The sequence below is a fragment of the Mus musculus genome, chromosome 8 (assembly GCF_000001635.26).
Source record: "Mus musculus strain C57BL/6J chromosome 8, GRCm38.p6 C57BL/6J".
Lineage (NCBI taxonomy): Eukaryota > Metazoa > Chordata > Mammalia > Rodentia > Muridae > Mus > Mus musculus.
The window spans coordinates 88,635,481-88,779,659 of record NC_000074.6 but is presented as its reverse complement, the minus strand read 5'-3'; the positions used below and the strand labels follow the sequence as shown (position 1 = coordinate 88,779,659).

The following is a 144,179-nucleotide window of genomic DNA, read 5'->3' as shown; positions in this document are numbered from 1 at the left end:
TACATCACCGCATGTCATTTTGAAAACAAATATTAATCAATTTTACCCTCGGAATTGCTACGAAGGAGGCAGTCCCTGCGCCTGTAATCCAGGAGGCTGTGGGAAAGATTTACATATTCATCCTGGCTTAAGGAAGCTCTGATAACAGGTACATCTACAGCCCAGGGACGGGACGAAACGCAGACCCTTATCTGCTGCCAGCTTCTGCATCCGGCCCTGCAGAGGCTGCTGCGCTGATGATGACCTTGAACAGGGACAGTGGGCTCAGGCCCATGGCCAACTCCTTCCTTCCCTGAAAGTCTAGACATTCCCTCCTTAAACCCAAGAGGAACAGCCCTGGCTTTGGGGGCCTGTGAGCAATAGGCTGGCCAAACCACTAACCTGAGTATCCTCTTCCACCAGCCTTAAGAACCTGCAAGTAAGAAAAGTGTAAATACTGGAAAGGGGGTTCCAGGTGCAGAAACTGGAAGTACAGCAGGTGGGTATTTTCTGAGGGAGGCGGGAGGTGGGGTGGGTCGGGGACAGGCAGTGTTTAGGATATAGTACCCAACCATTCCAAACTAATGACCAAGCCCACTTCTCTGCTTTGTTGCCTGAGAAACAGACTTGGATTTTAAAGATAGAAACTCAACTCTGGTCTCCGTCAGGTGGAGAAACCATGAGAAGCCGCCTGGTGTGGGCTTGTCTGCAGAGTAAGCACTGGCATTGTGCTGTGAACAAGTGTTATTATTCCCACTCAATCCTCTCCCCTCCACACCTGTCCGGCCTTCCACTTCTTCCTGTATCAAGCTGGGGAGGCAGGACCCTCCTACCAACTGCCCCATCCAACAGAACTTAGTCCACAATGCACCCCCAGAATAAAATACACATGTTGGAGAAATAGGCCCCTATCCCGTGAGACTGAACTGCCAGGGCTTCTGCCAGGGAAGTGACCATTCCCCAACCCCAACCCCCATCTCCAAGAGAGCAGCCTAAAGGTGCCTCTGGATCACGGCTCTCAGGAAGGCAAGACTGCCTCTCCTTCCTGCTACTGTTGACTGTCCAGCACAAACCAGCAGAGGGTGTATTGCCCTGGGAAGCTGCAGGGGGGGAGGGCTTCTTCCTGCACATAGATGGGGCACAGGCGGAATTATCAGTTACTTTTAACTGAACATCAGTAGCTGTGCTTTTCAGCAGGCACACTCACATCCCCAGGATGGGCTGTGCAGCCGACCTTAACCCCGAAGCAGAGAGCTAGCTCTTCTTCGGTGTACCTCCAAGCTGGCATCAGTTTTTCACTGGTGGACTGCACATGCATGGTTGGAGGGCCCCCAAGGGATTGACCAGTGGGTATTGCCTACCACCTCTTGGTGTGTCAGCCAGCTGTAGAAGCAGCTGTGGATGCCGGGTTTGTGCTTCACTTCTCAACCTGGGCAGATTCTGAGGTATCTGGTGATGCAGCCATGAACCCCACCCCCAACCCCACCCCTACCCCCACCCCGCACCTGACTCTGTTCCTGGAAGTCAGTTACCTGAACAGCAAAGAGCTTTGGGTAGATTTCCCTGTCTGAATCTCAGGATTTCTGTCCTCGTGTGCATGTTGAGCCATGTGCAGCTCGAGCCACGTATAAATGTGGACAATGTAAATTGACCCACAGGTAAGTGTGTGCATAACACAGGAGCCACGAGAAAGCACACGGGAGCCCAAAACAGAAAAGGGACAGTAGTGAGTGACCCCTCTCGGGTCGTTCACACCTGCCCTACTCACCATGGCCCGGACAACCTGCTCCCCAGCATCTCAGCATCCTGAGACTGATGGTGTGTATTGGCCAATCGGGGGCAGGGGACCCAAAAAAGGATTCCATCAATGTGTGTTGGGTCATGGGTAGAGACATGAATAGAGTGACAGAGGTATTAAACTCCATATAAGTGTTGCTTTGTGAGAACATCGGGGCGGGCGGGGGGGGATGGTTTATGTGAGCATGGTGAGGATGGGGATTGTGTGAGCATGTGGGGGGAGGACAGTTTGTGTGAGCATGTTGCTGGTAGGGGGAGGGGGAGGATGACAGCAATAACAGAAACATAGTGAAGGTCAAAGAGAAATAAGCCTTTCTTCAAAACACCCTATGTTGGAATGTTTCATTCACCAAGCATCTATCCCACAGATGTTTATTAAGGAGCTAATTCGCTTTGGATAAACAAGAGGCAATCTAGAGGGCTAAAGGGCTGCGCTGGGGAACAGAAAAGCCAGCTCACTTTCTCCAAGGGCCCTGAAAGCCTACGGCAGACACCAGGCTTCAGGAAAAGCTACTGTGGAAGTGAGGAGAGCCCCCAACTCTCCCCCTGACTTCCTTTCTCGGTCAGCAGCTACCCTCATCATTATCTCCTTTCTTAAGGAAAGCACACAGGTTTGGAACTCAGGACAGATGACAGAGTAGGGAAAGTCCAGAAATCAGGTGTAATTGTCAAGGCTAGTACAAATTTATTTCTAGGCAGAACACTGTCTTCAAGCACAAGTCATGTTTTCCATGAAGGCCAAGTTCTCCTGTCTGAAGATCTCTCGGTTCCTGGAAGTCTATTCCTGAACAGCAGAGAGCTTTGGGTAGGTTTCCCTTTCTACTTCCACCTCCTCACCCACAGAACAGGACATGCCTCCTTGTCCCAAGCCTTGGCCTACCAGTGGGACCCATGTGAAACACCCAAGGACACTGGCTATCTAAGCAGCCATCATCAGAATGACAGAGCCAGCAGACAGTTTATTTTTCCAAAGTGAGATAACCATTATAGAAATGAGAACAATTGATGATAAAAATGTAGAACTCTTCTTTCTCATTTGGCTGTCTACGAGCCGGTGGCTTCCCTACACGGAGCTGTGAGCCCTCCAGCTGGTGGCAATCACTTCCCCACCCTCTCACCCATTTCCATGGCTGCCCCAATGTGAACCAAGATGAGAGTCTTTAGTTCTCACTGGCTCGTCCCATTAAACACATGGGAAACTGAGGTCCAAGGGGGAGAAGCCTATAGAGTGAATGTCTTTCTTATATGGATGCATCACTTGTCAATTAAAAACCCTGTGGTCTATGGCTTGCGCAGGAGATAGAAGGTGGGACATCTGGAGGGCCGAAAGAATTCTGGTCAAGCCCAGGAAAGATGTGAGGAGATGGATAGATGGTACCTGAACACAGGTGACCAGCCACATGGCAGAATGCAGGTTAAAATAAATGGGTTAATGGGAGTTACAATCTAGTTAGAGAAGAGCCTAGCTATATGACCAAGGTATTCATAAATACATTTTGAGTCCAAGTCTTATTTCTGGGAGCATGGGCAGTGAAGAAGAACCTGGACTTAATTTCCACAAAAGCCTGACTTAGCAAGGTTCCAGTACTCATGTGTCCCCTTTCCCTGACAGAGAGTCTTCTCTAAACACAGTGTTTTGGGGGGCTCCTAGGGCTGGAGGAAGGCGAAAGTCTTAGCTGCAATTCTGCAAAGCTCTAAGAGGCCCATTCCTCCGTTGCTCAGTATAAGTGGATTTTAAAATGTGGGTGGGGATGATGGTTTCCAGAGAGGTAGAGATTGTTTGACAGGAACATTCCACGGCTGGTGTTTCACAGTTTGTCTCTTCGGTCGTTTACGGTTAGGGTTTTACCAATATTAAGGCAAAGTAGATTCATTTGACAATCACCAGAGGGAAATCAGCGGCTGCCATAAAGCCAATGAAGTTATGACAGCAGGCCCGGGAGGAGTCACAGCTGAGGAGAACCTGCCAGGCTGCTGACAAACGATGATAAAGTGATCGCTCATTCCAGCACTCAATGGAAATTGACAAGGTGGGCCTCCCCACCTAATGAACAGATCCAGCCCTTGCTGGATCCGATGAAGTGCACAGCAAGGTTAATCTCCACACACATCCAAATGAATCTACTCCCACGCTTATGAGAATACAGCCAGGAGGGCAGGAGCTGTGGCCTCCAAAGAAAGGACCAATGTGCCAAACAGGGATGGCATCAAGGCACTGGGGGGGAGGAGGGCTCCATATGTGGCATGCTGACTGTACCATCTAAAGATACCCCTGCTGCTAACCCATCAGCTCCCCAAACAGAAACTCAGGCTCAAATGGCGCCGACAGTCACACAACCTCTCGGTGAGCAACTGTCTCTATGACTTGTATTAAATGTGCCCAGCTCTGGATTCTTATAAAGTAATGTCAGTTTCAGAACAATACCAGCCTACCAGACGAGACACGTTAGAGGAACAAGGCGGGTGGCATGGGGGTGGGGGGAAGACACCCCCCCCAGCTACCCTCGGAATACAATGCACCAGCTGCACATTAATAAATATGTAATGTTTGATTAGAAATATGTATAGTATTTTTTTTCCTCCCCAAATGCCGGCTGGCCCTCAGGCGGAAGACGGGATCTGGCCCGCACTGTCGGATTTCTTTCGCTTGCTTTGAAAATACAAACTCAAATGTTTTCCCGTCCCAGCTGTTTCCCATTGTTGCTGTTTATCAGCTTGAAGGATGAACAGTGGAATAAAAAAACACGCTCGCATTTCAAATGTGCCAGTCAGTCACAGCATTGTTCAAAGAAGAAAGCTTAATTGTCTGTGCTGGCAAACTTCTTTTTGGTGAATATCCAGGTTTTAAGAACAGCTATTCAGCTGTGCAATTTGTTTAATACATGCAGAGAAAAGCCTATAAAATCACTCAGTTTTCTGGGGGAAAAAATTAAATAAGGGGAAGAGAAGAATTTGGGGGTGGGGTGGGGTGGGGTGGGGGTGAGCCACATACTGAAGATCTCCACCATGTTCCCTCCGGGACCAGAGTCTCCCGAGTCTGTGTTCTGCTTGGGATCCTCTGAAGCATCCCGTCACGGATGGGAAGGGTGCAAACAAACTGCAGACACAGCCCAGGCAGCTGGAAGTGCAGACGGGTCCACTCAAAGCGCTTCCCTCGCTGAACACACCAACTTCTGTTTGAACAGCCCCTGCTTTCTAGGAGCCGAGCAAACTCAGTCAGCAATGCTCAGGGGCCATCGGGAAATGGATTCTGGAATTTGGGGCTGGCGAAGACAAGTTCCTGTGGGGAAGGTTTTAAATGCCAAGGTAGACTTCTCACCTGCTGAGGTGAGTACCTTAGGCCAAGCCTGGACATCCCAACTAGCCCCTCCATCTGTCAGGGATAAGAGGGGGCATGGTTGCCTGGTTCACCCACTGGGCGAAGCTATACATGCCCCCCAGAAAATGCTGGTCATGCAGCCAACAAGAAACATGGTTATGCTTGAATGGACTCAGCTGCTGCAGCAGGGGATCCCGGCTCCAAGAGGTTTCCACTTGGAAGCCGGATGCCCTGGGGACAGGAAGATAGTCTAAAACAGCAGTAGGAAAGCCATCTTGTCCTTTCCAGAAGCAGGCATCTGGGACTCTGATTGAACCCATGTGGATGACTGTCAGACCTCACCTGTGGGAGGAGGGGAGAGAAATGGGGACTAAGGAAATGCAAAGACTCTGGAGGAAGGGCCTCAAAGAGATGGAAGAAAGGTCTTCACTATCTACCCAGAGGCAACATATTCCCCTAAGACAATCGCTCTCTCTGTCTCGATTTTAACGCTATGGTGTTTTCTATAACTAGGAAGGAGTGAAATATCTGGAAGTGCCCAACCAAATACACCATAGTGTACACACACACACACACACACACACACAAACACCTGTTTCCAGCATCCTCCCCTCCATGCCATTCACAGTGGAGTGCTTACAACATCCCACACCCAGGTCAGTGACAGAGAGATCTGGGTCTCAGAAGGCAGGGTCACCTAACATGAACCTACCCAGGTTCATGTCATAATAATAATAATAAGCATAATAATAATAAGCACCCTCTCTCATCCCTCTGTGTGCAATGCTCTATTAGTCATATCTCCAGAGAACCCTGACTAATACAACACAGAGGGAGTGGAGCGCTGGGGGCGTGCTTATTGCCCACAGCCAAACCTGCAAGACCATCCACCTCTGTCACCTGCCTTGACCTCTCCCCTAGTCCATCCCAGAGCAGCGCTAGCTTTTAGCCTTGAGCTTAACCCCTCATGTTCCTTAAGGCCCATAATTTCTCCATTGGTACCTGTTTCCTGCACCTTCCGTTCCTCCCTCCCTTGCTGGCCCCTACATCTCCATAGAAACATGTCTTACACCCTAGAATTAGCAGGAAAATGAATTGGATCAATACTACAACTGAGGTATACCCATCGATCAGCGCTGCTCCGAATTTCTCCAAAGAAAAAGCCATGTTTGAAAAGGAAAAAAATGAATGCATACCTACATTGGTTAACCAAAGACTTGCTTTGTCTACAGTTCCTGGAAGACAGGAAATATGTGAGGTTGGGTTGGCAGAACGGGAGGAGACCATGACCAGAGCTACTGAGAAAGCAGAGATGGCCAAAGCAGCCTTGTGGTCAGAGGGGCAGCGAGCAGAGTAATTAGAAGAGAAATGAAGAGCCTGTGCAGTCAATTGTCACTGGTGCCATGGACGCCACCCCATAGCCAAACTGGCAGGAATAGTCAGGTCAGACCCAAGGACTGCACCCTAGAGCAAGTGAACCCATTTCTGCTGTTGGTCTTACCCACTGGCTCACTGCACAGAAAAGGCAGGAGACTACAACAAGCATGTGCTGGAGACTTTTCTTTTTTTCATCTCAGGCTAAAGAATCACGCCATGATGTCAGTTCAATCCCTGGAACCCTTCAGGCTCATTCCCCGTGAAGACAAAGAGGACAAAAAGATACATAAAATACCTAGGAATAAACCTCCGGAGAAATGCTCAGCATCTACGTGAAGAAAATCATAAAACTTTACTGGGGGACATAAAAGAAGGCCCAAGCAAATGAGAGGTGTGACCACAGGCCGCATGGAAACACTCAATATTGTAAAGATGTCAGATGCCCTTGAATGAAGCCATAAATTCAATGTCACCCCAGTCACTACCCCCTGAAGATGTGTGTGTGTGTGTGTGTGTGTGTGTGTGTGTGTGTGTGTGTGTGTGTGTGTGTGTGCATGGTTATAGAACTGGACAGGCTGATGCCAAAATTCACTTTTAAAAGAAAATGTATGAGAATGGTCACAAAAAAAATGTACAAGACAAACTTATTTGTGAGGATGATATAGCAGATATTAAAACAGATGGTAGGGTGTTTAAAGAAGCATGAAGCTGATCTGCTTAGACTGAAAACCCGAGGAGCAGCTGGAAGGAGCAAACATAACGTGTGGGCCTCAATTCAGACTAAAGAAAATGGCAGATCGCACCCCAGACCGCGAATGCAAACCTGATGGAATTAAGAAGCTGAACCTGAGAGACCAACCTGAAAAGATGAAAGACGCGATGTTTTAAAAATCATGTGAAATAAAATCAAGGGAACAAGCTTATCAGGAACTTTTTAAATTCTAGAGCTGGAGGCGCTGTCTCCATGGTTGAGAGCACTCGCTGCTCTTCCAGAGAACTGTGCGATCAGCTTCAGGTCTCTGACCTGCTTTGTTCCAAGTCACTATGTGACTAAGTTGTTTTTTCCCATTACAATGTGTTTGGTAATACATACATTCAAATTATCTTAAATAGTAACCAATTTTGTGGTTTCAGTTTTTAAATTTTATTTATTTACTTATTTACTTTTGTTTTTCAAGACAGGATTTCTCTGCATAGCCCTGGCTGTCCTAGAATTCATTCTGTAGACCAGGCTGAACTCACAAAGATCCTCTTGCCTCTGCCTCTCAAATATTGGGATTAAAGGCATCTGCCACCCAGTTTCAAATATATATCTTTAAATCTTTTCATAGCAAATCCCTGAGTTCACACTAAAACACATGTGCCCACCTGCCAACACTTCTACATCAGTGGCTCTAGGCCACAGGAGAGAGGAGATACACCTGTCTTAAAGACCAAAGACCATCAGTATGCTGGGACTTCAAGACTGTGCTCTCTCAGCTCCTCCGTCTGGACCTCAGCTAAGTGATTAGGCAGGTGATAGCTCCCTTCTCTAGAGCACTGTAGTGCGCTAACAAGAGACACATAGGCCCAGAAGCTAAACCCTAGAACAGCAAATGCAACCTACAGACAATGGCTGACAGATCAAAGGATCCAAAAGATGCTGGTCCCAAAGCAGTAAAGGATTACAGTGCGATTTATGTTTCAGATGTCTCACCACAACCACAGCCCCTCCCATGGCCACAACGCCTCCCACTTCCCTGGTCCCGCCCATAGCAATACCCCCTCCCTCAGCCACAACCACAGCCACTCCCACAACCACAGCCCCTCCTCAGGTCCCAGTTTTGGCCACAGCGGATCTGTCGTTCCCTTCACCTCCCCTGCTCTATGCTTTCTCTCTTTTCTTAGTCTTCTTACTTTCTTCCCTGACAAGATTTATTTCTCAAAATAACCTCACGGATCAATCACACACTTCCCAAATCCTTGTCTTAGGGTCTACTCCAAGGAACCTGAACAAAAAGAGTCAGTATGGGAGTTTTGCTAACAAAAAGACAAGCAGAATGCGGTTCTGAAGAAGCGGTGCGGCTAGAGTTTAGGATTTATGGTCGCACCATGGGATAGCACTACAGTTGCGGAGAGTCCCACCTGGGCCACCCCTAGGGTGGTGGGAACCCAGGTGAGGGAGGGGCCACTGCCTTTTGCAGGAGTCTTGGTGCTTGAAAGGCAGAGCCAGAAAGGTTTTTATAAACACTGGAATCAAATAACCACCCACAAACATCATCGATGCCCTAAACGAAGGATAATTCCACTCAGAGCAACCAGTCACCATGAGCAATAGGCATGAGCATCCAAGAGCCTGTGGTGGTCAATCTGTCCATTGACTTCATGGGAAGGAGAAGCACACAGGAGCTTAGTAAGGCATCTGCCAAGACGTGTCTATGAGGCTGTTTCCAGAGACAGTTAGATCATTCAGATTCTGACCCAATGAAGCACTCCATCCTTTGGCGGTTTCAAACTCAGCAGGCCATTGAGGAGGTAGCACTGTAGAAGGTGGGAGAAAGTGGTTTGCCGAGAGCATTTGCTTTAGGGATATATATGACTTGACCTCTTCTTATTACGGCTCTACTCTACTTTCTGTCCACTAAGAGATGAACACCTTCCTCCTCCATGCACCCCCATTGTCATGATGCTCTGCCTCACTGGTGGCCCAGAAACATATAGTGAGAATTTTGAGTTCTTTAAAAACCCAGTTATGTTATATGTGCATGTTTTTGTTTTAATCCCAGGTGGGTAATAAGAGACTGCTTCACAGCAGGTGATTGTGATTTGCCTCATGCACTAACAGGAGCGTGATCTTTGGCAGCTGCAGAGAGTTTAATTATGGGGACTCTAAAGAGGGTATAAATGGAAAGGCCCTGAGAGAGGGCCTGTGGAAGTGGCTGTGCCCCTGCTGCCGCCGCCGCCGCCGCCGCCGCCGCCGCCGCCGCCCACGCCCACCCCCACTCCCACTGCTGCTGCTATCAACTCTGCTGCATTTGCTATTGCTGGGTTGCCGGGTTGCCGGGTTGCTGGTTGAAGATAGCCTGATGATGAAGATTGAAGTTGCTCCAAGGAACCTGACGCCCCCTATCAGCAAGAAGTAGTCTAAAGAAGTCTACACCCCTTTTCCCATCTAACCTTCCTTTTTTTTCCCTACCTCGTGTAGAAGGTCTGGAAGAGATTGGGGTGGGGTAAGATTGGAAGGGTGGTAGATAATAGAACCCAATAAAGTAGCCCAAAAAGTACACCAACAGAAACCATGAGCAAAAAGTAACAATTCTCTTTCAGTAGTTCTGTGAGATACTCTTGTCACTGCAATGAGAAAGGCAGCAAAATTTCTCTGCAACTCAAACTCCTGCAGCTGGGAGCAGAAAGAACTGCTCGTCTGAGTTCAGGACCAGATCTCATCACAACACAACCATGTTTGGACTGTGACAGGGATTTTAAGTAAAAGCCTCTCCAGATTCTGGTGATCAGGCATAGTCAAGGTCGTGGGGACTGTGAGCACCTCCTGAGAATGCTGGGTTAAAGGGTCAGAATGGAATGCTGGGCAAGGAGGCACAGTTGGAGAAGGGTACCCTCTCCTTTGACAGAAGACTTAAAATTCCAGGAAGGATTCCAGGAATGGAGTCTAATCACCACCTTGGAGGCTTGGGAAATGTGATGTCTCACTAAAAGAGCAGAGTCACCTGTACTTTCCATATCCACGGAGGAAGAAAGGCTCAGCCAAGCTTCAGACTAACTACCTCTCCCGTGCTAAGTGTGATGTCTTCATTAGTTTTCTGTTGCTGTGATAGAACACTGACCAAAGACAACTTGGGAGGGAACGGATTGTTTTCACTTCTCAGTTCTCAGTCCATTTCGAAGGGAAGTCGGGGCAGGAAGTCAAGGCCGTGACCTATCGGCAGGAACTCAGGGCAGTGACCTAGAGTCAGGAGCTCAGGGCAGGAATCTAGAGGCAGGAACTTAGGGCAGGGACCCAGATCCAGAAGCTCAGAGCAGGGACATTGCTACATCCACTCCAGTAATAACTAGCATGACAATGCCTGGCAAGCCTGGAAGCAGTCCTGAGGCAAAGAGTTTCACAGAAACTTAACCTCCTGGAACCTTGGCATTCCCATAGCTAGAATGCCCCAGATCTGTCCCTGTGATATTGTGGAGGGTCTTGCATGCTTTCTTACAGTATTTTACTTGAACAGAGCTAGAAAAGCTCAGGGCTAGTCTACATAGTGATTACTTAGAGCAATAGCCGAGTCACACCTATACACAGGAATACACAATGGCCTAGGAAATAGGTGGGTTGTAGTATTATTCATGAAAGGGTTAGTAGAACAGAGTTCCCCTGGCGCAGGTTTTTCACTAGGCCCAGAAGAATAGCATAATAAGATATTTACTAAAGAACCCCTGGTGGTGGGTTTAACAATAGACTAGCATTGTATCAGCGCATTCACCTGGCTCCTGTGTTTAGCTGATCTTAATTAAGGGTTGTTCCTATTCTCAGTTGTAAACACAGCCTGGCTCCCACCATCTTTTTATGTATGCATCTTCTTTGTTTTGTGTTAAGAACCAGTGTACCTTGACAGATGTATTTGCCTAGCTTTCTTGTTTTTCTTCTGTATTATAAGACTGCTGCTCGCTTTGAGAAAGTACATTCAGATACCACACTCCCTTGTGTTCATGTCTGTTTGTCACCCTTTTCTCTCCAACTCCTTGCTCACCTGTAACCAGAACCCCCGGTCTGCAGCAGGACATAAAGAGAGGAACTCAGGGCAGGGACCCAGAGGCAGGAACTCAGAGCAGGGACCCAGAGGCAGTAACTGAAGCATAAGTCATGGAATGTCTCTGTACTCACCTGCTTTCTTATTTTATCCAGGACAATCTGCCCAGAGTGGCACCACTGCAGTGACCTAGGTCCTCCCACGTCAATCTTCAATCAAGAAAACATACTACAGGCTTCTCCACAGGCCAATCTGGTAGGAGTATTTTCTCATCTGAGGCTCTCTCTATTTTCAAGTGACTCTAGCCTTTGTCAAGTTGACAGAACATAAATCATAACAGACAGTATATTTACCAGAGCCAACAATCACTGTGTGGCTTAGAGTCTGGTCTGATAAATGAGTCCTTTCCATACCAATTCAGGTTTTTTAACACTACTATAAAAAAATCCCACAAATGTATTGGTTTACTATGACAGAAAATTATCCTTTACAGTTCTGGAAACTGAGAGTCTGACACTGTGGTATTGACAGGCCATGCTCCTTCTAGATACCCTTGCCTCTCTAGCTTCTAATGATAGCCAGAAACCCTTCACTTTTCTTGTGCTGGTAGACATATTTCAGTGTCTACCCTCATTTTCACAAGACCTGCTTCATAGTGGATCTCTACCTCTCTTCTAATGACATAGTTGGGCCCAATGCCGTCCAAGATGGCTTTGATATAATTGTCTTCAGAGGACCTCATTCCAAGTAAGGGCATTGTCTTGGTCAGTGTTCTATCACTGTGAAGAAACATTATGACCATAGCAACTCTTATAAAGGAAAACATTTAATCGGGGCTGGCTTACAGTTCAGAGGTTCAGTCCATTGTCATCACAGTGGGAAGCATGGTGGCACACTTGCTGGAGAAGTAGGTGAGAGTCCTACATTCAGATCCCTGGGCAGTGACACTAAACCTAGCTTGGGCTTTTGAAATCTCAAAGCCCACTCCAGTGACATATTTTCTCCAACAAGGCCACACCTCCTAAACCTTCTCACATAGTGTCACACCTTGATAACTAAGCATTCAAATATATGAGCTTAAGGGGCCCATTAATGTTCAAACAATCACAGTCATATTTGCACATTCAAGTACACATATATTTAGTAGGCAGCACCAGCCAACTACACATCCTAACCATGAATGGAAGGTCAAAAATCTCTGCAGTTATGTGCAGTGAATAATAATAAATCAGTCCCAATCAATATCAACTATCTGGACATTTCTCAAAGTACCTGACATCCATTCATTCACTATGTTAATGGCATTTTGTTAACTGATTCATATAAGCAAGAAAGAGCAAGTCTTCTGGAAGCCTTGGTATGAATGTATGCACCCCTAAAAGAAAATGTTTAAAAATTCAGGGGATATCTATCAGCACAGTGGTCTGGAGCAATGGAAAAGTCTCTACAAAATAAACCACAGCCCCATAAACCATACTGTATAACTCACCCCAGGGAAGGAGCCTGATAGCAGGTGAATCTGCTTGGATTGGAAGATGCAGATGCCCACCCTTGGGAACCTGACTCTGCCCTTTCAGAAGCTATGTGGAGAGATGATGGTCTTGTAAGGTTCAAGGCAAGAGGAGTCTCTGCAGCAGGGCCAGGCTGTTCCCTCCATCAGTTTGTAGTATGGCCCTGTGACTCAACAGGCCTTATGGCATTGGCTTAGAAGAGAAAGGGTTTTAATTATTTAGTTCTGCTTATACCTTGATAAATTAGAAACAAGACAGTAAATAAATAATCAAAGCAGAGGAAGGGAAATAATGAATGGGGCAGAAATCAGTGAAATAATAAAAAGAAGAAACCCAAGGACATGAAGATCTAGTTCTTTTAAAAGATCATCATAACCAATAAACTTTTCTGCTGCCATGATGGCTCAGTAGCCTAAGACCCTCCATAGAAGCACACCCTTGAAAAACTCATGCCAAGGGTTAGCAGGACCAAATAGAATGTATCAGGAAACTGTGGAAAGAAATCTGCACCAAATTCAGGGAGCTGAAAACCTGGCAGGAACCAAAGCCTACAGGGATACTTCCAGTCCCCAAGCAAGACATCAAGACCTAAATCGGCCTTATCAACACCGTGGGGGGGGGTCAGGAGGCCCCACCCTCCCTGAGGGTTTATATGTAAGCAATGACAGTAGGGGTGGGAGAGACATTTACAAGGGGTAGCCACTTGTAGGTATAATGTAATGTAGGTACAATCATGTTGTAAATGACTCTCACATCATTAAGCAATGCACTAATGGTCCTCGCCATTGCCATGAAGCCAGCAAACAAAAAAGAAAACTGAAGAAGAAGAAGAAGAAGAAGAAGAAGAAGAAGAAGAAGAAGAAGAAGAAGAAGAAGAAGAAGAAGAAGAAGAAGAAGAAAGAAGAGGAGTAAGGCCATTGCTTGTTCAACATGATGGCACACTTTTTTGTTAACTCCAACCTAATTTACCAGAAAGCTTCTAGACTAATATGTCACTCTAACATCAAATAGGGATCAAGAATAACATACAAAAAATCATGAATTAAAATAAAATTGAAAATCAAAACTGCATCTGAGCGTGTTAGCAGGAGATCGGAGTTCAAGGTTATCCCCAGTGACACAGTGAGGTCACATCCAGCCTCGACTATAGGAGACACTGTGTCAAAATATTGTCCACACACACACACACACACACACACACACACACACGCGCGCGCAAAATAAATAAAAACTTTACAAAGAGTATTTATAATGGCTTCAAAATGGATCTAATATTTTTTATGAAGAATTTGTGTGCTGAGAGCTATAAAACTCTATAGGAAGAAAAAAAAATCAAGCTCAAATGAATACTGAGAAGCCACGCTCCTCCACTAGGTGACTCAAGAAAACTTTGGGTAAGCACACAGCCCCCCATGTGCTGGTGGGCCTTCTGTGATCAGCAGAGGCTTTAAGAGAACGGCAAGCCAATTGTGATAAAAACTGCATGGTACTGGTATAGAGACAGACAAGTAGACCAATGGAATAGAATTGAAGACCCAGAAATGAACCCACACACCTATGGTCACTTGATCTTCGACAAGGGAGCTAAAACCATCCAGTGGAAGAAAGACAGCATTTTCAACAATTGGTGCTGGCACAACTGGTTGTTATCATGTAGAAGAATGCGAATCGATCCATACTTATCTCCTTGTACTAAGGTCAAATCTAAGTGGATCAAGGAACTTCACATAAAACCAGAGACACTGAAACTTATAGAGGAGAAAGTGGGGAAAAGCCTTGAAGATATGGGCACAGGGGAAAAATTCCTGAACAGAACAGCAATGGCATGTGCTGTAAGATCGAGAATTGACAAATGGGACCTAATGAAACTCCAAAGTTTCTGCAAGGCAAAAGACACCGTCAATAAGACAAAAAGACCACCAACAGATTGGGAAAGGATCTTTACCTATCCTAAATCAGATAGGGGACTAATACCCAATATATATAAAGAACTCAAGAAGGTGGACTTCAGAAAATCAAATAACCCCATTAAAAATTGGGGCTCAGAACTGAACAAAGAATTCTCACCTGAGGAATACCGAATGGCAGAGAAGCACCTGAAAAAATGTTCAACATCCTTAATCATCAGGGAAATGCAAATCAAAACAACCCTGAGATTCCACCTCACACCAGTCAGAATGGCTAAGATCAAAAATTCAGGTGACAGCAGATGCTGGCGTGGATATGGAGAAAGAGGAACACTCCTCCATTGTTGGTAGGATTGCAGGCTTGTACAACCACTCTGGAAATCAGTCTGGCGGTTCCTCAGAAAATTGGACATAGTACTACCGGAGGATCCAGCAATACCTCTCCTGGGCATATATCCAGAAGATGCCCCAACTGGTAAGAAGGACACATGCTCCACTATGTTCATAGCAGCCTTATTTATAATAGCCAGAAGCTGGAAAGAACCCAGATGCCCCTCAACAGAGGAATGGATACAGAAAATGTGGTACATCTACACAATGGAGTACTACTACTCAGCTATTAAAAAGAATGAATTTATGAAATTCCTAGCCAAATGGATGGACCTGGAGGGCATCATCCTGAGTGAGGTAACACATTCACAAAGGAACTCACACAATATGTACTCACTGATAAGTGGATATTAGCCCCAAACCTAGGATTCCCAAGATATAAGATACAATTTGCTAAACACATGAAACTCAAGAAGAATGAAGACTGAAGTGTGGACACTATGCCCCTCCTTAGAATTGGGAACAAAACCCCCATGGAAGGAGTTACAGAGACAAAGTTTGGAGCTGAGATGAAAGGATGGACCATGTAGAGACTGCCATATCCAGGGATCCACCCCATAATCAGCATCCAAACGCTGACACCATTGCATACACTAGCAAGATTTTATCGAAAGGACCCAGATGTACCTGTCTCTTGTGAGACTGTGCCGGGGCCTAGCAAACACAGAAGTGGATGCTCACAGTCAGCTAATGGATGGATCACAGGGCTCCCAATGGAGGAGCTAGAGAAAGAACCCAAGGAGCTAAAGGGATCTGCAACCCTATAGGTGGAACAACAATATGAACTAAGCGGTACCCCGGAGCTCTTGTCTCTAGCTGCATATGTATCAAAAGATGGCCTAGTCGGCCATCACTGGAAAGAGAGGCCCATTGGACTTGCAAACTTTATATGCCCCAGTACAGGGGAACGCCAGGGCCAAAAAGGGGGAGTGGGTGGGTAGGGGTTGGGGGTGGGTGGGTATGGGGGACTTTTGGTATAGCATTGGGAATGTAAATGAGCTAAATACCTAATAAAAAATGGAAAAAAAAAAGAGAGAACGGCAAGCCAACCTCCCCTGGACAAAGGCAGCTCTCTGGAGCATTGGCCTTAGCTTGACCATCAGTGGCTCTCCTGGGCCCTGAGCCTACCACATAGATCACACTGCAAGTGTGGACGTACCAAGCTCTGGGATCACATGAGCACACAGATACCATTCTGTCCTCTTCTCTTCCGGATTAAACACCACTTTTAGTTCTCATGTTGAAATCTATGGTTGGTCCATTTCGACTTGCTTGGGTGTGGTGCAAAGGGCGGGCAGACTTCCCTTTCTCCTGAACTAAACTGCCAATTTTCAATTGTTGACAATAGTGCCATATTCCCACTCTGCTTCGGTGGCACTTGTCAAATGTCAATGGATTATGTAGATATGGTTCTATTTTTAGACCTTTAGTTTTGTCCCATTGATCTATATGACCATCTTTATGTAAGTATCATACATCTTGGCTATGGTATATATTTTATGAGTCTGAAATTAATATTAGCCCTCCAGCTTCCTGTTTTTGTTTATTCTAGATCCTTCATTTTCCGTATCAATTTAGAAACAAATTGGAAATTTCCATACAAATTTGGATGAAATTTTGACTGGTATTACACTGAATCTTACAAACATGGTTGGGGGATGAACTGATCAGGTTTCTCCATAGAAACAGGGTGTGTGTGTGTGTGTGTGTGTGTGTGTGTGTGTGTGTGTGTGTGTGTGTGTGTGTGTGACCATTAGGTAGAAAGACATTAGAAAAAAGTATTTAAGGCCCTTGGTGAAGTAATAATAAACACTATATTGAGGGCTGGCAAGATGACTCAGGGGGAAAGGACACTTGCCACCAAGTTCAATTCCTAGGACCCAATAGTGAAAAGAGGGCATAGGGTTCCAGAAGTTACTCTTTGACTTGTCCTCTGTGTTGAGAGGACATTTATAGAAAAGAGATAAAGAATTATTTTTTTAAGATTTATTTGTTTTATGAATATACACCTTCATTCCAGAAGAGGGCATCAGATCCTGTTACAGGTGATTGTGAGCCACCATGTGGTTGCTGGGGATTGAACTCCAGACTTCTAGAAGAGCAGACAGTGTTCTTAACTGCTGAGCAATCTCTCCAGCCAGCAGAAATATGTTGACTGCAGGAAATACTCCATCTCTTGGCTTGTGGCTGTTATGTGACATAAATATCATCAAAGCTCACTGAGTTGGGGCTTGGGAGTGCCGTTTGGTAGCAGAGAGCCTCTCTAGCCTGTGAGAGGCCATGAGTTCGATCCCTGCAAAAAGGGGAGTTTAATGACCAAGAACTGGGGCCTCACCAGGGCTTCACGTGTGAGAGGTGAGCACACCACCTTCGAACTGCAGCCCCTCATTACGCTTTTGACAGTGCTGTTTACTGCGTATGAACTTTGCCTCTCTGAACTGGGCAAACGTGCAATGTTTGAGAAGCTCTGCCTACAAGCCAGACTCTGAACTGACCCGTTCCCGTGGAGTTGCTAGTGCTCATGTGGAACATGATTTGTTCCATGTGGTCCTAAGACCGGTCCTGAAGTCAGCACATGCTAAAAAAGGAGGGAATGCAGAAGACAGCTCCAGGCGTAGGTCCTCCGTCTTAACCCCTCCCCGTGTCTGTTGGAAAGTAACACAGACTGGTGCATTTAAAAGAAAAGATGTTCATTTGGGCTCGAGGTTCTGGAGGCTAGTAACTCCAAGAGCAAAGAGGCAGCATCTGATGAGGTTACAGGAATGTGTGGGAGGGTCAAAAACCACGCATGCGCATGCAAAAGGAAGGCCTCACTACAGAGCTCACCTCTTGACACAGGTGCTCCTATGCAACTAGCCTACTCCAGTGGGGGCATTAACCCTTCTTAATGACCATCTCCCACCCCCAACCTCACCATGGTACCAATTGATGTGCCTGCTGTGTTAAGCCAAGCCCTCCCTCTCTCCCTCCCTCCTCTCCGTAGAACATGGTCACTGGCTGCCTGCATGGTAGACTTGGTGCACGTTGCTTCTGATACCTCCAAGAACTTTACTCACTTCTTCAAGCCACCTAGTCAGAATATGCCTTCTAGCCAGATCCCACAGAGCCCTGGGATGTATTCCCTTCAGATGTATTCCCAGGTCCCAGATTCATTTCTATAACCCTGATGACTGACAGGCTCTAATCTCCTAACGAGCTCACCTCTGTTCCCAGCCTCATTTGAGTCTGGCTTGTTTTACTTAGCATAAGGATCTCCAATTGCATCCATTTCCTGCAGGTGACAGTTCCTTCTTTACAGCTGAATAAAATCCATGCATTATATAGGCTACATTTTCTTAACCATTTATCTGCTGGCAGACATTTAGCCTGACCCCACGTCCTAGCTGTCGTGAATACACATCTGTTATATTTTAGGCACAGTGTGAGACTAACAATGATCACAGATAAATAGAATGATAATAACAAGTTGACACAGTGAACGTTATCTATAATTTATGAATTGCTCACTCTGGAACTTTCAGACCACAGTTGGCTGAGACCACAGTAAATGAAAAACTAAGACGCACATAGGAAAAGGTGGTTATCCTTTGATTCAAATTTTGTTGTGGAAGTAAGAATAGGGCAATTTCGGGAATTTAGAAGCATGTCAGAAACCTCAGCCTATGCACTCAGATTGCTTCAGGAGCATCTATGCCACTCAGCCTTTTAAAAGGCGAACTTGGTGGCTGGGATGTGCTGGTGAGAGGGTGTGGTCTCTGAGAAGCCAGAACACTGAATTTAGAGCAGTCAGCCCCAAGGAACTCTACAGAACCCCAGTGAGCTCCCACCTCTCCCACCGCCTGGACAGCAGTCTCTTTACCAGAGCCTGCCTTCTGCGCTCCAACCGCCTTCCCACCTCCCTCCCTACGTCCCCGTCCACTCATCCCCAGCCCGGCCATCTGCACTGTCCACACAGCCAACCCTCCCACCAAAGCTGCCTCCCTTTGTGTTCTCTATGAGGACTCTTGGTCTTCAGCCACTGTAGGGGCTGAAACTGACAAAGTCCAGAGCAGGCTCACAGAGGAGGGACACAGGCTTTGTGGGGAGGCTGCAGGGGACCAAGAAGACAGCTTTTTCTTTTGCGAAGCTTTGCTGTGGTTCCTGAGTCCATCCCACTACAGCTGCTCTGCTCTTCGCACGGTCACCAGATCTTTTCTTCTCCATTTTCTTTCTCTTTCTCTTCCTCCCTCCCTCCCTCCCTCCCTGCCTCCCTCCCTCCCTTCCTTCCTTCCTTCCTTCCTTCCTTTCATTTCTGTTGTTGTTGGTTTTTTACAAGATCCCGCTATGTGGCCCCCATTGACTTCAAATGCAGTTCTCCTCTGTCACCCTCTCATGAGCTGGGATTATCGCCACCGTGGTTCCTAGCCCACCGTGGCTTCTTTAACAGCTCACAGTTCAATGGACATTGTAGTCCAAGGGTTCATTTCCTTGTCCACCACATCCCTGCAAACTCAGCAGCATGACTGACATCCCGAGAGCATGGGACTGAAATAAGGAATTCCACTTTCTTCCATCTTTGATTCTCCTTAGCCCTGTGAAGGATTGAATAGTCTAGGCCAACACTGGAGGCTGAGGGTGGGGTTGGGGAGGGGTCCACCCTCCCGAGTTCCTGGTTCAGATGTCATTGTTTCAAACCACTACCATATATACAGTGCCCCCTACCAACCAGTGTTGACTCTGGACAATATTGACCTACTAAGGCTGACGTATGAAATTAACTGTTACCATGGTAATTATTCCCACTGAGCAGCAAACTCGAAGGATGTGTGGAGCATGCAAAGCACACTCTCTGGCCATTTGTCATCTTTCTGGGCAAAGACGGCAGAGGGAGAAGCAGAAGAACTCTGGGGGGAGCCATCACTTTTCTCTCTTCTGTATCAGCTTTCCCACTCACATCTTAGTCTCGGGGAGAGAAGCTCAGAGCAGCCACCAAGAACTCTGTGGAAACCCTGTCTTTCTTAGAGACCCCTATACTGACTCCCCCAGGAATCCCTGCTGACTAGATGAAGGCCATAGAAAGGGTGCTGGATTCTCTCAGACAGAGTTTGGTGCCTGGCTCCATCACAGCTCAGTCAAGACATCCTGGGTGAGTCACTTCCCTTCAAAGATGGCGACACTAAGGTCCACCCCTTGATGCAGCAGGCTAGCTGAATGCATGCAATACACTTGGTCTTTGATAAGTGAGCAGAGGGTGAGAAATAGTGGTCTCCTTCCAGCCAAGGTCTTGGAGGGTCAATCCATAGCCATTCACTTCTTCCTTCTTCTTGAGACTCCTGTCTTGGGGCAGGCTCTGAGACTCATCGCCAAGTGAAATCAGAAGGCACGCTGCAATGGGAGCCGCAAACAGCTGTGGGACCTGGTGACCTAGTGACCTAGTGTCTCCGAGCTATGAAGCTGAGAGCCCTCGTACTGAGAGTCCTTCCTTGGAGATCACTGTGGTGTGGGCTTGGGAAGGTTCCCCTGCTGCCTGGGCGGCATCTGGGCCAACCAAGCCTAGGGAAGATAAATGTGTGCAGTGGCCAGCTTCCTGGCCTGGAGGAAGAGCAGGTGCTGATTCTAAGGGTGGGGGTGGGAAGCAAAGGGGAGGGGCAAGGGGAAGAGTCACCACTGGTGGTCCTGGTAAGCAGTGGGGAGTGGGAAACAGACAGAGGAACCGGAATTTGCTGTGCTGAGGTTGGAGGGACAAGGAAGTCGCCCACAGGTGACAGTCACTTGCCACTGTGCAGGACATGCAATCCCATCCAGCCCAGCTGCCAGAAGGTGTCCCCATGCTCCCTATTCATTACCTGGCATAACTAATTGCCTGGTGACATTTCCCATATTATAGACAAATGTGAGTTATGGGCCCAGCTGCTCCCTCTCTCCCCACCAGGAATCGGTTGATAAATATGTTTATTCGAGGTCAGCCTGGCCTCATCCATTAGAAATATTGTTTTTCTAAACATTACATTGATTTAATTTAACTCTAATCAATTTAAAATGGTTCTGACAATTAACAAAAGCTTCAAATATGACCTTAAAGTAATAGGATTCATTAGCTATGTTTAGGATTAAACTTACCCTAATAGGGCAATTTTTCTTCCAAGAGTATTTGGTAAGCGACTAGTGGTCAGTCAAAATGAAATCAATTATTATAAATTATACAGTTAAAGTTGATTATGTATCCCCTGCTAATTTGTATAAATAAGGGTCTTTGACAATGGGAGTAATTTATTAATAACTATCTCCCCCAGCCCTGATCACACTTCATGTTCCAGCTGCCAGGGCATCTGTAACCCATGAAGTATTATTTTCAGGGCTGCTCTCGATGTATGCTAATTAAACCATAATTAATTGGAGCAGTTATAGTTAAAGACAATGCTAGTGCCCTTTGCTCGGTTATTCATGACAGTTAACTCATTCAAAAGGAAACCTGATCAAAAATGCATATGCTACACTGGCCCCACTCAGCCCACAGAGTGTCGGTGACATGACAGCTGGCAAGCTGGAAGGATGACACACAGACAGAACTCTAACCTGCTTGGGTCTACCCTTCCCACCCTGCCTCCACCAGTCTGGGTCCTGATAGAAGCTGTGGTCTCTCAGAGTGCCAGAGAGGGTGTGGAGATGACAAATCGCTGGTCTGCCAGCTTAAGAGAAAATGGTTGTCATAATTTTATGAATGGGGAACTCTCGCGTCCTCTGGAAAACTGTAGTTGGAAAGGTAGAGCAGAGCGAACCTCCTGCTTGCCGCCTTCAACCGCGCTAACTCTGCTCCTCAACAGCACCATCCTGGCCCTTGTGCGCATGTGCAGCTTAAGAGCCTTGATCTGGGATGCCTCGTTTTGTCTGTTCATTTTGTTTTGCTGTTGTTTGTTTTTCCGCACAGGGTCTCTCTGCATAGCACTGTCTGTGCTGAAACTCTCTCCGTATTCCTGGCTGACCTTGAACTCGGAGAACGACCTGCCTCTGCCTCCTGAGTGCTGAAATCGAAAGCAGGTTCTGCCACCACCCAGCTTAGGATGCCTGGTTTTAAAGCCCAAGGTCAGCACCTGGCCAGCCGATCCCTGTCATTCAGGCAACACTCAGCACGAATTCCAGGAAGAGGTCCACCTCCACTGAGGAACCTTAGAGTCTGAACCTCCTCTGCAACGCTCATCCCAGGGCAAGAAGAGCTCACCGATTGATCCCGATCCAGCCCTGCCTCTAACTCCCTGAGGTCCTGGGTGGGCTTATTCCCAGGTGATGGTGTGTCTGTTTAATAGAGCCCTACCAGCAGGAGAGAGATCGAGCGGTAGAATGTGACAGCCCAGTGACAACTGCAGACTCCACCTCCCTCCATGTGCAAGGCTACAAACTTCCTTAAAATATCAGGAAGTTTGTGGAGGCAGAAGCCATGGATACAGGACTTGTCTCTTGCCTTCAGGAGCAAAGGGACCCAAGGCTCATGTTGAAAGATGTCCCTAGGGAACCATGTGGCCTGATTGCAGGACAGGGTTATGCAGAAGCCCCACATAGGAGACATACTGTGGTCAGTGGCATGACATTGACAGAGAAGAAAGGAAAACACCTTCGAGGTCCTTTTATGAAACTACTGGTGACCCCAGAGCCAGTCAGCACACCTAGGGGCCTCCCTTACCCATGGGCTTTCTACAGGTGGGACCTGACAACACAAGCAAGCACTTTCCTCCAATTTTAGGGTCAAGGCCATGTGCTCTCTCTCTCTCTCTCTCTCTCTCTCTCTCTCTCTCTCTCTCTCTCTCTCTTTCTCTCTCTCTCTCTCACACACACACACACACACACACACACACACACACACACGATCCAGAGGAATGATCCAGAGGAATACTCCAGGGTCTATTTCTCCACAGTATATCAAGGTTCTGCACATCCAAGTTTCTCCAGTTGGCCCCCAGTATAAACAAAGTTGCCAGGATCTTCCAGGTTACCCTTGGGCAGGTGTGCAACCACTAATTCCCTCAACATGGTTCCTACTGGCACATGTGCTAACTACGAAGTTTGCAGAACATGGAGGCTTTTGGGTCGTGTCTCCATTTGTGAGTGGTTATCCAGCATCAGGAGCTAAAGAAGCCAAACAAGAAAAGCCAGCAGCCCAAGAAGAACCAGATCCCCAGCCACCAGAGTAGCACCGGGAGTTCACTGATGGAGACCTCAGATGCCAGAGCTGAGCAGGACAGTGCAGAATGAGGCCCTGTTCCCGTGTGGAGTACGTGCTGGTGCTCAGAGAGAAGCCATGAAGAAGGAGGTGAGATCCCTTATAGTATCTTTGCTGCAAAGCACTGTCGTTTGTTTATGGCGAGCCCTAATCAGGACCTGAAAATGAAGCTACATGCTTCCTTCCTCACCCAGAAGCAGAGCAGGGGTCAGAGAAGGCTGCTGGAAGCTGGGCAGCCTATGGTGGCACTACAAGGGACAGCAGCAGTAGTCACCTGCAGGAACTCCTCTGGCACACCCTGCCTGACCCAGGGGTCCTGTCTCACTCACCTGATGCATGTCTCTAAATGAGCATAGGGAGGCATGGAGCCCCTGCTAGGGCTGCCTGGAAGTTCCCACGGGCACAAAAAGCAGAGTATTAGCATCTTTTCCAGATATAAACTCCAGGTTTCCCAAAAGATAAAAAGTGTTCTCTGACATAGCAGGAATTAGCATACAGCACACCTGTATACAGCATACAGCTAAGAAAAGAGAGATGGTGTGAAACGCCATCCCAGGGCCCTGCTCTGCAAAGCTGGTTCTGTCCGTTCTGCATAGGACCTCCCCACCTGCCTTTCCCCATCACTCGGGGGCAGGTGGTCCAGAGACTCCGATGAAGTGAGCTGCAGGGGACATTTGTGCAACTGGTGACTTTAGGTTTGAGCCTAGACACACACATCAGTGGTTGTGATATCAGAACCTGTTCTTTTCCATCTTTCTTCGCATAAAACAAGATTCATACTCCACCACCAGCCTTACCGTGTCCTCCCAGGAGATGGCACTATCTCGTTCTAAATGTGGCTTTAAGGTGCCTGAAAACTCACGCTGGAGTCAGAACGAGGGCAGAGCCAATCATGAAGGAGGACAGTAGCAGCAGTCATGGCCATCACGCACCATCTGTCTTTAAGTTACACGAGGGACGCTCAAGCCCTCCCGTATGCCATTTGTAATGGGCCACGTATCCCTGAAGGTCAGGTTTGCTTTCAACACCACCTGCTGCCTTCCACACATAAGTCTGACTGGGACTGACTACTTGGGAGCTATCAGATACTGTGTCATAACCTAAAGTGCCCACAAGGTGGCGCTCCTGCACTCAGAAGGAGACGACCTAGGAAATACCAAATCTTACAAAACAGTGAGGACTTGTACGTTCTGACCAAGTGGGGGCAGAAGGGGTGGGCTAATTCGTCTTGCAATCCTATCTCTCAATTTCATGATTACATTGCTTCTGCTGCTGCTGGTGGCTACCATTTAGTAAGGGGTTTCTGAGCACCAGGCAGCGTGATAGGCACTTTACAAGCGTGGCTTCATTCAGAGTTTATTTCTGGAGAAGCTCTGCGATGTCTCCAAGAGCGTGTGTCATGAGGCTGGGACCTCTTGTACTTTCTCAAAAGGACTGACAGCTATCCAGTTCTGGCTGTATCCATAATAGTGAATAAAACAGCTTATCTGCCTAAGAGGCTAACAATTCCTTTCCCCATTCAGCAAATGTTCGAGCACCTACTTTGTGTCAGGCGCCAGTGGAAATGCTGAGAAAATGGGAGTAAAGAATCAGAGACGGCCCTGCTCCTAATTCTGAGAACACAGCAAACCAGATCAGAGGAGTGCAGGGGAGAAGGGGAGCCTAGGGGGCATCGGAGGGGTCTGTGGTAAGCAAGAATAGCAACAGGGCTCCTGAGAAGCAATAAAGATTCAGGAGTGGACAGCAGTGAGCTAGGTCTGGAAGTTAAACTGAAGCGGGAGAGGTGGTTCAAACCTGTAATCCCAGCACTCAGAACACTGAGACAGGAGGACTACAGCAAATTCAAGGTCACCCTGGGCTATAAAACAATACCCTGCCTTTAAAACAACAACAAAAATACAGGGGAGAGGGAGGGAAACCTGGAGGATATGTTTACATTGACAACAAAAACAGCCTCTAGAAACTTGGCCCTTCCTAGTTGCATATCTATTTTATGATATCTATAACAGCAGTGGGCAGACTTTTCCTGAAAGTAGCCAGAGAGTAAATATTTCAGGCTGTGCAAGGCCTTCAGGTTTCTGTCACTGCTCTACAACTCTGCTGTTGCAGGACACGTGGGTATGACTGTGTTCCACTAAAATGTCACTTGGGCAAACAGTATCAAGCTAGACTTGGTCCCCACACAGTGTGCAGAACCCTGGTCTGGATTCTAGCATTCAGTGTGGACATGCTCTGCCCTTTTGGGAAGAATCTTTCTATGTCTCTTTCCAATTCTGGCTGCTGAGCTGGTACTTTGGTAACTTGCAAGCACATGGTGTGGATGTTTATGCTACAAGACAAGCACAGGGGACCAACAGGGTTGTTCCTCATGTCCCTGTACTCTACCCGCTCTATTCCCATCCTCCCAGCTCCCAGCCACTGCCTTGAAGACCTCTCCCAGTGCTTCTCTGAGGAGACTGCCTGCTCGGTAACAGTGCATTTGTCTACAATACAATGTTTCCTATTATAATCTCACTCCATGACAACCCACTGAGCAGGCTTGACCCTCTGGAGCCAGCAGACCCACAGAGCTGAGAGGCAAACTGTGGGTGCAGGGTCAAGGCCTAGCTACATTTATTTCACAGGCTGGTAAGACCAACTAGCCTCCAAGAAGAGCACACCACGGTGGCGTTAAAGTCTTGAAAACTGGTACTGTCAACAGATAAAATCTTTGCAGATTTTTGTTGTGCTTTGTGAGGAAAACCCCTTGCTAAGAGAAATTACTGATTCTATACTATGCAGGCCAGTCTTCACCAGCCTCCTTGCTATCATCAGCCCCCAGAAATAACCCCTTCCATCAACACTGAGCATTGTAAAGCAGCCCCCCACCACCACTGGCAACCCACCTGGACCTGCAGTTCACCAACAGGCAAGAAACTCTCCCAAACTGTCCTCAGGGACACCTTTCCCTAGTCAACCTGGTGGGCTATTCTTTTGCGTGACATTTGGAACATTTGGAGTTCACATACATTTTGAAATGTTTCCTAAATGAAACAAATAGCATCTTCTCGATGCCTATATCTGTACTCTTTAAACACTTTTTAAAAAATTATATGTACAGGTATTTGGCCTGAATGTATGGCTGTGCACTGTATTGTACCAGTGCCTGTGGAGGCCAGAAGAGGGTGCCAGCCACCCCTGGGACTGGAGTTGCAGATGGCTGTGGGCCATCAAGCGGGTGCTGGAGACTGATCTCAGGTCTGGTGGGAAGGCAGCCAGTGCTCATAACCACTGAGCTTTCTTTCCTCCAGCCCCACGTCAGCATTCTCCATTCAAATCTTCTTCCATCCCTGTTTCTGACCTACATCCAACACACATCCACCCTAACTAGGCCCAGGGATCTCTCTTGGAAATCCAGACCAGCAGCTTCTCCATAGACTTGTCTGCTTCCCCTCTGGAGCTGTGTCCACAGTCCTATCTTCCACCGGAGCAGACGGTTCTCGTTAGGGATGCTGTGTGGATTGCTTACCTTGGAAAACTCTGTCCATAGCTGCTTCCTACTTGACTGCGCACTGGACTAGTGAAAAGAGTCCTGACAAATACCTACCTCTGGGCCACCTTCAGATATTTCTGTGGGCCTACATACGGCAAGCATGAGCACCATGAATAAACCCAGTGTAGACCTGGCCTATGGCCAAGATGGAGAACCCTAACTCTGGGCCATGCATCCCATCCTTCAAATTGTGTCAGAAGTCTAGGCAGAGGTCAAGGATGGGACCAGAGTTCCTCTGGCTGGTGAGCTCTCAACCAAGACTGGTTTTCACTGGGCTGTCTAGAGCCACAGATGGGCAATGCGCACACCATCTCTGTCACATCAATATGCCCAAATGCAAGAATGGGATCTGTGAAAATGTATGCCAGCCTTTGAACCCAACAAGCAAAGGCAGAGCTGTGGAACAGCCCACGATGTCATCAGCAGGTCCATCCAGCTGTGGGTTCTCCAAACAGAAACCTTGACACACTAGACTAGCAACCCTCAGATCATTTTAGCTTCCCTTCCAGTATGCAGTAAGTGGCTTGGCCTCTAAGGAAGAAGGACTGATCATGCATTTTGTTACCTAACAGGAGCTTGGAGTCAAATTTCAGTCCCTAAAATGTCATGTGATTGATCATTCCCTGAGCATTACAGAGAAGCATCCTTGGCAGCCTTTAGCCCCAGAGCACAGCCTCTGGAGTGAACAGCTCTGGGTCACATCTATAGATATAAGCACAGGAGGAGCAACCTGTGGTCGGAGGCTTCGAGACTGCTGGCCATGAGCCATCTCCAGCACCAGAGTGGGCAGAGTCTAATGACTAGATCCCGAAACACTCCCTAGACACACCGTGGGCCTGGAAGCTTGAGGAAGACAACTGTAGCTAGCGTTTCTCAGGGGCTTTCTGATTTAAGCACTTGAGAAGTTGTCAAGAACCAGTTCCTGTGTTCCCCTAACTCCAAGACCCTTCCCCTGAAGAAATCAAGGAGAGAGAAGCATAAAAACTGCACTTTAATGATACAGAAAGAGTACATGGTACATCTCTTCTCACAGCCGCGCTCCACTCCTCTCCAAGGTTTACAAAATTAAGGCCAAACTGGAGCATTCTGATAGCAAGGGATTGTTTTACATGATGCTATTCACGTTTTCATAAACAAAAGGATGTTCTTCAGGAAAAAAGAATGTTGAACAAGGTACCAGAAAAGGAACTAGAACACATACTGCACTCCTTTGGGTCAGCTTGATAATAACCACCTCCCTGGAGAGTACCAGGGAGATAATATATATATATATATAAAAGAAATGAATGTTTGGTTCTGGTATGAGGGAGACTTTCCAGAGTTAGCATTCCACAGTACAAAGCTATTTCATAATATGAAACCAAAGGGAGTTGTATCTCCAATATAAATCCCTTTAGAATAACTAATGAAAGTCAACAGTGTTTAAAAGCACAGGGAACTGTGCTGAGGCCCCTGGTGCCTGGGAGGATAATCCCTTCATCAACAGCCCTTTTCCCTAAATGAGAATGAGAACCAAAATATGCTGAAACAAACCCATCAGCACTGCCAGGACGGAGGTAGGGGACCCTGTGGCACTCAAGGACTAGCACTGCTATTTAAGGCCACCAGAAAGGGCTTATCACCCACAATACCACTGTTCACTACTGGCCAATTCTGCTTCTCACCCTCTGGCACTGCATTTGGACTCAAGAGAACCCTTTTTAGCAAGTCTAGAGTTTAGAACAAGACTAAGCTATCTCCCCTAACATCTCCATCCAGGTCCCCCATCCAGTAAGACAACGCACAGATTCTCACACAGGAGCAAGGGAAAGCCCCTCACAGGAAGCCATGCTCTGACACCTTTGACAAGAGGGCCAATGCCCAGAGCCACAGGCTTGCCTTCCCTGAGCCCTGTCCTCTGCCTCCTCCAACCCTCTTTGCTCACTGGCTCCCACTATAACAGCCTCTTCTCCACCCACCCAGGCTGCACTATGGAACTAAAGAATTCCTTCACTGGTGAAGAGCTGGAATCACAAAGACCAAGGAAAGCCACCTTGTTTGTTTGTTTGTTTTATGTTTTTGTTTTTTTAATCGCAGGCCCCATGACCTACCTTCTCTAAGAAGGAAATCCTATTCTGACCTGTGACTGGGGGTAGGGAGTGGGGCGGGAAAATCTTCCCAAGAATTTAAATGTTTGCATTATTAAGTAGTAGAGAGAGATGAGCTCAGGGATTTTTTCCCCTACTTCTCTGGCTCCTGGAACCTGTTTCTATAGAAATAAAGTGAAAAGAAACATCCAAGTGCGCGCCACTGAACATCCCGACACTTCCGTGTATACCTACGATTGCCAATCTCTCCAGCAATACAGGGGGGAGGAACACATACCAGATGCACTCCCATCAGGTCATATGTAAACGCTGATCCACACAGAGTCAGTAGCCACTCCTTCACACCTACACAGAATAACTGCCGTGGATAACAGTAACAGAAGAAGGGGTCTTTGAAGCCTTCCAGCCTTATGGCTCCATACCTGCTGCTGGTCACTGTTTTCTGTGGATGAGCTTCTGAGTTGAAATTTCCTACCTCCAGCAAAAACTCAGATGTATCAGGCATGGCCTGGAACCCTAACAATTTGTACCGCTTATCCAACTACATATCCAACCCTTTCATCAGACAGAACAAGACACTGAAACTCAAGAAATCGAGGTGGTGTTCATTCAGCTACAGAGCAAGTGATGGAGAAAGAACCCAGGATTTTTGTCTCTTAGTCCTTTGCAATAAGGTTACACTAGGTTGTCTCCCAAAGTGGTCCCCAGACATGCCTGTCACCCATGCCTAGGCTAAGAAGCACCAACGGATGCTCTGGTATAGAAACTGAGCAGTAAGCTATATGAGAGCAGGCCCCAGGTCTCATTAGCCCCGTGCCGTATGCTAGCCACCTAGCAAATGACCCATAAATACTTGTTGGCAGTTACTCACCAGGCCAAGTACGGGGTTTTGCACTCCCAACTCAGTGCAGGAAGATGCAAACAGATGCAAGCTTATCTACCTGCTTACTAAATTGCAGTTGGGAGGGCTGCTGCTCCTAGATTTATGAAAATGCCACATTCAGTCAACCAGAGAATGGACACGCTCCAGAAGTCAGAGGTAAGAGGAGCCCGGCCATTTACCTAAGCACTTGGCAAACATAAAATAAAAACCCCAGGCTACTCTGAGGATAAAATGCATAGCAACCACCCACAGCTGCACTACACAGATATCTCGCTCTGTTTCTCAATGCATTTCCCCAACTTAGAAAATACTTTGTGAACTGAGCTGGACTCTCTGTGAAGCTGGCCCTGAGGAGCTCGACACTTTGTAGCTTTTGGATTAAAAATGTGCCTGGGCCCCTTTCCTCTCCCTTGTTCATCCTCCTGACTCTCCATACATATATACAGATTTGCCTCACAGTAGAGAAATAGAATTCTTATATTTCCTATTTGTAGCTATGGCTCCTAAACCATGTTGTGAGTAAAACAATCCTACTACACTACCATCTTGATAAGGAGAAGGACACTCAAAATATTTTAAAAGGCAATGGGAAAACCGTACAGAAAACCTAAGATTACAAAATTAAAGTAATCCACAGGCACGAGGGCTATCTGCACCACACAGTCCAACCCTATTGCCCCAGGGGCAAACCAGGCTCTGCTGGGACAAGGAATGAGGAGGGGCTGTCCAGAGGGACAAGAAGGCATGGGAGAGAGCTCCCGCTGGCCTGTGCTTCTCAGGCCTCCCCAGCCACTGCAAGTGGGTGTTCCGCTGTGTGCCCCTACCCAGCCACTACTGCTAAAGAACACAGTGCAATTTCGAGACGATCTTGCTTAGGGATTGCCTGTGGACATGGTCCTCCTCACTCACAAAGTGCCACCCCAACTTCAGAACCACTGCAAACAAGCTTTGAGTCCTCTGCTCTGAAAGCCAAGTAGCTAGTCTCTTTGCACATGGATTTTGCTTCCATTTCTGAAATTAAAAAAAAAAAAAGCTTTCCCTCAGCCCCCTCCCCTTCACTGTTAAGCCAGGCTTGCCTATAAACAAAGACCTCACCATTCCTTAGTTAAACCTTTCAAAATCACACTACCACACTAACAGACTCATTAAATACATACTTATTACAGGGTGACTGAATTCTGGTCAGTGTGCAAGCTCAGACTCACCTGTGCTCACCGTTCTCACCTGTCCCAGGATGATGAAGACAAGGCTAGCCTATAGCTGGAGGACTTTACTGCTATCTACTCATGGCCTCTCCACCCAGTCTAGGCACTCAGCTATATAAAAGTCTGTGCACAGTATACACACTTTTCCATTGCAAAAGTACAAAGATTACAAGATGGACGAGTTTTGTGTGTTGTGATTTATATAAAGCTAATACACGCCAGCAAAATGGAATAATAAAACCAAGGAGTAAAGTGCCTTTAAAAATAACAGCAATATTTATAGACTCTTTTGACATTAAATCTTTTATAAAGCCATATGTTACACATATAACACCTTCTCTTTCTGTAAGGTTGACATTATTCAGAGAGACAGCCATACCACAAAACAACACTCAGACAACAAGCACTCTACAGCATCCACCACGGTCTATACACACACAAGCAGTCCTAAGATGACATCCATTTTCTCCTTTGAAACCATCACTGACATTGCAGTAACATGCTGACGTGGTTGTCATTGTTTCAAGTGACACCAAACTGACACCAGAGAGTACAAGGGTCTTCAGTCAAACAAAAATATTAGTCTTATTTAAATTAAGAGAAATTCACTTAAACTAAAAATAAAATAATTTATTTACGATGAGATTTTTAAACACCTAACACATTTTTTCAGGGAAATGTTGGTGCTAACTCTGAGCCAGCTTCACTTTCTCTGGACTGTGGGTCTGTATAAGAATATATAATTTGGGGCTAGAGAGATAGCTCAGCAGTTAAGAGCACTGACTGCCCTTCCAAAGGTCCTGAGTTCAATTCCCAGCAACCACATGGTGGCTCACAACCATCTGTAATAAGATCTGATGCCCTCTTCTGGTGTGTCTGAAGACAGCTACAGTGTACTCATATAAATAAAATAAATCTTTTAAAAAAAGAATATATAATTTACTTATCGCTCAGTCATTTCAGAAACCACTGCATGTTGTCTCATACTTAGGAGCCCCTACAGAAGACCTGTTCAGTAACAGTTGTTACTATGACTACGATACTTGTTTTGTACCCTAATTCTTCAAGAACAAATCAAAAATGGACATTTTATGACAGAGTCACTCATTTATCTCAAAACTAGAACAAATAAAAAATAACACCATGAAAGGAATTTCAGCATGTTCTGACCACTGCTGCAGGAACACAGAAACTCAGCAAAGTACAGACATGCAGGAAATCAGCACTATATAGGAAAATTAACAATTAAACTCAGCACACCTTCAACAATTGGAGTAAAGGCAGACTCTTAATAAAATCATATTATGTCTTTCTCAAGGCAATCATTAGCTACAAAAGGAAAATGATTTCATATCCCTGGTCCATAAGAAGAAATATTTATTTACATCCTCAATGGACTAAAAGAGGTTTTAGACGTCACAATTAAAATTGTATGCTTCCAAAAATATCGTATCATCAATGCAGTTAACTTAAAGTGTCAGATATTAATAAATCCATTTAGACTTCTTAAAAAATCAACACAAACATACTTCCTAGAGTGCAAAATGCTTCTTATTAAATACTTCAGGAACACAAAAGCAATTTGTTTGGAAACACAGGAATCCTTTGCTGAAGGGCCATCATCAAAAGAGACACCCATTGCCGGCAATGGGTGCCGGACAGAACCACAAGCTGGAGGAAGACACAGCACTAAGGTTTGTGCTGTCTCTGCCCACTGCGGATAACCTGGTTATTTGTACAGGCTCATGGTTGGACTCTGGTACATGCACATGTATGCATCGCAAAGAAGTCTGCGCGCACAGCCTTGAATCCTTCTGGAATCCAAAGAGTGCAGGTCCTCCAGAGACATCTTCAAGTACTCTCCCACTTCTGGGCAGGGCGTCACTTGTGGAATGTTGAAGCCATTCTGACCACCTAGAGAAAGGGGCAGTGAAATCTATTTAGGGAAGTGAATGTCTAAGTCCTTCTGGCATCCTGTCCTACCTGAACAATTCTACTATCCTAGAATTTAATGAGTACTGACTCTGAGAATTGGAAGAAAACCTTTGTTTGACTTCCAGTTTCTAGAATTATAGTCTCCTTGGCTTCTGAGAGGGTTCCACAGGCAAAGGTGAATAAAACTGGTGAAAGAACACATATTTAAGATAGGCCTGATTTGCAGGCTGCTACCCACTGTGTGCACAGTCTTGATTCCTCATACCTGCAAGTCCCTCCCATACACTAACAGCCTGACATTCTTTTCCACAAAAATTTTGCTCAGTTTTTGAAACACCTAGTAATGCCCATTGCTGTTTTCCTATGTTTTAAGGACATACTTGCACACCTCTACATGCGCTGTTTATGCACTGATCAGCAGAAAGCACACTGATTACTTTGTGTGCTTTGATGACTGGATTACAGAAAGCCTGTTTGGTTTTATTCTCCCAAGTGCTTTCCCAAAAGCCATGCTGCTAATGCTAACTGGGTGAAGCATATGAACAGGAGGGGTGGGCATGCCCCTCAGGCGTTGAACTGCTGGGAAGAGATGGAGAACTGCTGGTCTTGTGTCCCTGGTCAAGGAGGTGCTACTAGGGTTCTCTGGTTATTAGAGACCCACACCAGAAGACCTTAGGGCCTAGAGCTTGGGAGAATACCTGTAGAAATAGGGGTTGGGGGGTTGGGTGTACTGTGACAAGTATTTTACTTCCAAAACTTTTTGAGGTCCTGACACTGAACTGTGTATTAAGAAATGACTAAGCTTCCTAGGAACAGCTCATTAGATAAAGGTTTCTTCATAAAACGGAATGCAGGAGATCAGGAAGAATGAGGTAAATGCAAACCATGCAATCTTCACCACTTTAAACTTTAACTAAGACAACAGAAAAACAGGCATAATTTCTACAACTGCAGTATTCCCACTGAGCTTGGCATACAGGTGCTCAATAAATGGCTACTACAGTGTATACAGAACTGAAAGGAAATAGACGGTAAAATCAGCTCTAAAAGAAGAATCTTAGGATTTTTTTTGAGGTGGGGCAAATGGAAAAAGAGTCTCATTATGTAGCACACACTGGCCTCTAATTCACAATCCTCTACCTCCCAAGTGCTGAGATCTTAGACAGCACTCTTTAACAAATCTGTTTAAGTGCCAAGATGTCACAACATTGTTCCTTAGTCTGGGTAGCTGAATTATTAATACACTTTGAAGATTAAAGTCTATAGCACCATACTATTCCTTAAAGGATTTTCTCACAACACACCCTATTACTTCACACACATGTTCTCACTAGGAAGCACTACACCCCTAAATACAGGATGCTGAGGAAGGTGTTTAATACCATCTCGATCCGCCATGCTGTCAAAGAAAAGCCAGGCAGAGTCATCCTTCCCATACTTCACAAAAGCAACATAGTGGCTCGTTTCTATGCAGAGAACAGCAAATAACTCCATCTTCTGACAGGGGATGCAGCCGTGTCTCCAGTCCCAGTCAGGCAAGTCTTTGGGAAGTGATACTGGATGATAAGAATGATTCAACCTCCTGGGATGAAGGTGAACCTAAAAGGGACCATGAAGAAAACACCACATGAGCTAATACCATGTTGCAAGGGAGCAGACTCTAGCCACTTTCACTGAGCCCAGCTCTTATAATCACAGCCAAGTATTTCTCTCTCACACACACACACCAACAGAAGAGAGATGAGCAAGAACATTTACTATGAATGTACTTTGATTCTGAAAGGCTTTCAAGTCCAGAAATGTAGTGGACAGTCAGTGGGTGACGTCTACAGGGCATACCCACCAGGTAAGCACAGATTACCTGAGTGCTGCAGGTCTTACAGAACTGCTTGATCTTCCCAGCTGAGATGTCCGGATCGTCATAGCACTCCCTGCACTCGTACATCGCAAGTCCTCCACAGATGCGGCACTGCCTGGGAGCTACCATTTGCAGAAAGGGGAGGAAGAAGTCTTTTAAAAAGTATTCTACCTGCCTGTCACTGTATCAATACCATAGTTTTTATCACAATTGCTCTGTAGTACAGCTTGAGGTCAAGGACGGTGATTCCACCAGAAGTTCTTTTATTGTTAATAGTTTTCGCTATCTTATGTGTTTTGTTATTCCAGATGAATTTGCAAATTGCTCTAACTCTGTGAAGAACTGAGTTGGAATTTCGATGGGGATTGCATTGAATCTGTAGATTGCTTTTAGCAAGATAGCCATTTTTACTATATTAATCCTGCCAATCCATAAGCATGGGAGATCTTTCCATCTTCTGAGATCTTCTTTGAATTCTTTCTTCAGAGACTTGAAGTTCTTGTCATACAGATCTTTCACTTGCTTAGCTAAGAGTCACACCAAGGTATTTTATATTATTTGTGACTATTGTGAAGGGTGTTGTTTCCCTAATTTCTTTCTCAACCTGTTTATTCTTTGTGTAGAGGAAAGCCACTGATTTGTTTGAGCTAATTGTATATCCAGCTACTTCACTGAAGTTGTTTATCAGGTTTAGGAGTTTTTTGGTGGAATTTTTGGGGTCACTTAAGTATACTATCATATCATCTGCAAATAGTGATATTCTGACTTCTTCCTTTCCAATTTGTATCCCCTTGATCTCCTTTTGTTGTCTAATTGCTCTGACTAGGACTTCGAGTACTATATTGAATAGATAGGGAGAGAGTGGGCAGCCTTGTCTAGTCCCTGCTTTTAACGGGATTACTTCAAGTTTCTCACCATTTAGTTTGATGTTGGCTACTGGTTTGCTGTAGATTGCTTTTATCATGTTTAGGTATGGGCCTTGAATTCCTGATCTTTCCAAGACTTTTATCATGAAGGGTGTTGGATTTTGTCAAATGCTTTCTCAATATCTAATGAAATGATCATATAGTTTTTGTCTTTGAGTTTGTTTATATGGTGGATTACATTGATGGATTTCCTTATATTGAACCATTCCTGCATCCCTGGGATGAAGCCTCTTTGATCATGATGGTTGATTGTCTTGATGTGTTCTTGGAATCGGTTTGCAAGAATTTTATTGAGTATTTTTGCATCGATATTCATTAGAGTAATTGGTCTGAAGTTTTCTTTCTTTGTTGGGTCTTTGTGTGGTTTAGGTATTAAGAGTAATTGTGGCTTCATAGAATGAATTGGGTAGAGTGCCTTCTGTTTCTATTTTGTGGAATAGTTTGAGGAGAATTAGAATTAGGTCTTCTTTGAAGGTCTGATAGAACTCTGCACTAAGCGGGAGTGGGTGGGTTGGTGAGCAGGGGGAGGGTTTGGGGGTTTTCGGAGGGGAAACCAGGAAACTGGATAACATTTGAAATGTAAATAAAGAGAATATCAAATTAAAAAACAAAGCAGGCAGAGAAAAATAAATTATGAAGCTGCAAACAATGACCCAAACACTGCGAATTTCTCATTAGAGACTATGCCAGCCAGCCAGGGGTAGTGTGAAAGGCAGCAAATCCTGTGAACATAGCATTCTGTGCTCAGTGAAACAGTCCTTCAAGATGGATGGCAAATGTCAAGTGACTAAATAAGATGTGCTGGGGTAAGGTGGGGCGTGATGCTCGGAGAGGACGAGCTCTCCCTTCTCAGAGGAGAAGGGGAGAGCAGGGAGAGAGAGGGAGGATCTATGTGTGTGAAGGGGCGCTGGGAGGAGGGGGGCTGATATTGGGGTGTAAAGTGAATAAATAAATTAAATGAAAAAATGGAAAAAAAAGGTATTCTGTCACTAAAAATGCTCTGGGGGGGCAGCTAGCCCCCTTCTGATCCTCTTAAAATTTCATTTGGATTTCCTGTGTTTGTAATATTTTTAGGATTTTTTTCAAACCTATTCTAAGACTGTTTCTCTGGTCATAAAATACCCAAGAGATATAAAGAAAGTATAAAGAAAACTGATAGCACATATGAGCTTAGTCAGCAAGAGAAATACACTGCCATTATATAAACTTTCTCTAACACTTGTATGTCTGCATATCTATATACCTGTGTGCATCCAGTGATGTGCATTTCACGCATGTCTCCCATTCAGTCTCCCAATGCACTTTCCTTCCACTTACAATGGTTTCCATGTGTGTTGTCCTCATACTCCTGTGTTTAATGGTAGTAGCTCTATTGTTATGAAGAATAGTCCTATTAACCTCTGGCCTCTCACTAACATTTACTTGTCTCTACTTTCTTATCGTATAATGATAAGTGATTTTGCATTTAAATTGTTTTCAACCTCTTCTCTTTTCAGAATAAATTCTCAGCACTCAAATTATTGGCTTAATATGTCCAAGCTCTTCAGGTACTGCACTGCATGTCAAAGTACTATATCCACAACCAATGTGACTATTTCTAAAACAAACAAACTAAGGACTGTAACTTACTGTCTTCAAGTAAATCTGTTATATTTAATTCCAGGGAAGGAAAAATTTTTTTAAATAGTTTAAAGTCTTTTCCAAACCGAGGCATCTGGATAATCAAGCATGATGGTGCCTACAAATAATAAAAATAATAGTGTTATTGATAACAACAACAACAACAGATACATCGTTTTAGAAATCACAGTCCTACAGGGCTGGGGCCTCCTCAGCTTAGAATAGTAGCATGCCCACAGCTTTGAGTCTTGTCTCCTGCACTAAGGGGAAAAAACTGCAAAAACAAGTTTCCCTCTGAAACTGAAGTAGTCACAGCTGTCACTCCCAGCAGTAGTTTCAGCACTACGCTGTTGGCCCACATGTGAATGTGCAGTGTGGACACAGAGCAGCAGTGAGCTACAGGACCTCCTGACTCTCCTGTCTGACATCATCACAGAAGATGCTACCTATACATCAGCAGAGTAAGTGAGACGAGCGTTCCAGCAACAGACCACGGCATGCACTACGGAAACCATCCATCCAGGTAAAAGAAAGTCTTCTATTACATTCATTAACAAACCCACACAGAAGATTTCACTGGCATTTTATCTTTAACAAAGGGAGAAAAATAGCATTCATTACCTTCTAAATGTTTAGATAATATGCTTGGGTAAAATGACAACTAAAAACATAAACATGTATATGTATATGCATATCTTTGGAATTAAGCACCTTTAAAGGTCTTCAGGTTAAACACTAGATTTCCTCCCCATTTTGCACCTAAATCCAAAACATTTCAACTTAAGCTAAAGAGCTTTCTTAAAAAAGAACAAAGTTGGAACACAATCTTTTGTGTGGGTTTTCTTAACAGGGTGAGTGAGAGCTGGGTGTGGTTGAGCAGGGCAGCACTCAGGGTAGTATGTACAAGCCCTGAGTTTAACATCCCCCTTCTGACCACTGCTAAGAAATAAAAAACCAAGAAAACAGTCAGAATCACTAACCTCTGCAAATTTCAGGTTGCTGTTGATAAAAGACCATTCTAATAACTGCTGAATTGTGGGTACTCCAACTTTCTCATTTTTTTCCATAAAAATTTGATAGAAGTTACAGTCTTGAACTTTTTGACCTGCTGATCTAAGAGTATCAAAAAGAAATGCACATAAGCTATCCACATAAGCTAAATGACTGAGTCACAATATCAAGCCACCTGGCAGGACCTGAGAATATAATACCATGATACAGATGTGCAGCTCTGCATCATCCAATGCCAGGTAAAAGACAATGATTTGGATGAGATAATTAAATGCACTTATGCAGAAGACCTCATAAATTATTCCTTCTGCCTTATTCATAAATTATTCACAAGTTCTCTCTGTGATCACAAGAAAAATGTAGACTAATATCCCAGTCAAGAAACACTATGTGAACAATAATCAGTTCGATTTCTCTCTCCAAATCTAGAAAGCAGTAATCTGCTTTTAATGATTAAAGCAAATGCTTAAATGGCTCAATGACAGACTCTTATACTTTCTAGATCAACTTCTTTTTACTCCTTAAAATAAAGGCCCTAAGAGGTACAGAAGGACAATTTTCTAGCAAGCTAAGCAGCACAAGGTGTAAAGCCCAGGGACCCTGACAACTGTCCTCTAGCCTTGTAGCTACCAAGTCTTTAGATGGTCACCCACTGACCTGATAAATACCACATAAAAGTCTACAAATTCCCATCACAATGAACACTGTAACATCTCCCATCCCTTAAAATCTTAGTAGTAATCCTTAAAACTAACACTACTAAGAGGTTTTATTTTTAATCTTTCAGTACTATTTATCTTTTTTTTTTTTAAACAAGAGTGTCTGGGCTAGAAATACACACTGGAGCTCTTCTCAACCATAAAGAACAAAATATATCAGTCATAGAAAATTGAATGCAACTGGAAATAATCATATTAAACAAACTAGAGCAGTACTATAGAGAGAAACATTGTATGTTTTCTCTCATTTATGGTTCCTAGATTTTACATAGATTTGTACAAAGCATTTATTTGTATATGACATGAACAAATTTATTATGAAGTTATCTCAGGAACAAACGGACTATCAGGAAGAAGACACAAAAAGGGACGGGAAGGGATGGAGGTATAGGGGAAGCATACTAAACATACAATATGAAATTTTATGAAATTTTTAGAAACTGATAAAAAAATTAAGTAACTTTATGGCTTGAGTTTTAGAAGTCTGAAAGAACCTACAGAATCATAACAAAGCTGTGAAATTGTACCAAACCATGCTAGTTGGGTTGTACATTCTCCACTATGACAAGCCAAGAGCACAGGGATATCAATTTGGTAACTTTTAAAAAATGGACATCTACATTTTACAAATATTAATATAAAAACTCATGGATTGCAGTGGTTTGGGCCTGCCTTTGTGGTGCAGACCACAGTAGGTGGGTCCTGAAGTCCTGTACTCACGCATCTGAGAATACCCAGATCCTGCAGCTCCATGGGGAGCACGTGGCTCATGATGTCATCACTGGTGCTACAAGGAGCTTGGATGGCCCTGCCTTAGTGGCCATAGTACTGGTGTCTTCTGGCTTTAGTCAGACCTTTTCTTGCTCTGTCCCCCAACTCCTGCTTTTGGGAATGAGAAGCCTCCCCTGCATCACTATAAGCTGAGGTAGGAAACTTGTTTATTCATTTTTTTTCAGGGGCTCACAGTTAAAAAGACCATACACTTGAACAATATTTGAACAGTGTTGGAACTATTAAAGATTATGAAGACTTCTGAAGTTAGAATGAATGTATCCTGCATTAAAGATGGCCAAAAGCCTACAGGGATGAGAAGTAAAAAGTAATAGCTTTAAAATTGTATGTTTGGGCTGGAGAAAGAGTTCATCCTTTAAAAGACCAAAAAAAAAAAAAAATCAAAAACAAAAAAATCTAAGGCTCACAACCAAAAGTGGCAAGAAATGTCGGAGCAGTTAGGGCAGCACACTGCTCTTTCAGAGGCCCAGAGCTCAGTTCCCAAAACCCACAAGAGGGAGTTTGTAACTCCTGCTTCAGATGACCCTACATCTTCTTCTGGCCTCTGGACACTGCAGTCACACATATAATTTAAAAATAAAATTAAAATTATTTTTAAATGAATAGGTGTGGCCTTGTTGGAGGAATGTACCACTGTGTAGTTGGGTTTGAGAGCTCCTAGTGCCTAAGTTCCATTAGGTGTAGAAGAGAGCCTCCTCCTGGCTGCCTGCCTACGGATCAAGATGTAGAACTCTCAGCTTCCTCTCCAGCACCATCTGCCTGGATGCTGCCATGCTCCCACCATGATGACTGAACCTCTGACATTGTAAGCCAGCCCCAACTGAATGTTGTCCTTATGAGAGTTGCCCTGGTCATGGTGTCCTTTCAAAGCAGTGACACCCTAACTAAGACAGTATTCAGCCCCCTATTAGCTGGCCTCCCTTATAAAGACAAGAATGGCACTTGGGAGAATAAGAAGAACTCAAAATACTATCTTACAGTCTTTAAGGAAGGAGTTGGTGGAATTATGAACAGGTTGCTTGGAAGTGTGAGGGGGAGGATAAAGAATTGCTCAGGTGCCTTTCCCAATTCCAGAAAGGCCTTCACACTCTGAACAGTATCTGACACTGTCTTACTTCTGAGAATTACTGCAGTATTCAACTTCTATTAAACCTGGGAAGTCTGATGTCTCTTAGATAAGGCTAGATTAAGGGGAAAAATTTTAAAACAATTTTAAGCATTCTCAGTTTATTTCACTAAAAGACAAACAGGTTATTCCTCTCTTGAAGTCCCTTCTTTCTCAGGATTATTTTCTTGCTTTTCCTTAATAAATCTATGTTTGTTCTAGAAAAACCTTTTAAAGGAGTCTCAGTATGGTGGCATATGCATTTAATATAAGCACTCAGGAAGCACAGGCAGATGAGACCAGCCTGGTCTACACAGCATGTTACAGGCTAGCCATGGAGATACTCTAAGGCCACATTTCAGGGTAAAACAAATACAAAACTTAAAAGATGAAAAAAAAAAAAAACCTGATGTTTTCTTCCCAAACTACCTACCAGATGTCCAATGTCATATTTCTTTTCTTTCAATACCACTAACCTTCCTATTCAAGTTTATTAATAAATACTTCCAATTATATACTATTTTAATGTCTATTGTTTTTCCTTCACAAATTATAATCCTTTTTTTTTTTAATAAAAGAATCCTACGCCTATGGTAGCAGGAGAGCTGGCTGGAGTCATGAGAGCAAGCGAGCTGGCCCTGCCACTCACTGGTGCAGCACTTAGGAGTGTGGCCCCTATGCCTCCCCTGGTCAGCACAGTAGTGCTGACCCTGGTCAGTGGTGGGGGTTGGGGAGAAGCAGCATGGGTGAGCCAGCCCTGAGGCCAAGAGTGTAGGAAAGCTGGCCCTACCACTCATCTATTGTAGAGTAGTGAGGGTGCAGGGGTGATGGCCTCCTCCACTCCTCACCATCTACAGTAGTAGGAGAGCTGACCACAAGGGCATGAGAGGAAGAGAGCTAACCCTGATGGTGAAAGCTCTGGTGGGCCAGCCCTTAGGATGTGAAAGCTTCACAGGCTGCAGCACTTGGCAGAGTGGGCCCAGCCCCCTGACTGGGCATCAAGGAGAAGCTGACTCTGGAGGTGTGGGTGTGGCTGAGCAGGCCCCGAGGGCAGGAGCAGGAGAGCTGACCCTCCCTCCTGCTAAAGGCTGCACTGGGTGGCCTGGCCTGGGCAGTGCTGGAGAGCTCATCCCAGTGGTGTGGATAAGTGAGAGGCAGTGTGTTGACGAGCTCAGCTACCACCCAGGTCTAGATCCAGGGCTCTGAGTTGGCCCACCTCAAAATCTATGTCATCTGCAAATGGGACACATGAAAGGGCCAGTCCTGATGATCCAGAGTTGCCGGATCTCTGGGAAACAAAGCAACAACGGGACAACCAGGAGGAGTCCCAATGAGCTCCAATATTGATGGTGTCACGGAAGCCTAGAGTTCATGAACCAGACCAGTGACTCACTTCAATGAACATTTGCAAGTGAAGATGTGAGGACAGAGGGGTACACTGTGGGTCACACTGTCGCAGACAACAGCTTCCACGATGAGATGGTTTCTACGCTTTGTTTTGCTTTGTTTGTTCGTATGGTCTTTTTTGTTTATTTTGGCAGGGGGAGGTTGCAAGGGGCTGGGGAAATGAGCAGGCTTGGGGTGTATGATGTGAAACTCACAAAGAATCAATAGAAAGTTTAAAAAAAAAAAACCTGACGGCATTTTTACCCACTTCATTTTGTAGAAAACTCTAAAATCATTTTCTTGAGTTCCAAAGAAAGGACAATAAGTTGGATTCTGTCAAAATGCAAGTTATTTTGAAAAAAAAAAAACCTAACATGTTTAATTATTTAATCTTTCTCACTAACCAAATCTACCTTTTAGCTTAGTGTAAATCTTTTTTTAACTCTATTTTTAAAAACTTGATTGCTGCCTATTTTTCTTTCCTAGAACATAAAATTTTCAATTTTCTATATGCTTGAAGGAATAAAAAAATGTTACTGACATTTCCATGATTACTTTTTAATTTTTGGCCGGATTATAAACTCTTTTGTTAATTCTCTTTGATTTTCTAGGCACATAGAAAGCTATGGCAGCTCTGACTTGCTGTTAAGTATGTACACTCAATGTCATTTGTTAGAAGCTCCTACGAAGTACCAAACTTTCACTGTGCACTTTCCTTGTTCCCACAAACCAGTTTAGCATTGGTTCAAAGTACATCACTGAGACAGAGGTAAGAGAACTAACTCGGCAGTGTTGGGATCTTAAGGAAGTAGACAGAACAAATATTCCTAACATTTTCAACAGAGAAACCAAGATTGAAATCGAGAGGGGTCTACCACTGCGACCTCTCAAATGACCTGGAAAGTGCTGACATTTAGAATATCTCATTAAGAACTATACCACAGTAAACTCAGGTAATATTTTCAACATGGAGAGAATGAAGAGATCAAGTTACTAAACAGAGAACTAGAGAGCTATTTTAAAGCTAACTGAGCTCTGTAAGTAAGGGGAAGTAAAAAAACCAAAAAACAAAAACAAAAAAAAAAAAAACCCAAAAAACAAAAAAACTACAATGTTCTCAGGTGGTTTTTTTCTTTCTTCCTTTCTTTCGTTCTTTCTTTCTTTCTTTCTTTCTTTCTTCTTTAATTCAATTAGAATAAGATTCTCTTTAAAAGCTTATTAACTGAGCTTCCAAAAATATTCATATTCAATTGCATAAGTAAATAAGTTGTGGGCACATCTTCACTCGGGCTAATTCAAAGGGCAGGTTCACCTTGTGCTCTGCAAGTGTAGCCCAGGGAAAGGGTGGCAGCTAAGGGAACCCACATCTGTCCTTACAATGCTTAACTACACTCAGATAACGCTGAGGAGCAGCAGGGATTTCATTCCTATTGAGGGATGGCAGTGGAAAAGAAGATCTACTGCCCAGTGCTTCTAGACAGCTTGAAAGTTACCTTATTTTTAACAATGGTTCAACCCTTAAAATATCATGAAACAGGATATTTAAGAATTCTTCAGGATCTAGAAGAAAATTAAAAATTCAAATAAATCACAGGCAAAATTTAAAAGGCATTATATTCTTTATGACAAACATTTCTACACTGAACTTAATTCATTCCTTCAAAATTATTTTAATTAAAAGTTTAGTATTTTCAAACTTTCCTAGTAAGGGAAAAACTTTTATTTACAGGTTATAATAAAATGTTACTTTTCCATTTTGTTGTCATGTTGTCCCATTTAGCAGAATATATTCATTCACACATAGTGAGAACATTTTTATGTCTTTTGAAGGATTTCAGTAGACTACCACCTAAAATAAGCCCTATTTTTCCTTCTATTTAAGTAATTATCACGTGTATAAATGTCACAGCTGACTATATTAACCCTGTTAACATACTCAAAGACAGAAGTTGGATCTGAGAAATTGTCCAGTTGTGAGTAGACAGAAACGCTGTCCACCTCTTCCACAGCTCTGTTCAACTAGAAGCGCAGGTGGGGGAGTTGAGTGGCTCAGGACAGCCCTCACCACAGGAGGAGAGGCAACTCCAAATACCACTGCTGGCGGCAGGGACGTTAGTCATCTACTGTAGGGTCAGCCACTTTCTTAATTACTACACATCACAGTCACTTTGGAAGAGAAGAATCACTTCCAATACCAGGAGAAATTTGCATGTCACATAGAAAAAAAATTTTTTTCATTTATTTTTGCAGTGCTAGAAATCAAACCCAGGGTCTCTTGCATACTCTACCACTGAGATATATATCCATAGCCCTCTCAAATAATTTTAAGATTAACCCTTTAAGTAAAACAGACATACTTCAGGATATAATTTAACATATTGTTTAGTAACATAAATTAATAAATTAGAAAAGTCACCTTTTTCTTCAGAGGTAAAACCTGATGCAGCCTCAACTTTTTCAAGTATTTTCCTCAGTTTCATAATCTTTGTGGCACACACATATCCATATCTATATCGATAAAAATGAATTAACAGACACTGGCATAGTGAATTATATGACATATCTTAGTAATCAAATACTTTCATACAATCCTAACATGGGAAGCGCATCAGTAGACTAGGCAGCTGTTTTTAAAGCACAACTGCAGGCTTCTTGCTAAGCTTTAGAAAGTGAAAGACTGAGATCCAGAGTGGCACCTCCAAAATAACACGCACTATACAACTCTAATAGTTCAAAAGTCTTGGAGAATGGTTTTTAATCAATAACATTTGCTTATTATTAAAATACTTATTTTATAAAATAGAATGTCCACATTTTAGAAAAGTCACTTTAATATATAGGATAAGAGATATGAAAAAGGGGAATTGATGATATACTAAAAATCTAAAGTCTGCAATCAAACCAGTCAACATAATTAAGAAATTCTCTTTGTTTGATTATGGAGACTATGGACTTAATGGAGCAAGTCAGAGCCAGCTGAGCACTAATCGTGTACTTGCTTTTTAGAGTCACTAACACTTTAGTCACTCACTTGTTAATAAATACCTATGACTCACGTAAAAATGTTTGCCACTGGGAATACAAAAGGAAAAGATTAAGCAAACAAACAAACAAGCAAAAACCACCAACAAAAAAATCTGCTTTTGGGAACTTGCAATAAAGCAAAATCTGTGTCCAAACAACAGGTGTTAAGTTTGCAGACACCAGAAATATATCTCAAATTTCTGAGCTCAACTGATCTTGCCTTAGTCTCTTGAGCCAGTAAGTGCTGCGATTACAGGTGTATGATATACCACCATGTTCGGCAAGACACATCCTGACCTCACAGGCCATCTGACAATCTCCTGGCATAGAGTGAGTGACAAAGTATGCTAACTACAATTCCGGACTGCTTGAACAAATATGATGCGAAGAATATTAAGCCTATTACAGAAAGGCTTACAGTGTTTTAAAAAGAAGGAAGGCTATAATAATACACCTTGTTATTGATTTGACCTCTGCTGGTAGTACCATTTATATAGTGAAAGAAAAATCTGAGTGGTTAAAATTTGCATAAGACAAAATAATTAATGTGAAAATCAAAGCACATATTTATTTTAAAGGGTAAAATGATTACAGAATTTAGGGAAAACAAGTATCTAAATAGAGAAATTTATTCTTTTACTTTCTTAGTTATGTGACACAGTAGGACATCTAGAATATTCCTTTAATTTACATACTTTGTTATTTTTAAATATATTAAATTAATCTTTATTTTTATTGTTAAGAAAAGTATATAACAAAATTCAAATTGATCATAACTGGCCTTTAAATTGCGTAGTTTGTTCTCTGTCTTCCTGACCTATTAGTTTCATGATCATTGTATGACTTAACTCTTCATCACTTAAACATCTTGTGATGTTAACACACATCACCAACATCACATACCAAAGTCTTCCCATCTTCTGCACATTTACAACTCACCTTAGTAAAGAAGTAGAGGAAGACATAAAAATATTCTTTTAAACAAACACCATATTACTATAATACACCTCATCTGCTTTTAGTACAGTGTTATTACTAACTTGTAATACATGATACCAAATGATTCACATCATTTCATAGACTATAGTTATTACATACACTGAAATAAACAGAAGCAGAAGACTAAAGGTTTTAAAAAGTCAATACTTCATGAAATTTCTATTCATCTTTTTTTACTATATGAGCACACAGCAAGAATTACTACACAAGAAAATAGCAAACAGAATGCAAACTGAAGACAAACACATCTTGTACTTACATTCTCAGAGGATTGACTATCTCTGTCCTCAGTAGCTCCTGAGTCTCACTGTAATACTCTATATCATTCTTCTCTTTGGGTCTAAGTAACACAGTGTCCAGGGCAGAACTAAAAGCAAATAAGCTACAAAACAAAAAGAATATTTTCCTTATGCTAAAAATATATTGATATTTGAGAAAATTCTTAAAGGAGTCAGAAGAGAAAGAGGAACAATGCATAGGAGAGCAATGCATAAGAATTCATGTGTCAAGACAGCAGAGGCCTGTGTTCAGCCATTAGTGTGCCCACAGACCCTGAAGTTCCAGACCACAAACACAGGGTAAAGACATGCAAGAGAATGTTTTGAAAAAAGCTTGCTTACATAGTCAAGAAGAGCCTGGAAATCAGCCCGCCCTCTCTGTCCTTCCTTCTTCCCTCCCCCCTTCTTCACTTCCTCCCTCTCTCCCTCCCCCTCCTCTCATTCCCCCTCTCTCTCACACACAGACAACATGGGGAAAAAGTTGGAGGCCACTAGTTAGGACAAATACATCTTGCTCTCCTGAGACATGTGCTTCTATAAAATAACTTGTGAGTGACTAGCAGCAGAAACTTACTGGTATCAAAGAATATAACATTTGGCTTAAACAGATTTTTATCAGGAAATCTAAAGAATATTATAGCAATACTACAAGGTTTGTTTAATCAAAAGTATTACACCAACAAAAAGACCCCCAGCCTTTATTCTGTTCTCTGCTTTTGAAATCCTACCATCCCTGCTAACCACCTCGCTCTTGTGCACAGTTTACAGAGCAGAGCTGGCAGAGCCTCTTAGTTTAACTGCAGTGCACAATCCTTAAGGCCACAGATTCATGGTTCAATCTTCAGAGTTTAATGTTCCCTGTATTATTCACTCCACTTTAGGAAAGTCGACACAAAGGATGGCAACAGTGATCCCATGGGAAATAATTTTTAATATAAAGAATTTCCATGATCACATTGATATACTAAAGTATACACATACAATGCCAACAGTTTACTGCCAGTTACTTGGTTCATTCAAGTGCAGTCTACTACATTGGAAGCAGATGCCTTCATCACATCTGTTCACGAACTAGCTTTTAAAATCTATATAAATAAGATATAAAATTTGTTAACTGTCAAGGACCAAATCTTATGACCTTTCTTAACTCCCAGTCAGTTTCTCTACTCAAAGGCACCTCCTTTCAGATACACACACACACACACACACACACACACACACACACGTCCCAATAAGGCACTATCTACAGTTACTGCAGAAAATGTGTACTTACCAGAATAAAGTTGAGTCTAAGTAACAAGAATTGTAATGGCCCTGGATGCCTTTCTTCTTTCCAATCATTATCTCTAAACCTTCCTTTTCCATTTTAGGTGGAGTATTTTCTTCTACTACTTCACTTAAATAGCCCCCAAATGCTGAAAAGATAAAAAATGAAAATAATTATTTTAAACCATGATAGTATATATTCATATGCACTCCATGTAAATATGTCATCATTTAAAATACATTTTGACATCCTGTGCAAATTTTTTCAACCTTTAGTTAACTGTTAGTTATCTGGGCTTATAAAAATGCTATTATTCACTTTCAACATTGCTTCCTTCAGATAGAACTTAGAAAATTAAGTCAATTAAGCACCTGTCAAATAAATACTTTGTTACTTGTCCAAAATGTTCCATTTTCAAGTGTGAAAAGAAATCAAAAATTTCAAAATTACTCTTCAACATTTAGAAAAATGTTTTTCATCAAGATGGTTTCCCTATTTACCCCTGCTTGACTCTCACTATTGTCCAGAACTGAGAAAGGCCAGCGTCAGAAAGCTGAAGACAAGTGGTGACAAGAGCCATCCGCCACCTGTCAAACTGATTATGTCCTCAGACTGTATCAGATTTCTTCATAGAATACCCTGAATGAGGTGCTTAAATAAGATGGTGAGGGGGACATTAATACTAAAGAGACCACATTTTCATTTCTACTACCCATATTGCCAAAAATAAAATGTCTATAATCACTACAAGAGAAGAAAAAAACCAAACCATTGCTTTTCCTTCTTTAGATCCTAAACACTTTTCCTGACTGTAAAGACACTTTTTTAATGTATCTCCTCTTAGGACAACTTTCTTATGCACCATGTTACAATCTTTAACAACTTAGAAACTTGATGAGCATTGGCAAGAAAATCATTTAAACACTGTTATCCTGAGATACTGAGAAGCAGCATGAGACAGTCATTCCAGCTGGGTAAATAAATTAAAAGTATCCAAGTACCTAAAGAGTTACACCTTTCAATTTGATTGGAAACAGGCTGCAAGGATGCAAACCTAGAGTCCGGTCTGCAGCTCTTCAGTTTCACAAACAGTGCCTTCTTCAGGGCACACGTGAAATACCGCGTGCCCCTGAAAGTTCCATCTGTACAGCCTGCGCATTCATCTTCCTGAAAAAGAAAGTCTTCTTCGGTATGTGTTACACTGCACCTTGCAGAAGGAGTGGGGAAGAACTTAACACTTTGTCTGAATTCCTTCATCAAATCTGTGCTGAATAGAAGAGCATCAAGAAAAGGGACTGACTAGCTGACGAGGTAGTGGTTTAAGAAGACAATTCTTTAGCCCACCAGGAAGTACTTCATGCATTTCCTTGGCTTACTGATTTGCCCTGAGCCATTTCAAAAGTATTAAGATCAAGGGGCGGGGGAAGGTAGATTAATTTATCTAGTTCCTCACCATCAAGATAACAAATGAAAAAAATTAATCAAAAAGCACATTAAGGTAAAAGCTAAGTTTATTCAAGTTCCTCATTCATAATTATGAAATATCACACTATATTCTTTTCTAATATCCAAAGGGAAAACCTCTTCTACCAAAGACCTCTGAACATGATGATTAATTGTAAAGCCAATCATATCAGAGGAGGCTGAGGAGTAAGAAGAAAAACTGATAATTGCTTTGTTAGGTGCATTATACTTAATATAAGGAAGCTAAATAGTCTAGCCTAAAAATTCCTCTACTCCTTGATTACAGACAAAGAAACACGAGGAAAAAATGAGCCAGAAGTTTAAGGAATGGCAAAGGGTGAATGAAGCTAGGCCATACAGTAAGAATATTTTCTCTATTACTGGAAATACACATACATGCACGCACACATACACACACACACACACATGATGATTTTCTAGGAAATTATCTAATAGGGGGAAATCTAGACAAAACCTCATGCAGGAAAAGAGTTGTAGATTTTTGGCCAAATTAAATTACCAGTTCCAGTCCAGCTAGCACGTCACTGAGCCCTGGTGGCTGGCCAATCCAACGGATAACCCCATAGAACGGGGGGTTCTCTTTTACTTCAGCCAGTGAGCCCACCTCTAGCCCGTGTGCATTCCCAGAAGAGATGGGCAAGGGTGGACTCTCCTGGACAGGTGTGCTGTTCAGCTCCCCCATCACAGACTGCACTGACAGAGAGAGTGGACTATGAGCCATGCTGCCATTAGTATTGGGCATCTTTGTCAGGCTGAAGGGTAAGGAGTGGAATCTGTTCTCGCTAGACAAGGAGTTCATGGAAGGAGGCTGCGGTGGAGGAGATGAATGTCCGAAGTCCGAAGACATCTCTGTAAGTGACTTTGCAGGGTCTTCTGCAACTATGAAAAATTGTTCTTAATTAGAAAAAGTTGTTCAAGAACATTAAATATGCTTGTATCTCTAAAAACAATAAAAAGATCTAGTCTAACTGAGCACATGATCCCTTTGCAAGTATGCTCACAGTACTACAAACCTACTGACTAAATAACGTCTGTCCTTGTTTCTCTTCTTCATCTCCAAACTTTTCTGTCTCAGTCACCTGGCACCAGTTGTTCATCTATGTCTGGTCAGTACCACATAGGTTAATACTCTCTAAGCTAGAAATCTGTGTGAACAAATATAAAGAAAAATTAAGTAGCAACTCTAAATAACTCATGGATCAAAGAAAAAATAAGTTAAGTTTTAAAGATAAAATAAAATAAAAGCCCTGCTGTGATTCTGTCCTGTGTGTCACAGTTTCTTCTGTCTTCCATCTATTGAAGACTCGATGGACATGGACATGAGCCCCCTTAGGCCTCAGAACTACCTTTCAGTTGTGAACTAAAGGCTGACAAAGATCATCATTTTAAAGTGGATAATGATGAAAATAAGTACCAGTTATTATTAAGAATGGTCAGTTTAGAAACAGGGGCAAAAGCTGAATTATAAGCCTTTGTAAGGGCAGAAGCAATGAACTAACATGAAGGCAGTTTCAGTAACACTGACAATTGTGAAAATGTCTGTACAACCAATAGTTTCCATTAGGGACTTTGAAATTTCACCACTTGTGGTCTTAATGCTGAAGTATCAGAGCCTGTGCACAATAGTGAACAGCACCTAGTAGCTGTAGAGGAATATACAGTCAGAAGACAAACATGAGGATGAGGAGGATATAAAACTCTTAAATATGTCTAGAAAGCAATCTGACCCTAGAGATGTAACAAGGTTCCACAGAAAAAAAGCAAAACTTGATAAAGATGCTTAGGATGATGACAATGATGATTTTGATGAGCAAGAAACTGAAGAAAAATACTAGTGAATAAATCTGTACAATATCCCCCAGCAAAAAAAGCACAAAAATCAAACAAAAATGGAAGGGACGTAAAACCATAAACACTAAGATCAAAGGGTCAGGTTCTTCAAACAATAGGGAAAAAGATCCTAAAACACCAAAAGAACCTCGTTCCATAGAAAACATTAAGGCACAATTGCAGCAAGTATGAAAAAGGTGGTTTCTTCCCAAAATGGAAGCCAAGCTCATTAATCATGGGGAAGAACTGCTTCTGGAAGACTGCCTGGGGGACTCGAGGTCTCTGGCAGTGGTGGATGTCTCTTTAAGAAAGTGGTTTAAACCATTTGAAATAGTCAGTCTTACTTCATTTCTTTAACAGTTGATATCTGGCTGTTCTTTTTACAATGTAAAGTGAGAACTTTGCCTACTGTGTTTGATAAATGCTGTCCAGGTTCAATTGCCAAGAATGTGTTGTCTAACGTGCCTGTTTAGTTTTCAAGAATAGAACTCCACCCTTTACTTGGTTTAAGTAGGATAGGACATAGTCATAGTGGTAGTCAGATGTAGAAATGGTAGGAAGATAAAAATACACGTGTGAAATGAACTCAGTATTCTAATAAAGTTAAAAAAAGAGAGAGAGGAAAAAGAAACCAAAGAATAAAAAATATATGTGAAACACAGATATATAGTGTTTATTAAAAATTATTGACAGCTTAGTTTAGAAAAAACAAAAAAGCTAAGTATTAATTAACTCATATAGACTTGGTTTTTCAGAAAGACAAAACAAACAGAAAACAAAACATTAATGAAAGAGAAAAAAAAGAATAAAGAAGCTTAAGCCAAAGTGAACCCCAAAGAAGTAACTCAAGAAAACAAACTTAAAGATTAAAAACAATACCCAAAAGTTGCTTCCTTAAGTGACTAATGTAGCTGACAGGCACACACTGCTTCTCAGAAGGAAAGAATGACCATTTTAATGTTGTTGAGCTAATCAATAATACATATGTTTAAACATCTGGGGCTAGAAAGATGGCTCAGCATTTAAGAATGCTTATGGCTCTTTCAGAGAACCTGGTTTTGGTTCCTAGCACCCACATGGTAGCTTGCAATCCAGGCATGTGTAAGGCTCTAAGTTCGGTTCCTGGCATGACAAAACAAAAACAAAACAATGAAAAAAACCAATAAACCAGGATCTTATTCATACTCTGCAAACATCAGTTCCAGGTAGCGTATAAAACAATGTGTCTGGCAAACTACACATGTCTAGAATACAACATAGAAGAACGCTCTTTATGACTTCAAGGAAGAGAGCAATTACATATAAGCATATAAGCCTGTAAGGGGAGATGACAACTATCATCTGGTTAAAACTAAGAACTTGTTCATGAAAAGAGGTTGTAACTGTGAGTGGCCTTGAGCTAAAGGAGAGAATACTTGCAAATCTACTTTTCTCAGAAGGTAAGAATATCAATAGGATCAAGAAAAAAAAATAAATGAAAGATCTGAAAAGGTAATTCACAGAAGAACTAATAAACCAGTGAGAAGATCTTTGCCCACACTAATAAACAGGTTAAGTGAAAACACAAACCAACACAAGATGTCATTTAAAACCTATGGGTCTTACACACTATTCTTATCCTTAATTAAGAGACTCTTTATAGAGTAAGCAGGGGTGAATATAGAGACTCAGAATGTACAATTATTGAGTGTTTGCCTTAAACAGGATACTTATACAACTTCTCTAAAGCTCGAGGAATACTGCGGAAGAGGGAATGGAAAGAATGAAAGAACTGGAAGATAAGAAAATGATGTAATTTTTAAATTTTTTTAATTTTTGAAGCAGGGTACCTCTAACCCAGGCTATCCTCCAAGTTTGTGTGTAGTCAAAGCTATCCTTGAACTCCGGATCCTCCTGCCTCTATCTCCCAAATTCTAAAATTATAGATATGTATCACCATATCCAGTTTTCATCTAAGTTTTTTACGACCAATATTATTTCATAAAGCTATTGAACACTACATCAGGTTCAAGTAGCTCAAGAAGTTATGAATATACCAGCTGTGGGAGTTTGAATGAGAATGGCCCCCACAGGTTCATATGCTTAAATGCTTAGTCACCACAGAGTCCTGGGTTTGAGAAGGATTAGAGAGATTAAGAGGTATGGCCTTACTGGAGGAGATGTATCACTAGGGGTGGGCTTTTGAGGTTTCAAAAGGCCAGGCCAGGCCCAGTCTCTTTTTCTCTGCTGCCTACAGATCAAGAGTAAAGCTCTCAGCTACTGTTCCAGTGCCATGACTGTTTCCCACCATGACGATCATGGAGTAACCCTCTAAAACCATAAGCAAGCCCCCAATTAAATATTTTATAAGAATTGCCTTGGTCCTAGTGTCTCTTTCATAGTAACAGAACAGTAAAGTAAATAAGATACTAGTACAGTACAAAATGTATATTAATGAAAAGATGAAAAGATTTATGTAGCATAAATTGGAAGAATCAGCATTGTCTAGATTATGAAAGCCTCTATTTCCATTAGCTCCTTTTTCTTAGAAATCAATCAGCACCTTGGAGAGCATTTGTGACCTGCTGGGAATGACAGGGCATGATCAGGCTTCCTCAGTCATCCTAATTGGTCTCCATGCACATCCAGAGACCAGTAGTATTTGTAGAGGCCAAAAGTTCCTACCAGGTACTCTCCAGAAGTTAGAAAAGTAAGAATTTGTAGTACAGACCAAGTCCTAACAAAAGTAACCCACCAGGAGACAGGCCCTCTTAAAGGAACACCATTTAGACACACGTCCTGCCTTGTAGGCAAAGGGGAGTTCTTGAGGGAGGCAGGTCATGCTGCCTACACTCACAAACTCCACCCAGTGCAGGAATCAGATGTGGAGAATACCCACTCAAGTCACTTTCTGTACAAGTACATATGTAACCTATGTTATACAATTGCAGATTTTTACTGTGTGTTTTAGCTTATAACTGAAACCATGTGATGCATAATGTAGTCATCATAGAGACTTACAACACTATAAATTCACATTTTCATTTAGTTTACCAAACCTACTGAATATAAAGCACTACAGAAGCACTAGGAACTTACAGAAAAGACAGGCGAGTATCCACGGGACATTTAACCTAACCTAAGAGAGTAGGCAAGAACAAGGAAGGCTTCTGAACAAACAAAAGCTTCAGTTTAAGAGGTAAATAGCAGTCAGCCAGACCATTAAACTGGAGGAACTAGTCCAGACAATTAATCATATGCACAAAAGGGTAGAAAGTGGGGCAGACATAGACAGAAAAACAGACAGAGACACACATACACATGCATGTGTACGCACACGTGTGTGCACACACACACACTCACAAAGAAACCCAAGCATCTTGCCCTATGTCAGTTACTACACTCTACATGCTAGCACATCCCAGTTGAGCCTCAGATGACTTCTTCCCATGACAGAACTGACTGGGGTTATCAATGACTTCCAGAGTCAGCATCAAATGAGCTTTATGTGGGTCTCACTTCATGTGCTCTCTCTGAGAATTCACTTACTCAACGCACTCCTGACCAATGGGCTCTTGGTTTTACCCAAAGCTCCACGGTCACTTTTCCTTAGACTCCATTAAGACTCATCTTCCTTCCATCCCAGCTATTAAGTTCTTCAACATTTCAATCACTGCCCCTTCTCCTCACTGTTAATCAAAGAACTTTAATCCCCCTGTGTGAAGACAACTTACAAATGTATTTCTCTAGCTCTTATCTCTCGTCCAAGCTTTAAACCTAGACATCCAACCAAGCCTGTTTAAGAATTTACCTCTGGGAAGCTTAAAGGACCCCTCAAATGAATCATATTCAAAATCAAATTCACCACCTACTTCCTGCCATCTAAGTACATGATCCAGAAAACTAGGGGTTACCACTGATATGCCTTTCTTCTTCAACTCTTATATTCAATCTAGCTATAGCTCCCTTCAATCCAACTCTCAATATCCCTTTATATCAAATTACTTCTATCTCTCCCCCAAATCTAATCTCAGAAATTATAATCAGTTACTGTAAAAACCTTCAATGGTGTCTACTTACTACATTCACTTTGAGTCTACTGTCTGTCCTGTACCACAATGCTGTTTGCAAAAGACAAACTTGGATGTACCACTCTTTACTAAAATTTTTTCAGTGTTTCTCCACTTTCTTTCAGAGAAGTATAGCTAGGAGATTATGTGTGACCTGGTCCCATTGACTGTTCCCTTTTCTCCTCTGGATCTTTCTAGTCTTCTAGGCTCTATTCTTCTCAGAGGGCTTTATATATACTATTTCCATGACCTAACTTGTGATATTACTCCCTCTGAATCATTTCTCTAGTGCCCAAGTCAGTTTTCTGTCAGCTTGATACAAGCAGTGTTATTCGGGAAGAGGAACCTCTGTTGAACAAATGACTCCATTAGATTGCCTGTAGGTTAAGTCTATAGGGTCTTTTCTTGATTAATGATGAATGGTGAATTTTGGAAGGCCCAGTCCACTGTGGTCAGTGCCACCCTAGAACACATAGTCCTGAGTTGTATAAGAAAGCAGACAGAACAAGTCATTAGAAACAAGCTAGTAAGTAGCGTTCTTTCATGGCCTCTGCTTCAGTTCCTACCTCTAGGTTCCTGCTTTGAGTTCCTGCCCTGACTTCCCTCAGTAATGAACTATTCCCTGAAAACATAAGATGAGATAACCCTTTTCCTCCCCCTGTTGCCTTTGGTAAGTGTTTTATCACAGCACTGAGACACCTGGTAAACATGGGTTGCCCTGTGACCTCTCTAGCAGCCTCACAGCACCAAGTCCTGTCACAGCTCCCATCAACATTGCAATTCCAATTATTTGTGTCTGATGGATTTCTATAATAATAAATGGACTACAACTTCAAACAGGGTTAGGGCTATATCTTTGTCATAGTAACCTGTGACTGTCTCAATAACTACTTGCTGAACAGATGAAGGAAATAAAGAAAATGATGTCTTAAGAAGGGAAGGTGGTATGTTTTAAAGGAAGTAAAATAGGACAGTCGTTAAATGAGTCATTTCATTTCTAGAAAACTTTGATCCTAAGCACATGAGTTAAGAGATAAGAACAGACTACTAACACATTTCAAATGGATTGTAACCCTCAAAGCAGAGCAGTTCAAACTACATTTAATATTTCAGTTTAGCAATATTAGCATGTCAGCAATGGTCTACTCACTGGTTCCAAAAATTACAAATATTGATGAAAAGGCCATTTTCCCTTACACACTAAACAGAGAGGATCATTATAAAGAGTACTAAAGTTATAGATTACCTTCATCAATGTACCATGGATTTTTGGACTTGGATTGTTGTGAGTCAACAGATGACCCATTTAAGGTATAAAATAATTCAGATCTGTTTCTACTTCCAGGGTCTGAGGTAGATCCTGTGGAAAAAGAAAAATTCCTTTTTAAAAAAAGGTCAAAATGGTGTAAAAGAGATTTTTATAATATGAATATTGTGTACCAGCTGCTGTACAGATAACAGACATATACAATGTACTTTATTGTTGTCTTCAGCTTTAGAAGTTTGGTAATTGGTCAATACAAGCAAATGGGAACAAGCTAAAGCCTGCTTACTTTTATATTAAAACTCTAATCATTCCATAGGCAGTAGTGGCACACACCTTTAATTAGCATTAGGGAGAGAGAGGAAGAGGGATCTGAGTTCAAGACCAGCCTGGTCTACAGACCAAGTTCCAGGACCCCCAGAACTACACAGAGAAGTCTCATGTCAAGAAAAAAAAAATCATTCCATGTAGTCTATTTCTCAATGTTAAAATTACCTCCTCTCATTTCATTTGATCAAACTACTGACTCACACATTTAACCTGTTACAGTCATACCATATAACAGTGACTCTCAATCTTCCTAATACCGGGACCCCCCAACCATAAAGTTAGTTTTGTTCCTACTTTATAACTGTACTTTCGCTGTTATGAATCTAATGTCTGTGCTCTCTAATGGTCTAAGGCAATTCCTGTGAAAGGACATTTGACCCCCAAAGGGATCAGAACCCATGGGGTGAGAACTGCTGTGATATAAAGACATTTCAGTCTACAAAAGAACAAATGTGCAGCAGTGTTACAGAGCCTACATATGCACACAGTTCTCTTACAAAGGTGTGTGTAAGTGCGTTCTCTGGGAGTCACAGAAAAACACAACTGCCTAATGATGTACTGCTCAGAGTGCATCCCATGTGATTATAATTTCCCTTTGTAATCTTCAAATGCTATAATCAAACTGAAATTAAGAATAAAAAAATTTAGCTGGGCATGGTGGCACACACCTTTAATCCCAGCACTGGGGAGGCAGAGGCAGGCGGATTTCTGAGTTCAAGTCCAGCCTGGTCTACAGAGTGAGTTCCAGGAGCCAGGGCTATACAGAGAAACCCTGTCTTGAAAAAAACAAAACAAAACAAAACAATTCAGGTTTAGGCGAGGTGTGTGGTAGTAGAGTCCTGGTTTAGTTTGTGTAAGGTGCTAAGCTTGATCCCAGGATCACCTTTCCCCCAAAAGAAAATCAAAACAAAATAAAACAAAACAAAAGGAACATAACTTCAGTGTCTGGAGCTATGCCTGAGTGATGAAGGACTTTCCTCACCACATATAAGGCTCTGTTGACTTTGACTACAAACATTACAAAAAATAATAACTTAATTTTTTTTTACATTTACTATTTAAACATCTTAGAATTTTACCAGTAAAATTTCTTGTTTTTTATAGTTTCAGGGGAAGGACTTTTGGAGGACCTCTGGGGCAGCCAGTAGATGGTCCTAGCAGTGATGCCCGTGACCCGAGTGACTGGTGGCACCTTCCTCCCCTCAGGTGGAGGCCATGTTAAGCTTGAATGCCAAGACTGTGAAGCCCAATGGTAGAAGCCCAGTGAGTTTGAATCTTCCATCTCTCAGGCACTGCTCCAGCTGGAGATGAACTCAGATCTCAAGACATAGCAGCAGGAACTCAACATGACCAAGGAAATTGAAGTTGGAGGTCCAAAAGCTATATTAATTTTTTTTTTTACCAGTTCCTCAGCTGAAATCCTTCCAGAAAATCCAAGTCCAGCTACTTTGTGAAATGGAGAAAAGGTTCAGTGGGAAGCAAGTAGTCTGCATTGCTGGGGGAGGACTCTGCCCAAGCCAACAAGGAAAAACTGTACAAAAACACAGTGAAGGCACCCAGAGGCTGCAACCTGATGACAGTGCACTATGCCATCCTTGAGGGCTTGATCTTCACACATGAGACTATGGGTAAGAAGATAGTGTAAAGCTGGATGAGCAGCTGGCTCAGAAAGGGCCACTGAGACAAAGAACAGCAGAACAATGTGCAACACAGGGCCACAACATTGTCTGCTGTGGATAAGAAGCTCACAGGCAAGGATGTTAATTCTGAATTCCCAGAGTTTCAATTTTAAAGAAAAAAAGTAAACTTGCCATTCATAGTAATAAACATATAAATGAATAAATAAAATTTCGTAATTTTCTCATGTCTGAAAAAAATGAAGCACCATAATTTCTCACACTTTAGATTATAGGACAAATCATACTAGAGATTAATTATGTGGTCTTAAAAACTCTATTTAATGCAAGTTAAATTCTAAACTGCTAAGTAAAATTTTATTTCTCTACCAGAATCTTCCTCTGTTACATGTAGAGATCACACAACTCTTTTTCTATTAGCTTCCACATATCTCATAGGTTTATAGCAATGGTTCTCAACCTGTGGTCATTCAACTTGGGAGATTACATACTAGATATTCATTACAATTCTTAACAATAGCAAAATTACAGTTTGAAAGTAGCAACAAAGCAATTTTATGGTTTAGGGTCTCCATAACACAAGGAACTGTATTAAAGTGTCACAGTATTAGTATTAGGAAGTTTGAGGACCACTGGTTTATAGGGTGATGGTTAAATCAGAAGAAAGTAGACCTGCATTACAAACAGGTACAAGACACTTCCCTGCCTCAGTCTTAGATATACAAAGACACACCTCATTGGTGATCAGTGCGAATTCCTCAACCTATACTGAAGCCAACTGCTTTTCAATTTAAAGTAAAAAGCTCTGCACTTCACAGTTTAACTCATACTTCATGCAGTACACCTGTAGCCAGCTACTTGGAAAGCTAGGATAGAGGAATCACCAGAGTCCAGAAGCTTAAATTCAACATAGGAAACTTACCAAGGCCCTCATCCCCAAATAAGAAACCTATAGCTTTTTTATGTTTGAGAGTAGGTGATCTTATGGAGTGTTTTCTGTGTGTATGACATGTAGGTATGTGTATGAAAAGGTATGTGTGCATGTGTGTGCTAGTCCTCAAGAGCTTATTGTGTTTTGTTTTCTTTAAAGAATGCCTCCACTGACCTGAGAGTTGCCAATTAAAATAGGCAGGCAGCTGATAGTGATAGCTAAGAAATCTCAGGAATCTCCTTGTCTCCATGTCCCCAGTGTTCTGTCAAAAGGAGACAATAATTCCTCAAACTCCAAAAGGCTGTCCTAGGCTATAGAAGGATTTCTGCTAGTTAGATAAAAGCCAGCATTCCTCAGGAACTTCTGAAGCTGGTTCCTCTCTACCAAAGGAGCCATTTCCATAATCACTGGTAGAAGGGACAAATGGTTCTCTGTAGTGTCTATTAGCACACCAGAGTGCATGCTGGCCTCCAGGCTCCCTCGGCATCCTAAGTATCTGTGAAACACTTCACAGCCCATGCTCCTCTCACCTCCTCCTCTACCCTAACTCTCTCCAGCTCATGGGCTTCCCTACTCCCAGCCACCCATTTGTTCCCTATATAAAGGCAAGAGTTTCCCTTGCCCCCACAATTCTTGCTTCTCTTGCAAATGGCCCTGATCATGTCCAGTCTGCTTCCTTTTCTTTCTGCTCTGGACTCTTTCAGCTGCAAAAACCTCCCCTGACAATTCATGGGGTGGCCATTTAGTTTCTTTACTGCACCCTCACAATCATGTACATAAAACTTTAGTTTACATAAAATGCTTGAGTTACACACACACAACACACACACAAATACTATATAGATTATTTAACATTTGGAAAATCAGATATCATGTAAACTATCAAGAATAGCTCCATACCTGTAACCTTTGGTTTATTATGACTAGATGAACCTTTGTCACCTACACCTCTTGACATAAAGGCAAGTTTGGGAGGCCTCCTTTCCTGTGTCACGCTATCTGAAACAGCAAACACACTTTTTAATATAAACATAAATTCATGTAGAAGAGAAATAGTTTAGCAATCAATGACAAGAGCATAAACAAAACAAAACAATCCTTTCCAACAAAAAAGAATAATCTTTATAGTCATGCAGATTCTCTTTAAAGACTCAAAAACACTGCAAAGTAATTTCTCACGGAAAAGAACATCAGCACTGTTCTTTTGTAAATCCTTCCAAATGCTTTAACTTTTGAAAAGCTAGTCAGAGGAAGTCGATTCTGTTTGATTTTTAAAAAAGCTATAAAGAAAACTTTACATAAAGAAAACCTTACATAAAGAAAACCTTATTCATAGTTTTTGCTGCATTTTCCAGATCAGCAAGCCCAGCACAACCCTCCATATTACAGTGTTTTACACTCAAGCATTTACAAAAGGTGCTGAGATAAAGATGGACCATTTATTTACTGCAAAAATCAGAATCTTTACACGCCGACATGCCTAAAGAATCTCTAAATGATGTGGCACTAAATGTATTTGATAAAACCTTTTGTGCCATTCTAGTGAGAATCTCAGATTAATTTATTTCACAGAGATAGCTTGATAACAGTCTGTTTAGGAGACAGATCAGGATTAGGAATGCTCTGAGGAGTAAATATGCTTCCACTTTTAACACAAACACATTAAAAATAACAGATGTGTATACAAACACATGAAAACAAGAAAAACACAGATTTATGCACAGATCAATAATGCAGAAAGCCAGAGACGCACAATAGTAATTTTTTTTTTTTTTTTTTAAGAAAGCAACCTAAGTTTCATTCCAAAGTACAGACACAAAAAGGTTTGGCAAACTTCTTTAGATGCAAAGGTATTTCTAAACCTTAAAACAATGTCAGAATTCATATGACACTTATAAACACGGACCAAATAAACATAAGGGAGTTAGGTGAAAGGTTCCCCCTTAGGAAGTCCAACAGCACATCCATGAAGTGCAGCACAATGCTGAGGAGCCATACCTGATAAAGCTGTTATCAGCAAAAAACGGGATCACCCACAGTGGAATTTTGAGGACAGAAAGGAAAAATAGGAAATTTTTTTATATTTAAAATACAGAAAAGGACATTTAAAATGAAAAAGGGAGTCACACTGAATTAAGTAAATATAAATAATGCTTGATATCTTTTTCCATGGTTGGAGGAAGAGGGAAATATATTATTAAATATATATTAAATTATATATATCTTAAACATCTCAAAATACAATCAAATGAAATACTGGAATATCATTTCAATTAAAAAATTATACTGGATGACCATAATTTTAACAAATAATATAATAAAAGAAATACTAAAAGTGCCTTTATGACATTACCATTCAGGTATCTGTAAATATCATCTATGAGAGTTTTTATAGGAAAAAATAACTCTTTGTCACTGGAGAAATGCCCAAGTCATAGCATATAAACTGACTAAAGACAACTATGCCCACTGTCAACTATAACTAAAAGTATGTAACTCTATTAAAAAGAGATGTTTGTAATCCAACATATATATACATATTAGGCTTAATGGCTTAAATCTGAAGAAAACTTAAATATGATATGGTTGACAGGGTGAGGAATAAATTTAGCAGACAATTTTCTTAAGATTGAAATTATCATGATTAAAGATATTCAAGGATATAAGTCCACTCAAAAGCACACCAAAATGCACACAGTAGCCCTATTCATAATAACTAATGGCTAAAACCAATCTATTCTATAGAACAAATAAACATTGAGGTATATAAAATTGTGAACTGAAGATAAAGGTCTGTGGTAGATCACTTGCCAACATACCCAAAGCCCTGGGTTCAACCCTGCACCACAAGAAAACAACAGATAGAGTTCACTAAAAATGTGGTCTACTAATACACCTTACTACTACATAACAATAAAATGGAGCAAACCACCGCTACACACAAGAACACTGCTGAGCAAACGAAACTAGACCTCAAGTATACACAGTATACACACAGCAGGACTGCATTCAAAGTGATAAAACTAGGAATTTAATCATTACTCTTTTTGGTCTGTAAGGAAAAAAAAAGAGTATTTTTGGAGATTCTTGGGCAAAAATCCTAACAATAAAAGAGTGAACAAATTACTCAAACAGAAGGTCTATAAATTTGAATAGCCCACTAAATTAAGAGGGGTTGTTTAAATGATGTATTGTTCAACATCCTCTATCATGGTACACAATTCAAACCCAAATGAGGATTTAACATGTAACAAAAATGAATGAGGGTATTATAAAAGCCTCATGTGCAGGCATGCTATGTACAGCAATTATCTAAAAAAATCTCTGTAAGTTTAGATGACTAATCAAAATATTTTAGATAACTGTATATAATAACTGTATCTGTAAGGAACCTTACAGGTAACATCAGAATTGCCTTCTGAGCTCTGGTTCTTCAAACCATCCTTGGGCTCTAACTGTCTCTCATGGCCAAAAGTCCCCCCTATATAGAAGAAATTACAGAATAGGCAAACTTGGAGAAACAGAAAGCAGCTACACAGTTGCCAAGGTCTGGAGAGAAGCTGCTATTGGGAGTGAGTAACAGGGTTTCATTCTGGGATGATAAAAAGTCCTGGAGCTACACAACAGCAATAGATGTATGACATTCTAAATACACTTAATATTGATGGATTATATTTTAGTAGAGTAATGTAGTGGTACATGAATTACATTTCATGTTTTAAAACTAAGAAAAACTTCCAAATACAGAACTAAGTAAAATTTGTTGGACTTAATCCCAAAAAACGAACCTTGTGAAGAGGATGAGAAGACAAGACTAGGAGAAAATACTTGTAAATCATATTCAACAAAGGACTGGTGTCTAGAATACATTTTTTTAATTATATAAATCAACAATAAAAAAGCAAATAATTCAATTAGAGCCTGGCCAAAACAAATAAAAATGTATTTTACTGAAGAATATAAGTATAGGACATAAAAACATGAAAAGATGTTCAGTATCCTGAGCTATTAAGGAAACAAAACTGCAATGAACTATCACCATACATTTCTCAGAACAGCTAACACGAAAAGCAGCCATGTTGAGGGGGATGTAGAAAGTCTTGATCATTTACATAATTCCAATGGTCATGTGACACCATACAGAAGTCACTCTATAAGACAGTGTAGCAGTGTTTTTACAAAAGCTTATTGTAAAGAATAGTGGTCCTCTGTGTGGGTAGATGAGGTCCTCCCAGTGCTAAGGGTGTGAGCTACTTCCCTTTGAGTTGCTGGTCAAGAATGTTCTTGGAAGTCCCTAAAACAGCAAAAACAATTGTTGCTGTTAGTTGCCTACCAGATCTAGATGGTGAGCTGAAGATATCATATGCTGTGCTCAGGCTGGGACCTTCCTCTGTGCTATCTATCCCTTATAGTGCAGAAAATGTAATGCAGGCTGCTAGGGGGAACTATCAAGTCATAGTCAGCTATTTGCCCTGTGTACAACAACAATGACCGGCCAGATGCGCTCACTAGTACAAGAGTGGCCTTCTAAATAACTTATGTTTATGCCCACAGGGTGTCTGTCATTTTGGTCAGAGAAGCTTCCTACTGCAGTGGTCAAAATGCTGAGAAGAAACAGTTGTTCAATGTCCAACTGCAATTGTTACAACTATATCATCCTTTCCAAGGCTCAGGAAACACTGCATTCAAGGGTGGAAGGTCTATAAGAGATGGAAGAAGCAGAGAAGCATGTGGAGTGCTAGCTTCCAGGTTGCTGCACTCTTGAACTTACAGCAGCTATAATACCATAAACAAGATGTACATGTGATTGGGCTTGTCATGGAAAGGGAAGGGACTCATGGGGTCCCTCCCTCCCTAAGGATTTATACATTGTTAATGGTTTATAGGAAAGGGCAAGAGTTTTTTTTTAACCAGTCAGGTAAATTATACATGCTTCTATAGCAACCCTAATGAAACTCATTAAGTCTAACACACATACATACATACACACACACACACACACACACACACACACACACACACACACACACACACACACAGAGGCATTAAAGTGGAACTAATGGGGAAAAGAACGATTAGTGGAGCTGAGAGGGGTCAAGAAGGTAACTGGGTAATCATGGTTGAAATAAATGATGCACATGTATGAAAATATTATAATGTATTATTATAATATTACTATGTATAATTAATACTAATAAAAACATTTTTAAAACTTACTATGGAAATAACATGATCTAAAACTACACAAAGAAAATATACATTTTCTACATATTTCTACATATATTCTGCCAGAAAAATTAAGATTTTTCAAATCTCATACAATGCTCATTAAAGCATTGCTCATTATGATCCCAACTTAAATGTACTTCAATGGGCACTCGTTAAATGAACAGTACACCAAAAACAAGGACTATGTTAGCAATTAAAAGGAAAAGAAAACTTATACAGCATGGTTACATTTTCAGAGAATTATGGTGGATAAAAAGTCAATCAGAAATCCCCCAAACCATGTCCTATACAAATTCACTAACATAGAACTTTTCTGAAATGGCAACTTAAAGAAACAAAGAACAGACTGCTGTTTGCAGATGTTCCCTCTCCCAGCAGCTACCAAGTGCTTCAGTGTTTCAGCTAGTGGTGGGATTTCAGACCTACTATCCCCTCCTTCCATGCTGGGATTTTGTCTGGCTTGAGGCTGCATGGGTCTTGTTCATGTTGACACAATTCATGTGAGATTATATATACAACTGCCCTGCTGTATCCAGAAAATTCTGTTTTCTTGAAGTCAACCTCTACTGCTGGTTCTTAAAACCTTCCTGCCCTCTCCTCTGTAAAGTTCCCTGAGTCTTGGTGGGGGAGGTACAGGATGTATGTTCCCACTTAAGGCTGAGTGCTCCATTGTCTCTTGTTCTTTGTACCCTGACCAGTTGAGGGTCTCTGTCAGTGGTCATCTAGTGCACTAAGAAGCTTCCCAGATGAGAGGTGAAATGGAGTGTTCTATGGTTACACATGCATTGTAGCTCAACAAAACTGTTAGCTTTTTAAAGGACATGAACTATGAAGACATGCAACACCACACACACACACACACACACACACACACACACACACACACAAGGATGAAAAAGAAATCATGAGCTTGGGATCAGCCTCAGAAGAAAAGGTTCCCACTAAACAACTTCCTTTTTAAATTTCTGTGACTATGCATAAACTGTGCAGTCTGAGTTGTTTAATTATATTAAACTCTTAACCTCCACAACTAAAAGACGGAGACAGAGCTCAACAAGCAGAAATGTATTACTTTAGGAGTGTCACAAAAAGATGTCATCACCACTTCACAAACCTGGATGTGGTATCATATCAGATGTGTTAATTAATGCTTTGGGCCATCAGAAACAGCAGGGCAAAGAGGGACATTTTTATAGCAGGCTGAAGCAAAGGTATTGAGACACCAACAGTAAGAAACAGTTCACTGGGAAGAATTCTTTCCAAATCTCACCATCTATTCAGCTGCTGAAAAGGAATCTTTCCTACGTGCTGGAAATGTTAATTCTGTCCCACAAATAGAGGTAATTGAGCAAGAAAATAAATAAATAAACTAAGGAACTAAAGAGAGACTCTTCATGCTTTTTACCCCTCAAGAAAACAGTGTTAATGATACAAAAGATATAGATGAAGGCTTATTCAAATTAAATTAATTTTCATCTAAACAACTTTACCTTTTAAAAGTCTATTTGCAAGCTTTATTTTGTTGGCAAATAAGTATAATTTATGTGTATAAAAGCAGTATCATTCTTAATTATCTTCTATTCAAGATTTATGAATATCAATAGTTTTGAAAGAGAAAAAGCATTCTTTTCCTTTCTCATGACTGCTCTAAACCAGCAATGATGTTAATAACAAGCAAGGATCTTCAAGATCCCTGTCATGGGACTCTTACATCATGAAACGTACGTGGTTTTCTCTTGTTGTTGATGGTTTTGCTACTTTAATTCTATATTAGTATTTAAATAAAATATAATTTAAATGTTTTTAATATAAGTACTATAAAAAAGGAAAAATAAATTTTACTTGTAAGGATAAACCCCAATTCCTACATAGAGAAAATAAAAATGTTTTTTTTTCTACTCTCCTTTCCATTTCTTATGTGCAACTGCAGAATCTAAGACAATTTACATTTCAAGCAAATTTAGAGGTGAAATGTATACATGTATGTTATTCACATACAAATCATATAATATATATGTTTAAATAAAGAAATGCAGCTGAAGCGTTGGGGGAGGGTGGAACATTTCAAATCTTTTTCTTCTACAGGAGAATGAAAATAACACAGCCACGTCTGCATATGTGAGCTTTATGCTCAGGGATCTTCTTCCTTCTTTAATGGTAATACCAACATAATTGTTTCCCCAATCCCACAACTTTATATAACATATTTCATTCAGCTATAAAATACAAAACTCAAAAGCAATGCAATTAAGATAGCTAAAAATGACAGTTACATTCACTCAAAAAATGTCATGGGTTTTAAGGTTTCAAAAACACCATTGGATGGCCCCCCTAGGGGGAAAATTCCTTAAAAAAGAAAATGCCCAAAACATATCTTTTTGCTAACTGAAGTGAAATTTCACTAGAGGATATGACTGTACAAAAGAAGTAATACCTAGAATTTGTTCCCCTGTAAAAATTCACAAATAATGAAAGAAAAAATGACAAGGACTTCTCAGCTATCAAGCAAGTTAGCATTATAAAATCAGCATAGCTCTCCAAATGTATTTAGACAGGGCCTCTCAATTCAGCTCTACTAAAATTGGAGGCCCAATTATTTCTTCTGTGTCTGCTTAAATGTCTCATGGAGAGATCTACAGGAATACATGAAAGTGACAGGCCACACTCCATATCTCCTACCCCTTGTTTTATCATTCTCTAGCCTGGTACCATCTAACTGATCATAGATATACTCACAGATTGTCTATCTCCATTCATTAAAATGAAAACTTGGAATAAGAATTATTTTTAAAATTTGTTTAATATGTGTATATGCCTGAGTGCATGCATGTGTGTGCATTCCTGCATATATGTGTTCAGAGGTCAGAGGACAATCTGCAGAAGTCGCTCTCTACATTTACGATGTGAGTTCCAGGAATTAGGTTGGCTTGAAGGCAAGTGCCCTGACCCACTGAGCCATCTTACTGACCCTAATAATTACGTCTCTTCAGTACTGGGACTTGAACTTACAGATTTACTCATGTTAGGCAAGTGTTCTATCAGAGCTACACTCCAGCCCCAATAATTCTTACCTGCTTTGCCTCCTACAATATTCATATCTAACAAAGCCTATGTAAGGGCTTGCTACTATCTGAATGGTATTTTATATTGCTGTTTTTAAAACAATAAGCACTCACTATAACATTAAAAAGTATTTCAACTCACAAACTTCCTAAACTATACTGTCTATAAAACAAGCATGACAAAGTAAATACCACTAAATAAAATATGAACACACATACATGCTTTCCCCTAAATATACACCATTTGTTTCCAAAAGGTTGAGCAAGGAATTGGGAATGGGGGACCCAAGAGGAGTTAGATGGGGGGTGTTATAATCAAAATATATTATATATATGAAATTTCTCAAAGAATTAATAACAAATATATCTCGAAAGAAATCAAAAGTAAAGTATGACAGATTTTTTTAATAGCAAAATTGAAATAAAGCTGTTACACGAATTTCACACCTCTTGCTACAAAACTAAAAGCTATGTGGGAAATATGTTCAAACTGTAAAATAAGTATTTATGCCTTGACACCAACAGGGAGTCAGGAAGGACAGAGTGCAGCCCAGGAGCCTTCATTTCCCATTTCTCTGAAACAAGAAATTCGGGACTGAAAATAAGCTATAGAAAAAAACTCAAAAACATTTTATGTTAACATTACCAATAATGGAAAAACACTGGGCAGAAAAAAAATAGTTTGCTGCTCACTTATGATTCTTGCTACAGTAAAACTATCTTTTATAGAACCAGAGACAAAATACATCTCCATAGAAACAATATCCCCTAGCATGTAACACTAAGAAATATGTCTTTTTATGCATTTCTTCATAATGCAAGAACACTCTGAGCATAAGGGGTTTGCTGGAAGACTGAAGAGCGCTCATGACAGACAGGGATGGACAGAAACTTGGGCTCTGCCACTTACATCACTTCATCACAGACAATCCAAGTCTGATTTGAGCCACAGTTTTGCTTTGTTACTTTTGCTGTTTGTTCTGTTTTACATTTTAAATCAGCAAAAAATTTATCAAGACCTATTTTATAAATTGGTTTAGAACATAAAGAAAGCATATAAACCATCTAGTTCCAGGCCTAGCACATTCCTGCTATTCATAGTTACAAAACATTCACTATTGTCCCCATCTCTGAATGCCTGCCTCTCTTGGCTCTACTGAACTAGCCTACCACTGGGAATTCTAACAGCCGGGGCTGGTGTTGCTACCACTGCCAATTATCTCATAGCAGCCAAGGGAGACACTTACTTGAAACAAAATTAAAGATTCTGAAGCTTTGCAGAGGTTTTTGGTGGTGGTGGTGGTGGTGGTGGTGGTGGTGGTGGTGGTGGTGGCTTTCTCATTTGGTGTTAACTTCACAGGCTGTGCTTTATCTCAGAGGTAAAGACTTTGACTGCGTTTCCACCTGTACCACACGTGTAAGACTCTGGGTTCCATCCCCAGAAATAAATGTTAACTGCCTTTACCCACTGAGATATCTTGTTCGTCCTGATTATTACTTCTATAATGATATATATAATAATAATATATAATAAAATTATGTAATGTTTCTGACCACTGTCATGGAGCATGATCCATCATAATGCCATCTTAAAACAAAAAGAACTTCAGCCATCATTTAACAAGAATCCTGAATCTACTGTGGAGTGTAGATGAGGTAACCAATTTCTCTTTACAGGATCCTACTTTCAACTCTTGCTCCAACAGGCAGCAGTTTTTGTATTTTTGAACCTTCCAATTATAAGAAAGGGGTTTTTTTTCTCTATTAGAATGCCTAGGAGACAACAATGTAACAGATAATTTATAAACTTCACTCAGTACTTTTAGAAATACTACTTTTAGAAATAACCTTTATTGCTTTTGTTTGAGGTAAATAAAGGATATTCTATTTATTGACAATTCTGCCTTATAAAACCCAATTTCAAAAGACCTATCTTAAAGAATATATTTCCATTCTCATAACAAAACACACGTTAGAAACTGTCTTCTGAATACATAAAGGAGACATACCTGGGATGATGTCATTGATGTGCAGGAGAATTGTACTTTCAACACTTGCAAAACTACAGAGCTGTACTCCATCAAACCTTCCATCCCAGTTGCCAATAGGGTTATCCTAGAAATGACATACAAAGGAAGCCTTTAAGCCCTCCTCAATTAAATGTAAATATGAACATCTCCATTTCTTACAGAAGAATCTTCTAAATTATTTTACATTGAGAACCTTTAACTACTTTGCCCAAAAGAAAGGTTATATTAGAAATAGCTGCTAAAGTAACTAGGTTTTATAATAACAACAACAATAATAATGTTATAGAAAACACACAGAAAAATAGTTTAAAGTATTTTTCATACTTTAATCTGTATTAATAACACCACCTGAGGTTTAAAGTGACATTGTTTGCATATGAAAATTCACTAGGAATGCATTATTTAACTCAGAAACCTACCCTTAAAAGTTAATCACACATTTATATCCTTGGACACTTTGCTCATCTGAATTACTGTATGACTTTCTATAGCAGAATGGTAAGTTACTCCAGAATTCTTTACATGGATGAGTGCTCTGCTACATATACACCTAAATGCTAGAAAAGGGCACTAGATCCTTTATAGGTGGCTGGAAGCCACCACATAGATGCTCTGGAACTCAGGACCCCTGCAAGTGCAGCCAGTGCTCCTAACCGCTGAGCCATCTCTCCAGCCCTCAGAATTCTTTTGTCATTTGTAGGTATACAAGACTTTCCCCAAAATGGAGATTTTTCTAAGTTATATTCTACTGTGACACCAGCCACGTGGGTTGTTGAAGAGGTACGGACAGATGAGCCAGTGAAACAACTGCTCTGAGCAGAAGTGCATGTGTAAAGTGTCCCTGGAAACAAAAAGGCATGAGAAAAGTTGCAGTTGAAGAACTTCTCAATAAGCCTAATGACAGTGTTTGGAAGTGACTCTTGCATAAGTCAAATGGTGATGGACAAAACATGGGTGGACCTGGCAGGCAAGCCTTAAGACAGCCTGCGTGAGCTAAACAAGATGATCCCCTAGGCTACCATCGAGGGAGGAGAGGATCCAAACAGCTCCTGTCACAATGAAAACCTGGGCCAAAGAATCTATATGGAGACTGAGTCCAAAGATTATTGGCCTGCTTTCTGCAACCTTCTCTCTGCCCAGCCCACAATTTCTCCTCTGAAACACTAAACTCACATTTAAAGAATACTGGTTTTAATTATTAGCAATTCTGAGAAACCCACAGGTCTCACTCTGGCTCTAATCTCACATAGTAAGAGTCTAGCAAGTTTTTATTTTATACCTAACTGGTGAGCATCCAACACAATTTCTAAGTACAAAGTAACAAGAACATGCTAGAAACATTTGTGCCCTACCATTTCTTTTTTGTTTGTTTGTTTGTTTGTTTTTGTTTTTGCTTTTTCGAGACAGGGTTTCTCTGTGTAGCCCTGGCTGTCCTGGAACTCACTTTGTAGACCAGGCTGGCCTCGAACTCAGAAATCCACCTGCCTCTGCCTCCCGAGTGCTGGGATTAAAGGTGTGTGCCACCATGCCTGACTTTCATTTCTTTACAGTATTTCTGAATAAATAAAAATGATTACTAAAACTAGTCCACTGTATGAGCCCACTGTTCATAACCTCTCCTAATACATCCTGGAGTTGATATTATAAAGAAATCTCTATCCATAATGAACTTTTGCCCATATTTTCAATCTATAATAAAAACGTTCTCAACCTCTTTCTTCTCACTCTCTTAGTGCCACAAGTTAATTCAGTATGTGGCTGGAATGTATCCATTATTAACAAGTATGACTATTCAGTAATAAAAATGAGTGACTCGAACAGAAAAGGTGAGTGTATGACCTCACTGAGGTGCCTGCAGACTGGTACTAAGAGTGTAGCTAACAGGCATGGACAACCTGGCCAGAATGTATTTAATAAGAACAGAGTTCCCCGTGAGATGATAGAAAAGTCCAGCAGACAGACCATGGAAAAGGCATAATGAGAACATACCAAATGCCACTGAACTGTTCTCTAACTATACTTAAGTTGGACACATTCTTCTATTAGCCATATCTGACCACAATAAGAAAACAGTTTTAAACAGTACAAATCATATGGGAATACTCCATCTACTCAAATGCAGTGCAGTTTTTTCCCTAGGTACTTTTTATTAATGACTTTTTACTTTCATTATTATCAGAAAGATCAATAAAACTTTATTAAATATATACAAAGCATGTACAAAAAATCTTTTTAAATTAAAGGAAAATACAGTGTCATACATTTGGGCTTGGTCAGGAAACTGTCAGTTCCTTTTATTAGTTTGCTTTGGTTTGATTTTTGTTTTTGTCTACTGGTCAATTATAATAAGGAAAATTTAAAGACTGAGGACATTCTCCCAATTTATTAAAACTGGAAAAGGATGTAGCACATGCATTCTGTGTCTGCTCATATGTCCTATTTCAATGTTCCTGGACCAAAGATAAACTGAACTGTCTTCTTTAAAGTGCTGTACCTTAATTCATTTTAAATATTCAATTTAAACCTAAATTGGCAATGAAACTAATACATATATTCACAATAATACAATCCAAAATTTTCTTACCATGTCCACACCAACAAAATATCCTAGACTCTCTTTTCCTGGTAAAACATCACAGAATATTACTGTTCCAGATTCTGTACTTTCTCCAACCTTCAAAGAAACTCTGGAGTTTATTTCCAAAGGGGGAGGTTCAACCTGCATTGTATCTCCTGGGCCTGCAAAATCACTTTCCAATCCATTGTCATCATCTTCTATAAGTTCTAGTTTGTCCAATGCAACAAACACGCCACAGTCCTCATCACACTGGAAAAGCTGCTTCCCTTGATATACCCCATCCGTGAAACCTTGACCACGACCTTCTTCCTAAAGAGATATAGAAAAATATATAGAAAGATTATCCATTAAAGTGGTTACAGGATAATTACTTTGGGAAAACTCTAAATTATACACATAATAAGAAATACCATGACTAACAGTTGCAGTTGGGTTTAGGACATTTAACAAATAAAGCTGTATCTGACAGTGAAATTACCTCATCGTTTCAAATCATAATTCTTTTGTGAAAGAGTTAGACTGAAATTTACAGTAGACTTCTACCATAATTTTTGTCGTTCTACCTTAAGCAAAAAGCAGCATTTGCTCCATTTACTGAAAAAGAGCTGTGTGCCATCCACTGTATGAGTGTGCCCTAGACACACCCCAAGTCATGTGCTATAAGCACTTCACAGAGGGGAGACAGATTCAAAGAGCTGGGTATAGGCTGGTTACGTAGCATGGCAACCCTGCTAGTATAAGCCATACCTGGCTGTCAAAACCTAACTATCTCACTGCTGAAAAACCAATCAAGAAGCAAATAAAACCTTCTACTCACAAGAATGTCAGAGTGTGGCACTGATGAGAACCAATACTCAGTTTGGAAATACTCAAAAAAAATTTTTGGTATGTTTCCAACAGAAATAAATTCCAAGGCAGTTTATAAAAGTCAGGAAGAAGTATAATAAAACTGAAATTGCTACAATATATTTCAAAACTCTTGCCTTAAAACTGTTATACTTAATAGCATACACAAGGAACTGAGAACCCTGTAAATGACAGACATCACAAGATATTTCACAATTTTTGAAGTATTTAATTAGAATTGGCAGAGTTAACTTTTTGGTTGTGAGCCTAGTCTTTAACGGCTGAGCCATCTCTCCAGCCCCAGAGTTAACTTTTAATATAAGGTAATTTAAAACTTCTTAGATATGGAAATCCAGAATAATGACTTATATATTCCTATCATAAGAGACAATTTTTAAGTTAAAATTAGTATTTTAAGTTAAAATTAAAAATTCAAGCACTGACTTTATATCCTCTCAGTTTATTATTAAATAAACCTTGGGGCTGAGATATAGATCAGTGGTAGAGGGTCCTGGGGTCTATCCTGAGAAGTACACCAAAAACAAACAAAAACCATTGATCCTAAGGATCATGAGTATAAAAAATATACTGCATACAAAAGGGGGAAATATGTATGTGCTCACACAACACACACACACTCACAAAAACACTAAAATGTCTTTTCAAACTTACCAATAATTCTACTCCAAAGAAAATCCCCGACACCGTCCTCTCCGCTAATAAAGGTCCTCTGAAGCGTACAACTCCTGGAAATTTCTCTTCCCCAGATCGCAGCTGTACTTTCACAGGACTGCCCACGTCTACCTGGAGGCCTTTACTTAGTCGGAGTCTGTTTCTAAATAGGCTGAGCCTCTCCTCACAGTTGGTAATTGCCAACAGTAACTCTGTGAATTTTTCATTTATTTCTACAACATCCTTTTCATCAACAAACAGAACTGCATGCGGTTGCTCCAAGATTTTTAATCCAATCTGATTTTTCTTGCCTTTTGTGGAAGGAACTCTTGAATGCCCCACAGAACGGTCTTGGATGTACTGTCCTATACTCCCTTTGGGTACTTTCAGCAGCTTCTGAGTTTGTTTGTCTGTTACACTGCATTCTTGAAGAAGCAGATAAAAAATCCGTTCTTCCCAGTAGGGTGAAGTAACTTTCTCTTGGCTCCACAGGCCTGAACTCATTGTGACAGTAACTTTCAGAACATTGACTGGCAAAAAGGAGCCACTAGTAAATCTGTCATAAAATCCAAAAAAATGAACTCGCTGTAAGTCCCAAAGCAAGATTTTAGCAACCTGGCATCCATGTTGTAAAAAGACAGCAATTCAAAGTGCCTGGCAAACAAGCAAAGCAAACTTTAGACTCCATTCAATACAACCTTAAATTAAAGCTTAAGATTTTTTAAATCACATTTATACACATACACACACACACACACACACACACACACATATACATATCTCAAAGAGCTAAAAGCATGTGACTGTGTCTACTATAACTGGATTTTAAGAAAGCCAGTAGCAAAGCATTTGCAGACATTAACAATAATGACTATTTCAAAATTATAAAATCACAATCTCTGAGATTTTTTTTTCCTTTCAGTTTTTTGTTTGGTTGGTTGCTTTGGTCTTAGTTTTTTAAGACTGGGTTTTTCTGTATAGCCCTTACTGTCCTAGAACTTGCTCTGTAAACCAGGCTAGCCTTGAACACAGAGATCCACCTGCCTCTGCCTCCTGAGTAATGAGATTAAAAGTGTGGGCCACTACTGCCCAGTTGAGATGTTTTTAAACTATAAAGTAGCATTTCTGTCTTACTTGAACGCATAAGACATAGTGTTTTGAGAAAACATGCATAATCTTATTAATTAAAAAGGCTATTATTTCTAAGCATGTAACTTAAGTAGAAAGTTACATATTATAGTACTGAACATCTTTTATCAATAAAAATATGACAATATTACATTCGGAAGCTTCATCTACAATTCATTTATGTTTTATCTGACTCAATTTTATTTTTATACATTTTATTTACATGTGTATATTCTGTATCTGTGTGATTATATGCCACGTGTGTATAGGTATTCCAGGAAGCCATAAGAAAGGATGGTTGGATCCTCTGGAGCTGAATTGATAGGTAGTTGTGAGCTACCTACCATGAGTACTGAATTCAGGTACTCTGGAAGAGCAGTATATACTCTTAATTGCTAACCCATCTCTTTAGGCCTCCTCACTTTCATTACCATAATCTTGTATATTTTGTGCTTAGACAGGGAGATGTTAACTATATTAATTATAACTACTATTTAACTTCTTACAATTAATAAACATGAATATTATAACCTAAGTATATAAATAATATTTGAAAATGGTTTATAGCCTCGAAATTTGGACTATGTAATAATGACATATGACTATAGGATAATAATACTGAATTAGAGATTTTTATATCAATAAATTGTGGAGTTTGTGTCACAGTTTTAACTATGTATTAAAAAAGAATATACAAGTGATTACTTTCCAGCTTCAATTTTTCATTTAAAACTGTTACAAAAATAATTACACAATTCTGTAGCCTCATTTTAAAGCCTACTCTAATTGATGACTTTAAACTATATAATTTCAAATGCTGTATATGACAGGTCTATAGCCAACATCATGCTAAAGAAAAACCTAAAGCAATTCTCCTAAAATCAGGAACAAGGCAAAGTTATCCTTTGTTTGGCAAAGTATCCTACACATGAATACCACAGTGCACATGAAAGGTACAAGGTCAACATGTAGGAACTGGTTCTCTCCATCTACCATGTCAGCTCTAAGGGATCGAGCTCAGGTCGTCAGGCTTGACAGCAAATACCTTTACCTACTAAGCCATCCTGACAGTCTAAAATCCACTATTTTGTAAGCCAATTTAAAAATATAAAGTTGAAAGAAAATTAGAGTTAGAAGGAAGATTCCTGCTTAGCTAGACTGCTGATCCCAGAAGCCATGGTTGTTAAAACAAAATTCCCAGTGGCAGGTATGGGATACCCTCCTTGTCAGGCAGGCAGGTCCTAAAGGCCCCCAAGACAATACAGATTGTTGCCAATCCTCTTGGTTGCCATCAGAACTAGATGGTGAGATTCTATTGCTGAAGACAACATACTCCTTAGCTGTAAGATATAGAGAAACCAAGCTAGAGCTGAGACAGATACTTCCCCCCTGCTAACTAGCTTTCAGTGTTGAAAGATGCTATGTACACTGGGGAGAGTAGGACATCAGCCGTCTTACCCAGCTGTGAACCCCAGAACTACAACAGTAACCCAGCAAGCAAGTTAACCCAACATGCCTACTAGTAGCAAGACTGTGATGGGATCAACCAGCCACACTCTATTGGATTTGAGGCCTGCTCTGGCTAGAAGGAATCAATGCCAGGTATTATAAACAAGTTCAGAAACTCACGGCTTAGGGTTTAACTTAATACTGTTGTTTACCTAAATTGGCATGGTGTCCAACTGCCTTCTAAACATCTCTGGTTATAGCCACATTATCAGTCTTAATCAGAGAGGCCTTTTTTTTCCCCACAATGAACAGCAGTGTCCAAGGTTCTGAGAAAAGGGGAACAGCTTGAGTGCTCGGCTCTAAGCAGAACACTTATACTACTCCCTCTAAGGTTCAGGCAATGTTGCAGAATGGGGTGGAGTCTCGGGTGGAGAATATAAAACCTGGAAGATAGGGAAAATAAGAGCAAAACACTATCTTCTGGCCATAACACAGCCACTGCAATCATGAACTCACAGCAGCTGTGATTGCTTATTGGGCCCATGTAAGACTGGACATGTCAATAACTAGTCATGGATTAGGTAGGGGCTCGTGGGTACATCCTTGCTAAACTATTGGCTACTAGGTGATCCTGGGGAAGAGAAAATCATCGTCTTTAGATATGTATCCACCACTGAGACCAACTAGGCTCAACAGGTGGCCTTCATTAAGCTTAATGGGTCATAAAAGAAAAAAGACATGAATGTGGTAAGGGGACCTGTAGGGAGGGAGTATGATGGAGTGGAAGGAAAATAAGGTGAGGCAAGAGTAACCAAAACATATTACATACATATTTGAACCCTGTGAAGTACAATACTAACTCACCAGGAGCCACTAGTGGCAGGGCTGCAATGGGATCAAGCAACCATGCTCTATCGGATTTGAGGCCTGCTCTGCTAAAAGGAATCCATGCCAGATATTATAAGCCAGTTCAGAATCCATGACATAGGAGCTCACTGCTAGAGAACAAATTTTTAAAAACACAATTATATCCTTTCAAATTAAGGGCTTCATTATTAATTATCTTTCTGAAAAGAATAGTTCCATGTATCTCTGTCACAAGAATGTGGTTGTTTTATCCTTCTTTGAGACAGAGGTATCCATCTCCATCCCTGTGGCTAAAGGTAGTAATTAATAAAGCTATCATATGTATCCATTTAATTCTTGCAATTTAAATCAAATACTCTTAGAACTAAAGCAGAAATGGTATTATTTGACTCAATAATAAAGCAACATTGCTATGTTCCACACACAAGAGTAACATATCTCTTAGAAGTATCCCATCATTTTCACAAGTCTGTCCTTTTGCAAGCCCAAATGAGAGACTCTGGTCACCCAAGACAGGATAAGGCAGGCACTCCTCCAAACCACTGCCACCTGAAGCACCTGCACACTTGGTGAGGCTGGAGGCAGCAGCGGCAGCAGGAGCGGCTCCTCTTCCTGCTTCCTTTTGTAATGTGCTCTTTAATTCCACTTGAGGGCACTGTCTACTTCAACAGAAAAGGAATCAATTTATATCTGCTACTTACATAACACACCTGTAGATACCTCAATCTTAGCCCCATGTAAACAAAATCCCTCAAGAGGACACCCAAGAAGCTACACAACCCCTTAATATGTCTCTATGCCTCTGAGGAACCAAGATAAAGTGTTTGGCTTTTTTACTAAAATGCTATTATGTCAGCATTAAGGAAATTACCTTTTTCTTGATCACTTAGGTATCATTAGGAATATAAATTATTATTAGTGAGTCTCAATATAAAAAGCTGTTTATTACTTTGTCATAAAGCTTTTCATCCTGTTCTCTGGCTCTCTTGCCTGTTTTATAGAAATCACAGTATATACTTAAATGTCTCTCTTGAAATCAGCCATTTTCTGTGGTTTCCTGCAGTCAGCCTGTGACTGTTTTTGTGATGTTCTTGCTTTCCAATTTACTGCTTCTAAACAGTTCTAAGAAGTGAGGTGATGAGCTATGTTTGTGTGTCTGAAAAAGGCAAAGCAACACAAATAAAGAGGAATAGACAAATTCTAGAGAGGTACTGAACACAAAGGTACACAAGGCCTTATTACAAAGAGGTTTTAAGACTGCTCCCAGGTTCAGGTAGTCAAAAAGCAGCAAGTTATTGTTTGGGGTCTCTTTAAAATGCATTTCAAAATTTTTGACCAAAAACATTTCATAGCTATTTTATTTTTAAAATAATTCTTTTTATTTCTAAAATTTCTAAAACTGGGTATCTTTAGATGGTAAATTGGTACCTGCCTATTCTATTAACTCTCTCTAACTTAACAACTAATGCCACAATTTGAAGTTTAAAAAAATTAGTGTTAATGAAACATTATCAAAACAAAATAATTGTATATGTTTCAGGACATTATATTTAAATGAATTTGATCTCAAAAGATAGTACACAGTTTTAAGAATTATATAACTGCTTGGTTTGTAAAAAGGTCTATGGCAATAAACAGAACTTTTCAAGAATATTTTTTAAATGAACTAGACAAAGAATGATGAATGCAACTTGTTGCACAAGTGAACCTGAGTTTATATTCAGTAATAGAATAGGTACAACAGACAACTAAAATAGTCAAAACAAACATTATAAAATATTTTTTAAAGTATTATCCAAAGAGAAAGAGACGTGTGAACCTTCCCGCTTTTAAAAGGAATATATCAAGAATAAGATTCAGGGGGTTGGAGAGATGGTTCAGCAGTTAAGAGCACTGACTACAATTCCAGAGGACTCAGATTCAATTCCCAGCACCCACATTGAAGCTCACAACTATCTGTAACCCCAGGATTTGACACCCTCACACAGACACACATGCAGGTAAAACACTAGTGCATATAAAAACGAGAATAAATAAAATGTATAAAAAGAAAAAAGTATGTTTGAAACACATTAAAATTAATTTCCTTTATTACAAATAATAAAATAGAATAGAGAACTTTGTCTCTTTCTACACACATACCTGATGAAAAACCAAATGATCATTTATCATCTCAAAACATCAGCATCACAACAGAAATATCCTAACCATCTTTTCTCTTCCTGTAGTAATGAATATAATACCAACATTCTCACTCCTCTGGGATCTGCACAGTAGTTAAATAAAGCCTTAGAACCCCAAGCAATAAGAACTGTCTCAAGACTCTACAAAGAGAAACATCAAAATCACATCGTGAGCTTTTTCCAGATCACGTTCAATATTCTGATACAGTCAGTAGACCCTGAAAACTACACACTTTAAGGGCTGATGTCTGCTTTCCACCCATTCAGCTTCCGCTTTAAGTGCAGGTCATGACTGCTATTAGACAACAAGTTCACAGTAATGAGGAGAGAGAGAGTATGAAGGGGGAGATTTTCAACTATACTCTCGAGTTACTTGGCAAATGGAATCATTGTGAAGGTGAATATATCAGGAACAACTCATCTAAACATTGTCCCATGTCTGACTGGGTAACAGTAATTGTGTATATTTTGATTAATTACTGAAATACTGAAAGAAGAGTATCAAAGAGCTGGACCACAACAATGTAGCCTCAAACTGTTCAGCATGACACAAAGATGAAAGGAGGCCTTTCTTGGGGACACTGGAGACGAGGGAACAAAAAAGAATCTATCTGCTTATGAGCAAGTTGTCGGCCTGAATGCTGAGTAAAGGAGGGTTCCATTATGTTAAGATAAAAATTATTAAACTAAATGAGGGTTAAAAAAATAAATGTTGAACAATTTCCAGTGAATGAAATGATAAGATGAACAGGATGCAAGTCCTACAACAAATATTAATGATCAGAATTACCAGGTTTTAAGAATCACAATATGAATGGTCACCAGCTACATAAAAGCGATAATGTAATTTTTCTAGACTAAAACATCTGGATGCTCAAGTGATCAAGATGTACCATCCCCAAGACACTCACAAAGACAGGTGTAATTCAATCACATCTGGCTCTTCTGAGGTAGCCTCCTTGTTCTAAAACACCACAGAAAGCTTTCTAAATCACAATAGAAATTACAATACTAAATACTGCTCAAATCACAAATGGTAAAGAGGTAAGCAGGCTGGCATGGATATGCAAGAAAAGAGCCACATCTTCTCCAAATGCTTTCAGTCAGTTAGAATGACTAACTTAAGAAAAAACAACTCTTACTAAAAGAACAAGTCATTACATGCCTAAACAGTAAATAGAAATACAGAGATTTCAAGACCAGAATAATTTGTGACACGAGGATACAGTCACAAAACCAAGTGGGACTTAAAAGGTTTATTTAATAAAAAAGTCTGGAAAAAAAAAAAAAGTCTGGCTCTTGCATCTGCAGTCACATCAGGAAGACAGGAACAATGCTGTCTCTTGTGAGTTAAACCTAACCACTGGGCTCTAAAAATGTGACTTCCCCACTCCTTGTCTTTCCAGGGACTAGACCAGAAAACTTGATTAGCTTAGATTGTAATGGTGGAAGCCAAAATGCTATTTCCTTGTCCTATTTAAGTGACCAGAAGTTTCTACTATGTTAAAAATAAGAGTCAAGAAATAGAGAAACATGATGTTTGCCTAAAATATCATTAATTCTCTGGGGAAAAAAATCACAATCAATTTTATACTATGCTACTATCCATATAAGTAGAAACAAGTAAGGTGAAATGTCACAATTATGAAACCAGGTTGTTTGGAGCTTCATTTGAAACTAAAAATGTAAGATGACAGTATAAACACCAGGAGCAAAACACTAAGTATAGATTGATGGGCAGGATAATTACTGCTCTTTCTTCATGTATTAAAGACTTCCTTAAATCACTTAACCACAGTTTAGGTATCTTCTGTTTAATATGTCATTTTTACATAACAAGTTCCTGGTCTTATCAGCTCATCTCAAAAGTTTCCAGTCCAAACAAGGCTTTTTTTTTTTTTTTTAAAGAATACCTTAAAATTTTGCAGCAGAACATTAGAGAATGTTCTGGGTACTGTCAACATTCAAATTACATGAACTTCACTAAGAATTTCCAGCAAATCACTTTCCTTCAATACTGTTCTAGTGCAAATCCACCCACTACCCAGCGGGGAGCAGCAGGCTAAATTCTTGGGGCCATTCAACCTACTTGAGGTATGAGGGGGTGTGCAAGAGACTGATGTTTGAATGCACGCCCTCTTGATGCCTGCATTCTTCTCTGGAGCCAATGATTACAAAAATGAGCAATCTTATTAGGAATCCCTGATTAGCCCCAACACAGACACACACAGACACACACACACACACACACACACACACCACAGCAAGGTATGAATGAATGCTCCTCTAAGGAGACAACTTTCCAGGGAAAATCAAAAAGAGGAAGGTGGCGGGGATAGTGGGGGTTGGGAGATTGCAAGGCTTGGTGGCTAGAGGATGACAAACCCCTAAAACATGCAAATGCCAAGGGGTGGAATAGAAAAAGATGCCAAGGACATGAATAACCTGGCAGCTGACCCAGATGAACTCAGTTCCAGACCATGATCATTCGCGACTTGGCGGTCTCCTCCAAGGCTGACCATAATAATAAAAGGAAAAACAAGGTACCTGTCTCAACAGGATGCACCTTCCAACTACACAACTGTGCAAAACCATCCTCTCTCCTCCCCCCTCCCTCCAGACCAGAGAAACTGAAAGAAAAAGCAGAACACGCCATTAGCGAGGCCAGACTGCTCTTCCGGGAGCGGAGCCACCAACACCCCACAAAACAGCACAGACGTGAGGTACCATAACCCGAGATTCTCCCTGCCTCCTGCAGCCGTTGGGAGCCAGGCAGGGTCCCGGCCTCAGTTTCCCCATCTGTCCACGACGGCGGGCCAGAGAGAAAGACGGAGTCCTGCACTGCTCCTACCCAAGCCCTGTGGTGCAGGAGTCCCGCGAGTCGGGAGCCCTCGGGCAGGCTGGAGGTGACAACCGCGGTTGACGTCAGAAGCTCGTCGGCCCGGGGCAGCTAACGGGCGGGCGCTGAGGCCCGACGGTCGCCTCCGCGCTTCAGGGCGCCTGAGGCAGAGCAGGAACACTGGGGACCTAGCGTCAGCCGCGCGGCCGCGCACACTCACCCGCCTCGGCCGCCGCTCAGCGCCGCAGCCCCGGGCTTCAGAACCAGCGTCCCGGGCCGGCCGGGCGCCCCACACCCACCACCCCAGTATTTACCTCAGGCGCGCGGGCCCCCGCGCAGCCGAACCTGCTACCTGGGCCCGCCCCCACCTGCCCCGCCTCCGAACTGCCCGCGGGGAGGGAGGAGCGGAGGCGGAGAGGGTAGATGCCGCGCTAGCCAATCGTATTCAGAGATCCGACCCTGCGTGCGCTCTGATTGGGTTTTCTTGTAACAGACCTTCCTCCAATGGCTGCTGGCAGGGTGCTGGCTGAAGGGACTTTCCGCTCGGTCAAGCTCGGTGGAGGCAAAGGGAAAGCGAAGGGGCGGGGCAGAGGAGAAAGGGTGGGGGCGAGGAGCGATGGCTGATTGGGCGAAAGGCCGCCAGTGTCATGTCACCATTGGCTGAAACCACGCCTGGGCGGGGCGCTGTGCTCTTAGCTCCACCCTCCTTGCGCGGGTCTTGTCTCTTGGCTTAGCTGTCAAAACTAGGGTGGGAAGCGATCCAGAGAAGAACTGAGAATAATTTTCAGAATTCCATTGAAAGAACAAAGCTTAGAATTACACCTAGAGTCAATGTTTTCTTTCTCAGTTTGTCAACATGTAACACGGGGAACTCCCAACCATCCTAAGCCTCAATTTCCTCGTCTGTAGAACGGAGGTGTTAGTACCACCTGTTTTACCGGATTATTGTGAAATGCTATATAGTATCTCCTAACAGTAGACTCTGTACAAACTGAAGCTCTTTCTGTCCTCAGATGGCGTCTGGGACACCTGCTGTTTTTTTAAACTTCTGTGGCCATCCTCTCCAAGGGTGGAGAGAGTCTCCTAAGGATAAAGAAAGGCTTTCCACCCTCTACCTTACCCGGGACTGCATCCCTGGCCACCAGCCAGAATTAAGGGTATAATGAAGGATCTTTCAATTAGACGGAAGGATTCTGACTCCCAAAAGTGTTCAAAATATTTAAAGAAACTCTTTTTATAATCAGCCCCAGAGCCTGGCAGCACATGACTTGCTTCACTGGATAGTTCTCTTAATTAATTCCTTCTCCTTTGACATTTTAACTACTAATTATGGGAGAAGGTGATTAATACTGAGAAGGAGGGGTGTGTGTGTGTGTGTGTGTGTGTGTGTGTGTGTGTGTGTGTGTGTGTGTGTTTAATCATGACACAAATTTCCCCAGTGAAGACTACCATGTTTCTGAAAATCCAAACAATGAAAACCACTAACACAGAAGCAGACAGACACATGGGTGATTGCTAACAGTATTAACTCACAACTCCTCTCCCTGCTGAAATCAACCATGATGAAATTGGTATCTTCTGAAAACTGAAGCCTCAACTCTTTCCTGTCTTTCACTGGTATACATATATCCTGTTCCCAATTTCCCAAGCTCTAGCCACATGATATAAATCAATAGTGACACACAGTGGCCTTAGACAACAACATTCCCCTATAGATCTGGATTCTCCCATGACACTGGCATGATTCAGAGATCCAATCTGGCTGTGTGGGAGAACATTTTGCTTGGCCCCATCCAACAAGGAAGAGGACAGAGTTGAGGAAGTAGACTTGGGAATCTTTTAGTGGGTCAAGCAGACTTATTTTCTCCAGATTGTCAGAGTCCTTCCCCCACTCTGTTTTCTCTCCTCAGATCCTTTCTCTCATGCTCATTGTCCTTAGGCTCCTGGAGATGTGATTTGCCGCTCCTGGCTGAAGCATCTTTATGTCCTTTCTGATAGTGACATCTTGTATAGTTGAATGCTCTGCTTCAGTAGGGTTTGCCACTGCACTATCAGTAACCATGTACCTCACTTATCCCCACCCCCACCCCCGCTGACACATGCTCACTGAATCAGGATAAGGGCCTGACTTCATCCAAGATCACCAGCTCATCCAAACCTTACTTGCAGGCTCTTCTTAGTCGCCATTCCAGGTCAGTCGGTACTGGCTGCCTAGAACTGAGCTGCCTAGAACGATGCTGAAGCTGTGCGTTCAGGCTCAAGAGATAAAATAGCCGCCATGGTCTGACACACAAAAATGATGTTATTGTCATACTAGATACTATTTGCAGTTCTTCATCTTTCCGGTGTCTTGTTTTATGGAAGGGAGATTAAGGTCCAGAGAGGGAAAATAGTTTCCCTCAGTTACACAGCTGTTTCTTCGCCTGAGTTTAAGTGGTATCTCTGACTAAAGTGCTTCCTAGGCCTCCACAATCTTCCCTTCAAGTAAGGCCCAGCCCAAGTGCAAACTCTACCAGCCATCTTTTCAGATGACTCCAGACCCCATTGATAACCTCTTGCTTCCCTGCCCTCAGCCTGTCCCACCCAACCTGGGCTTGGCTCCATGCAGATCAGGTTAAGTAGCTGAGCAGCTACCAGGAAACACATCTAAGTAGAGAACAGGAATGCCTGATCTGCCTTCCTGGGGAAGGGGAGAAGAGTACTGCCCCCACCCCCCACCCCCCACCCCCCGTGTTCCGTGTTCCGTGTTGACAGCTCAGTTACAGTTAGGAGAAGAACAGTCTAAGAACTCTGAGAAGGGAGAGGTGCACTCCGAAGCAGCCTGAGAAGGGCTCCTGCAAAGTAAGAGAGCAATGATGAATGTCAGCAGGGGCTGAGGGAACACCCCAAAGGGAACAGGAAGTGCACGGCATGTTGAAAGAACTGAGAAGGGGAACGCGCTGTCACCATAGCATGCTGCATCAGGGCCAGGTGGGTCCTTGTGCCTAGAGCAGCAGGAAGGGTTTTTAGCCTGGTTGTGTGATCCCAAGCTGTCTCACCTAATCCCCTTACTATATGTGTAGGACTCCCCCCACCCCCAATGCATGGCTATTGAATTGGGTGCAGCCCTCTCTAGACTGCATCCAGATAGCCTTTTAGGAGCTATTGAGTGACTCACAGTGGGTACTGAAGGAAACATTTCTTAGTGGTGCTGGCATGCCCCTGTCATAGACCCTGTTTGTTCTGAACCTCCCAGGGGGGCTACCCCAGGCCTCACCAAGTCCTGTGTTTATTTTATATTTTTCTGCTTACTCCACATCTGTACTTAACACAATCCAAAGTGGACATCTGGTGTCCCTGCCCCACTGCCTCTCCTTCCCCCCACCCCCGCACCTCCCCCCAGTGAATGGTGACTTCCAGTCACACATTCAGCTTCTATGGTTCTTGCTGTGTTCCCACCAATCCGTGGCCCTGAGTCACAAAAGCTATGTAGACCAGATATCCCGGCAGGTGAGGATAGGGTACCATCGCTTTCTCCACAGAAGCCTTCCATGGTGTCTTGATCGTGGGTGAGGAGCACCCTCTGAGTCCCCTCTGTCACCGAGGTACTTGCCTCTGGAGAAGGGACTCCTGGTACACCTGATCATTCCATCTGGACGCTTTCACTCTGACCACCAGAAAGCTCTTTTCAATGAGATAAAAAGCATAGCTTTAATCATCTTGAAGCTAGCCCAGATGAGCCACCGCTCTCCGCTTTGAGTGGTTATCAGTATTATTCTCAATGATGAGTGATTTCTGTGGCCTAGCCTAAAGCACAGAGGAAAAAGGCTTAGTGCTCCTCTCCGACACATTAGTGCCACATCTGGAACCCATCTGGGGCAGTGCACACACGGTCTCATGTCCAGTGCAGCCACCCTCCTTTGTGAAGGAGGCTATAGTGGAACCTGCTTTGGTTTCTGCTCCCATTAAAAAAAAAAAAAAAAAAAAAAAAAAAAAAAGCATTTGCTGCTCTTTCAGAAGACCCAGGTTCAATTCCTACTGGGTCACAACCACCTGTGACTCCAGTTTTAGGGGTGTCTGACGCCTTCTTCTGAACTCTGAGGGTGCCAGATATGCAGGACTGCCCACATATACATGCAGGCAACAGGCTGGGTGAGCTCTTCACTTAGTTATTAAAAACTGGGTGCCTATTATGTACTGTGTGCCCTGTGGGGCTCTCAAGCAGCGGCTATTCCAGGGAGAGTATGTCAGCCTTCTGTTGCTGTGACAGAATACAGGAGAAAATTAACTTGTAAGCAAGAAGCGTCGCTGTTGGCTCAGGAGCTTCATGGGTGCTTTGATCTGGTGCTTTGAGGCGTGGTATCAAACTATTATAGGATGGCAGTTGCTTCCCTTGTGGAAGTCAAGAAGCAAAAGAGACACGAAGAACCCCAAATGACCAGAAGACCTCCTATTAGGCTCCAGCCCTTAAAGGCTCCACCACATCTCAGTAAACCACAGATTGGCAATTAGGTCTTTAAAACACGAGACTTGGAGGGATAGTCAAGATCTAAACTCTCTATCAAGAAGAAAGAGGCAACTGCACCCAAAGAGTCCACACTGAGAAGACCCTGAGACAGGCGGGGGTGAGGGTTGGAGGGGAGGGGCATATTGTTCAAGGAAAGATTTCCTCAAGGAGGTGATTATAAAATCCCCAAGGAAATAGGCACAAATACACCACGGAGAATAGTGGCACCATAGGAATAATCAGACAGCTGTGTGTGTCTGGAAGCAGCAAAGAAGACCTCAGCAGAGGAATACTGTAGGGAATATGGTGTTCCGTGACAAAGAGAACCCTAGAAGGAGACCTTGACTTTACTCTGCCCTAGATGGGAAGTCACAGAGGACTTAGAGCAGAGGGGTGGCCAATGTTGGCATGGCAGTACACATCCGAGCAAGGAGGAAGTCTGTGGCAGGAAGATCGCATTCAAAGCCAGCCTGGGAATCACGGGAAAATGTTTAAAAAAAAAAAATCAAGGAGAAAAAAAGCTTGGGAAGAGACAAAGGATGGAAAGTCATTCTGTCATTTTGAATGGATAACTGACAGAGGAGAGATTGGCTAGTGGGCCATTGGAGAGCATACTTATAGACTGCGGTTAAATTTAGAGCCAAAACAACAGGTATCTCAGGGGAGCACAGCTAAAGAGCTCGCTAGCTCCGGGTTGCCAGTCTACACGGAGGTAGTCTGTTTGGATGTAACTCTCAAACAGGAAATTGCTCAGCTCAGTCCCCCCACCCCACCCCCATCCAGGATGATCTGTTCACACTATCTGAAATCCGAGGCTGAACATCTCTCACCCATGAACGTGGCAGAGCTTAGCCCATCACACTGGGCTAACTGAGTGGGAGGAGATGCACCAGCAATACATTACATTAAAACTCTGGTCTAGATGCAGCCCAGTTCAGACACGGTTCCTTCACTCAGGTTCCTTTCTCTCTCTCTCTCTCTCTCTCTCTCTCTCTCTCTCTCTCTCTCTCTCTCTCTCTCTCTCTCTCTCTCTTTTCTTTTTCTTGGTTTCTTGGTTTCTTTTCTTTTCAGTAGTGGAGACTCAGCCCTGGCCTCCTGCACACAGGCTAGGCAACTGCTTCTCCACCTAGCTACACCCCCAGCCTTTTGATCACGTTTCTATGCCGCATATTCATTTCAGTATCTTGTTTCCTGACAGTGGAGGAGGCTGAAGCAGGGGTGAGGGGAAATACTCAAGAGCCCTTTTCTCCCAGTCATGATGACTGTAACTGAACTCTGAAGAATTTCCTAAACTAAAATCTAGACAAGTCTCCTGCTCTGGTACCTTTTGTTTCGCACACAAGAATTAGGGACTTTTGGTCACATGGGAAGCCAGCTAGTGCCAGGCTAAGCCAACAGCTGTAAAGCCACGTGCTTCTCCAGTAACCTCTCAGCCAAAGAAAAGTAAGACTAAGAACTCAAGTTCACTGGTTATCTGCTCAGGCCCAAGAGTCCTTTCAGTGCTGCCCACTGGCCTTCTGAAAGTCTGGAAAGTTCTTCATCACTGAACTCCAGTAATTTCCTACCAAAGTCTGAGTACCATCCTTGTCTGGGTCCTTGTACTCTCCATCTCTCTTCCTGTTCTCTCTCTCTCCTCTCTCTCTCTCTCTCCATCCCCCTGTTCTCTGTCACCCCTCTCTCCATCTCTCTCTCTCCAATTCTCTCCCTGTTCTCTCTCCCTTTTTCTCTCTCCATCTCTCTCCCTGTTCTCTCTCTCTCTCTCTCTCTCTCTCTCTCTCTCTCTCTCTCTCTCTCTCTCTCTCTCCCCATTTCTCTCGCTCCTTCCCTCCTTCCATCTCTCTCCCGTTTGATATGAAGTCTCACATAGCTCAGGTTGACCTCAACTCAATATGTAGCCTAAGAGGACCCTAGTTGTTCTTTCCCTGTACCTCCCAAGTGCTGATTACTAGTGTGCACCCCCACACTTGGCTTTGGCCTCTTATTTCTTCCCAACCTCTCCCTAGATGATGCCATTTGTTTCTAAGAACTCGTTTTGGTGCTGAGGACACCCACCCAATTCTCTCTGGCCTCGCCCTCTCCAGGCTTCTGGCTCATTACAAAAAAATGCTTCTCTTAGGCATAGGAAACTTGACTGCCCAAAACAGAAGTCTCTTCCTACTGAGCTTATGGTACTTGCTACCCCAGCCCTCATGTGCTCAGGACTAAACTCTGTAATTCTAGACAATTCCCTTCCCCTGGGCCCTCCCTATCTACCCATCAACCCTTGGGCATCTGCCTCTGGAGAATCTCTGAGGTCTATTCCCCTAGCTCTACCTCTTCCATACCCAGCCTGCTCTAGCTCCTCAGTTGCCTTCCCACTTCCTCCTCTTGTCCCTACCCTTATGGATTTGGGTCACAACTCCACCCGAGAATGAAGTTCTTTGTTAAAGAAAAGTTAGATCATATCTCCCCTGCTTAGAACATTCCAATAGCTTGGCCTTATTTTACTTATTTAGATTTTTAGATAGATAGATAGATAGATAGATAGATAGATAGATAGATAGATAGATAGATAGATAGATAGATAGATACTCACCACATAGCCTAGGCTAGATTCAACTGCTAAATCTTCCCATGAGCTTTGTGAGTGCTGGGATTACAGGCAATACTTACCTCTATTCCAAAGTCAAGACCAAAGCCTTGATCACAGCCATGAAAATCCAGCCTACCGATCTTTGCAAACCCACCTATTGATACCCTCTCCCTGACTCAGAGCAAGCAGAGCGTGTTCATTCCCTACAGTTGCAGCAGACCACCACAAATACCTCGCCCAAAAATGACATAAATCACCGCAAAACCTGAAAGCTCTACTTGGGCTGGGCTCCCTCCCAGGCTCTGAGGGGGAATCTAGCTTCCTGTCATTCCCAGCTTTCAGACCTAAAGTCATGAGGTCTTTAACCCTTTTATGGCCTTCACGGCCAGAGGCATGACATCTGCTTCAGCTGTCCCTCTCCCATAAGGACACACAAATGTGACCGTGTGTAGGGCCAACCAGATAATTCATGGTCACCATCACCCCCATTTCCTGAAAACCTACAAAGTCCTTTCTTCTAGGTAAGGTTCTAGGGACTAGAAGTTGATGCTTTGGGGGACTATTACTCAACCTGATGCACATTCAAGACCTTTGCTCCTGGAGTTTATGCCGCTGGCTCCGTGGCTCCTCCCTTTCTCACTGCCCAGTCACTGGTAGCCTACCTGGTCAGCACCTTCCCATGAAGACCCAGCTTTCTTAGTTCATGGGAAGAACGCTCCTTGGACCTGGTGTTTGTTTATTTCTAAGTAACACAGCTTTCCTTTGAGAAAGTAATGCGTGCCTGAGACGAGCAACATACAAGGAGGAGATGTTTATCTATGGTCACAGATGAAGAGGTTTCTATCTGTAGTCTCTCGGCCTTGTTGTTGTGGTCCTGTGGCCGTGAAGCATGTCAGAGCAGAAATGTGGTAATGCAATCTGTTCCCCTCGAGAAGCAAGAGAGATCAACAAGGTTCAGAGGTCCTGATAGTCCTTGAAGGGCGTGACCCCCAAGTGGCCTCCCTTCCTTCAGGCTCTACTTCCTTGGCTTTACTTCCAACCAGCCAGGCCCCAAGCCAACAGCACATGAGCCTCTGAGGAATGTTTGAATCCTAGCTACAATTTTCTTCCTCGAATCTTAATAGAAAAGTATTATGTTATCCACATGCTTTCAATAGACATGTTTTCTGCCTATCCGTCCCCTCTGTCCTTATGCTGGTGCTCTGAGGACAAGGACAATGGCCGTCTGTTCTGACATTACTAGTTGATAAATTATTACTAAAGATGAGCTTACCATCCAACACAGTGCTGTGCAATCGGCATTCTATCCTCTCCTTAGAGAAAGTGATCTTATCCCTCTTCCCCCATCATCTGAACCAACCACTTTCCAGGCAGGGCAGAGCCCCAGGAACACAGAGAGCCCATGGAGATACCTCACACAAACACCCAGGGAGATGGCCCAGCATTTAGCAAGCCAGACACACCAAAGAACCTGTACGGAAGCAGGGAGCAACTGTGGCCAGCAGCCACCTGTGTGCATGGGCATAGCAAGACTAAGTCTTGTGTCTGTGAGGCCAGCACAAGGAGGCTGCTGGCAGAGGCAAGCCACATACCTGCCTTCTTCCTGTTAAAAGACATCTACTCACTTCGACAGCCACCAGGAGAGAACTAAGGAACTAAGGAAGGCCCACACTTCACCATGGGTTAGACTCTGCTAAGTTGAAGCCAAATGTGTTTGGACTGTCAGCTATTTCTAAGAATTGCTTTTTGGCATTAGGCAATATATTATCCGGTATAAAACAACATTGTCCCCCCCCCCCCTTGTGGTACTTTAAAAGTTTGACAAGTTTGGGGGATATTTTTAACTGTTTCATCACAATGAACAGAGCTTCAGTAACTCAATAGCTTTCACCTCTGTGATTATTTATAGCCGGAAGTTCATGATCGCATTTTCTATAAAAGCACCAACTTAAAATAAAACAGTGCCATTTATAAATATTAACCCGCTTTCACGCTAAATAAAATGGAGGTAGTAAAACTTGTACAATTTAAAAATTACAAAGGTGACATTTTGAAAAACCACAGAAAGACCTTGCTCAGAAAGAAGGGCTTGGTTTTGTCCCCTGCAAGCCTCCAAGCCCCAACTCCATGTCCTAAAGCATTGTCATAAATAAAATGGAGCTGTCTTTCAGGAATATGTTTCAGAAGTCTGTTGTCAGAGTTCAGTTCATAGGCACCGACTCCGGGCCTGGTGGGGTCGTTTGAAATTCTGGCCCAGATTAATTCTAAAGAGCTGCAGTTGAGGGAGGAACTGATTCCAAAGGCTCAAACTATAGAGTAATTGATGTTACTGGAAACCAAAGGCCATGTGTGATCCCAGCTGGAGTGTGGTCACATTTTTTCTTATAAATCTAGAACATCCTGGGGGCAAAGGACTGTTGTTTGTGTTAAGAAAGGAGAGCGGGGTATTATGTTGGTTGTCGAAGTTGAGTCCTGTTGGGCCTCAGGCAGGACAAGTGGAGGTATCAGAGTGGGATGGCCTTAGAGAGTGAGTCCAGACACGGCCAGAGCTGCTTCCTGAATACTCCTCTTCAAAAAGGAGGAGGAAGGCGTCTTGTATGTGGATCCACAGCAACAGGCGTTCAGTTAACATCCATGCTTTCCACTGAACCCTTCAGAATCCTGGCCATTCAGAGGCCAGCAACATAGTATCAGGGGAATCTGCTTGACCAGCCAGAGGCCAGCAACATAGTAATGGGGGCGGGGGTGGGGGTGGGGGTGGGGGTGGCCTGCTTGAGCTCATCCAGTGCTTGGAGTCTAGAAAAGAAAAAGAGAATAAAAGCATGTTCCTTGCCAGCATTCTCCTGAAGAACAGACCCAATGGGGGCAGAGGGAGGGAGGAAAGGAGGGCGGGAGGGAGGGAGGGAGGGAGAGAGGGAGGGAGGGAGGGAGGGAGGGAGGGAGGGAGGGAGGGAGGGAGGGAGGGAGGGAGGGAGGGAGGGAGAGAGGGAGGGAGGGAGGGAGGGAGGGAGGGAGGGAGGGAGGGAGGGAGGAGAAAGGGAACTTCTTGGATTCACTTACACCATCCAGATAGAGTAGTCCAACAGTGGAGAGGCAGAGAACCTTCTCAGCTGGAGAAGCTCGACACCTCACGTTCCATCAAGCTCCAGGCCTGAAAACTCCCTAAAACATCACTGGTGATGGGTCCATGTTGAATGGCCAAAGACGCTGGAGTCTGCTGTTCAAACATGAGGGCAGCAGCCACAGCTGTCCTCACTCAGAAGAAATGCTCACATATGCAAGCATACCCTGTCTTCCTCCTCCTCCATCTTCCTCCCACGGGGCAACCAGAGAGGATTGTGTCACCCACATGCAGTGAGGGCCTTTCCCCTTCCAGTCACTAATTCTGCACGGTGATCCTCTTTAGAGGCAGAAACGCGGTCCTCTCGGCTCATGAGTCTCTTAAGTCAGTGCAGTTAACAACCAAGACCAACCATCACGACTCCTCGGGAAAAGTCAATTCCAGACGGCAATGGGGTGACTTTCTCTGCTAACAGAAGGTGACTATACTGCATCCAGAAAAGCAAACCAGCCCTGCGCAGCAGAGGGATTCTGCCTGATGTTACTCAGCCTCCAGAGTCCAGGCCCCTACAGTCCACTCACAAACGGAGACATCACAACAAGAGTCTGGCGTCCCTGGAGCTCAGTGTTTGGATTTCCTCCAAAGAGAATGTGTTCCCTCGAAGCCTGCAGGGATGAAAGGAAGTGGGGTCTGAGTGGAGAGGGAGGTGTGAGTGAAGGCTTGCAAGGAAAGTAGCCATCTTAAAACCTATGCCTGGCGGGGGGTGGGGGATGGGAGCTAATGCTCAGTCCCCACCTCAGACTCAGCAGATAGAAGGGGGTTAGGTTTTGAGGATTCTGTTTTTTACCATCAGCCACCCAGGGTTGTTCCCAACCAGCCCAAAGAATGAGCAAGGCTCCATGACTGGCCTTAGTCCATAACACTGGGCCAGGCCAGCTACAGACTCCCCAAGGCCAGCTATTGCTCTTCAGGCAATAATCACATCTGTTAGGAATGACGTGGGTTAAGTCTGTGCCCACCCAGCTTCATCAAGAGTCAGCAAGGCACATTAGAGCCCTTAGGTGTCAGCCTGAGGCTGCTCTACTCCTTGAAGATGGAAGGGGACATATCTTGGGGCTATGCAATTATTTTTTTAAAAAACCAAAACAAAATAAAACAGCAGCAATACAAACAAGACAAAAGCTGTCTTAGATGCTAGGCTACTGGACCTCACCAGCAATGGGACTGCAGTCACACAGGAAGCAGACTGTCTCCAGCTCAAGTGGTTTCAGAAGCTTTGGCTTCAATTTTACTCTCTGAGATCTGTTTGTGGTTGTATGAAACACAAGCTCAAACGGAACCCAGTCTAGGTAATAGGCCTTGTGGGTCTGCAGCCAGCTCTAAGAGTCTGCCCACCTAAGAAGGGCCACCGGTTCCTTTCCTCTGCTTAAATGTCTGACTCTGGGAACGGGGCTCCAAGCCAGGCATGGCGGTGCACACCTGCAATCCCAGCACTTGGGAGGTAGAAGCAGAAGAATTAGGAGTTTATCCTTGGCTACACAGTGAGTTTGAAGCCAGTCTGGGCCATATGAGGTTCTATCTTGAGGTGGTGGGGTAGGGGTGGGAGCAGGCAAGCAGGGGACAGAGAAAATAGGATCCCAGAGTTGACAGAAACTTTTGAGAAAATACTGAAGAACATGCTTGTCTTGTTTTGAGACAGGAGCTTGCCCAGACTCTAGCCTCCTGAGTACTAGGATCACAGGCTCGTACCATTATACCTGATCTGAAATGCAGAACCTTACAGTGGTAGCTTTCACTCAGGATGTGTTAAGCCAGAGCATCCTGCTCTGCTTTCTGCACGAGGACCAAGGAGCCTAGATCAGGTTGACTCTGGATGCCTTCTTCAAACACGTGAAGGGCTGTCTTTGGCTTTTAATTCTATGGATGTGGCCTTACCATACTGCAGTCCCCACCTCCCCTGTGTAACCTCCAGAATTTAGAAGTGCTAAGGGTCTCACATAGCGCCCCCAATAGATGAGAGCAACTATTGTGGCCAGAAGGCTGGGGTGGAGCTCTTGTTTTAATTGTCTAACTAAACCACTATACATTTTTTTTTCAAGACAGGGTTTCTCTGTGTAGCCTCGGCTGTCCTGGAACTCACTTTGAAGACCTTGAACTCAGAAATCCGCCTGCCTCTGCCTCCCAAGTGCTGGGATTAAAGGCGTGCTCCACCATACCCGGCAACTAAACCACTATTCTTTACTTTGAACACCAAAGTTTCAGAATAAATACTCCTGGTTTTATACTTTTATACTTTCCTTTCTCTCTTCTTCTTCTTCTTCTTCTTCTTCTTCTTCTTCTTCTTCTTCTTCTTCTTCTTCTTCTTCTTCTTCTTCTTCTTCTTCTTCCTTCTCTCCCTCTCCCTCTCTCTCTCTCTCTCTCTCTCCCTCTCTCTCTCCCTCCCTCCCTCCCTCTCTCTGTTTTTCAGTTCTCAGCCTGTAACCTAGGCTGACCTAGAACACACATTCCTCCTGTCTCAGCCCCATGAGCACTGGGATCAGCTATACACCACCACACCCAATACTACTATTTGAAGCAGAACTGGCCCTACTGGGAGATACAGATTTCCTTCACAGCCAGAGATGTAAGCCTACTGTGTGCAGAATACCAAATGTTGGTCAAAACTGATCTTCAAAATTCCACCATTCCTCCCTCCCCTCATCTCATATCACAGATCTAAAAGCCAAGGCTTGGAGAGGCACAGAAGTTCCCCCCAGGGCCCTTACCAAACCTCCAGAATGGCACTGTTCCTGCTGAGGGCCTGCAGGAGGGCTTCTGCACCCCGGTAGGTGATGCCATTGTTGGACAGTCTGCAAGAGACGTAGACAAGATGAGTTACTACAAGGCTTAGTTTTCCACTGAGCCCACCCAGTTCCAGGATGCCTGCTGCTCCAGCCCTGTGAGATGACCCATGAGAGTCAATGCTTCTGTAAAGAGAGCCCTTCTTCCACTAGACACACACTGGGAAGGGAGGAAGGGCTGAGGAGCCACAGCTCATTGCCAGGCTTCTACGGGTTCAAGTCCAACTCCTACCATTTGCTGTTCAATCTTCAGCAAATTTGTCTGACTAAGGAAGGACCTGCCTCACAGAGAGTAAGACATGAAGAGAAAATGACACAGCAAGAGCTCTTGGCTCAGCACCTCACTGACCGGAAGTAACTCATAAACAGCGATGTTCGGGGACATAGGTCAGAGACAGAGGCTGGGACAGGAGCTGATCCACAATGGAAACTTTTACTCCTTGCCTTGTAAGAACTACTGCCCCATCTGCCTTCATCCCCAACACTGGCCTGTTGCACATCTCCCATTAAGGCCAGGATGAGAACGCCACCAATAGGTGTCGAGCTTTTCCTGTGTGCCAGCTCCCTACCTTCTAAACGTCAGTGCATGGCCAGAATCCATGAGGAGGCCAGTTACTACCCCTTTATACTTGAGGCAACTAAGGCATCTGTCCAAGGAGAGAGGCTGTCTGCCTGTGAAGCCTGGACTCCAACCAACACTTGGCAGAGAAGACACTGGAAAAAGAAAGAGTTGGGAGAGCATCCTCTCACTCTCTCTCTCTCTCTCTCTCTCCCTCTCTCTCTCTCTGTGTGTGTGTATGTGTGTGTCCATCCTGTTTCCCTCCCTTTAACACCTCACATGGAAAAGAGATATAAATAATATAAATAATATACATGTATAGATATAGATAGTATGAGGAAATCGGTATGGGGTAATTATTACTACTCAGGATGCTGAATAATCAGTCTGGCAACAGGTGACACAGAACACTCCCCACCTCCACCACTGCCTGGCCTCCTTTCAGATCAAGTGAGGCAAAGTGTGGCAAAGAGGAAGGGCAAACCTGCCACATCCACACCCAACCAGTGATGTCCCGAGGGTCCCCAAGTGCTCCAACAGCACTTGCTGCTTCACGCATGCATGGTATGCTTCCCAGTGTAATAGGAGCCTTCCCAGTTTTAATTCAAACACCACCTTCTTATAGAGGCCTTGTCCGAATGACAACAACCACACACACACACACACATGTCGAGCGCGCCCCCAACTCGCCAGCAAGAACGACGCTGCTACAGGATCCTTCTGCACACGTTTATTCAGTCCTATTTCTTCTTGTTTATATCTCTCCTTTGTTTATATCTCCCAATAATAACAATCCTCTCTCGAATAATAATCCTCTCTCTAACCCGGGCCTCTCACTCTTTTATACTCTCAGTTCCCATCCACGCACAGCAGGCCACGCCACCTCACCAGGCACGCAGCTTCAGCTAATCAGGGCAGCAGGGGCAAATCTCCACCAAATTGGATTCACCTGAATCCTGGTACACCTGCGCATCACTCAAGATGTTTGTGTCTTATATGAGGAAGTCAGGTGCAAGTCATATGACTTAGCTGCAGTCTCTGGCGCCTTTGGGACTGCCGCCACACCTGCTCCCCACACACACACACACACACACACACACACACACACACACCCATGGTTCCACATCCTCCTCCCAACTAAAAATGAGCCTTTTGTTTGCCATCTGTCTCCAGCATTAGAATACGAGAGATGGGAGAATGTGAGCCCGCTCTGTCCTAGCCACCTGATCTAAGAATTGTGGTAGGAACACTTTCTATTGAATGCATACAGGAGTGTGCCAATATTTTTCCAATCAATGTCTGAACACACACATAAGCAAACACCAGCACAGAACACACCAGGAGACACTATTGGACATGGCCATCCAAATAGCCCATCTGCCTGAGCCTCAGTGGCTCTTGGGGGAAGAAGATCACCTGTAAGACAGATGGCAGATACACTTATCAGCCTTCCCATCCGTGCTCCAACTTGCATTTCCAATTCCGGGAGTTGCTTGCTGAGACCTGCCACTCTCTGGAGCAGCAGTTCTCAACCCTTGTGATGCTGCAACCCTTTCAGACCATTCCTCATGTTGTGGTGACCTCCAACCATGAAAGTGTTTTCCTTGCTACCTCCGAACTGAAATTCTCCTGCTGTTATAAGTCTTAACGTAAACATCTGTGCTTTCTGATGGTCTCAGGCAAGCCCTGTGAAAGGGTTGTTAGAACCCCCAAAAGGGTTGCAACTGCCAGGTTGAGAACCACTGCTCTAGATTCTTGGAGCAAGCTAAGCCATGTGAGAGTAAGCTGGAGGGTCAGGAGAACTGACAGCCCCATAGACACACCTCTTGCAAAAAGGTGTTTACTTGAGAAGTATCCAGCAGCTCCACTCTTGGAGTGGATATGTGTCGAGCTTGTTCTGTCAACTCCCGAAGGCTCCAGTTGCAGGAGTTCTAATCTCCTGAGTGATAACTGACCCAAGATCCACCTTCCACAGGCGCCAGCCCTTTCTGCCACACCAAACCTAGTTCTTGCAATGTTTCCCAGAGCCACCCAGATACCAGGTAAGCAATAGATACTGGTATCCTCATTGCCCAGTCCAAAGCAAGCTTTCCCTACCAGACACCTCAGTGAGGTTTCCAGAGCTAGCCAGAGCTTGATCTCAGACCCTAAAATCCCTCCCCACACTGGGCATTATTGTACCATCACAGGGTACTTACTTCAAGAATTTCAAAGTTGAATTTCTCTTGAGTCCTTCTGCGAGAGAATATACCCCTTCGTCACAGATATGGTTTTCCTCTAGGCTGCCAAGAACAGAGAAGAGGTCCTTAGGGCATTGACTGTGGAGGAGGATGTCAAAATGGGTTGACCTCCTCTTTTTAAAAAAAAAATCCCAACATGCATAAAAATAAGAGTAGACAAGAGTGGTGAGGGGTCTCAGTCCCAGGACAGCCGTGCAAAGGTGGTCCATGCTTCCACTGTATAAAAATCCCCATTGTGAACAGCTATAAATACTCTTGCTGTCCTAGATTATGAATGTCTCATTTTTTCCTAGCTCAACACGAAACTTCTTTTTGGCGTGAGAAGCTATGTACTTCATGAAGGAGATGGTATTTCCTGCTTTCCATTGCAACCAAAATTGGCCAAGTGACACACGGCAGTCATGGGTACACAAGGAAAGCTGACAGATGGGAGCTTCCAGGAACGCTTTGGAAAGGGAGGTGCTCTGCTGGTCTCTTGCTCTTATACCATGCAGAGACCGAATCCTGAAAAAATGCAAAAGTAATTGCTGCAGATGGAGCAGCTACCTTGATCATGAGACGAAGACATACACTAAGCATGATGGGACAGGAAGAGATGGAGACGGGCGAGGCCCTGGTAACCTGCTGTCGACATCATTCCAGCTCTAAATTGCCTACCTCCAGACATTCCAGACACAAGAAAATCAACCTTTGCTGGCCTAAGCCTCACAGATGGAAAAAAAAAAAAAAAAAGCCTCCTGGCTTTCTATTATGCGTTCAAATTAACTTACACCAAAGCTAGCCTGAGTTTGTCTCCATACTTTTGAGTTCCTTGCAGCAAACTGTAACTTAATATAGCATGCAAATGAAGAGCAATCTAACAAGAATATATTCTTGCAGCAAGTAGCTAGGTTTCAGACAATCACAACACCCACACTTCAGCAGGTCACAGGCTGGCAACTCATACCACATCCAAATGAGGCAAATGGAGAGCCATTGCCAACTAGTTATTTCCTTTTCCTGTGGGTAAATACTGCTCCCATCATTGCTGGGTGGAGCTACCTAAACCCCTCCTAGTTCCTAGTACCAATCTGTGGATCAGTCTTTGCGCCTATTAACTCTGCTAAATCTACTTTGTCTAAAGTTCCTTTATGCCTAGCTATTCAATACCCATGTCCCTTTCTCCCCTATTTTAATAATAATAATTTTAAAAACACCTTGTTCTGTTGTGGGAAGCCATACACTTAGAACAAACAAACATGGCATTTCCTACTCTCTGCTATAGCCAGGGCTGGACAAGCAAGCAATCATCCTTAGAAGCAATGCCTCCCAATGAGGTGCTTCTCTATCAAGAAGAGATGGGAGAATTCCCAATCAGCATATAATGAATGCTGCTTCCTTAGATCCAAGGCCTCTCCAATTATGAAACAGTTCCCTCTGAGATTGAAACATTATCTGCAGGGAGACTCCTTAAGCAAGAAGGTAAACAATTCAAAATCACTTCAGGAAGTCCCTGAAACAGACTAGATTCACTAGGCCCCTGCCACCATAAACAAAATCTGGGCCTCTGTCCCAGCAGAGTAAAGAAGACTCTCAGATATGCCCAACTACAAAGAAGGTTCTGAAACCAGACCAGTTGCCTGGAGGAAACAGAAAACAACCCAGCTGCCTAGAACAGGTTTAGACCAACTCAGTCACTTGGAAAGGGCATGATTCAACCCATTAAACTCCCTGCAAACTGCAGTGTGCTCTAGGTTTCAAGCTTTGCGAGTTGTCACCCAGGCTGGGATGGGCATTGGTGATACAGCTGTCTTTGGGTCATTTCTGCTTCTGTAAGTAACCCCTCACCCACATTCCTACAAGTAACCCCAATAAAACTCAGGGTTCACCAGTGGTGAAATCCATACTTTAGTCTGTTGTGGGCTCCCTATCAGGGGCGAGTAGACTTGTACATTACGTCTCACCAGGAGAAGTTGTGTCACACACCATAACTGACACCTGAACAGGGACACGACAGAACCACAGATGAGTTGGGGAGGAGCAAATGCAAGGTCCTAGCTCTAGGTAGCAAGATGTGCAACTGAGGCTGTCGCTAAGAAGCCTGAGAGGGGCTGGGGTATGCACATCTAGTAGAATTATCCTTTCCTGCACAGTATGTCTTTGTACCATGGCAGCGTTTGCATGGTTCTTGCTGTGTTACCCACAACTAGGGAGCAACTAAGGCTGCGCCCTCACAATTAGGAGTGTCTACGGGAAGAATCCCAGGATGACAGTCTTCATCTATGTGGTATGGGGTGGCATGTCTGCTTGCTGAGTGGGGTCCACCGCGTGAATATGGAAGTCCCCTGAAAACAGTGAAAGGTTTAGAGGAACTTTGCAGTCTTTGAGGCAAGCATACAAGAGTCAAGGCGGTTGGCAAGCAGCAGCAGGGATTGCCTGGCCTCTGCTGTGTGTGGTTAGCAATGCATTGAAAACTGAGATGGCTGCCAATCAGGAGCTTGGCTGTGTAAATCAGAGACTTGTTTGTGGAAAGGAGCAATTACAATTAAAAAAGGAGATGTGACTGGCGTCCTCCATGTTGGCCTCTGATTTGATGATTTAATTGGATAAACAAGAGGTTAAGAAAACAGTAAAAGTGATTTAAAAAAAAAAAAAGATACCCTCTAAGTCCAACCTTCAGTTAAAAAAAAAAAAAGAAAAGAAAAAGAAAAAATTGAAAAAAATCTATAATCCAACAAACAGATGGGGATGGAGGAGATTAACAACAGTCCAGTGCAAAAACTACCATGATCAGAAAACATTCAATACTTGCACTGACGTAATTAGGGAAGGTTTTAAATAATGCAAGAGCCTGTCTGAGCCTGGCTTGTGCGGCCATGGGACATGGGAATGAACAGGATCCATCAGTCTTCTGTGGAGGCAGAAACGCTGAGCAATTTAATTTCCCATCCCTCCTTAAAACAAGGGCTACATAACCCAAGACATTATGAGGGAAGTCCGTCCCCAAGGAGAATGGCTTATTAAAGCCGTAAGGACAATTTGTTATCAGCGTCTGAAGTCCCCATAAACATCAGGAACTGGATGACCACAGAGGAGGAAAGGAGCAAATATTACTAGGGGAACTAGGAATACAAGTGGCTGTGTTTGAACCCCAGTTCACTGGGTCAGATAGAACTGTGTTCACAGAGAAATTAAAGAGAAGGTTGATGCAGCAAGGACCTGATTGATGGCTGTTACGGAGCTTTAACAGCTTTGCGGAGCCCATTGGTGAGGCAAGGTCTTTATAAATAGGAAAGGCTTTGGCAGATCTCTGTGACTTAGACTAGCATGCAAGAAGCATTTGTAAGGTGGGAGAACAACCAAAAGGAGAATGAATAAATGTGCCTGTGAATATAAAGAAGCCGCAGGCATCCAGGGGACTCTTGGCAGATTTTCCCACCCCATCTTGCCTATGCTGTCCATCCTCTGTATGACTTGATAAAGCCTGTTATGTGCGATGGGGACAAAAAGGCTCACGAGGGCTTTAAGCAGGCTAAGATCCTTGTAAGACAAGCTAAATAGCTATGTGCCCCACTACTTCAAATGTCCCTTCCTGTTAGAAATCACCAAGAGCCCAAAAGGTTATAGCTGGTGACAATGGCAAAAACAGCCTGACAAATGGTTCTCATAGGGTTTGGGTGCTGGCCATAAAAAAGAAGCAAAAGCTATGTGCCCAACACCAGCAACTGCAAGAGGTAAAATCTCTAACAGTTCCACCTCTGTGAATGAAAAACACTTAACCTGCTGAAGGGCTGGATTGAATGTCTCCTGAGCAAGGGACTTTCTGGTGTGGCACAAAATCAAATTCTACAGCGGTGACATACATACGTGACATATGTACTTAAAACAGTGAAATGTGGTGTCTACAAGCCCTAGTGCCAGTGCCATACAGGCTGTCCTAGGACCTGGGTCCTTTAAAGCAACTGAGCATCACCCAGTAAATAAACCAGCAGCTAAGTAATTTAAATCCAAAGGGTACCCTACATAACTTAGAAGAAAGGAAGGAAGTGGGGGGGAGAGGGGAGGGGAGAGAAAGGAGAGGGGAGGGGAGGGAGAGGGGAGAGGAGAAGACTCCCAGAGGCTATAATGTTATTGAATGAAAATCCTAGTGCCAGAGATGGGCTATCTCCCTATGAGTTGTTGGCCAGGAAAACCTCTGAGGCTCCTTAAATAAAAACATATTGTTAGTGTTGATTGTTGCCAGAAGCAGACAGTACGACTCTATTGCTGAAGACACCACGTGTGCATGCTTGACAGAACGTGGAGAAATTAAGCTGGAACTGAACTGAAAACCCCCACCCTGCTGGCTGGCTTTCATGGTGCCAAGAGGGCATTACAGGCTTGACGGTGGAGGACTGTCACCAACATTCCTGCTTGGCTAACAATCCTGCCTGCTGAAATGCCAACATGCTAGGCAAGATGTGCCTGCTTGTGCAGTAGTGACTCGGCTGTCACGGGTAACACCAAAAGCCTTCCGATTGGATTTTAGGCCCATTCTGCAAAAGGGAGTTCATGTCTGGTGCTGTACGTCAGGATGGTCCAGGAGGTCATCATAGGTTTTCTAGGTAGATGTGATATGCATGTCCAACTGCCCTCTAAACCAGTGTGTTACACCTACACACCACTGTTGTTGTCACCCTCCACTCATATCCACTGGGGATGCTCCAAAGAACAAGTGACTGTTCTGTGGCATGGTGGCCTGTTTCTTAGCTATAGGTGGCCATATATAGTGACCTCCTCCAAGGCTCAAAGAGGGACAAAAAGAAGGTAAAAGTCAAAAACAAGAGTGCTCTGCAACATTCTTCCAAGATTAAAACATTCCATCCTACAGGAAAGCTCTTTAAAGTAAACAACTCAAATAGCTCCAGGAAGTCCCTAAAACTGACCAGGTTTACCAACTCCTCTCCTCCATCACCCCCATTCCCACCCAGAGTAAACAACAAAAGCCGGGAGTCCCTCTCACATAAGACAGGCTGCATAGGAGACTCACACCAGTCTAGCTGCCTGGAAGAGGTTTAGACCAACCGAGGCACCCGGAAAGGACACTTTTCAACCTCTTGAGCTGCCTGCAGGCTGTGCAGTGTGCGCAGATGAGCTGCCACCATGCTGGGGTGCGTTTTGGTGATGCAGCTGTCTTTGAGTCATTTCTGTTCCTGTAAGTAAGCCCTCATCCATATTTCTATAAGTAACCTCAATAAAATGGATGGTTTTCCAAGTTGGAGTTCAGTGGCATCCATCCTGGGCTCCTATCTGGAGTGAGTAGACATGTGGTTTACATCTCGCCAGGTGTCACATAACACCTCCACACTGTGTCTGTGGCGATCCTTTGCATGTCTGTGCTTGGCTGTTTCCTGGAGAAATCACTCAGCATTTGTTTTCTCTCGCTACTCTATCTGGAACTGCAAAGGTACCCCTGGAGGTGGAGACACTGGCAGCGTTTACAGGGGGGATAGGGTCTGCTTCAGGTGTCATGTGAGCACTTGGTGGCTCGTTCAGTGATCCCAAACTCCACTCACAAGCATCTGATGTGATCTTTGACTTCTGAGGTAGCCTTTGACTCTAACAGCCAATGTTTTAAAGAACTGAAACTCATTTGGAAATACTAAACTTCACAAGCACTAGTACTCATGGTACTACTGCTACAGTTGTTGGCGGCTGCTGTAGTAGCAGTAACCTCACCGCTACAATGGCTTTGCATTTATGGAACACGTACACATATGGCAGGGTCTATACTAAGCACATACACACATGGCAGGCTCTATATTAAGCTCTCTAACAGCACTACCTTCCTTAATTCTTAAAAATTCTTTCTGGAGCTGGGAGCATTCTGGATTTCAGTTCTCAGGGTAGAAAGCTATAATCTGGGGATTACTTTAATCTGCCTGTGTGATTCCAGAGTTTGTGGTCTTCACCATTACGGCATGTGCAGGCAATAGATGAACCAGCAAGCCAACATATCCACGTAGATAAAAAGAATTAGCAGTGAAGCACCAGGGTCTGCAGGCGCACGACTCAAAGCCAAAATCGGCTGATGACTCAGTCATCCAGCCTTGTGTTACCCACACAGCCTTCCATGGACGAGGCTAGGCAAACCCCCCATAACTCACCAGAGTTCCTCTAGTGACTTGTTCTTCTCCAGCATCAGTGCTAGGGCTTCGGCACCCATGCTGCCAATGTTGTTTCCTACCAGGCTAGACAGAATTGTGGAATAAAAACGAATCAGAATAGAGGCAGACTTCAGAGACTGGTCAACTGACCTATGAAGGGCGAGTGACGGACAAGCAAATGAAGGGTGTCCTCCATCTTAGACATAATTGATTACAGCGCCTCCTGAAGGCCAGGAGCAGCCTCCAAACCCTCCCCAACTGGCCAGCCATTCTCAATGGATTAGAACAAGTCCTTATCTGGTAGGTTCAGCTCACAGCCAACCATTTACTAACAGGGACTCATGACCCTAAAAGGAGGGAAAGTCACCTCCAAATTCACCGCCAAACCCTCAAGTTTCCTGATCCCAAACGCATAGGTCTTTCATCCTTATTTTACTCCCTAATACAATGGAGTGCATACACAAAGTTCAATGAACTTCAAAACCACCCCAACCCCCTCGGTCCCCCATGACAATGACATGGCACACATCTTGCAACTTACCTGAGCCACTTTAGGTTCTGGTGGTCGGCTACAACTTCAGCCAGGGCTTGGGTGCCCTTATCACCCACGCTGTTGCCCCAGAACCTAAGATGTTAATAGGGTGTGTTTTAGGCATGTACGTGTTCATGTGCTTTCATAACGCCACTCCGCCCCAGGGAGGTCTCAGGGGTCCCAGCAACGTGGACCTACCACACCATTTTGGTAAAATGACCAAGCTCTGCTCAGAGTTTTCAGTGACCTTAAAGTCTTTAGCAAAGGTGTGTGGACCCACCCCTTGGCGAGGGGGAATCCACCTCAGGGATCACACAGGGGTGTGATTTGTTTTCCTTCCTGACATTTAGTCAAGATTTGCTTCTTGGTAGCTATCATCTCTTACAAGTCTCTAACTATCCTCAGGGACTACCCAGAATGATGCTAACTCTTCCCGGACAAGCCAGACTTTCATCTCTTTTTTCCTTCTTAATCCCCCCTGTTTCTATCATGTCCACACCCTTTACCTTCTGAGCTACTCTCCTCTGATCCACAATAGGTTGGAAATAGTCCTCACGTTCTGACCCATCCATATGTGGATACGTACAGATGAACAAAGACATCTGCACTGGGTCTGCATAGCACTCTCACGCACTCTGAAATAGTTAATGAAGTTGGTTGCCGACTTCAATAGGCCAAGAAATACTTAAAAAATACAGCCTGCCCCTGCGGCTGTTAGCAAGAGCTCTTCCAGCCACAGTCCGATGGCATGAGGGGTAATGAGCTAACCAATTAATAAATCCCTTCATGGAGTCGTAATATGACAGCATTAGTGGCAGGCGGTGAAATAGGAGTATGGCCCATGGAAGGTCACCTGGGGTAAGTGTCTTTTGGGCCAAGTATTGCCCTGAGTCTCCTCCTACATCCTGCCTCCACTTGCTGGTCATGAAGAGGACAGCTGTTCTCTCCCACAACCTCCTGCCACCATGGTATTCAGCTCAAGCTTACGGGGCCAGACAGTCGTGAACTGAGCCCTCTGAAACTGTCAGTCAAAAATAAACATATCTTTCCTAAAGCTGCTTATGCCAGATATTCTAGTACTAGCAGCCAAGAGCTAACCAATACATTAGATTGGATATGGACTGAGGTAGGGCTTTATGGGAACACTGCTCTGTAGATAAGGCATTGTGATAAGACAACAACAACAAAAATCAGGAAATGTCCAAAGTGCATATCAACAGGTGACTGTCAAATAGATTACGTAAAGCCACCCAATCAGGGGAAGGCTATACAACTCTTCTTAAAATGAGCTCATACTGGTCTGAAATATGCCCATACTATGTTGGGAAGCCAGAGACGAGATCAGACTTACAGAGCAGGTCTCATCTCATGTTATCAAAGTGTTTATGATTATATTTCAGTTCCTGGTGCCATCCCTGACCCAGACAGTTGTCTTTAAAAGATGTTAAATGGAAGCCAGGCATGGTGGCTTCCCATGCCTTTAATCCCAGCACTGAGGAGGCAGAGGCAGGTGACTCTCTGGTTTCAAGGCCAGCCTGGTTTACAGAGTGAGTCACAGGACAGCCAGGACTACACAGAGAAACTCTGTCTCGAAAAACCATAAAAGCTAGGTGGTACATAAATGTCCAGTTGTGGCAGGGGAGACCTCAGGCAGAGAGAGCTCCATGGCAGTAAGGCCTTGTTTCTTGCCTATTCTGTTGCTGCTAACACATCTGGAAAGGGTGCTGACTTCAGATTACCACAGTCTCCCTCCTGGCTCACACTGAGTTTACAGGCAACTAACTTGCCAGAGCAATGGGTCAAAACATCTGGGCCCCATAGTTACCCTCTCTTCCCACATCTTGGATCTCACAATCCTCAGTTCTCAACAACCAACCCCTCCCTTGGAAGCACAGCATCAGATGTTTCCATAGAAACCCTGGTGTTCTTGAGAAGCAGAAGGTACTTCCCAGGATAGCCCAGTACTGAGCATCTCTTAGGACAAGAAGGCTCAGGTCCCCAGTTCAAGGCACAGCCCTCTCCCTACCCGCAATACCATGAATCTCCCACTTAGCAGGTGAGGAGGTGAACACAGAGGCAGCTCAGAAGCAGCCTAGCAGCACCCACGCTCACCCCAGCCCACCCTTCCACCTGGAGCCCAGGCTGCCGGGGGCTCTTCGGGTGAAGTGCTCAGCTGCCCCTAAATCTGGGAAAGCCCCACATTCCTTCATGCACACCCTCTATCTCTGAAGCAAACCTACCCCAGGAACTTCAGGGAGGTGTTGCTCTTGAGTCCCTGGGCCAGCACCTCGGCTCCAGCGGCTGTGATGTGATTGTTCCCCACCCTGGCAGGAAGACACAGAAGATCAAGGAAGGTATAGCATGCTGGCACCTGGCCTCTCTTGGGGTGTAGTAGTGACATGCTGCTCAGCAAGGGGTTCCTACCACTTGGGTGTGGTTTTCCAAATAGATCTGGGCAGGAGTCATAATAGAAAGCTGTCCTGGCTTTCTGTTTCCTGGTTTCCCTAGGAAGTTGTCACATCTTTCGTTCTTGGTCTTAGCCATCCTCAGTGTACACGCCAGCATAACCCTCCCCCCAATCCCTACCCCCTTGACTTCAAACCTACTGTCACCAGGGGTAGCACTGGCCTATTCTGAAGGGACCCAGAAAAGAGGAATCAGAGTCTTCAGCAACACCAAGGATACTGCAGGAGGGAGGCAGGCAGGGTCACAGGGGCACAGCAATTAGCAAGGACAAGACCACAAAAAGGCTGCAGCATAGCTAGGTCTAGTCTCCTCTAACAGTTCAGAGCTGTCACCCACAAGGCAAGCTTTCCAGAATAAATACAAATCAAATTCATCTTTCCAGGGCACTTGAAACCACCCTGGCTCACAACCATCTTATAGGGTAGGCATGACCATCTCATTCCAGAAAACATGTGGTACCAAGAAGCTAACCCAAGACCTGTGCTGGGCAAGTTAGCTTCGAGACCACCCCAGTAGCCTCATGAATTCTTGCAGAGTGGCACCAAAGTCCAAACTACTTCCTCCCATCCATCTCCTTCATGCAGGGTCAGTCCCCAGCCCCCACAGCTCCCTCCTCATTCTCCCACTACCCGTGGGCATTTTCTGCTCCTATAATCCCTTCTCTGAGCACTGAACTAACATAAGGATACACAAGCTGGAAGCTTACATAATTTACCCATGATCGTTCAGTCTCTCAGCTTACTATATAAAGCACGCACTGTACTGTACCAGCTCGTTGCGTGCGTTAACTCCATCCTGACAGTCTTTCAGATGGCTGTAAATATGATCCCCATTTTAAGGAAAGAGACGGGAACGAAAACAACTGATCCAACTAGCTCACGCAGCTAATCAGGATTCAGATCTCTGGGTGTCTAGATTCCAACCAGGGGACAGCCTCGCTCCAGAGTCCCTGCTTTCAGCCATGATGAAAGCACCGTGGACTGGCCCTAAACCTAGGCCTCCAGGTCTGAGTCCAACAGCCTGTGCTACCCACAGACTTCAGTAGATGGCTAGACCAGATGAGACTGGGGGAGCAGGTGGCAGTGGTAAAACAGAGCTTTTTGTACAAAGTGGCACCTGTGGCTTTGGCCTTTGTAGCCCTGAGATGAGAGCTGCGTGGCCATATTTTAAAATGGCCTCCCTCATTCCAAAGGCAGCCAGCAGGCAAGAAATAAGAGGAGCTACTCTTCACTGTCTTCACTGTTGCTTTGCAAATCATAAAAGGCATGAATATCAGAGAGAAAGAGAGAGAGACTTGAGATCAAGCAACTAAAGAGAGAGGCATTAAGTACTTGGGGTGTATCTGTCAATCTTGGGTAGGAAAGCAATTCAAATTGAGGGCAGGAGCATCAGATGGAATTTCAAACCTTGCCTGACGAGTGCTGAGGAAGCTCTGGGGAACATTCCAGCACCTGGGTACCACAGCTGTGACAGTTAGCGCAGATTCAGTGTATATCACAAAGAACTTGAGATCATAGACACGGGGTGAGGGGGAGGGCACTCGGAGGGCGGTGCGGGCAGGGAGGCCTAGAAACTCTCCACCCCAGGAACCAAAAACTTCCAAAAGACAGGAGCTCTTTAGCCTCCACAGAGCAGAGCAGAGCACAGCATGGGAGCTAAGAAATGAGCTCAAAGTGAGACCTTTTCCTGGATGCAGTCAAGGATCACCAGCCACCATTGGTCACAGATCATGTAAACTCAGCTCTGGGAATGTCGGATTCAGAAAAGAAGGGAAGTCCAGGCTCACCTCAGGGACAAGAAGTTCTGCTTGTGTGCAAGGAGCTTGGCCATGGAGCAGGCGCACGCATCCGTGAGTTTGTTGTTGAAGAGACTGCTGGGTTCCAGGAAAGATGGAAACAAAGCACAGGACCAGTGAGCCCTCAAACAGGGGAGTCCTCCTCTCTTCCCAGGAGCCATCCTGCCTACCCCAGGAGTCACACTTGGCCTACCCCATCACCCACCCATAGCTGCCTCAGTGGCCCTGCCCAATCCGACTCACGCTAGTTTCTGCAGCTGCTCACAGCGAAGAGCACACTCAACCAGCGTGCGGGCACCTCGGTCTGAGATATTGTTATCTCGCAAACTGAAAAAGACATCATGGGTTCAGTTAAAAGTAGAGCTGATGAGACAACCCCCCCCCCAAGGAGACCCTCACCTCCAAATGACAACCTCACTGTGCTTCTGGTAACCAGAAGGGCAGAGTACCTCATGCAGATAGAGACCCCCCGCCCCCATCCAAAATCCCTGGCCAGGGGAGCTGGTGATAGAGGACAGTCCAAGGACTGGGGACCCTGAGCCCTAACTAAAGAACACTGGGGTCTTTGAGAAGCCATGGAGTTGATTTCAAACCCAGTTCCCATCTTTGCAGACGGATAATGACCACGACAGTCACCCCATATAAGGCTGTTAAGATGGAGAGGAGCTGGCCTGTGGCAGAAGCAGTCAGAACAGGATGAACCATCTAGAAAGCAGACTGGAGACTAGCTAGCTAGACACAAGTATCCCAGACCTTGGAAACAGGCCTAAGTTAACGAGCACTGCTGATCTGCCCTTGGCTCACCAAAGCCCTGAAGATGGGCAAGGCCCTGCAGCTCCGCTAGGGAGCCTGGGTCACAAGGTCATCTGAGAGCTTTCCTAAACTACAGCTTCTCAAGCCCCAACCCGGAGCTGGTAGCCTGGGGATAGGTACCCAGTGACGTCAGAAACACGATGCCCTCCACTGGCACGTGTAAGTAATCCTTGCATAGGTGGTTACCAGCCCAGGTAATGGTCCCCCTCAGCAGGATGCGCTGACCTTGATCAGCTAGTCACTAACTGTCCTAGTTTGATTTCCATTGCTGTGATAAAACACTATGAACCAAAAGCAAAACAAACAAACAGCAACAAAAACATAATAGAATCGAGATTTTTGTTTTGCCTTATGGTCCCAAAAGGGTAAGAGTCTACACTAGCAGGGAGGCATTGGCAGCAGGTAAGCAGCATGAGAGCTTACATCTCCAACGGTAAGCACAAAGACAGTGAACTCCATGTGACAAGACTCTAAACTCTCAAAAGCCACCTCCAGCAATGCCGTACCTCCTAAACCTCCTGAAACATCACTGCCAATTGGGGACCAAGTGTTCAAATACCTGCCCCTATTGGCGCGCGTGTGTGTGTGTGTGTGTGTGTGTGTGTGTAGAGCGGGGTGTTTCTCATTCAAACAGTTAGACTAGCTATCTCCAGGTCCCTGCACCTGCAACAAAGAAATGCCCACCTCAGCAAACTCTACCCATGCACTGTACATGGTAAAAGCCACCTGAAATCACCAGTCCATTTTCTGTGCCAGGCACTGCTCTGTGTACCCCCCCAACAGTAGTATCATTAATTTCACCCCAAGTCCATACAGTAGGCCCTACTGATGTGTCCTCAAGAGAGACACAAACAAAAGGGGGTGACTTTGCTGGGGTTGCACAATGCTGAGCCAGGACAGCTGGGCTGCCAACCTGCCCTTAAGCACAGCACGGTGCAGCCTCCCCGAGGGCTTTTCTAGGGCTCTCAGGGAAGTGGTTTTCAAGCTGCAGGTCTTCTGCCCTATTAGTGAGCTCCACAGACAATTCTGAAAGTCTGAGCAGGATGTCAACGCTGAAATAGGACAGCTGAAAGAGAGCAGGGTGAGTCAGAGCTAATGAGGGAAGTCATCTCCCAAAGCTCTTGTTTCAGTTCTGCACGCCCGTGGGTCTGTGCATTCTCTCTGGGAGGGGAACAGAAAGCTGAAACCATCACCCTAGAGGCAAAGAGAGCAGAGTCTAAAGAAGCCTGCAGAGGAGTGCTTTGCATGTAGGGTTTCTTAGAGACCAGGGTTTCAGTTGGCATGGAAACCCTTCGGGTGGGGAAGATGCAGACTCATACTGTGGGAGAAAAGCTGACCCCTTCTTCCCTTCTGCTTTCTTTCCTCTCTCTATGTGGCTGTGTTATGCACATGCACTCGCGAGAGCACGCACGCGCGCACACACACACACACACACACACACACAAACACACACACACACACACACACACACACACACGAAATGCTAACCTCTTAGTTGTACAAAGGTTAAGAACAGTAGAGCTCGGTCAAGGGCTTTAAGCGCCGCATTCAGCTTTCTCTTACTAACATAATCCCTGAGGTGATTAATTTAAAAAGCAAAAAGATCCATTTTGACACACATGTCTGGAGATGTCAGTCTATCTGCTGGCCTTCCTGCTTTGGAACCTGCGTCAAGGCAGCACATCGTGATAAAGGGGTAAACAGCGTGTATCTCCAGCCAGGGGATAAACGCTAAAGGAATGAGCTGGGCTCCCATAATCCCTTACAAGTGCACACCTCCAATTACCTACAGATAGTGCCGCCCTTCTTAAACATTGCACCTCCCAACACACAGACCCTTGAGGGACATACATCCACACATGGTAACCACTCAGGACTAAAAGAAGCTGATTTCTGCAGGGCAGGATTCTCACAGAGCAAGACTTCTGGTGTCTGAATAACACACAGGTTCCCAACCCTCCCCAACTTCCCCAATTCCCCCAGGCACCCCCTTCCCACCCAAGCCTACTGAACAGGAATTACTGCAGCCCAGGAACCTCCAATTCAACAAGCGACTTTTCATGACACCAGGCCAGGACTCCCTTTTTCTGAAAACAGACAGGCCCACAGCCTCCCAGACCTCTGGTCCCATCATGTCACAGAATCATATGAACGTTCTTAATCATTAAAAAAAAAGGACCATTTAAAAATTCCAGGGATGGATGGGTGCTGAGCTTGGTATACTGTATCTGTAACTCTGGTACGAATGGGGGGAGGCAGAAAGATCTTAAGTTTGAGATCAGTGTGAGTTAGCTGAAGCCCCACTTAAAAATAAAAATCCAGAGATGACTTGCTCTGAGGGTCATCCAGGCCAGTATATATGGTCTTCTGAGGTTGTGGTTTAAAAGGAGTGGCCCTGCCAGGCGTGGTGGCGCATGCCTTTAATCCCAGCACTTGGGAGGCAGAGGCAGGCGAATTTCTGAGTTCAAGGCCAGCCTGGTCTACAGAGTGAGTTCCAGGACAGCCAGGGCTATACAGAGAAACTGTGTCTTGAAAAAAAAAAGGCTTGGCCCACTAGCCAGGAGAGCAGCTTCAACACCCAGGGCTCCAAGTTCCCAATTAAGGTCCCATGCAGCTCTGTTCCCAGAGACATGGTGCATGGTACAGATCATGTTCATTAATTTTCCTAGCCAAATTCATGCTCTTCTCTTGGCTCTAGGTGCTAGGAGGCAGATACCCTAAGGTGACCTCAGGTAGGCTCAGCCAGCTGAAGGCACAGCACTGGAAAGGCAAGGGGCAGAGGAAAAGCGCCTTCTTACCTCAGATGCATCCCTTCCTAAAGCTCCTCCCTGGGTCTTCCTCTCAGCCAGCAAATCCTCTCTCGCTTCAGGCTTTTCCCTAGAGCCCTTCCTAATTCCCACCCACAACTCTGCAGTCCCTTCCATAGACTTTCCCCCTATTTCCCAACTTAAGGGCTGCATCTGTTACCTCAAGACCCTGATGGAGCTATTCATATTTCTATTATACAGTTATTGTGTGCAACAGAGCTACACATTAACTGCATATACAACACACCATATTATGTTATAAACTTGCAACCACATCCCTGTACAAGGGTAAGTCAACACACAGTTGCACAAAGGTGTCTGTGTTGTGGCTTTACCTTAGAGCAGATAAGTCACCTAATACGGACAGGAATCTTGCCTTTTGTTAAGTTCAATTAAGGTTATCTGCAAGGAGAGCCAAAGCCCCAGGAGGCTGTTTCTAGATCTTAACTGTAATGTACAACTTCCTCTTTCTGATAGGCTCTAAATAAATAGCAGGCCACCCTGTTTACTGACAAGTGAGAAGGGAGGTTGTGGGAGGGGCATGCTGGTCACCAGATCTGAGTATACTCTCTGCCTTTGCCCAACCCCAGACATGGAAAGAGGCCCACAGATGTTCCAAGGAGCAGAGCCTCATGTTTTTAGCCATGGAACAGAAAGCAATGTGGGTGATGGGAAGTTCTCCAACTGATTTATCTCAAGTGACGGAAGTCCCATAATGATGAAATTTTAAAGACTCAAATGGGGCTCAAACTATTTCTGGTTTGAAGTGGTCCTTAATACAGACACAAAACTTTGTGTGGGACCTCAAGGATTCCCCAGAGCAGTGGAAACGCATCCAGAGACAGGAGACTTGAAACCAGAAAGGCATGCTTTGTGAAAACCACCCTTGTTGCCCATATGATTCTGACAAGTTACTTGACTTCTGTGAGCCTCAAGGAAAGAATCGTGGGGTGCTAAGAGCCCTGCTGAGCCCAGCATGGTTGTGGGGATGGATGGGGTTATTTCAGAAAGTATAGCACAGTGCCTAACACAAAACTTCAAGTCTGGCTGCGATGCCTAATCTTGGTTGTCAACTTGACACACCTGGGACAAGGGAGTCTTAATTGAGGAATTGCTTCCATCAGACTGGCCCGTGGGCTTGTCTATGGGTCATTTCCTTGATTGTTCATTGATGGAAGAGGGCCCAGCCCACTGTGATACCATCTCTAGACAGGTGGGCCTGGTGTGTACTAAAAAGCTAGCTGAGCAAGCCAGAAGAAGCAAGGCAGTAAACAGAACCCCTCCACTGTTTCTTCTTTACGCTCCTGCTTCCATTCATGATGGACTGTACCCTGCGAAATAAAATAAACTTTTTCCTCCTCAAGCTGCTTCTGGTCAAAATATTCTATCACAGCAAAGGAAAACAAACTAAGACAATAGCTATAGTTATTTGTTCTGAAACTAAGGCCCAGAAGAGGGAAGGGTCTGGCTGGTGTTGTATGAAGGGTGGCAGAGGTGGAATAGGACCCAGACTTCTGGGTCCCAACAGTGTTCTATGCTTCTACGTCCAGCCTTGACAGTAGCATTTGCCACAGGCCCAATCGGCAAGACCTTGTCACACTCACTACAGAGCTGTGCAGACCCCAAGGCACGGTCGCAGCTGTTCCACTCCAACATCTCCCACAGAGTTGTAATCCAGCTGTAGGGCCACAGGCCGCTGGAGATGTTGCAGTACAAAGGCCAGTGCAGCACACTCTGCAGGGCCCACTCTGCAAAATGTCAACTTCAGGTGCCCGATGTCCAAGCGACGGACAGCCTCCTGGGCCAACTGCTCCTCCTGCATCTCGTACAGGCTACGGATGAGCCAAATGAAGCCCGGCATAGCATGCATGCTCTTGGTCTCACCGGGCACGGCAGGCGGGATGGAATGGAAGTGCTCGCGGAGGCTGTGGGCCAGACACGAGCGGGCACGTGCCTGACGCTGGAGCAGTACCCTCTCGGAGACCTGGCATGCAGCCAACAGGTCCCGATGCTGCTGGGACAACAGACCTGCTAGGAAGGCTGCTGTGATTTGCAGGTTGTGTGGCTCAGCCTTCTGCAGCAGGGCTGCTTCGCTGCCCTTCTTGACTCTGGAGCCCTGGATACACAGGTTGGGCAGCAGCCTTCCCAGCAGTGAGCTGCCCAGCCGGCCACAGCTGAAAAGGTGCTTGAGAGAGGCCACCGATGTGTCAGCACTGACAGCCAAGTAGAAAGCGGCAAAAAAGCACTGGAAGGTAATGTGCAGGAACTCCAGGGGCGCCTTGCTCCCGGGCACACTACTTTGGGCACGTACCAGGAAACCAAGAGAAATATCATCAGAGTCAACCTGAGCTGCCTGGAGCTGCTGGGCTGAGAACACATAGCAGCTCATGGCCAGGCCCCGGAGAGCCAGGTGGCCAAGGTGCAGGAGGGTGGAGAGCCGGCTTTGGAGGAGTCCAGGTCCCAGACCGAGTGGGGAGGAGTCCGGAGGGGAGGCATGCAGCAGGAAATGCTGCAGGATCAGGAGGTACATGTCCGTGCTGGTTGTTGGGAAGCCCCTGTTCTGCAGCAGAAGTTCCCGGTGGCATCTGGACACCATCCAAGAGAAGACAGGGAGGTGGCACAAACCATGCAGGGCTGAGGTGGCTTGGATCAGCTGGATGAGGCGGTCTGCCACCCCAGGTTCCCGGTGGTGCTTTCTCAGGTACAGTTGGATGCCCTCTTCAGAGAAGCCCTTCAGTTGCAACTCTGTGCGAACGAACTTCCTGAGGAGCGCTGACACAGCATCCGGACGGCTGGTCAGCACCTTGCAGGCATTCTTCAGCAGGTTCCCCTGGAGAAGGTTGAAGAGCAGAGTCTGGACTGACGTGGGGTCAATTGGAGAGCAGTGGCGCTCCCGGTCGGTGAACCGGAACTTGAACTCGTCCAAGCCATCAAAGGTTAACAGGACACGGTCAGGATGGTCAAGAAGGAACTGGAAGACATCGTCCTGAGCGACATCAGGCCAGCAGCAGTGCTCAAAGAGCAGCGTCCTCAGGGACAGCGGTTTGGCCACGCATTGCAACTGTCGGCAGCTGAATGGGAAAATGAAGAGAAACTCCTGGAAGCTCCTCCCTGTTGCCCACAGCAGGTGCAAACGCTGCAGAAGAGTGCTCTTGCCACTGCCTGCTTCGCCCACCACCAGTATGGTGTCGGCATCTCTGTTCAGGTGACCATGGGTATCAAAGAGGTCCTCCAGGCCCAGGATGGCAGGGCTCTTCTGCAAGGCCCCGGCTGTGCCCACTTCAGTCTGCAGCTCCAAGATGTTCTCCGTGTATATATCCTCCAGGCAAAGATTCTCCGACCCATCGTAAGTACTGAGGAAGCGAGACTGAGTCAACACCATGGTCCTCAGCTTAGATATGAACTTCTGACACTCAGCAGCTAGGATACAGAAGAGGCAAATGAGGGTGAAGCCACGGTCACAGCGGGACCTACACAGAGAGTAGCCTGCATGGGGAATGCAATGTGTGGAAGGGCTAGTAGGCATCTGTCCTAGTGGGCATCTGTCCTGCCTTATTCACCTCTAAGCTGAGGGTTTGGGGGACAGGACCCAGGGGCTTCCTAAACCTGGTTCTTCCCCTGCAAAGCAGGAATATAGCCGGGAACTTTGATATGGTTAAACAAGGATGGTGTGCATGCCACCTAGTCAGTATAGCATCCAACACAAAGGACATTAGCCACAGTCATTCTTATTATGCACTCCTGAAGGGACCAGGGAGGGTATGAGTTGCAGGATCTGTATCTTGATTGTCTATTCCTGTTGGGTGGCCCGAGACACCCTTTAGTGTCCACTGCCAATTTCTGATGGAAAATAGAAGGGGGCAGGGCTTAGGTCTTCAAATTCTGAAGTCTGACACTCAGGCCCACCATTTGCTTGGCAAGCCATTTGGCCTTCCCAGGATCCAGTGTTCTTAGCTGTAGAAACAAGGACTATTAAGGCTTTCATTTGAAATGTCCCCATTAGCTTGTGTGTCTGAATGCTTGGTCCCCAGCTAATAGTACTGCCTCAGTAGAGGTAGCACCTTTAGGATACAGAATCTCGCTGGCTGATACGGTTCATTGAGGATAGGACTCAAAGGCTATGTCCCGGCCTACTGCCACCTGAGCTCTCTGCCTCCCATTCATTGTTGTAATGAAATCAGCCCCTCCTGTTATCTCTCCTTGGGTCAAGCTGCACCAGCCACCAACCCTCCTGGCCACATTGTACAGTCCTAAAAACTGGGAGCCCAAAGAAACTTTCCCCTCTTGAGCTACTTCTGGTAGATGTCTGCACCACCACAAGAAAAAAATGGCCACAGAGAGCAGCATCCAGATCTGATTCCCAGACGCCCCCCCGGCCCCCCATGTCTGTGTTATCTTACATGCTAAATGGATTAGTCAGACTGAAAGGCTAACTCTGAGACCTCAGCATCACCAGGTGCCTGCGCCAAATCCTCGTCAAAACCTTCCGATACTTCCTTCTTGCCCCTTCCTCCTCCTGCTTGTCTGCATCCAGGGCCCTACTGCCAGTGCAAAGCACTTCCTAATGAGAGCTTAGTTCTCCTTTCAAGAAATGGGGAAGTGCTGGTCAGAGGCTCAGGCTGGCAGAACGTCACAGGACATCATAGGATGTCAACACCTTCACCCCACCATGGCCTCTGTGGCCCTGGGAAAGCACCAGCCCATTTGGCCTCAACTCAGAGGCAAGCTAGTTTTTGTCAGAGAGCTCTCAGGCCACTGAAGTACCAGCAGAGACAAAGGAAGCAGGCACCTGGGCTGCTGTCACTTCTTCTCATCTTCTTTTCTGACACAGGGTCTCATTCTGGAGCCCAGACTTGCCTCCCACTTGCAGTCTTCCTGCCTGAGCCCCAGTGTGCGCTGGGATTAAAGGCCGTGCTGCTGCAGTCAGTATTAGAGACCTCTTGTTCCCAAAGGCGAGGATCCTTGTGGCTCTTTCTGCCCTTTGGCTATATCAGGAGCACTGACCATATACCAAAAGATACACAGGCCCCTTTCCAACGCCATGACTTAGAATGCCAGCTTCTAGCCATTACCAATATCACTGAAAGCTTCCAAACAAACCTAGTGCTGGCACGATAGCCTAATGGGTAAGAGCACTTGATACCAAGCCTGGTGACATGAGTTCAGTCTCCAAAACTACGATGGGAGAGACAGCCAACTCCTGAATGTTGTCTTCTGACTTCCATGTACATGTCATGGCACACTCACATGCATCTACACACACACACACACACACACACACGTGCACTTACGTACACGTGCATGCACACTTGCATACAGGCACACACAAATTAAAAAAAATAAGTAGGCAAAATGAAATTTGGTAGAGTGAACTAAAGAAATGTCTCTCATTTTCATTAAAAAAATAAATAAACCCAATTTTTACTTTTTTTTTTTGAGAGAGGGTCTCATGACTTCCAACTTGATATTGTAATGGAAGATGACCTTGAACTACTGATCTCTCTGCCTCTACTTACAGGTGTGTACAACCATGTCCACCTGCTTAATTGGCATCTTTAGAAGCATCTTGTGTCCGGGAACTGTCTAATGCCTATGTGGCCAGCTATACTTGATGACATTGTCAGTAAATACTCCCCAAGGGCCACAGTGGCATCTACACAGTGAATTCCATCTCCTGTTCTTGTATGAAACAGTATACACCTGGGTACCAAGCACAGGCCTCCAGCCGTCCTGCCCACACACTTGCTTCTGCACAGAAGGCAAGGCCAGAATGATAGTCCCTTCTGTTAGCTATAGTTCATGGACCAGAAGTCTATATTAGGTTTCTTCCCAGTTATATGAGAACAAGACTGGGGGAGTACCAGGCTTGCATCCTTCTGCAACTGGTGGCTTCTTCTCCCAAGTAGAGAAGGACACTCCAGTCACACCCATCTTGCTACTCAAGCCTCAATTTTCCCATCTGTGAAATGGAACATAGCAAATACCCACTTCTCAGAACTGTTGGTAAATGGCAGAAAATTTCCATAGAGTGTATGCCAGGCTGCCTGGTACATTTTAGCCGTGTCACCGGAGCCTCTCTCACTGCTCAGCTGAGCATACCATGGATGAGACTGCACCTTCTAAGTCTGCCTGGTTATGAGTTCCAGATCATGAGAAACTACGTTTCGTGGATTGAGAGATCCTAGCCCTATCTGTGTCTGGTCTAGAATGCAATTTGGACAGCAAGATGTACCCATAGCTGGCTCTCTCCACACGCCTTGGCTCCAGGGAGTATCATGTGGTTTGGGGAGCAAGGAAGGGGGAGAGCCGCCATGCCCTCATCTTTTCCATCTTCACTGCTGTCAGGTTGCTGCTAGGCTTCAGATGCAGGAACTGAGTCTGGAGGACGTCAGGCATCCATCCATGGACGCTAACTGCCTTGTGCTTTGCTCTTTAACCAGGGGTCTGTGTTAACCAGAAGGACAAATACGTACCCTCGTAAGGCAGAGGCAGTGGAGCTGGTAGTTCCCTGACGTGCTGTAGAAGGAAGGCAGCCAGTCCATTGGCCTTCACCGCAGCGAGATCAAGCAGCCTTCTTGCCTACAGACAACAAAGAAAAGGCCATTGCTATTTTCAAGAAGGCCGAAGGAAGAGGAACAGTGTGGGAAGGTTTCTATTAAAAGTTGGACACCCCTAATCTGAAGGTCCCAAGTCCAAATGCTCTTAAATCCCAACCATTCTAAGTGCTGACACAATGTCACAACAGGAAAATTGAAACATCGTGTAGAATTACCTTCCAGCCATGTGTGCATGAAATATAAATGACTTCTGTCGTTAGACGTGGGTCGGGTTGCCAAGGTATTCATTGTTTATGTAAATATTCTAAAACCCAAAAAATTTTCTGAAACACTCCTGGCATCAAGCATTCAGGATAAAGTAAAAACTACCAACAATACAACCAATACACAGTCCTCTTCTAGCATAATGAGAGCCCAGAAAAACAACTGCTCTACCGTCTGCATTTAGCAAACAAAGATGATGTAGTCGTGGTTTGTGAAACAAACACACAGCCAACCTGGCTTCCTCCCAAAACCCACTGAGAGAATGAATAGCTAAAAAATTAAAAGCTAAAAAAAAAAAAAAAAAAAAAGACCAAACAAATACATAAACCTACCAACGGACAAAAGCAAGCAATGATTTTGGAAGCTATAGACCCCTGGAAGGCTGGTGTTGTACCAAGTCCCATGGCCTGGATGCTTAAACTCTCTCTCTCCACAGAACCCACTTTCTTCTCCAGCCTAAACTATGCTCTGAGTCTGGGACCCACACCCCTAACTGCCCATTTTTTTCCTTTTAAATGTGTCATAAGTATGTGCGCGTGCATGCACACACAAACACACACACACACATGCTGGTCACACACGCACACACGCCTTTCCTAGTCTCTGCTCAGGTCTCCTCAATCCTTCTAGTTGTTCAGCCCAACATCTGAGGTCACCTTACAGTCCCTTCTCTGCACATTGTCAGCACATCCTGTAGTCTCCACCTTCAAAGTACCAGAATCAAGCTGTCTGACAGAAATAGAGTCCAGAGCACACAAGCAAGGTATATGTGCACCAAAGCCTAACAGCCACATGCCTCAGTGACAAGTATTGGGTGTACTTGGTCATAGATCATACTTTACCACAACACGCAAAATCCTGCCATTTCACCACACGGTCAACATAAGAAGTAGTGGAACGTGCTGCTTTTTAATCTCTTTTCTGTTATGTCTTCTAGAGTTGGTACATTTAGCTGATGGCTATGGAGCCCTGTATGCACATGAGGCCTACTGCCATCTTGCTCCAAGGCACATCATGGCTTACCCAGAAACTGCACAGCTGCCAGTCTCTGCACAATCCTTGCCTACAGCCTATTCCATCCCCCACACCACAGTCAGAGGAGAGTGCCTGCTTCCTAGTCAGAGGTGAGTATTTTACAGGTTAGTCACACAAGCATAGCATAAACATCCCAGCCATGGCCTGAGTCCAATGGTAAACACTCCAGAGCCAAAGTAGACAAGCATCCTTGTTTGTGACCATGTAAACCCAGACTGCATCTCTTCTTGACTGCTTGACTGCCTTGGCCCCCTCCTCCCCTTGAATGCTCCACTTAGCATTGGCCTCCCTCTCATTTAATGAGCATGCCCAGTGTGCTTCTACTTCAGGACTTTGCTCTAACAGCATCTCTGGCTAGAGTGCTAAACCCCACCGCTGGCTGGCTAATTCTCTCACCCACTTTAGTCTTTTCCCAGCTCCTATCTTCTCACTGAGAATACTCTAACAACCTTTCAGGAAGGTGAAGTCACTACTTTATACCCTGGGGACTCTCAACAGACAGATCCACTCCTTTATTAATCTTCCATTGCACAGGGCACCTTCCAAACTCTGCAATGCTTGCTTCTGCTATGATCTATCTCCAGCTGAGGTATGAACATCACAACAAAGTTTTCTGTTGTATTCACTGATTTAGTCCCAATGACAGAGGCAGTATAAAAGGACTCCTACTAGATAAACAGACAGATAGACAGATGGATGGATGGATGGATGGATGGATGGGCAGATGGATGGATGATGGACAGATAGGTGGATGGTTGGATACATGAGTGGCTGGGTGGGTAAGTAGGTGGATGGATGGATAGATGGATGGATGGATAGATGGAATGGACAGATGGATAGATGGATGGATGGATGGATGGACAGGTGGGTGGGTGGATGGTTGGATACATGAGTCAATGAATGGGTGGGTGGGTGGACAGACGGACAAACAGATGGACTGATGGGTGGATGGATGGATGGTAGATAGATGGGTGGATGGATGAATGGATGGGTGGATAGATGAATGGATGGGTAGATGGATGGATGGATGGATGGATGGATAGATGTGGGATAGATGGGTAGATGGATGAATGGGTGGGTGGGTGGGTGGGTAGGTGGGTGGATGGACAGATGAACAGATGGATAGACAGATGGATGGACACATGGATGGATGGTAGAAGACTTCTTAAGGCTAAGTCCTAAGACCAAAATGTTGCTGTTGAAAAGCATGTCATGTGTACCCTACAGTCTGCCAAGAGCTCTGGCATGGCAGTATCAAGTATGTCTTCCCCACTCCAAAGCATGACCCAGCCACTCACTGTCCCTGCCTGTCATACTGCCCAAAGATCTGCATTCTGAAAGGATGAAAAAGGATCCCAGGACTGGGAGAATCCAGGCACAACTAGAAAGTGGTTGCCATTCCCCCAAAGCCAGAGTTTAAATGACTGTGTGTAAAATATGTGCCAAGGTTACCTTTCCACTACCCAGCTCACTCATCCTCCAGGTTCCCAGACCTCTACAATCATACCTTTACCACAGGCAGGAGGCTTTTTATCTGAAGAAGCTGGTAAACCCATGAGAAAAATTCTACAGAAATAAACTACTATATACACTACTATTGTCTAACCATCTACGGTGAAAGTCACTGTAGACAGGTTTCACCTGGTTGCTCAGGATATTTCAAAATCTGTCTTTTTAATAATAAGACAGATAACCAAGGCTTACCTATGCCCAAAGAAAGTGTCAAAATGGGAGATCAGAGACAAATTAATAGAGAAGGAATGGTAACTTGAAGGTTCAAAGGTTTATACAAGTAGTGAGTGATGTCACACAGTGGTAGAATGATTGTTTAGCATGTGAATGCTCTGGGTTCCATCACTAGCACAGAAATGGATATATATAGCATGAATCAAACAATGCAACTAATCATATAAATAAAAAAACAGCCATTAATATCATCTTGTCTACATTAAGGATTACATTCCCTAAAACAAGATCAAGTTGCTGTAATAAAGAAACAGTAAAAATAGCTTTTACATGCTGCAGGTGTTAAAGCATAGATGGAAACCTCAAGAATTCAGGGTTTAAAATACCATACAGAAAACAGCAAAAGATAGCTGTGGTGGATTATGCTTGTAATCTCAGTACTTGAGAGGCTAAAGAAGGAGGATTGCCCCAAATCTGAGGCTAACCTGTGCTACATAAGAGCTCCAGGCTAGTCTGGGCTACAGTATAAGATCCTGTCTCAAAAACAACAGTAGCAGGATGCACAACAATGGTAAACAGAAGACAACTGGAGGATTCATCTAGAAATTCCAGCATTCAAGCAGCTGCAATTCCATAGAGAGAGAAGAAAAGGAACAACAACGAAAAATCATCAGTAGACTCATCAGTGAAATTTCTCAAGCACCAAGACGCAAGTTTCTGGATTCAAATGGCCTCTTGAATGTCCAGTACCCAAGGTAGATGATTACAAATTTCAGCATATTATGGACTTAAAAGAAACTTTAACAGGTGTAAGAAAGAGATAGCAAATGGTCTTTGAAGTCTCAGTGCAACCCGTAAACAGGGAAGATAATGGAGTAATGCCATGAAAATTCTGAAGGAAAATGATGGCCAGAATGTATATTTATTTGATTGTATGCAGTGTTGGGGATAAAACTTAGGGTGACACACAAGCTAGCTTTCTACCACTCAGGTTTAGCTCCAGAGCTCTTTTTACTTTGAGTCATGGTCTCACCAAACTGACTAGACCATCCTTAAACTCACTCACTATGTAGTATACATAAGCCTTACATTTTCTATACACCTGCTTAGCCTTCTAGGAAGCTAGAATTATAGATGTGCCACTAGGATTTTATACCCAGTCAAACTGTCAATCAACTATGAGGGAAGCTTTAGACACTCAATTCCTAAATTGTCTACAAAATAGAAGAGAGAATATATGGTCTACCAAAATGGAGTAAACCAGCCTATGTCAGGGAAGAACAATGGTGTCATTCATAGAACTGTGTACCCTTGACCTAGTCCTGGGAGTCAGAATTAGCTTTAATGAGCTTAGAGTAGACTGGGCTGCATGCCCCACTTCCTCAATTCCCAGTGACATTCCTCCCATTTGCTCACACCAGCTCTGCCAGATGCTCCAGATTGAACAAGCCCAGGATTTCCCCAGACTCATCAATGACATTGTCATTGGCCTACTAGAAGGTCCCTAACAGACTCCCAAGGAAGGAGAAGCCAGGCCATATCCCTAGTCCTGGGAGCTTCCATCTAAGAAGAAACAATAATGCTTCTGTTTCCTGACAAAAGTATGCTTATTTTTTTTCTTAGTTGCTTTCTTTCTTCCTTCCTTTCTTTTCTTTCTCTCTTTCTTTCTTTCATTAAATACACTTTTTGGAAATTTCTTGCAAAAGGCATAGAAACCATAAAGAAAAGCACCAGAATGATTAACAGACAAGTTAGATCATTGCTTGCCTCTACTGGTTACATGTGAAGGATAGGGTATCAATAAGGTCGTTTCTTCATCTGGATGTGGGGAAGTTTTTACCCTAGACATAGGAAATTTATACACTATTTTGTAGGCTTGGTCACTTTTCCCAATATAAAACTGTCTTAGTGGTTCTATGGCAGAAGCAAGCAAGTCAGAGCTCACATTGCTACCTCAGTCCCATTGGCTTTAGCATCTGCATGAGTCACAGGGACAGCTGGCATCACAGTTGGTGTTACCAGCCTGAGGTTTCCAAACAACTGTTATCCCCAACTGAGCAAAACTATACAAAGCTCTCATATCTTATGACACAAAGGGAAGTGTATACTCCTTGGAAAGAAACAGAGAGAGATCCAGTTCCTAGCCAACCCTTCTTAAATGGGCAATATGTTCTTCATTTTCAACAAACACACTCTTCACCACTGGATGAATGAAGCAAGGCTTAGCTGTGCCACTAGAGAGAACACTAGGCCAGTGCCAAGTGCACACTTTCCCTGTACATGCTCAGAAAGCAGGGGAAAGAAGGCACTTTAACTCGAATTCTGCTTCCTTCCATGTTTTCAGCAATGAAAGCCACCTCTATAAAAAAATTAAAAGGTCAATGCTAGGGACATGTTGGCTGGATATACCATAAATACCATCTACACTGAGTCAGAAATTGAGCCACTGAGGGAAAGAAAGCCAGAGATCCCAAGACTCCAGAGCTGAAGGGAACAAAGACAAGGGAGATTCTAATCACTTAACTTCAAGCTGTGGGGCCCCTCTGTCATCTCTAAATCCTCAGATCTGTTACCCACTGTCCTATCCCTCAGCTCACTCCTTCATCTTCAGTGTTGGCTTTTGCTGTCTACTTAGTCCTTCTGTCTGTCCATCTGTCCTTCCTTCTGTCTTTTCTTTCCTTTTGATGGAGTCTCTAACTATGTAGTCTTAGCTGGCCTGAAACTCACTGAGTGCTGGATTAAAGGCATCTGACCCCCACTTCATTCTTTCTTGGGATGGAGTCTTTGCCCATCCAGCCTTTCTTCTTTCCAGTAGGTTATAGCCCCCTCGGTCCTGCTGCAGCCAATGGACCTAGGTTACATCATGTTCTTTCGGTTTCTTTCTGGGTATCTACAGGCATCCACTGGTTGCTTCTTTGGCCTGTAAGTTATCCCAGTTTCTTTTCTTAGACAGTCTAGATACTTTTGATATTAATGCTCTCATTTCCTATAGGGCCTAAGCTTCCTTCCTCAAACCCTTTAGAGACTCCCTCCCTGGACACACTGCTGAACACTAGATCACAGGTGATGAATTACAATTTCACATGAGTGGGTGGGCTGGTTCTATCCCCACTACTGGTCACAGGAGGCACTGAGGATTTATTCATGTGCTTTTGAATGCTAATGGAAGGTACACAGGGGCATACCTTTGGGCCCATGTGCAGGAATGAGAAGACTGTGCGTGTTCTGTGAAGACCTACCCACCTCAAGCAGCACGAGCGCGACACTGAACCCAGAGATGCTCATTTCATCTGCCCAGGGAAGTTGACCCAAGCTCACCTGAAGTCCAACTTGCTCATCCTCACCCTGACATGTTCCTAACAGCTCACTTATTTCACCAACAAGCACTCACCAAACACCTATCACATGAATGAATGAGTCAAGGCCAAAGCCCCCTGATTTCCTGATATTGAAGTAGAATGTTACCATTTCCCATGCTTCACAGGCAGCCTGAGGACCACTATTTACAGAAAAATATAAGTTTCAGACATACACAGCCATACTTTTCTGTCCATGTGGTTTCTGTTGAATCATTGCATTTCGGGTGCCAGTTCTAATCCAATTTCATGTCTGAAATCCTAGGTGGGCATTTAAACTATATTGGCACACAGTGGGCTACACGATTAAATTCAGGTTTAACATAATGCAGAATTACTCTCCACTGAGCTGTTGATTTGAAGCAGATACCAATAAAAGTCTGCAAGTACAGAGAGCCACTCAACACGACATGACAGCAGCCAGGGGTGATGATAACAGGGCTTCCCAGACACATCTCTAATTGATATATGGGTGATCGGGGAGCTCTCCCCCAAAACCTTGAACATCAGAGGTTAACAGTATCCTGCAGAGGAGAAAAGTGAGATGGGAGAAATGAAGGGTAGAGGTTTTGGCTGGGGAAGAGCAAGAAGCCTCAGCACTGCAAACAAGAAACAGAAAAGAAAGGGGAAGGAACAGATGAAGCGCTTGACATGTGCTCTTGGGATGCTCAGAAACATCCTGTCACACCACACTGGCCTTGAACTGCATCATTCTGGCAACTGAGGCCAAGTTCTGGGCTGCCACGGCAACTCTGACCTGCCTGGCCCACTGTGCACAGGAAATCCCACCAACCGCATTATTCCATGGGGCTGACTCAACAAGAGTCACAGTCTTCGTGGCTGAGCATCCTCCTCCTGTGGATTCTGCTGACACAGGCCACAGCTTACCCTCTGAGACGACGTGAAGATTGGCAGCCTGATCTCCTCACACTCGTACTGGCTCAGAAACCCCCCCTCCCTTGCCAGCTCCAGCATGGCTTCTACATGGTTGTAGAGTCTCCTCACAATGGCTGGCCGGTGACTCTGCAGGTCTCTGGTTGGATGAAGGGAGTGAGTGTCCCAGGACCCATACAGTTCAAAGGTATGACTGTTGGCCTGTGCCTCCTGCACAGCTTCGAGGAGCTTCTGACAGCCCCAAACACCCTTGTTCCAGACTGTGTCCAGCAGACGCCTGGCAGAATGGGAGAGAGGTTGGCCAGGGAGGCTGAGGCCCTCATAGTCCTCCCTGGAGAGCACATCCCAAGACAGCAGCCAGTCTAAGATGCTCTCAAAGCCCTCCAAGGACCCTGAGATCAGCAGTGCCACCAGCTGGCTCCTCTGTGCCTGGAACTCTTCCTGTGAGCACATGTCACAACCTGTAAGAGAGCAGGGGAGGTCAGAGGTCAGGAAATGACTTCTCTAGAAGCCAGGCTGGGACTGTAGGGAGCAACGTATGCAAACTCCAAGTGAGCCAGGTGTTCTCAGGCACTGTCCCCAAAGTGAAGCCCTGGGATATCAAAAGCTAACTGCAGTTGCCATGAGTTTAAAACAGCCAGACATTTAAATCCTCGAGTCCCTGGGCTCCCGTACTCTTGCTACAGTGCAGCACTGACAGGAGAAGCCAGCTTCTGCGGGTCAGTTCCCTCCTAGGCAGGGTGACGAGTCCCACCAGAGAGCACGATCAGTCATACCACTTTGGGACCACTGGATCCATTAAGTGCACCCTCAGTGCCTTACTGAAAGATTTCCTTCCCCACTCCCAACTGCTAGAAAGCAGGGGCTGTGGCCATTCCCATCTACAAAAAGGGAAACTGAGGCACGTGGGCAAGGGATTTCGTAGTACTTATAGCTGGGAAAGATAGGGCTAGGGTTTGAACCCAAGGAGTGGGACTCCTTGCCTGACACAAGCCTTTGTCTCTTATCTTTGGTTATCCCCGCAGCCCTGCCTCTGTACATAACTCTTTATGTTCCATGGATAGATCTGGGGATTTCTGTAAAGATGCCAATCCTGGTGGAATGGGATGTCATGGTGCACACAAAGTTGGTTCAGAGCCCATTGGTATGCCACTCATTGATAGCAACACACACATACACACACATACCCTTGACGGAAGGCCCTTGCTTCCTCCTACGAATTCAGCAGCACACACTGCATGCAGCCCCTCTGCCACAATCCTCAGGAGCTCAGCCTTCAGACCCGAGTGCTGGGGACTCGGTGAGGAAGGGACCATCAGAGGTTTTAGGCACTAAGATCCTACGCGGCAGAGAAATAGGCCAGTTTGTAACTGCCACTGGCCTGGGGCAGAGCCCGGTGTCTTAGTCAGGTTTTTTTTTGTGTGTGTTTTTTTTTGGTTTTTTGAGACAGGGTTTCTCTGTGTAGCCTTGGCTGTCCTGGAACTCACTTTGTAGACCAGGCTGGCCTCAAACTCAGAAATCCGCCTGCCTCTGCCTCCCAAGTGCTGGGATTAAAGGCATGTGCCACCACGCCCACTCTTAGTCAGGGTTTCTATTCCTGCACAAACATCATGACCAAGAAGCAGTTGGGGAGGAAAGGGTTTATTCAGCTTATACCTTCCACATTGCTGTTGATCACCAAAGGAAGTCAGGACTGGAACTCAAGCAGGTCAGGAAGCAGGCGCTGATGCAGAGGCCATGGAGGGATGTTTCTTACTGGCTTGCTTCACCTGGCTTGCTCAGCCTGCTTTCTTATAGAACCCAATACAACCAGCCCAGAGATGGTCCCACCCACACGGGGCCCTCCCCCTTGATCATTAACTGAGAAAATGCCTTACAGCTGGATCTCATGGAGGCACTTCCCCAACTGAAGCTCCTTTCTCTGTGATAACTCCAGCCTGTGTCAAATTGACACACAAAACCAGCCAGTACACCCGGAGAAAAGGAAAGCGAAAGAGCACAGGCAAGGAGGAAGCGGAAGAAAGACTTCCTTTCAAAATCTGGGACATTCTAAGATGCTGAGGAGAAGGGGTGGGGGCAGCTGGAAATGGCCTGGGGAGCCCAGGTCTTTCCTGTTAGATTCTGATACCTTCCTCTACAGCAGGCCCACACTGCAGGCTAGGTCTCCCTCAGTCTGACACCCCTATGCTGGCAAAGCACTGGGCTCACTGGAAGCCCTAGGGATGTTAACTCCAAGCCCAGCCAGAGAAGCCTGGGGCTGGAATGCTCTGGGGCTATCTTCAATCTCTAACTCAACACCACATTGCGGACACGCAGGCTGGAAGCCTGGGGCTGACCAGACAGGGAAAAGCCGAGGCAGCGAAGCTACCTGAGTATCTGGCAGCGAAGGAGAGAAGGTCTCCCTACTGTGGCGCTTAGAGTCCTCACTGGCCAAGCATGTCACCTGTACCCTGTACTCAGCCCAGGAGGAGCCAAGGATGGGAAAGAGGCAGATGACAGCAAGGGGCAGCATGAGCTGGGGCCAAATCGTGGACTGAGTCTCCACTGTGCAAACCAGCCAGAGGTAGGGTGCTACTCCAGCACCCCTGCCTGGGTCCTGAGAAAAGTAACCAGTGCCCCTTCCTACTAAGAGAAAAGCACAGAGGTGATGTTAGCACTCTTGCCTGAGGCCTGAGGTACAGCAGGAAGTTATGGGGAATGAAAAGATTTGAGATTGGCCTGGCTCATTTTACCTATAGGAGGCTGGGTAAGACACTTACTGTTTCCTTCTTCTGCAAAGCACAATGAGCCAAAAATCCCAGAGGCATAGCACAGGCAGTCTCTGATCAGGCCAACCCACCCTAGGGGAAATCCCAAAAGCTTCAGCAGGAAGCCTGAGGTGGCAGGCCAGCGCCCAGAAGAACTTGCTAGTTCTTGGCAGTCCTGGCACAAAAACTGGCACATCTACACTGGCTTTCACTCAAAGACCCTGGTGGTGTGATGTGTCTCCAATAAACGTGCTTGCCCAGACAGAAACAACTTTGAGAGAGCAGAAGCCCTCCCCAGATATGTTAAGAGCCTGCCTGCCGTATACCCAAACCATCCACACCCAGGCAATGACATCAGCAGTGTGGACACGGGCAGGGCGAGGCAGGAAAGCTACGTGGTCTGGTACTCTGTCTTCTATTAAAGCTGGAAATTCCCATCTTGCCAGTCTCCTGCAGACACAAGGCAAGACATATCCCCAAAGACCAATTCTGCCAGCCCTCTGCCTCTAAGAAGGCCAACTCCCTATCTCATCCCAAAGAGCTGGAAAAGAAGACCTGGGCTTGAAGCTGTCCTCCTGACAGGCTGAAGAAGTTCTTTATTAGTTAGTCCCAGAATCTCGTTCTTGTACCTTCCTCCCTTGTCAGACTTGCTCTCCCCAGGCTAAACACACTGCTTTGTCATCCTTGCCTTCTCTACCAGGCTAGTGCCACATTGGAGTCACTCTTAGGCTCTGCAAGGTGCAACCCAAACAAAGGGGGTCACTTCCTTTCTGAAACAGAGGGTCAAGGGTATCAACAAAGGCCCATGTCTGTTTCTTGGCACTTCCTTCCTATCCAGGATCATAGGTAGCCTGGTGTTCCTGAAGTTCCTAGCTGAGGACTTTGTTCAAGGGCTGAAATCCCTTTGCAGTGCCCCCAGGCCTCCAGCAGACGGGAGAGAAAGGAAGGCAGCAAGAGGAGAGCAGAATGCAGCCCTGAGCTGTCCTAGTCCTGACTGGCTAAGATCTCCCTGGAGCACTAACTAACTCCTCTCCTGCCCCATGTCTGAGTTGCTCCCCAGGAAACCAGTTCCCATCAGAGAACAAACAGATCAATTCATCCTTCATTTCTGCCCTCCCTTGTCTGGACCTGAACTGCCATTCCCAAATCCACCCCATCTCCTTCATCCCCTCCCACACCCACTACCAGAGAGAATACAAACCATGATTTCCACTTGTTCTGTTCTCTGCCTTTCTTTCTGTCACCTTCCTCCCTGGAGCACTTCTCTGGAAGTCATGAAGGGTTTCACTGATATTCTTCCCTGCTTCCCAGCTGCTCTTTCTATCCATTCTGCCTCCAAGGCTGATTCCTAGTCCCCCACCCCACCCCCAAGTACAAATCACTGATGCGTCTCTGCCCACAGGCCCAATTCCCAACTGTGAGATAACGATGACTGAAATGTTACTGGACACTATTCAACATCATGTGGTACCTACCAACATCTCCAAAAGACAAATACAAAATCAATCACCGGCTCTCCCTCCTATCAGCTCCCCTCGCAGACGAAGGCAGCCCCGAACTCTCAGAGTCATGCTTGACGCTGCCTCTCTCCAGCATCACAGACTATCCATCCAACCTCCAACAGACTCCAAATCTGAAAGCCACAGGTTCTCTCTATGCCATGATGTAAGCTCTATAGCCTCCCTTCATGTTTCCCTCATCTGCCATGAACCTCCATAGGCAGTCTCAGCCTCACAACTTGATGAACCCTGCCAAACCTTAAGTCAGAGCAGGAGCCTTATCTGTTCATGGCTCCCATCAGAGTCAAAGCGAAAGCCAAAAGCTTTTATGGCGAACTCAAGCCCAATACAAGAGACCTCAGATGCCACCCCTTTCCTCCTTGCCACCCACCATCCACCCCCAGCCCTCCAATTCATCCCTCCATTTACACCCTGCTCTGGTCTGTCATGCTTCTATAAGCTCCTCCCTCCCTACCTACACACACACACACACACACACACACACACACAGTGGGGGCTTTCTCTAGCTCCCCCTAGATAGTCACATGACTTGCCAATCCCCTCCTTAAGACTTTGCTCAGTGGTGACTCTCTCAGAGGTGCCTTCCTATGCTATGCAAAACTGTAGCCCCTAAGCCCTGTCCCAGCTTTTTCTCCCCACAGTACTTCCTATCCTCTGAGATGGCATGTGTTAGCATGATGTATTCACCATATCCCTGTGCATCACCCAGTGTACAGATGGGGTCTGCATGGGCTGAGGATGTGTTTGTTCCACACAGCGTGGGGGCGGGGGTGGCTGTGGAACCAGAGAGTTGCAAGGCACAGACTTTGGCCAAACAGCTATAGAAGCCACTTTGTTAGCAGTAAGCGTCTGCTCACTGGGCCACCCTACAATGCTGACCTGGGTGGGAGAGAGGGGACAAGATGGAGCCAGTGCCAGCTTGGAGCTGCATGTGGAGGCCAACTGGCATTAAGTGGCCAAGAAACTGGGAGCCCCAAAGGCCTCACAACAGACTGAGCAGACCAGAGCCAATGGGGCTGACTCTTTGGTCTTCAGGAGGGCAGAGATGAGGGAGGGGGCATTTCCCCTGCAGGGTATCAACCGTGGGTGAGATTACATACAGAAAAGCCAATGTCCCTGCCCCAGGCCAGGACCCTGCAGGTTCTGAAAAAGACACAGAAGTTAGAGAGAAGGGGGTGGGGGGAACTGAACCAGGAATAGTTCCTGCTAAGACCCAAAGCAGGGTTTTCTCCCTCTGGGTAAGGACCTCACCTGCAAGTTTCCCCTCCGTTGTCCCAGCCACCTCCAAATCACAGCCTCGCCTCAGACTTCAAAGGATCCTGGGGGCTTCAATTTGGTCCCAATACCCTATTCCTTCTCAGTTACCAAAGCCTGCCGTGGCTCCCCTCGAGACATCCCTTTCCTTTTACAGCCTATCTACTCCGTCGATGCTTCCAGGAGAAACAGAGTCCCTTTCAGGAGCTCAGCCAGGCCAGCTCCAGAGCCAGTTAACAGCGTCCCCGCGATGGGACTTGTGACGGTCGTGATCTCCACAAAACCAAGCGCTGTTGCCCGGGAGTCCTCGGTCTCCCCGCGAGAAAACCCTCCTTTCCACATATCCACCCACCCCGATCACCCGCAGACCACAGAACCAGAAAGCAAGCACTCACCGCCAGCTGCAGCGTGGGGATCCCTCGCCAGTTTTGCGGTGACTCCACACTAGGACTCCCTCAGTGATCTACTCCCGCCCATCGCCCCACCCACCTAGCCAGAGACCCCGCCCACTCTGGCAGGCTGGGAAGGGCGGCCACACCCCTCCTGATTTCCCTCTAGGGACTGGTGAGACAGGTATCCGGGAACAGGCCTGCCTGCAGTGCTTTGTGTTCTGCCCTTGGGGACCGGTTTCAATCACAAGGGAACCAGAGTCCTGGGAACAAGAGCTAGGAAAGCCCTCAGTGTCAGTAGGAGCCGATGCACCCTCTCAGGGATTTGTAAGCCCTTAGTCAGCTACAGTCTTAATGGAGGCATTCCCAGAAGGCCGTGCTGGGTGGTGTTAGGGCATTTAAAGTTCCTCTTTTCCCCTTGGTTGTCAGTCCCATGCAAGCTGAGGAAAGAGGTCTAAGTGTAATAGCACTTGCCTCCAACGTAGCCTCCTAGGCTGGGCTCTGCCACCATCCTAATCGGAATTCGCCAGCGTTGTTTAGTTCCCATTCTTAATGTTACTTCTAAAAAGACTTGTACATGAACTCTCATTTGAGAGAGAAAGGGAGAGGAGAGAATAATTGACCCAGACATGAAATTGTGTATAAACCACTTCCAAGGTATGGTTGAGGTTCCGAAGATTTGTATTGTAGATATGAGGAAGGGTACAGCCGGAGGCATCTGGAAGAGTCCAGAGCAGGGAAAATAGCAGCTTGAACATGGTCAGCGGGGACATGACCATGAGAGGAAGAGAAAGAGACAACCAATGTGGGGTGGGGAGAGGGAGAAGAGAGAGAGAGAGAGAGAGAGAGAGAGAGAGAGAGCCAAGAGAGAGCACAGCCAAATGGCAGGGTTTTATGGGAATGAGAAGTTGGGGGAGGGAAGCCCACAAGCTGGAGAAGCTTAGAGTTGGGATGTAGGGTAAGAACTATGGAGAGCTACAGGTTATGAGGGAGCCTGGAGGCCACCACAGGCTTTGGTGCTTTGGTATGCTAATAGATACTCCCTTTAGCCTTCTGTCTGGGGAGTTCCTTCTGAAACTGACACTTAGTATTGTGCTGGCCTCTGCTCTCAGTAAGTCTCTTAACCCCACCTGTAGGGCACTCCTCTTGTCCCAGGCTTACGGATGAAGAAACTGAAGCACAAAAAAATTCACTAGCCTGTCAACACCGTGATGTGTCCCAGGCCTCAGGCACCAAAGACTGTGCGCTAACCACTGCCTCACACTGCTTCCAAGTTAAGTACCTATGCAGTACTTATGCGGATGAAATAACCCAATACAAGCTGAATTAAAAGTAGGGAAGGTTTATTTGGGAGCCGCTCTAGAGCAGGTTCACGGATGCCAAGGAATAGGGCCAGGGAAATTACCACACAGACAAGGAGGGGATGGGGGTGGAGGCAGAGAGATAAGAAGAACGAGCATGCAGATGTCTGGATTATATAGGGAAGAGCCTCTGGGGGAGGGGGAAGCCCAGCCCCTGGGCTGGAGAGGTCAGGGTAGAGGGTGAGTATTCCATCCATACCCAGAAATAGGTAGGAACTGAAGGATGCTGGGAGAACCTGGAGACCAGGTCTACTTTGATGTGTTAAATAGACACCTCAGCTGCTTGTCCCCTGTTTGAAACAGTTTCAAACCCAACAGTTTTGATTTTAAATAGTTTACATTTATTTATTGTCTGTGGGTATTATGTATGTGGATGCATATATGTCTTGGCACATGAGTGGAGGTCATAGGACAACTTGGAGGACTCAGTTCTCTTTTCACCATGTGGGGTCCTGAGGATCGAATTTAGCTTGTCAGGCTTAGCGTCAAGTACCTGTCTACCATGGAGGAGGAGGGGTTGGGGAGCATGGTGGAAACCTAGCTCATGGCAGAAGAAATGCATGGTAGAGACTGTTCACCTCCATTCTGGACCAGGAAGCAGAGAGTTACAGGAACCAGACATAGCCTTCAAAGGTCTGCCCATAGTGATCCATTTCTACCAGCTGCCTCCCCCCCACACACACACGCTTTCTAAAGGCGCTTCTGCAAGGAGAATCTCACTGTGTAAAAGCATTGCCTATCAATAAAAAAAGCCTATTGCCAATAAGCTGAAGCAGGAAATCGGAGGTGGAACATCCAGGAGAGAATTCTGGGAAACAAACATGAGAGATTCGCCCCAGGATACTGAGGAGATGGACATAAGAAGATGAGGCAGGAAACCAGCCATCACATGGCTGAACTCAGATTAGAATAAAAGGGATAATGGAGTTATGAGCTAGTCAGAGAACAAGCCAAAGCGTATGGCTTAAGCATTTATTAATAAATAACTGGTCTCAGAATCATTATTTCAGGGAACTAAGTGGCTAGGAGGAAAAGCCTGAAGTTATAGTCTGCAGCTTTATACCAAATAGCACACCTATTGGACCCAGTATTCAAAGCACGAGCCTATGGAGCATTTTACATTTGAACCATGACGCTGACCGACAAGTAGAATCCAGAAAACTCCAACTGACACGTGTTCACTCACACTCTTTCAGGATCGCATTGGCTAGATTTATGTCACCTTGACACAAACTAGAGTCATCTGAGAGGAGAGAAGCTCAATAGAGAGAATGTCTCCATAAGACCTAGTGGTAGGACATTTCCTAGTGATGGACATGGGAGGGCCCAGTCCACCGTGGGTGGTGCCATCCCTGGGCTGATGGTCCCGGGTTCTATAAGAACACAAGATGAGCAAGCCATGGTGAGCAAGCCAGTAAGCAGCACCCTTCTGTGGTCTCTGCATCAGCTCCTGCCCCCAGGTTCCTGCCCTGCTTGAATTCCTGTCCTTGCTGCTTTGGATGATCAACAGTTATATGGAACTGTGTGTGAACTAAACCCTGTAAGGGAGTGTTTTGATCAGGAATCTACATCTGAATTCTGAAGGTTCAGTTCCCCAATTGGTTCTTGATTGATCAATAAAGATGCTAGCAGCCAGTGAGCTGGGCTGCATAGGCGGGACTTGCGGTTTTCCCACAGGCAGGCTAGCAGACACAAGAGAAGAGTTCCGCCATGCTTCAGAGGGAGAAAGAGCCACTAGCCATGTGAGATTCAGGATGGAGTGGCCATTGATTGCTTCCCAGACTGGGCCTGGGATAGCAGGTGGGAGATTAGAAACACAACTAAGCTGAGGACAGATTTAGGGTGCTGAGCTGGGACTAAAGGTAACTAACTGAGCAACGAAAGTTGAGGGCAGATTTAGGGTGCTGAGCTGGAAGTGAAAAGAAGGGTGAAATAGCCAGGGAAGGCTTAGAAGAGCCTGGCCATTGAGCATATCAAAAATAAGTGTGTGTGTGTGTGTGTGTGTGTGTGTGTGTGTGTGTGTGTGTGTGTGTTTCATCCTGTGATCTGAGGGAACCTGGGTGGGGCTGGTAGCTCAGTCCTTCCAGAGCTTAAAGCAGGGTAGTAGAAACTATTCCCTACAAAACCCATTCCAAACAATGCTTTTGGTCATTGAGTTCATCACAGCAATAGTAACCCTGACTAAGACAGGAATGTATCCTCCAAGTGTCTTTAGAATATGGCCACTTCTTATCAGAGCTACTGCAGAGCAATTGCCTCTGAGTTGACAAGTTTTATCTGGGAGAGAAACTCCTTAAGACTCAGAGTGCTCTAATGAGAGGTCAAACATTCCATCCTTTCAGGTGGTACATGCCAACACTCAGGAGGCAGAAGGAGGAGGAATCTCTGAGTTCTAGGTAAGCCTGGTCTACAGAGCAAGTTCCAAGACAGCCAGGGCTACACAGTGAAATCCGCCTTGAAACAAAACAAAACAAAACAGACTCAGGATCTTGAGGAATAGTGGCCATGAAAAGCTTAGGCCCAGGATGATGGTATACATCTTTAATCTCAGTAGCAAAAGCAAGCAGATCTCCGAGATCAAGGCCAGCCTAGAACAGCAAGTTCCAAGTAGAGAAAAGCATAAGTCCAGGCATGATGGTACACACCTTTAATCCCAGAACTCAAGAGACAGGGGCATGCAGATCTCTGAGTTCAAAGTCTAAAGAGCAAGTTTCAGGACAGCCAAGCTTAGGCAGTGACGGAGTTGGAAAACAGAAAACTGGTGATAATATAATAGAACAAAGGGGCCATGATCCTGCCCCAGCAGGCAGCAGGACTCTGGCAGCTTTGGCCATGTGGCTCTGGCTTTAGAATCAAGAATAGCATTCTACTGGGACAATAGATGCTGGTTAGCTGGAGCTAAGAAATTAGTGGTGATTAAGAAGAGACCAGCATCGGGCTGGAGAGATGGCTCAGCCGTTAAAGGCTAGGCTCACAACCAAAAAAAAAAGAAGAGACTAGCATCACAGAAGTGAAACCTTCTGGTAAGTGTTTTCTGAGAGCACAAAGAAGCTGTGTTCCAGAGATAGCCAAGGTTGAACCTCATGCTGCAGCTGGACTTGGTAATGTGTAAAAACTCACCCAGGTGGTACTGGTTTTGAAGGCATAAAGGAGTCATGGAGAGCAGCTGAGGCTTGGCACAGTGTGAGGCCAGGGAAGGCCATTGGTGAAGGTGCAGCCTCAATTACAGTAAACAACCTAGAACTGAAGAGGTCATGCAAAGAAGTTGAGGCTTGGCACCGTGATGAGAGCCTATGAGAGCAGTGGAAGACATCAGTGAATTAGCAATGCCAGTACTATAGGATGATCACCAAGAATAGCAGCAGCTATGGAATGGAGTCAACCAGACCCTGGAGTGCTACAGAGGGTAGAGCTGGAGAAATGACCCAAGCCCTTTGGAGGAGCCCAGAAGATCATGTGTGGATCCTAGGCATTGGCAAAAGAAGCTGCAAAGTTGAAGTTGCCTTGGATACCACAAGATGTTAGAGATGTCAGAGCCATCAACAAAGCAGTCAACAAAGCAGAAAAGAGTTGAAGATCTGAAGAGCACTTTGAACACCGACATGGGATACAGAATTTGGAGTTTGCCCCATTGGCTTTTGGTTTTGCTTTGGTCCAGTATTTCTTCACTATGACATTTTGGATGGTAATGTGTATCCTATGATGTTAGAGGTTTGTGATCTGCTTTTTGATTTCTTAGGGGATTACAATTAAGAGATTGCATGAATCTCCAAAGAGACTTTGAACTTTGGACTTTTAACATTGTTGAGACTGTTGTAGACTATGGAACTTTTGAAGTTGGAATAAATGTATTTTGCATTATGCTATGGCTATGTATGGCCCCCATAGATTCATATGTTTGAGCAAGCCTATGGGCACCAGGAATTAGAATGTGGTGGTTTGAATATGCTTGGCCCAGGGAGTGGCACTATTAGGGAGTGTGGCCTTGTTGGAGGAAGTGTGTCATTGTAGGGGTGGGCTTTGAGACCCTTCTCCTAGCTGCCTAGAAGCCAGTCTTCTCCTATTTGCCTTCGGAACAAGATGTAGAACTCTTAGCTCCTCCAGCACCATGCCTGCCTGGATGCTGCCATGCTCCCCCACCTTGATGATAATGAATTGAACCTCAGAGCCAGTAAGCCAGACCCAATTAAATGTTGTCCTCTATAAGAGTTGTTTTGGTCATGGTGTCTCTTTACAGCAGTAAAACCCTAAGGCAGGTGGTATCCTTACTTTGGTCTGTCAACAGTTCTCTGAGAGATGTTTATTCACTGTCCCCAAGAATAATATCACACAATGAGAGCCACCATTGCTGGGATCCAGATCTCCCACCACTCACTTAGGTTATGTAAACACTGCTAACAGTGCTCTGTGCCTTCAGCAGCATTTCCTCAATAAAGCAATCCTAGTGAGTCTCTTTCAAAAAGTCAAATTATATCACTCTTCAGATGAGAATGCTTGTCACACTCAAAATAACAGCCAACACACTAACAGTGTCCTTATAACTGCTGTGTGACCCTAGCTCTCTCTCTCTCTCTGACCCCTAGTGATGGTTAATGGTGGTGGTGAACTTGACTAAGACCATCCAGATAATGGACAAAGCACATTTCTGGGTGTCTGTGAGAATATTTCCTGAGAAGATTTGCTGAACTGAGCGGGAAAGACCTGCTCTAAATGTGGGCAGTGTTGTCTACTAAGGCAGAACAATAGCAGCCAGACGCTCGGTACAGACAGTCCTATGTGGCCTCTTGCTCTGGCTCTCACTCTTAAGATAAAGAAACCAAGGTTCCCAGAGTCTACTGGCTTCCCCCAGTGGGCCAGCTACCAAGAGGCAGAGCTGCTGGCCAAACCCCTATCCTTCTGCCCCCTTTCCTGAGGCCTTAACTACCCTTCAGTGCCTACATCCCACAGCCCCCGTGGGATTCTTCCTGTGCTCTAAGCAGTGAGGAGAAGCTGTGCCTGTGTCGTGCTCTGTCAGCTTAGCTGGCTTTCTCTTCCAGATCATGTTCCCTGCACGTTCTTCTCTCCTTCCAGACCCGGGGAGAGAAGAAGGGATCCAGTGGCTATTGCTGACCTTTGCCGCTGGCACAGGCATGACCCAAGCTTGCCATTGAGCGACTTACTGAAAGGTGGGCAAGTTCAGTCAGGCACTTGCTTCTGAGCTGCCTCAAACCTAGAGGGCCCAGTGTGTCTGGGTGTCCTGAATGGCTTCTGTCCACCGCACTCCATTCCCACCTCCGAATCAGAACCAGCATTCTGACAGCACCCAGCCACTGGGAAGGTTTTGCTGTGTGCTGGTGACCCAGTCTGAATGTCTGAATCTTCCTCAGTTTTTGTTTGTTTGCTTGCTTGCTTGCTTTGTTGTAAGATGTATTTATTTTATTTTGTGTGTATGGGTATTATATGTGCACCACATGCATACCTGGTATGATAGATCCCCTGGAACTGGAGTTACAGATAGTTGTGAGCTGCCATGTGGGTGCTTGGAATTGAACCCAGGTCCTCTAGAGGAGCAACCAATGCTCTTTACCACTGAACCATCTCCTCAGCCCACCCCCTCGGTTTTACACTGAAATCCTAACCTCTGAGGGGCTGAGATGATTCTGTCTTGAGGTCAGGGTTTCATGAATGGAGACTCGAGGGGCTCCCATGATGGAAAAATGGCCATGTAGCCCAGGTGCCTGCAGTGGGCTCTCAGCAGACACCCAGTCTGCAGGAGTCTTGACCTTAAGACTTCCCAGCCTCCAGAACCATAGGAAATAAATTCCTGCCATTAATAAGCCATATGGTCTGTGGTATATTGATACAGCAACAAGGATGACCTAAAAACATCAGACCCTAAGAAATTAAAGCCAGCTCTCCCACCCAAGCTTCTCCTCTGACTCCTCACTGAGACCCTCCTTCTCCTTGTCCCTTAGCGCTTCTAGAATCATCTTCCATGTTGACAAAACAAACACTCCACCACCCAACAGAGTATTTGAGAAAAGGGTTTCTCTCCAGGCATGGTGATCCACAACTTTAATCCCAGCACTCAGGAGGCTGAGGCAGGCAGACCTCTGTGACTTTAAGGCTAGCCTGGTCTACACAGTGAGTCACAGGACAGCCTGGGCTACATAGTGAGATCCTGTTTCAAAACATACACACACACACACACACACACACACACACACACACACACACACACACACACACACAAAAGACAAAAGAAAAAGAAAGAAAGAAAAGTGGTTCCTCCGCCTCCACCTTGAACAACTTTCCTCAGGAGGTGGTTGATACCCCCACACCTGTGTGGCCTGGAAAAAGAGCAGAACACCCCAATCCCAGCCCACTCCTGCCTGCTCTCAAGTGCTCATCATGTCCCCACCACATCACAGGCCTAATGGAAAAGGCTCTGTTGTCTCCACTTTACAGCAAATCCTGACATAGATAGAAGTCTGCCCATCCTGGCCTTGAGGGGAGACCAGGAGGCTCGGCACAGCGGCAGGCTCTTTAAGCCTGTGGTGCAAAAATGAGGGCAGCACCTAGTCCTTCCTCTTGTGTCTCAATGCAGCCACGAAAGCAGTCAGCAACACTTGATCTGCAGCCCCAATGTATAAAGTCCTGCAGTAATAACCTTTGAAATCTTTAAAAAGCCTCCTCGTCCATGCGCAGCTGCAAGAAGATGAGAGCGACCAGAGTTACCAGGTTTTGGGTCACTTTGCAAAGCACTTTGCTAGCTCAGGTTTCTTTGGCAAACCCAGAGAGACCCTCCTCAGGGATCATCAATTCCTTTTAATTTCTCAAAAGAGAGTTTGAGGATTGTAGTCTCTGAGCATGCTCAATAGCTGAGATTGGTAAGCAGTTATTCATTCATTCCTTTTAAGGCATTGGGGATTGAGTAAGCAGTCATTTCTGGTGCATTATTACTCAATCTCTGGATTATTACTCTGGATTATTACTCAATGCAGAGTCCTTGCACATAAGAAGGACTGATTTAATCTTGCCAGTCAGAAGGGCGGTGGCCTGCCCAGGGGTACACTGAGTCAGACCTGAACTGGAGCCGCGGCTCCATTCATTTTCTGCATCATCTCACCTGTGCAGTCACACAGCAGTGATCCTCAGAGCACCCTCTAAGTGTGGGTATTGGGCTGAGTGCTGGGACAGGCTACCCATATGAACACAGCTTCCTGCCATTGTGGTGTTTAAGACAATAAGCAAACAGGCATGCCATCCGTGGTAGATGGCATGAAGTCAAGGGCAGGCTGCCTGGAGAAGCAATCCAAAGACAGACAGGAAGCTACAAGCCAGGGGAAAGAAAACCCCATGTGGAAAGACCCTAAAGAAGGGAATTTCCAGAGAGGGAACTCCTGGGCAGGCAAGTCTTCGCACCTCCACCATGCCCACCATGCCCACCATGCCCACCATGCCTACTGTGCTCCAGTGTGCTTCACCGTGGCTGTGCTAAGGGCAGCAAAGGATGCTGGGAGGGGAACAGTGAAGTCAGGAGGGGCAGGAGAGGGTGAAGTTCAGGTTGCCTCTAAATGTGATGGGACATTACCAATGGATCAGAGCAGGAGAGATGCTCTCTGACTTTGGAATCCAGAGAGGGCATCTGACTCAAGATGGCAGACTCTCCCCTTCTTGACTCCATGGTGCCCACCTTTCCTCATTTGGCCTTGGTATTGCCACTGTTGTGAACAGGGATGCCCACTGCTCTGTCCTGGCCCACCATGATCTTCTTTGTTACAGAATGAATATGCCCTCTCAGACCTTGGCATGAAAGTCCTAACATACAATGTGATGGCCCTGACAGGCAGAACCTTAGGAAGTGACTAGATCATGATGTGAAGCCCTTATGGGACTATGTCCCTTAAAAAGGAGACCCCTGAGAACCCTCTAGCCCTCTGCTAATTGTGGGCCATTACAACAAAGAGATAGCCATTAACAAACCAGGAAGCAGGCTCTCACCAAACACTGGATCTGCCATCACCATGATCTTGAATATCCCAGCCCCCAGAACTTTAAGACACAAGCTTGGTTGTTTAAACCACATGGCATAGGGCATTTTGTTATGGCAGCCCAAGTGGACAAGACATAGCCCTTGCCTGTACCCCTCTCCCATCCGCTTCTGGGCTTCAGAGAAAAGCCAGCACCCAGCAGATGACAAAGTCTCCTGGTCACACTGGCCCAGTTGTGTTCCTCCAACAAAATCTGGGCACACCTCCATGTCAGGTGGTTTCCAAAAACTGGGCCCCTGCCCCAAAAGAGGAAGCAGTGACTGTCACACTATTCCCCTGTGGCTGCTAACTGCTGTGATGAGCTCACAGGGTTTGGAGAAGAATGTAGAGCCTGCTGTGGCATCTCACAGATTTCAAGCCTGGGCAGAGACAGGGCAAGGAGCTGGAAAGATGCACGGTAGGAAGAGGAGGGGCAGAGGCACACACCTCTCTGCAACCTCTTGTCTCTTTACCACACTAGGCCCTCTGCCAGGCAACACGAGGCAGAGGCAAATGAGATCCGGCCCTTGCAGCTGGGACTGGCTAGCCAGAGGCACGCCATGCACAGTAGTTCTCTCAAGCTCTTGCCAAAACCAAATTCTTATGGATATGTGTGTTCTTGGTATGATAGTGATGGTGGTGCAGAGAGGCAGGATGTTGTACAGAGTCCTGAGCAGAAAGGCAAACGATGAGGATTTTAGTATGCCCTCAGTTGCCAGCCTCACACGCTCAGCATGACACCATTAAGTGTTCTGTACACCTTGACTCATCATAAGCTTCCTGAGGGCCTGTGGGGTTGAAGCAGATGCAAATGAGGGCGAAACCTCTGTGACAGTGAAAAGCAAGATTGATTTAGTTGAGCATGGTAGACAGCATCTATTCATCACAAGATCCTTTCAGTGCAAATGTGAGCCTCGGGAGGAAAAAGAGATTAAGAAGCACATGTACCCAAAGGAACCCTCTCGGCCTATCTTCAGCCATTAACGCAATTCGATAAAAGACAAAGAAGGCAATGGACTCCAACGGAGAAGAGATGGGTGGGAAATAAGCCTGTAAAATGTCTACCATAATTATCCTTTGTGGGACCCAGTGTTGTAAGCTATGAGGTGACACCCCTGCCCACACTGTAGAATGGCTTCAAGAAGTATTAGCCATGCCAAGGGTAGAGAAGGTACAGCCTGGCTCATTCACAGCCAGGGGAGTGCAAGATGTCCACCTGGGCCGTACCCTAGCCTATCCCATGACCTTTCTGTGTCAGGCACTGGCTCCGCATCCCACCAGCTCCATGCACCAAACCTCAGTTCTCCAGCTTGTCAACAGAACACGAAGGGCCCCATTATGCCTAGCTCATAGCTAGGATAATAACTATTAAAAGAATGTATCCCCAAATCCTCATGTTAGACTGAGATCCCTAACATAATGGGTTTGGGAGGTAGGGTCTTCTGAGAGTTGACTGTCATAAGGACAGTCTTCATAAAGGGATTTATGCTGTAACTGTGAAACTGGGGTGCATAAGGTAAGCTTTCTCTTGTCTGTCCACCTCCTACCATGGCATGTCACATGCGGCAGGACAGCCCTCACAGACACTACCAGTGTGCTCTTGCATGTTCCGGATCCAGAGCTATAAACTAAATAAACTTTCGTGTGTGTGATTTTTTTTCCTTCAGTTTATCGTCTTCTGTCATTGCCACAGAAAAGGACTAAAACAAAGGACTTTGAAATGAATTCTCCAAATGCCAGCTATCGTTCGGGTGTCTAATACGTATCAAGCTGCTTAAAGCTGCTGTGAAGTTAAACTGTCCTCCTGTTGGTGGCCTTGACCCACGTGGCCTGTATGATGTACTGCAGATATTTGTCTAGGAGGTTCAATGTACATCTTTCAGCAACCAATAAGCTGGGGCCCCTGAAGGAGATCACTCAGCCCATTTCCTGTTTTCAAAAGGAGAACTCAGGATTGCGGCAGACATTCAGCCATCTAGTTGGACCTTGCAAAAAGAGATCGGACTGGGGCATGTGACTCTCCTGGACCCCGAACCCACAAAGCCTGAAGATCCCAGGTCAGTCAGTGTTTGACCCCAAGCGTAGCTGGCTTCTGCGCCCTGAGACCCAGTGATGTCCTTGAGAGGCCCTCTAGGAACTCCCTGGGTACTGGTTAGGAGGGACCAAGGGTGGTGAGAGTATGGGCTGTCCTTAGAAACTGGGGCCAAACCCACCTCCAACCTCTAAGCCTGACTCCTTTTGCAATGCCAGGCACTGGTCCTGTTCCTGGGAACAAGTCCAGGCTTGTATTTCTCAAAGGGTGGACCCTGTAGCCGAGTAAGAATCCGGAGCCCACCCCAGCTCTGTCTGGGTGTTGTGGGGTAGGCAGCCTGCTTGCCTTAGAGCTCCTAACACTTCCTCTCCCCAGTCCCAGTGGGGATTCTGATGTGCACACCCAACTGAGAGCGCTTCCAGCGGCAAGCTCCACAGAGAAGCACCCAGGGGTCCCATGGTGCTCAGGGCAGGTGGAGCCTTGGCTGGCCCTTCAATGGAGACCTGAGGAGGCTGCCCTACAAAGAAAGG

At 44.5% G+C, this 144,179-nt stretch overlaps 3 protein-coding genes and 2 pseudogenes across 28 annotated transcripts in view; 3 read left to right on the top strand and 2 right to left on the bottom strand.

Moving 5' to 3' along the window:
• Nucleotides 1-27,713: 27,713 nt before the first annotated feature.
• Cyld (CYLD lysine 63 deubiquitinase) lies at nt 27,714-82,782 on the bottom strand. Of its 21 annotated transcripts, none has more exons than XM_006531416.4 (19): nt 82,561-82,654; nt 77,222-77,355; nt 73,781-74,434; nt 72,269-72,571; nt 69,664-69,769; nt 61,362-61,370; nt 60,264-60,362; nt 56,448-56,561; nt 49,822-50,201; nt 48,839-49,004; nt 47,844-47,985; nt 46,552-46,674; nt 44,686-44,777; nt 43,763-43,829; nt 38,237-38,369; nt 37,266-37,374; nt 34,714-34,832; nt 34,235-34,451; nt 27,715-32,831 (listed from the first exon to the last, which is right to left on the bottom strand). In XM_006531416.4, exons 3-19 carry the CDS (start codon nt 74,282-74,284, stop codon nt 32,647-32,649), a joined length of 2,868 nt encoding a protein of 955 aa, XP_006531479.1. In that variant the 5' UTR covers nt 74,285-74,434; nt 77,222-77,355; nt 82,561-82,654; the 3' UTR covers nt 27,715-32,646. The 21 variants fall into 21 exon arrangements, with proteins under 21 accessions (NP_001121643.1, NP_001121642.1, NP_775545.1 ...); XM_011248525.3 differs by having other exon boundaries at nt 77,222-77,352; nt 82,561-82,615; XM_017312989.2 differs by having other exon boundaries at nt 82,259-82,569.
• Nucleotides 50,618-51,456, top strand: Gm17910 (predicted gene, 17910; annotated as a pseudogene).
• Gm17995 (predicted gene, 17995) lies at nt 58,011-58,584 on the top strand (annotated as a pseudogene).
• Nucleotides 82,783-91,185: 8,403 nt separating the features above from the next.
• On the bottom strand, nt 91,186-132,345 carry Nod2 (nucleotide-binding oligomerization domain containing 2). Of its 4 annotated transcripts, none has more exons than NM_145857.2 (13): nt 132,251-132,313; nt 126,329-126,795; nt 119,016-119,121; nt 114,147-115,962; nt 109,166-109,249; nt 108,914-108,997; nt 106,902-106,985; nt 104,671-104,754; nt 104,130-104,213; nt 97,963-98,046; nt 95,131-95,214; nt 92,365-93,030; nt 91,186-92,100 (listed from the first exon to the last, which is right to left on the bottom strand). In NM_145857.2, the coding sequence occupies exons 2-12, from the start codon at nt 126,785-126,787 to the stop codon at nt 92,958-92,960; spliced, it is 3,042 nt and encodes a 1,013-aa protein (NP_665856.2). In that variant the 5' UTR covers nt 126,788-126,795; nt 132,251-132,313; the 3' UTR covers nt 91,186-92,100; nt 92,365-92,957. The 4 variants fall into 4 exon arrangements, with proteins under 4 accessions (NP_665856.2, XP_011246692.1, XP_006531091.1 ...); XM_011248390.2 differs by having other exon boundaries at nt 91,188-92,100; nt 108,914-109,000; nt 132,251-132,345; XM_006531028.3 differs by lacking the exon at nt 132,251-132,313 and adding an exon at nt 127,991-128,013 and having other exon boundaries at nt 91,188-92,100; nt 108,914-109,000.
• Nucleotides 132,346-143,526: 11,181 nt separating this feature from the next.
• Nucleotides 143,527-144,179, top strand: part of Snx20 (sorting nexin 20) — a 9,573-nt gene continuing 8,920 nt past the window's right edge. Inside the window, exon 1 of one of the 3 annotated variants that reach the window (XM_011248503.3) lies at nt 143,527-143,674. The gene's annotated coding sequence lies outside the window, so the exon portion shown is untranslated. The remainder of the gene's footprint in view (nt 143,675-144,179) is intronic. The other 2 variants (XM_006531371.3, NM_027840.3) reach the window with 2 other exon arrangements.

Excerpts from the sequence above, each read along its gene's own strand:
- Nod2 (XM_011248390.2), bottom strand. The coding sequence starts at position 126,787 with ATGTGCTCACAGGAAGAGTTCCAGGCACAGAGGAGCCAGCTGGTGGCA. Across the intron at positions 104,755-106,901 it reads ACCTCCCTGAAGTTCCTGGG|GTTCTGGGGCAACAGCGTGG; the intron begins GTAGGTTTGCTT and ends TTAACATCTTAG. Across the intron at positions 93,031-95,130 it reads AGTGCCATTCTGGAGGTTTG|GCTTCGAGGGAACACATTCT; the intron begins GTAAGGGCCCTG and ends TCATCCCTGCAG.
- Cyld (XM_006531416.4), bottom strand. The coding sequence starts at position 74,284 with ATGAGTTCAGGCCTGTGGAGCCAAGAGAAAGTTACTTCACCCTACTGG. Across the intron at positions 72,572-73,780 it reads TCTTTGGAGTAGAATTATTG|GAAGAAGGTCGTGGTCAAGG; the intron begins GTAAGTTTGAAA and ends ATATCTCTTTAG. Across the intron at positions 47,986-48,838 it reads TGAAAGGTGTAACTCTTTAG|CATTTGGGGGCTATTTAAGT; the intron begins GTACTTGGATAC and ends TTATCTTTTCAG.